The 130005-nt window shown below is 29.7% G+C and overlaps 1 protein-coding gene and 1 long non-coding RNA gene across 3 annotated transcripts; one reads left to right on the forward strand and one right to left on the reverse strand.

Moving 5' to 3' along the window:
• Window positions 1–1357: 1357 nt before the first annotated feature.
• LOC148299762 (3',5'-cyclic-AMP phosphodiesterase, isoforms N/G-like) lies at window positions 1358–83817 on the reverse strand (the record flags this gene model as incomplete). The annotated part of the gene is made up of 8 exons (XM_088275716.1): window positions 83757–83817; window positions 76073–76629; window positions 73041–73163; window positions 58119–58304; window positions 43429–43464; window positions 5571–5672; window positions 3567–3631; window positions 1358–1470 (listed from the first exon to the last, which is right to left on the reverse strand). Coding segments are annotated over exons 2-8 (963 nt in total), but the record flags the coding sequence as incomplete, so codon positions are not given.
• LOC148299763 (uncharacterized) lies at window positions 49926–54325 on the forward strand. 2 transcript variants are annotated; one of them, XR_015839035.1, is made up of 4 exons: window positions 49926–49939; window positions 52878–53108; window positions 53563–53810; window positions 54051–54325. It is a non-coding gene; the product is annotated as an uncharacterized LOC148299763 (long non-coding RNA). The 2 variants fall into 2 exon arrangements; XR_015839034.1 differs by lacking the exon at window positions 49926–49939 and having other exon boundaries at window positions 51611–53108.
• Window positions 83818–130005: the final 46188 nt, after the last annotated feature.

Genomic DNA, 130005 nt, shown 5'->3' on the forward strand with positions numbered 1-130005 from the left:
GCCTGATTGACAGTTTTAGACAGATAAACATGTATTAAACTTAAAAGTGGCCCTGACAACGATGCCAAAAATGTTTTTTTTGGATTAAATCTTAAAAAACTCAAATAAAACGAAAAAACAATCAAAAATTTTAAGTATAAAATGAATTTCTATTTAATCAAGTAGGTAATATTGTAAATACTTAAAAACAAGACATTTATTCGCTGTACCATATACAACATGGATACAACAATATAGAAGGGCTAAATAGCTAGACTCTAAATATAAATTATTATAAAATTAAGCTGCTGATTCAAAAGTAAAGTTATCTATTCAAATGTGGAAATTTCGTGAACAATGCTTCATCAGCACGGAAAAGAGGTGCACAAGTGTATAATACAAAATAAACAAAAGTCTAGATATTCGAGAGAAAAATTTACACAATAAATACTTTAATGATTACCCTCAAATATTTTACTGCCGAGTAATAGTGTTTTTGAATATTATGATTCACCGCGTAATTACGAATCACTTGGCTAACGAGGTAATATTATATTTAAATATTAATGGACAATATTTGCCTCTTCAAAATAAGACGTCAGTGATAAGGTTAATGAGAATGTAAACAGATATCTTAAATTTTACTCAGGTGAATTCATTATCTACATAAATATATTTACGTCAACAAGGTCTTTGCGGTTTTTCATAGCAAACATGCTACTGTAATTTGTATGTTAAATACTACGGTTTCATAACATAAGAGGCGTTTGATGCGTAATTCAAATGTATATTTGATCCTTTACATTTATTTAGTGAGCTAGCACGGTAAGAGTTAGGGTTTATTCAATAATCGCCAAGGCGAATTATCGTCTCGAAAACCAACCGTCGCTAAGGCAAAATTTTACGAATTATTTTTTGAATGGATTCCTAATTCATCCGTAATTGACCCAGAGTGATATCTTTATGACACCCGAATTTGAAAATTGGGCCAAGTAGGAAGAAATTCTGTCAACGCTTATTTTTTTTATATCTGCTTCGTTTGAATTGTTTAAAACACTTTTTTGATGGAAGATGGAAAAATCAGAATGTTTCTGAACGTAGTGTTAAGTCTTCAATTAAAACCGTGTCGAATAATATTAAATTTTGAACCTTAAAATATGCTTTCCATGAACTCTAATATAGAAGTCAAACTTGGTACATCTGATCACCATATTACTCGTATGATTTTAAAGAGGATACTGGATTAAAAGTTCAGCTCATCTCCCATTGAAGAATATATGGTAAAACATATTCCCGCACCAAGTATAAGAAAATAGTCAAGGCATATATTGATTTGGGAGATTTTGAAGCGGTATGGAATATGAGGTGAATTACTAACCTTGAGGGACGCCATATCTGATACAGATCTATGAGTCTGGATAGCCTCCAGTTGGTCCAGACACCAATCCAACTCTTCCATCGTTTCCAGGGCCAGCTTCATGTAGGCGTCATCTTGGAACATAAAAATTAAAAATTAATATGTTATTCAAACAAACTAACTACTTACTTACTTGCCGAGAGAAAGGAAAAGCAAAATATTAAAACTACGACGTATATATCACGGTAAAGTAAAATTTCTATGTAAAAAAACCTCCCTAAATACTGTATACATACAATGATTTGACAAATATGTCTTTCATTGCGTATTACAAGGTTATGTAATTATTAAAAGCGTTTTGCATTTTATTTATACACAATTATTTTATTTTTTCGTAAACCTGATTGCGACCCTCAGATTAGGAAATAATGATTTCAAATTTTAAGTCTTAAATTCAGATCGGAGATTTCCAATCTTTTAGGAGCTTTGGTTCCCTAAGAGAACTTGCATTTTTTAAGTTGCTTCTCGATGGTGTCGAAGAGTTAAAAAAAATCCCCAAAATATCTTGATAACATTTCTCTTACCTTCCATCATATTTTGTGGTAACTATATTAAAATACAACATAAGACCAGCCAAAAGAAAAGGAAGGCTTCGTGTCGCATAGAGATGTTTAATATATGGCTGTAGGCAAAAGTGGAGGGAACTGGTGTACAAATACGAGCATAGCTCTAAAATGTTAGTAAAACAATCCTCATTTTACACTTCTAAATTTTCTAGTGATATTTTATGGTACAAATACATAAATGCCCTTCTTACCATTTTTAACTCTAGATCGATTCCCAAGCGCCTTTAGTCGCCCACTGGGAGGCAGTAACGCTCATCACTAGTTTAGACTAACTAAACAACTTATGGAATTTTAGGACATCTATATCTCTCCGGATTAACGTAGGTACATAATCTAAGTTCAACAAGCCATATATATATATATATATATAATATATATATATATATATATATATATATATATATATATATATATATATATATATATATATATATATATATATATATATATATATATATATATATATATATATATATATATATATATATATATATATATATATATATATATATATATATATATATATATATATATATATTTATATATATATATATATATATATATATATATATATATATATATATGTATATATATATATATATATATATATATATATATATTTATATATATATATATATATATATATATATATATATATATATATATATATATATATATATATATATATATATATATATGTTGCAATAATTTAAATTTTTAACTTCATTATCATATTTACAATTCTAATCTCAATTCTCGCTGATAATTCATACACACCTAAATCAGATTTGGTTGACGAGGGTCTAGGTAAGTTAAATTCAATTCAAAATTCAATTACATTCTCTAGGATACATTTTATAAATAAAATGTAAATATTAGTATTATACCAAATAATTTAAAACGGTAGTCGAAAGAAAGAAATGAGCTCAATTATTTATTGAAATAATCTGTATGTAATCATCAAACCAAACGAATTCCCATTATTTATCGATTTACTCTTATACGAAATCATGCCAACTTTACTCCAATAAAAAGACACATTTTATGTGCGTAAATAAAATTATAATGAATTCTTTGTTTCATTAACATGACAATCATATAAGTTTATCGTTAATTAGGGAACTAATAATGAAAGAACATCAATCGATTTAGGTACTTAGGTTTATAACTAAACCAGTTGTCCTTTGATTTAAAATATATGTCAGTTGTTATGTCGTATCTCTATTTAATACAGACATTTTCCTTTTGTGATAATTAAAGGGATGATTGACGATTTAAACTTAGATTTTCGGAACTCTGTTTCGATAGCCAACCTCTTGAACAATTTATATTTTCAACTTTACGATTAAAACTGATATAACTAAAGTTGAAGGGTCTTTAATTGAAATTTGTCGAAAATTGAAATTTGCACCAGGACGAGGTTTTTTACACATAATTTTATCTTATAACGAAACATCAACATCAAACCCATAGGAGTTGATATGGTTGCAAAAAGCTACCATTACACCAATATACTTAAAATATAAATTGTATAGTTTAAAAAATTTACTGTTTTTGTAATTAATCAATAACGTTATATTGAATTGCACACTTCTTATATTTACCTCCGGGAGCCAAGTTCCTAGGCTGTGGTGTAGCGGTGGCCGCTGCGCCTGACGATCTACGAGATCTGCAACAGGCATAGCACAATAAAACATTAATTGCCTTACAAAAGGCGCAGACTAATAATTTTACACTATTGTTAATAACAAAATATTATCGTTAGTTTTTGAAATTTATTATGAGCATACCATTATTAGCATATTTACCATCATGATTACATACATAAAACTTTTAAAATAATGAGACTTGGTAGTTGTAAATCCAATAATATACTATTCAAATAATAGAAAGTAATCACGTACCTACATCTTAAGTTAAAAAGATTATTAAATGGTTTTTACATTGAAATGATTGTCATTAAAATACTTTAAAATCAATAAACAAAGTTATGGCTAAACATGATTGATTTTGACAAATTTGCCTCCAAAACTCAAGTGCATCTTATGCTTCAAATTAGTAGTTTTATTGAAAATTCACGCTAGTCTTATAAATTGCCACATATTCGATACCGCGGGAAACTTTTTTCTATCTGGCAACGTTTTATTGATGGAAATCGTACAATTAAAAATAAAGTCCGTCATACTACACCATTTGCAGTGCGGAAAATCACAGAACAATTATGTAATGCAATGTTTTCTAAGAGAAATACCCCCCTCCCTCCAACAAGAATTCCACGAAAGTCCCAAAATTATTTTTTTAATCTGGCTTTGGAATATTATAAAAAAATGGTACAAATGTTATAAAAGAAAATATATAAATAATTAAGGTGCGCCTTATAGTCCTTAGAACGTAGTGTTGAATTTATCAATTCCAAACATCGAATTCCATATCAACAGTGTTATTGAGTACTTCATAAAAATTAATACTTCCAAATTGCTTTTTCCCACTTTAATTTCCCAGAATTTCTAGCCCGCAACTAACATTTTATAAATACTTATGTATTTTTAATAACTCTTAATTATTTTGCTGCTCTACGCAGCTACGATGACTTTTAAATGATTTGAAAAAATTAAAGCCGTCTTAAAGATAAAATGATATTAAATTTTGATTAATTTTAACTGAAAAGTGGTTTCTAATCTTACGACTTATAAGATTATACAATATTAGGGTTTAATTAATTCAACCGTTGGAAAGGGCGGTGCTTAACATTAAAAAAAAATAATTGGTTTTGAAAGCTCTGTGAAGTTTTAGTGTAGGTACTTGATTCGTAATCTTATGGAGTTAAGGGGGCACTTTACATGTAAGGTTATCAGATTCAATCAGCTATTCAAAATGACAATAATGAACAATCGATATTTTTATCTGTTTTTATTGATATGGGAATATAAAAATCTTGGGCTAGCAAAACTTACGAACTGTCATTTGCTGGTTTAAGTAGAAGACTTAAATGGCAATTTTTAGTGTTTAATCAGAATATCACGTCCGTTAAACCTTTTTTTCTACTAATTTCCTTATTTCAACTAAAGATATTACCTTTGAAGTCTGTCTAAAAAATATAAATATTTTTGTCAATAAAGCAAATAATATTGATGTCATAGTAAATGTATTTAAAACTAAATATATTTTGAAATAATCGCATAAATCAGCTAATGATAGATAGCCCTGCAAATTACTATAGCTTCCATGTTCCCAACTCAATAAAATATTGTATATATATATATATATATATATATACATATATATATATATATATATATATATATATATATATATATATATATATATATATATATATATATATATATATATATATATATATATATATATATATATATATATATATATATATATATGTATAAATATATATATATATATATATATATATATATATATATATATATATATATATATATATATATATATATATATATATATATAAACAAAAAACTATTTTAGCCGATTCTCGTGGTATTTACGAAAATCTCGGGATTGGCCAACGGACAAAATTGAAAAGTGTAAAAAAAAACAAATCGAGTGGAAGATCATTAATGTAAAGTTTTACTTACTTGGCCGTGGGAACATTGGTGAGGTTGAGGAAATTATTTCGAACACTTCTAAGACTAGCTAGCACCTGCGCAAATGGCGTGACGATGAGGTCCTCTCCATGACTGAAAAGTAAAAAGAAAACAATCAATCACATTTTTTTCACCATTTACCGTATTTTGAAATATTAAAATGAGAAATTTGATAGAATAAGTTTTTCAAATATTAAAAAGAATAAAACATAATTCTTTATACTGAAATCGATATATTAAAAACCACATTTCTTCTTGGTTCAACATTGGATGATTATCATATACAATACATAATTCTCGTGGGAAAACAGTAGGTTCAGTACATGCTGGTAATAGAAGTAAAATAATGATCCTGTAAAAGGTATAGGAACATCAAAGGCAAGATAATAAAAGCGTAACAAGAAAGACAATATATAAGGATACAAGAGGCTTTTCTTTTAAAAATATAAGTATAAACTTTCGTTCCAATATAATGAAAAAGAAAAAGGCATATTTATATCATTATTACTCAAAGAAAATAAACCAAATATTAGCTACTTATAATTACTACTTATCATGTTTTGTATATACGTACATACTTTTATGTGGTAGCTATAACCAAAAGGCATTTTTAAATTCGTTACTATAATGGTCAGTATTTGGCAGAGTATTGGATTTGGGTTCATTTTGGTCATAAGGACAGTATCTTGTCCGGCCTTAGCTATTATGTATAAAAAAATAAGGTTGAGGATTACCCTATCTCCAATAAATATTTTGCCTCGCAGCTGGTAAATTTGCTATTAAACTTCGGGACATTTTATAACGGTAACAATTTTATTTGGTGACATTTCACGCTTTAAGAGAGTCAGGCAGTGTTGAGTTGGCATTTCATTCAAAATAATTATTAGACTTTTTATGTGGAAGATAAAAATAAATAAACGATTTTGAAATAACAAAACCTTATTTGATTCATCGAATCTATTTTCATAACGATTCTTATTGAATATTACTTTAATAATCATTTGTTTTTCAAAATAAAAATAAATCCTTGTTTTATTTTTTAAAATTTATTCGTTTTGGGTTTCATAATTCCAACTTTTACCTAAATTACAGTTACGTGACGTGTTAGGAAACCAATATTATAATTCTAATTATAGATATAAAAAAAGCTTAGAGCCTTTTTTAATGGAGCTAAGCAGTCTTATAGCTTCGATATAGCTCTGTCAAACTCTACTCTAAAATGGCATCACCATAGTTTTCTGCATTAGGATCCGTCTCCAGAATGTCAAACTCAGTCAAAACATTTTCTCTCATATAAAGTTGCTTCAACTACTCCTTCCATCGTTTTACGATAATTTCATCATCGAAAAGGAGTTTTCCGTTTTGGTCTTGGATAGCACATTTTATCTGAATCCTTCATGATTTGTAGATTCTAACCTTCTTTGTTTTATATACATATATTTTTTATATTTCTTTTATAAATAGCATATCTTATAAATGCGTATAAGCATTTTTATCATTTAAAAAAAAAAACAAAAAAAGTTGTGTGCATTTTAAATTATTTTCATTTATCCTCCTTTATTTGTTTCACGCATAATTTATAAATTTATATTTATAATCTAAAAACATTCGTATTCCAATATTATTTGATTATCCGAAATGTAATTCTACACAAGTAGAGAATGTCGATAAATAATCTATATATCCGAAATAGGCATGTTAATTTGAGGATTTAATGACTGTGGCAATGGCCTTCAAATACCTACATTAATGTAGTTATGGTGTCTTCTGTTGTAAATATACAATGAATGTATTCAACGCCTCGTGTCGGGCTACGAAATGTAAAACATAATGATACAAGTACCTACGTATTTTGATTTTGAAACGATTAATCAAGTAACTTTCGCCTTTGTGTTGTTAACAATTTATGCTGAGGGTCTTGGATCTTCTGAAAACATTGCCTGTTTGTACATAAACAATACCCATATAATATTTTCAGAGTGCCGAAAACCAACTGCCTGAAAGCCCAACTGTCCGAAAAAGTACATGTATTATTTTAACAGATTTTTCTTTAGTTTCATACATGTCGTCATTATAAGAATGTTTGTTTTTGGAGTTTAGCTGTCTATAATGTCTGTAAAGCGATTTTTGGTACATATCTTATAAAACAATTTAGAGATGAGTAATTTTTTTTTATATCCAAGCCTCTAGATATTTTTATAATTATATTAAATAAAATGGTGATCATGTTTTAGAATAGCGTAATTGCTAATTATAATCGGGTAATACGAAAACTAAAAAAATAAATAAAAAAACTACACGACACAAACATGCCAAAACACATGGCACCTTGATGGCTGACATGATGAATTTTCCTTTGATAAGGATGTCGTTTCAGTCACAGAAGTAGATAATATTGTACAATTATTTTCGACCAGTTATGGATCATAATTAGTATATGTCTTTATTCCTAAAATAATATTTAATAACTCGTAGTATCACTTTTCATGTCACTCACATACTAATAAAGCTTATTGAAGAATAAAACTTTATAACAGAAATACCAATTCTCAATATTAAGAGCCAGATTGAAAGTGATCGAAATTAATGCTTCCGTTCTCGATTTAGTCGGGAATACACAATGAAATAAAATAAAATACAATTTGTTTTCTGGTTTTACTCTTAATAATTGCGACCTATACGTACAAATAGTAGTGAACAGAAAATAGCGAATCTACAAATACTGAACAAAATGCCAATCTTTTCTCAGAATGCTTCGCTTCAGCCTATGAAACAAACCCTTCATTATAGTACCCAAATACAAATAGTGGTGTTGAGTCAAATCAATATAGCACGAGATCAGTAGGTATTGATTGAGGCAGATTAATATGAGTCAAGAGCCCTGGGCCTTGATTCCTCCCTCTTTCGTGAAATAATGTCTAAATGGACTTCGTAAACCACTTCTAGTTATATCGACAAGGATTACTATCGATAAGAACTACGAGTATATCCGATGCGGGGCGCTTTGGTCGGAAAGAAAGGGTGGTATTGCAATAGATAGCTGATATTTTAGTTTAAATTTATGAAAAATCCATGCTGAGAAATTATTTTAACATAAGATTTAATATAAACTATAAATTCTTAATGGGAATTTCTTAAAGTTAATTTCGAAAGGCAGTAATAGAGGACGCTGTTTGAGAGATTCGTAAGCCTTTGTTATAATATATATGAAATATGAACGTATTATGATATCGCTGAGTAATACCAGCTTTGAAGGCAGGTTGGATAGACCTCAAAGAAAATAAAGCATATTTTTGTACATTATAGAATCAAATTACAATTTTATACTTTCAGATCATAAGCTTGAAGCCATAACTACGAGTGACGGTTGTTGGCAAAATTTGTAAGGAATATTATTAATATGTACATTTCATTTCAACAATATTTAAAAAAAGAAAATATATTTTTAAAAATATTAAATAATGTATCAAAGAAAATAATCGGTCTTTCTGTTTTATTAACATACAGTACTTTTTTCAATGTCTAATGTATTATGAAGAATATCTCGATTTCCATTATCACATTGAATCAAATATCTCTATTCATTTAAATTATTTCAAATAAGTATACTCATCCAGCTACAGTAATGCAATGTAACAAGAGAATACGATTTAACATTTCAATAAAAAGAAATCGATTAGTTTATCTTTTAAACGTATGTAATCACAAAGTAATCAGTTTGATTATGATAATACGTTTAAAGTAATCGGTTTTTGGATGCTATCATTTAACGCTGATCACGCAAAATTGGTTGCGTATTGCATATTTTTAGCTCAAAATAAATTTAGGACCATTTAACTTAAAAAAATTTAGTTGGGAAGAATATAAACTGGAAAAAGTAACAAATACCATTTCAATTTAGTAACTGAAAACATAACAGTTATCCATTAATCACATATCTAAATTAAGAAACGGTTAAATAATATTTACGAAAATACTACGTTACGATGCCGATGGCGCCTAAGTTACTATTTATTAACAAGGAAGATTTAAATCATGATTATGTTGTCTATATTTCTCATATATTTTCATCATACACCATGTTATTATAATTATCTAAGGTCAAGTTATAGCAGGGTAGTTATTATTATAACCATGACCCAAAGAGCTAAGAATAATGTCGTTCTTAGATGAACTCTCTCAGCTCTATTATTCTATTCATTCGTTTAATTACTATCGACTGTATTGCGAGAGGCTCCCGAGGAGCGATGATTTTAATAATTATGCATATAATTTACATTTCATTTGTGGTCCCCTTACGTATTGTTTTCAGCCAAGGTCGCATTCCAAGTTCCATTAGACAGACTTAATTAACTCGATGAAACGCAGATAAAGAGGTCTGACTTGACTTATCTCGATCACAAATCGAGTTGACATTTTGGATTCGGATAAATCTAAATATACGTAAAAGTCTAACTAAATAGTTCAGGCAAAATAATTAGGGAATTATAGGGACGATTGCATGAAAATGAGAAAGATCATGATTATCTGAAATTAGTATCTTAAAATTAAAGACACACCTTTAAGAGTTTGAGAAATGATTTTGGTATAATATTAGATATTTTTTATGCAAATAGTGAGATATTTTAAATGTGTAAAATTAAAGGAAATTGTATGAAGCACTCTATTTTTTCAAGACAAAAGAAAAAAAACTTTTTCTACGTGATCTTTCAAGTAGATCTGTGGGTTCTTTGATTCCGGCTACTGTACAATAAAACTTTCCTTTGACGTAATGACTGGCACCCACCGCCATGAAAGCTTGTTTAGATTAATTCAGCTGACTCTATATCTAACAATGCTATCTGCTAATTCTGCGAAAGTGATTAAAGATTGTACTATTATTCGATTTCCAGGTTTTTCTTCGGATATTTTATTATGGATATTTTCTTCAGAATTGATTTGATGGTCTATTAAATAAGTTGGCCTTGTTTCATGTCCCTTCAGTTCTTTTTCAAACAAATTAACATTGTTTTGTTTTTATAGAGTGTTTACGTAAGATATTTTTGACAGCCCTAATTACAACAGACTTTCTCTAGCACCAATAAAGTAGACAAATAATTTAAATGTTTATTTAAAATCTGAACTAAAACAAAAACTGAATCCATAAAAGCGAACAAAATGCTAATTTTAAACTTAAATAACACCTTTTGTAAGCTCTATTGTGTAGCATTGTCTACTACTACATAAGATGAAAAATAACAATTTTCCAGGATTAGTATTAATTGGGGATAATTTTTTTTGCACTTTTAAAATCGTTTTTTTGTAAATCAAATAAAATTTAATACAATTCTGTATTTCGATTGACCAATGGATCGCACTGCACAAAATCAATACATGTTAAAGTCCGCAGTTACACTTGCCAAATGAAATACAGCATCAGAGCAAAATTACACTCTGCGTCACTGAGCATAGTCCACTGACCCAGCCAAGTTTGTATTTATACTACAGCAGTGATAGTAATAGTACGCATTACCTACTCGTATATGTGTTGCTGTATACGTAACGTAACGTGCATTTTAAAGCGCGCCCACTACTAGCGCTACACGATAACATTTCTTTATACGATCGCATATGGAGCCAATTTTATTTTGAGCAAAAGTGCCTACATCTTTCAACAGCGTACATTATTTCGTTCTTTAAAATGAGATAAATAAACATGCAATTTTTGTAGTAGTGTTTTTGTTATTTTAATTTTTTCTAAATATATCCAAATTCTACCCTATAACTACTTGTATACATAATGTGGTAGAATGGTGACTTTAAGAGTAGTCCTAGTATTTGCGAACTTTTCTACAAACGTAGCTCCTACGAATACCGAGGTACCAACTTTGAAAATATCCTTTAAATTCGGTTATCAATACTCGTAATTTTTCATTAGATACTCATAGTAAGGATGTATTGTTTCACTATATTAAAAAATATCATTAAGCAGGTAGGTGCTGTGGAGTAGTTTGGTAGACGTTCGGCTGCAAAACTAGCATTGCGGGTTCGATTCCCGCCAATTGCAAAATGAATTCAGCATATATTTATTTTCAATTGGTCTGGTTGTTTGTGATGTATTTTTCACATTTACCTTCCCTATCCTCACTATCCTATCTGTAGACAAGCTTCTAAAATAGAGACTTTGCGGGTTATTCCTATTAATAAGAAAAACATATATCCATGTAGGTCTCTTACTGCAAATTAATAAAAACGAAGTGTAAGTACACTAATGTGAAATTTACGTGGTATTTTGTGTGGTTGAAGACACGAATGCAAGTACACGACTACAATGGGGCTAAAACAATTTCGGAATTAAGAACGCCGATTATGCGAGCTTAAGTAGATCGGCCATTGCATGCACTCAATGACGTCAGAGGAAGGTAGCATGCACACGTATACGAGGTGTGCCTTACTTAGTTACATAATGCGATTCTAAAAATACTTATGGGACAAATGCATGAACCTGCGTTCTGAGCGTATATACGCTCAGAACGCAGGTTCATGCATACACGCCAAAATAGCAAACCGATATTTATACAAACCGACATGTATGTATTAAATTTCTTATTTTTTCTGCCTAATTTTTAAAATATCAAAAACCGTTGATGATATTAAAATACAATCTATATAAAAACATCTGGCATCGAAAATATAGCAGCACACAATGAAATCCTAGTACCAACCATAACGTAAGATCGTGAATATGGAGTTGGCAAAAGAAGGAGAAGGTAGACTGAATGCAGTCGAAATGCGATCTCTCAGACAAATGTGCGGTAAAACTTTTGTATGAAAGATGTTCGAATGGTGAAAAAAGGAAAGTTTGCAAGGCTGAGATAAGCATTATCGATGGAATAAAGAAAGATGTGTTGAGGTGTGGAACGAACAAGTGAGGAAAGAAAGGTACAAAAATATATGAGGCGAGTTGTAAATGGGAGCAGTGGAAGATAGAGAATTAAAATATAATTACAGAAGTCTCAATTTAAGATGAAACCTCTGTAGTTTTTTTTATGAAGGAAAATAGAAACTTGATCACACCTCAATTTACAATTTAGCATTAAGCTAGCTAAAGGCCAAGGCGTACGCCTTGAGACGATCAGACTTGCGTCTTTTTTCAAATAAAAAAACGATAGATAGAAAAAAAATCAGTGTCTGATAATAAATAATCTCAATTGTCGGTAATATGCAAACTTTTACGATTGTAAATTGTTATAGAAATAATTTTGAAGGATGCTTGTAATCCTGAGCGACTTGATCCAATTACATGTCAAGTGGCGGACGGCGTTTCGTCCTACATGCCCACACGTAAGGATGATCGAGGGAATGACCATCACCTGAAAAGCAAATGATCAAATATCATTCGGTCTTTTCTTGGAATTCGACTTAAAAATGTTATGTTCTACCTAAGAAATTTAACGTTGAAAAATAAGATTATTTCATATTTTTGTGAGCAATTTGAAATGGTGTTAATTAATTCATCAATTGATTAGGTATTTTGTGCTAAATATAAATATATATATATATATATATATATATATATATATATATATATGTATATATATATATATATATATATATATATATATATAATTTATTATTAGATTAAAACCAATATTTTTAGCTTTTCCACTTTTTTATTTGACCAGCGACCGGGTTTCGTCGTTACCGACATCATCAGACTGGTCTGATGATGTCGGTAACGACGAAACCCGGTCGCTGGTCAAATAAAAAAGTGGAAAAGCTAAAAATATTGGTTTTAATCTAATAATAAATTAAAAATGCAATTCCATCACGAAGTGTCAGTGGATAATATAAATCTATATACATATATATATATATATATATATATATATATATATATATATATATATATATATATATATATATATATATATATATATATATATATATATATATATATATATATATATATATATATATATATATATATATATATATATATATATATATATATATATATATATATATATATATATATATATATATATATATATATATATATATATATATATATAAACTGAATTACGTGTAGTGAAAACTATTGTACCTGCCGTACAAACATATTTCTCGAGATCAGTGATTGGTTCCCGGTATTGCCCAGAGTCGGCATTCTCCCGATCTCCCCCATACTCAGTATTATTACATACAATTACATGGTACTTTATACGACATAATTGCATCCACCATAGCAATACCGTGGTCAGCGGCGGTACTGAAACTCTTACAGAAATTAACTTATTATTAACGCGTTTATTTAGATGTACTTGAATTTGTGATATGTGTTGTGCGACGAATTTGATTAAACAATTTTGAGCTCCAGGAAATATTTGCTTTCGGGAGCTGATGATAATTTTGTTACATACAACGGAATACATATGCGTTAGTTGCGATCCTTTTTAATAATAAATCACGTACTTTGATACTGACATTAATTCACATTACATTCGAAATTCGTAATGAAAATCGTATCATACTTAATATGTTTTGAAAAACATATTTTGTTGTTGACAATTTTACAAGAGCAATAGCATATTTTTTGAAGTATAACCCTTTCCGATACATAAAATTCCATTATGTAGGTATATTTCATTATATTTATATCCGTACTCTCAAATCCTGTTTGTGTCTGCCATTGTTACGGAAACTCGTACAAGAAAAATATTGCGTCCGTTCTTACCCCCTGCATTAGGTAGTATAATGTAAATATGAGGTTGCTAAAAACGTGAAACAGTTACATGAGTTTTTTAACAGATTTTTTCTTCTAAAGTTTCTATCAATGCTTTGACGCTATTAAAAACTATTATTTCATTCAAAGCTGATAAAATTCATCAAAAAGTTATTGTTAAATTTATTTTCTTTTTTAAAAAACATTATTTTACTGTGGTAATATATTAGGTCACATAAAATGTCTCGTCGGTTTTTTGGTACATTTTTTAAAAACAAATCTTTATTGAAAATCGAATTTAATCAAGTTCGTATTGACCACTATTATTTGTGACCTTTTACAATTTTTCAGGTGGCTTCATGATTCCATCGGAATAGAACTTCTGTGGTTTATCGTCGAAAAACTTGGCCAATTGATTTTCAGCGGCTCTTCGGTCGATCATTTTTTTACCATGAAGAAATTATTACAAATGACCGAAACGTGTAGTAATCAGACAGTGCAAGATCCGGACTATACGGTGGATGCATCAAAATTCTCCAACCAAGTACCATAAATTAATTCAGAGTCATCAAATATGTGTGTGGCCGGGCATTGTCATGATGGAACACAACTCTTATTGTGTTGGCCAATTCTGGTCGTTCTTTCTGGATTACTTCGTTCGAACGGTCAAGTTGTGCACAGTACAGGGCTGATGGTTTCGCCGGGTTACAACATGGACAACTCTCTTCCAATCCCACCAAACACTCAACATAACATTGCCGATAACTCAGGCTTTGAAGTCGTTTGTGGAGGGTCACCAGCCTTTGACCATGATCACATGCATTGGATATTTTCGTATTTTACCCATTTTTTAAGGTCTTAAATGATTTGCTTCAAAAATGGTTCGATTTCGTTGCGTTTCAGAAGCATTTCACTAGTGGTAATTCGGTCGATAAATTTCTTGGCGTTGTTAATTCATGTGGCACCCAAACATTGCCCTTGTTTTTGTAACTTGCTGTTTTTAAATGATTTCTGCCATGTGGTTGATGTTTAGTGTCTCTGCTATTTCTTGATAGACTTGCTCCACCAGTTTAAAAAAAAATCGTCGACTTTTTCTATGACTAGCCGACCAGAAGAGATGCATCCTTGACATCGAAATTTCAGGAATGTGATAGAGCAAATAACTCCTGGGTCCTTCGCTTACTCAATACATTATCACCGTACACTTCACAAAATTTCGGCAATTTTTGCAACATTTTTACCTTTTTTATAGTAAAAAAGCATCACATACCGTATTTTTTCAGACATTTAATTCATTTTCTAATCAATATATCTTTTTACAAAAGCAATGAATTGGATTTTTTTTTCTTCAAAAAATGTCCCCTTTTAGGCACATGTTTATTTTAAAGAATCAGGTGAGTGTTTCCTGATATATGGGCATCAACATCATCTAGTGGCAAAAAATGTCCCCTTTTAGGCACATGTTTATTTTAAAGAATCAGGTGAGTGTTTCCTGATATATGGGCATCAACATCATCTAGTGGCAAAAAATGTTCCCTTTTAGGCACATGTTTATTTTAAAGAATCAGGTGAGTGTTTCCTGATATATGGGCATCAACATCATCTAGTGGCAAAAAATGTCCCCTTTTAGGCACATGTTTATTTTAAAGAATCAGGTGAGTGTTTCCTGATATATGGGCATCAACATCATCTAGTGGCAAAAAACCGCAGATACTTTTATTTCACCTATTATTATATTTTTATGTTTCTACGATTTCTTTAAATTGAGTATTTTTATATTTTACGTTTAATCATAAAATACAATTCTGTAACTTAGTATGTTACAACGAAGATATGTTAACTATATACTTATACAAAATAGTTTTGTAGCATACAATTAAAAAAACAACATTGATTTATTATATCGTATGTGTGGAATTGTAAATGATTTTATTTCTTGAGTAGCGTGACGTACTCGAATAATGATGTCGCGCGTCGGCGTGGAACATTCAAGATTTATCAAGATTTATCAAGAATCCGGCGTATAGCTGCAGTAATTAATTGAATGGTTAAGAGTTAAATTTAAACTGATAGAGGTACGTTTAAGTTACTGGTAAGACGAAAGAGCTACCGCACAGTTGTTGGCACAGTCCGCATCTATCCGGTATTGTAATCGGCATATTACACAATAGTGACACAGAATCAAAAAAAAACGATGCGTTGTAATGTTTATGCTATATGTAGATGTGACGTACGTTTGAGGATGTAAGTTTCAAAACCCCCCTTAACTTAATTTCTCAACCTCCCATAACATATTCGAATTGGAATATCACAAATATATTTATTAAGGATATTTAACTGGTCACTGGCATAAAATGATTTGCATTGCTCTGTTCTGCTATTTAAAGGTAAGAAGCGTATCTGCTCTCGCCTTTTAATCATTTTCTAAATTAGGAGAATCCTTCATTATACCGTTACGTCCCACGAGAATGAAAATTAAATTTAGAATCGTTTAAAATAATTTCGAAGGATGATTACATTCTACTTTCGTTTTACAGAGTTTGTATGGAGAGAATTTTTTCATCCGCATTTTAAATGACGGTTTCAGATTAAACATTCCCTGTAACAGAAAACTGCGAGATAATTTAAATGGAGTATGAAAGAAAAATGAAAAAAGCCTTTGTTTTAAAGTACATAGACTTTGAGAAAAAAAGTTATTTTTATTTTATAGTTATTTATAATAGAAGATAAATTGAACCGTTTTTATTGATAATCAATACGAATTTTACAATCACTTCTTCACATCATTTATTCATTTACTTATTTATGATTTTACAAATAACAAAAATTACATCAGCAGCATTGTACAAGTAAGTAAAAGAAGTGAAACTTCCAAAAAAATTAGGAAAAATAAAGATTAATGGCGAGAGACAGAGAGTATCTCAAGATAAATACAACAGATAAATAACCCATATACAGTAAATTGATGAAAACAAAGAAGGTATAGACAAGTAGAATTGAGTTGAGGGGAGTGGGAGAGAGAATCCAAGAAATGTTAGATAGATATAATGGATAGTTAGGGTTCGAGGAGAGATTCAAATAATTCAGACGTTTCTTGAAGGTCATCAGAAAATATTATTTATTGATTCGGCATTAACTTTGTGGAATGACATGATTATTTTGATTAAATTAAACACTTGAATAATCCACTGAATTGAGTTTTATTTTGATATTACGACTAGTTTCGAAAACGACAATTGTTTTCATCTTCTGGTACAAATTAAAACTTTAATTGTTTTAATTTGTACCAGAAGATGAAAACAATTGTCGTTTTCGAAACTAGTCGTAATATCAAAATAAAACTCAATTCAGTGGATTATTCAAGTGTTTAATTTAATCAAAAAGTCATCAGAAAAGGTTAATTTATCATGTGATGAAGAAATTCGTTCTTTGATCTAGAAAGAAAATGAATGAATGGAAAATGAATACATAGACGTTTTTACAATATACGTTATTAATAAAAAAATATATTGATGCCATACTGAAAATCTCCGCTACCGCAGTGCCGCGGCCCAAAATCTCTAGAAAACGGGAATTCCCAACATAAATATGGTATAATCAATACTTCAACTCAATTAATTTTAAGCATAAGCAATGGATTTAAAAATCTATTGTTAATGCCGAAAATTCTAAAGAAGCGCTTCCCTTCCAAATTGGAGAGGAATTTCTTAATTAACAAGAAACGACGGGGTAACTAAAATTGTAATTACCCAAAGTTTCAGGATTATGATTAAGTAAGACTTGCTATAGAGTTTCGACAAGATGATTGCAGTTCTGTTTAATTTTCTGAAACATATTAAAGAAACTGTACAATTCTTTGGTATTAAAGTTTTGATTTCAAAATTTAAATAAATATCGGGTTTCACAAATCTCTCTGAGGAATTACCGAATACCAAACAAGTTCTGGTATCGCATTACTTGTCATTAATTTTTTTAACATCTTAAAAGCTACAGAAAAAATATAAGCGGCAATGTTAAAAATTTAATTAATGTTCAAAGAAAATAAGAGTTGAAAAGTAGTACGATTTTGAAATATTTCCATGGTTTAGATTAACAATATTTTAAAGATTAATAATATTTATTCAGCATAATAAATCATAAAAAAAAGTTTTCATTCAAATTCTTCTTCGAACCCTCATCCGCACCCAATGGTGCATTGACAATGGACAGGGCATCATAAAAACTCAGTGTCATCTAGATCATCAACACATGAAAGAACGATGATCAGCTCTTCGCTTTAGGTACCAGTAAAGGGGAAAATTAAGAAAAAATATTAGAGTAAAAAAATCACTTATATTTATTTGACCCCCCACTGGGTATCGAATTCGGGACCTCCAGTATGGTAGCCAAGCGTGCTGACCATTATACTAAGGAGGCGGACAAATTTATTATTAAACCAGTCATTTAAATAGTAAATTAAATTTTTAAATCTTCAGATTTCGTAATAGGATTAATAGTAGAAAAATATGTATATTCGTATTCACGTTTAATCCATGGAACATGCTCACCTAAATAAACGCCATACGATTGTTTCAACGTAATGTACATACATATATTTAATATATTTGCATAGGTGTTATAGCTAACAAAGCACAACATTTTCGTGTTGAAAAGGTGGGAAGGAATGACGATACTCGAGGGGTAGTCACGTGGCTGTGAGGTCACACGAAGGGGTTGGTCTTACCGAGGAAATGGGGCAACAACCCTGAATAGTCACAAAAGTGATGACGTCAACGGAAAGTGTTCGTCGTAACACGGAAGGGTACGTTTACATAATATTATTTGGTGTTCCGTGGCAATATAAAACAAATAAACTTAGTCGATAAGCAAAAATAAATAAATTCATAAAACAAATATAATTCAAGTACATATTTTTTAATATATCAACAAACATAAAGAAGAGTATGGATGTCTGAACATTTACAGAGCTTACGAACTGTCATAGGCTAGTCAAATGATCACTTTACATGCGATTGACATTCACCAATTCTACCCAGGATTGACAACAACACTACTCATATTTTTGGAATTCTCAGATATATTGATAAATCTCGCGATCAAGTACATGTGAGTTCACAACAGCCATCTATGTTGAAATGAGGAAAACTTTTATTAACCACAGACTCTTTTTATTTGTATGCAAGGTCCGAATCCTGGATTAAGTTCACATACTATATAATATATATTATATTACCATACCCACAATCTTAACAATGCTTTGAATATACAAAATATACATTAATTTGTTTTATTTATTACGATTTTAAAAAAAGGGTTCATACTATATACGATTATACTCGTACATTTGTATTTATTTTGGTGAAAATAAACAAATATAAAAACGTAATATAAGTAGTACTAAAGTAAGTAATTGAGGATGAAGAGGGAAGAGTTTGGAGATTTGTTATTAGATATGGAGGTTAAAGACGGATATCTTATATATATTCTGAATACCGCAGGGGACTGAATATTAAAATCAGTATTGTTTGTTTTTGAATGGAAGAAAGTGGGCTTTCTTGCAAGTAATAACGGAACGGGAGAGTAATAATTACCAATTGACTTTTTAATATTCCACTTCCCCAAACCCCTCAAGTAACTACATAGCTATTAACTATTGATTAGCCGAAATATTACCTCACTTAGTTGTTTAAAAAAAATGTCAAGGTCTTTAATAATTAATGATTATTACGCATTTAAGACTTTTATACGTTTTGTCTGTTTCGAAATGTAAACTAACGCAGGTTTTAAAATTAAAATTTACAATAACAACAACAAAAAATACTAATTTAGAAACTTATTTTTTCTTAAAAAGGTGTATGTATTGAAATATATAGAGGGAACTTGACCACTTGAGAGGATTTGCGAAGTATTCATTGAGTTGAAAATGAACTAAGAAATATATAGTAGAAAATGATCGTCAAAGTAATAATATAGTTAATATGTAGAATAACAAAAATGTATGAAGTAATGGTGACGTTTTATATCGGAGGAATGTTGTACCATAAAGGCACGAGGGCTTAAAATTTACGCCAATGATAAAACAATACAATTTTGGAAAACGATAAGCAAACATTATTGGACTATCAGTCAGGTACAGGTACTTGTAAATGTTAATCGACCATGGTTAGACAAAATGACTAAGTCATTCTCCAATTTGTTTCTTATGTTATTGTGCTGATAATTTAATTGCTAGTAAATCATGATGGAAGACAGGAGAAGTCGTGCAATATCTTATATAATAAGAATATTAAATAAATACCAAAAAGCTAAGGTTGAGCTAACATAAAACATAAATGGAGTAAATGACAAAAGGTTGTCAATACTTAATACGTTAATATATTATTAGATTAAAACCAATATTTTTAGCTTTTCCAAAAAAAAAAAAAAGTGGAAAAGCTTAAAATATTGGTTTTAATCTAATAATAAATTAAAAATGCAATTCCATCACGAAGTGTCAGTGGATAATTTAAATCTATTAATGCGTTAATACTTTCATTGTCCGAAATAAGAGACTGGACATAGTAGAAGAAAGAAATTGCATGGAAATATTTAACATATTTAGTATTCAATATGTAACTGGAAATGGAGAATACTGGCAGTAATGGTACCCATAAAAACACTTAAAAACGTGGTATAATTTCATAAAAAAGGTTGATGAATGGCGAACGCTTAATTAAATAAATATTAAATTTGGTTGGCGCTTTAATCCAATTATTTTACTTAACACTTAGAGAAGCTTTATTATTTTATATTGTTATAGTAAAAGCCCTTATTGAATAATATAACAATGAACTTCAGGCTCAAAATTTCCTGAACTAATTATAGGGCTGGGATTGAACCCACTATCATGCTAGATTTAATTAAAAGTTTAGAAATTGTAAAGAGTAATTATTTTACTTGTTTTAAAAACAATATGAAACAATGCAGTAGGTGTATTTACAGTTTAGTTACAAATAATTATTTGAAATAGTGTTAAGCGTAATAAGCATACGTTATTTTTGATAATGCAAACGTATATAACTTGAATAATAATGACGCCAATTTAATAAATGCCAAATCTAACTATTAATTACGTACAAAATAAAAATACAAAAATCTATTTCTATCACAAAAATATATAAAATAACACTTAAGAAACTAACCGTAATTTGTATGTAATTATTATTATAATACGCTATTTCAATTCATTAAATTTAAATTGATTTTGTTAGAAAGATTAAATAAAATCATAGTTTTCAACCTGTGCCTTGTTGTGTTTAAAACAATTTTGTCTGGATTTTCACCAGTCTGATGATGCCGGTAACGACAAAACTCTGTATCTGGTAAAATAAAATAAATGTGGAAAAAACTATAAAGTTATTATTTTATGGTATATTCTCACGTTACACTTTAAATTAAACTTATCGCATTCATGGGGATATTCGCTAACACAGAATTCATTCACAAGAGAGGTCACATGTCTGTTGACGCCATATTTAAAAAAAATGTTGATTGTTTTTTTTTCGGTTTTTTAGAAACATAGAAATTTAGAATTTTTTTTTTAACTCCTTACTTTTTAATGACTCTTTTCTTTTCAAAATCATACAATTATTTCGATGAAAAACCTATTTTTCAATGTAAAAACGGTGTTGTAATAAAACAAATCAATTACATAAAATGTTACCTGGATTTAGAAAAAAATAAGATGCGAATGCACTTTGAAAGGATTCAATGTGTATTTTCATTATTATGATTTTTGTTATTTCTTTGTCTGAAATAATAATTATCTTACTTGATGTAACAACAATCTGGACTTTGGAATTTAGTATTTGAATAGGTTATTAGATGTAGATTTTCAAATATTAGGTAGGTAATATATTGCAATATATTGCCTTTACCCAAATTAACCATCTGTCTGCATGCATAAAATAGAACCCAGTCAGGGATCCAAAATGAATGTTAGTGATTAGTTATATTTTCTGATTTTTTTTCCTTTAAACATGCTTCTTACCTTATGTTTTTTATGTGCCTATTTACTGTACCTTTTATTGCTTTATGTGTTACATTTTGCTTTGTATTTTCTTATTTGTTTTTCAGTCTTGTGAACCTTAATCCCGTGTTCCGAAATAAGTAATGGAAATTACTCATCGGGAATATTACATACGCAACTTACGTATGTAATATGTTTAAAATAAATAAATTAATGAAATGAAGTATTTAAAGAAATCCGACTAAGGTTTTTATTTAAACTAAAATATGCAATACCACCTGTGTCCACCTCTGTAGTGGTCAGAGTGTTTGGCTACCGTGCTGGAGATCCTGGGTTTGATTCCCAGGAGGGTCAAAATAAATATGGGTGATTTTCACTCTAATATTTATTTAAAATCACCCTGGACTGGTACAAGAAGCGCAGGGCTGATTACCTTGCCTTCATGCAATTAAAGATCAGGATAACACTGCATCGTTACGATACAGTGCCCTATGCACCATTGGGTGCGGATAAGGGTTAAAAGAAAAAAAATGCTATAAGTAACGTAAAAGGCGAGAAATATTAAAATTTCACAAACTTTATTTAATGTAGCTACCTAATAAAGGCTTGATCGGTTTGTGTACGTGTTTACAATGCATATTGGTCTGCGCGTGCGTTGGGGTCGCGTCGGTAGGTTAGTTCACCCGTCTCGTGTACCCCGCGCCCCCCGCGCCCCCCTCGTCCTGCTCCCGTACCGTAGTCCGCTGACTCGGTTTCATTCGGACAGGTTTTCCATCCACCCGCCATAATATGGCACCACTGCGTCTGGCGACGTAAGGGAGGGCTGTGAGCGTAGTAAGCTTATCTAGGTTTGTAGGTTAGACGAACCGGCGTGCATAATGTACTATTCATATTTTGTGTTTGCGAAAATATCTCGAATGAGAAATAAAGTTTGGAATGCATGAATAAATTGTTGTACAAGAAATGACGATAAATAAATAGTACGAGAAAATCCTGAGATGAAGATCGGCAGCAAAATCAAGATTTACAAAACTTGTGTCCGACTCATCGTGACGCATGGGATCGAAAGTAGAGCGGACACCGTTGGTACAAAAAACACAGCGAGTGTTTTTGCCTAGAATTTTCACTCACGAATTACATGAAATTATAGTAACTTTAAACTTAAAGAGTAAATCCACTCACGAGTAGGCATAGGCTATGAAACTTCAAAGGCTGAAGCCTGGGTAGGGTCATGATAAGCGGTATTGCATAAGCCGCAGATAGATTTCAGAGTCACTTGGACGTTAGGTAATTCATAAATACAAAAAACGCACTTAGAGTGTCAGAAATGAAGACTCTAAGAAGCATATCAGAGTTTTCGAGAAAGAATAAGAAAAGCCAGGATCAGGTAAATTTGCGAGATCGAAGATGTCGTAAGGTGGGGAAGGCAACGAACGAGACAATGGTACGCGCATGTGAGGTGAGTAGAACCATCCAGACTCCTCCACATCATACGGTGCGGCCAATCCCATGGTAGACGACTCCCGGGGAGACTACCAAAGAGATGGATCTATAGCTGATCTAGACATCCCTCTTAAAAACAGGCCACATGGCCTACACCAAGAAGAAGAAGAAGAAATGACAGTTCCAACTAACGTATGGCAGCGGTTCACCATGATTAGAAATATAAAAAAATCAAAGGAATACATTTATTAAAAAATGGCCAGAATGGTAAACATTACACCCAACAAATTCCCGAACATCCAAAATTTTTGAAAGTATAATTTAAGGCCCAATTTATGTGTCATAAATCTCAACAAAATTATCTTCAAACCCAGGTAACATTTGACGCAATTGTTTTTTTTCTTAAATCACCGTTTTGTATTGAAAAAAAATGTTTTTCTTCGAAATAAATAAATGGTTCTGAAAAAAAAGCATAAAAATGTTTATCTTCTTTAAAACAAGATAATCACGTCATTTCTCGTACATGCACTTTCAGGCTCCTAACAAGAAATATCTGATCTATTTTGCACTTGTTTTATTCTCTAAGCATGAAATAATAGGTTCTACAGAATGAGCCGCCTGTCGAAAGAGATGCCGTCATGACAGCCGGAGTCAAAATAGCACATTTCTCTCATTGGCACCGCTTCAAAATTTAAATTTCGGATATTGAATGGGCGCCAATTCATATAATTCGGATGTCGTGCATATTGAAGGCGGAAAAGCGTAAATAAAATTGAAGAAATATGTTCGCGTAAAAACTTTCTGCCAATGCTCTTTCCAATCTTCATTCAATATAATATGAGTACATGCACGCACGCACATACACACACACACACACACAAACAAGTATATACGGTGTCCCATAATCCAAGTTATTCCTTTTAAAGGGGTTGGGCCAGCTTATGACTCACCAAAAAATGAAAATATGACCCCGTTATAATTGTCTTAGTTTTCGAGATATTTCCACTTTTATGAATTTCCTGAACATCTACGTCATAGATCAATTTTTTTTAAGTGCCAATTTTTCAAATATTCATATTTTAGGATTCTAATTTATATTTCACAATACTGAATGACTATTTTGTTGATCACAGTCCAAAATAATACCAATACTGGCTTGCTTTGGTGGAAAAAAATATCGATCCCCGGTCAATGTTTTTAAAATAAATTTTTAGGTCACATTGACTCTTCACTTTAAAAAAAATATATGACGCTTACCTGGCAAGTTATTATAATTTTTTTTTAATATGTCGTTTAACAAATGGTGAAAAAAAATAGTGCTTTTGTAATGTAAAATGAGCTGATTGTATAATTATTAATAGGAATTCCGATGTAAACAAACGATGTAGCTTTGTTTATTAAAGTGCACCATTCACTCTGTTCTCGGCAATCACTCTCCTTTCTATATCTTTACCTGTCTTTCCATCCTAAGAAAATTGTAATCGTAAATAAGAGCAGAAGAGGGTCGCAAACTTGGTACGATTAAGTATTTAAAAAAAATCGTATTGATAGGTACCTACTTGAAAGTGCTCAAGTCGAAACGTTACGTAAAAGTTATCTTAATTGGCGAGTATGTATGGAAAAGTATATATCTACGGGAAAGTGGTGTGATGGTATTTAAAATATAAATATATTTATTAGATTTAGTCTAAGCTAGTAAACGTATGTATATTATATATTGTACACCTGCATATTTTTTCATAACTTACAAATTGATTCGGAAATAAAATTTAGCTTTTCCTCTAATTGAGTGAAATTCATATGACACAACCAGTCCTGAATTCCAATAAATCATAAAAAAATTAAGTATTAGGTACTCTTGTTATCCGCGGAAGCTCATTTCGATAATACGAATATGGCGTGTATAAAAAGACTTAGGGTTCGTATAAAATGGGAAATTAGCGTGTATTTACTGAGTGCATATGAAAATACAAAATATATTTATCTTCATTTTAAACCAAGTAAAATTAAAACACTAATGGTTATTTCATTTTTGTTGAAATATTTTGAAATATAACAAGACTGCTTAAGAGTTTGGCTCTCATTCCCTATAATTTGTTTGTTTTCCCACCATATTGATGTTACAGAAAAAGATATGCTAGAACGAGTAAAGTTCCACATTGGTGTTAGACACAGATAAAGATTATGTTAGAATGGTGATATATTGGTGTTACTTACAGATAAAGATCTGCTAGTATTTTGCTTTTATATAACCCCTGCTCGCACCCAAATGGTGCATAGAGCAATGCATCGGATCGACACGGTTTTAACTTGATGGCCAATTACATTAGGAAGAGGTGATCAGTTATGCGCTTTTAAAATAAACATTGTCATGTAATATTGATACTTAAATGAAGAATCTCGGAATGTAGGAGATTACTGATATGCTTTTAAGGTTCAAATTCTGACCAGTAGCAGTAGTCTGTTTTTGGTTGGTTGAAAGAGATTGCTTCATAGCAATGGTAGCATAATTTTCATCTTTGTGTGTGTTATATATATATATATATATATATATATATATATATATATATATATATATATATATATATATATATATATATATATATATATAAATGTGTTATATATATATATATATATATATATATATATATATATATATATATATATATATATATATATATATATATATATATATATATATAAATATATTTATGTCCGCCTCCGTAGTGTAATGGTCAGCACGCTCAGCTACCGTTCTGGAGGTCCCGGGTTCGATTCCCAAGGGGGGTAAAATAAATATAAGTGATTTTTTCACTAATATTTATTCAATACTACCCTGGACTGGTACCTGAAGCGGAGGGCTGATCATCTTTCCTTCATATGTAAAACGATCAAGATAACTCTGCGTTTATATGACGCAGTGCCCTATGCACCATTGGGGTGCGGATAAGGGTTTTTATTATTTTATTTATTATATATAAATATATACATATACATACATATATATATATATATATATATATATATATATATATATATATATATATATATATATATATATATATATATATATATATATATATATATATATATATATATATATATATATATATATATATATATATATATATATACATATATTTATATATATACATAGATTTATATATATACATATATGTAGTCATCGTACCGTGCTATTAAAAAATCGACGTTTGATAACAGATTAATATTTATTTAAGAAAAATCATCGCCCGAGTTAGAAAGCGGAAAAAATCGACACAGCATTTAACATTTCTTTTTCCATGAGAAGTCAACGCGTGTATAGAGAAATCAACGATGCTTATTTGAGTCAATATGCCAAATGATCTCAGATAAAATTGTGTAGATAACATAAAGGTTTAAGAGTAATTTTCCAGTGCGAATCTCCATTTTCATAGCTTTACTGTGAAATAGCTTTTATGGTAATTGGCGGTTGGGAGAGACTATTAAACCCAAGTCGGCACATCAAACGTCGGATTAATTACTAAGTAATCGTCTGTGTGTGTCTGTGAGTGGCTCTCTAATGTGTGAATGTAGTGAATTCTAACTCTGTATATTTATTTCATTTCATTTTTCAAATGATCTCCCAGTCCTCGGGTGCACAAGTCCTGACTTGATCACCTATAAATTATCTTACTCAAGTTTGTACGAGTACGGGTATGGACCCTGAGCGTCGTAGTCATTGCTGCTTTACTAATTTTCTTTTATGTAAGTAATTGTATCTACTGTTCTTCCTACATTTATTATCTTCTTTGGCATAAATGTCATTCCCCATAGCTTTTGAAACTTATTATCTGAATTCCAATAAAGATATTCTACTCTTAGACCCCAAGAATCTGAGGGGTAAAACCTATCACCATGTCTTCATACGATTAAAGATTAAGCTAATACCGCGTTGATTCGATACGGTACCTCATTAATTTTTGAGGCTAAGAAAGGAGAAAGGAATGATTTGCCTATATTAAATATTTAAACGCTTTGAAATACAAAACGACACTCATTTCAGATGATGGGTAAATATTAATTACTGATGTATTCTGAACAAACTCTACGGGATCTATCAACAGAACATTTACATATACAAGTTGTGAGAACATCCTTTCACACTTATTTACTCTTAATCTATGACGCGGATATACTGGTAGTGGACGGTAGTTTTAGTAACCGATTGGCAGATTTTTGTATGCTCGGGTCGAAGCCCCAACTCAGTGCACTAGTCGCTGTTACAATCCATCAAGAAAAAAGTCTCAGGCCGTGGTCACGATACCAGAGGCAAGCGTTTAGCAGCAATGGCAGAGCGCTACAGCTCACGTATTTGTTAACAAAGTATCCCGGATATTGGTGGCTATTGCGGCTACCATGGACGAGAGTGGCAGGGTGAACTACCTTGTCGGCCTTATGCATTGTTAGAGCTGTCAAAATTTTTTTCTATCCCCTTATCGCGCGACATTGTCGTGGACATCTCATATTTGTCTAGTCATATATAGTATGCTATATGTAAGTTTTTACATAAAATAAAAAAGAATATCATAAAGATTCTTACAAAGTATAACATTTTTAATAAAATTTTGCTTGATTGTGCAAGCAATTGAAAAACACTACCAAAAACACTACCACTCAAATATATATACATATATATATATATATATATATATATATATATATATATATATATATATATATATATATATATATATATATATATATATATATATATATATATATATATAATGTGTGTGTTTATTAAAATATATAACGCTATGTAGAATAAAATACATATAATCCACTTAACTATATTTTATGTAGATATTGTCAAAACTAGTATTTTTACACATTTTTATATTTTAAATGCAACTGTCTTACTCCCCTGTTCTTTTTTTTAATATTGGCAACGATGTTTTGCTTTATCACGAGTGATATATATTCGTACTTCCTTGGGCATGACGACGTTGCTACGTTTACGATCTTCTACTGTAAAGCGATCGATATGTGAAACTATTGATCGTGTGGAAAAAAGAACACGCACACCCCATTTTTGTGCAAAGCAGTTGTTTAAGTAATTTAGCCTCATACTTTTAACATACTCGTTGGTTATGAAATCTGTAGTTCAAGTCTACCCTCGTTAACACAATGATTGGCTACGTCAGAAAAATTATAGAAAAGTAAAACGCATTTTAATAGTTCACTTATGCTTGAAGTTGGTAATATAGTTTTGATTAGATCACTGCATAAATTATAAAACTGTTAAATTTCTGCAATCAAATACATAGTAGATTGTGTCACATCTTAAAGTAATTTATTCATATGTTTAATGAGAGTTATTGAAGTTGTATTAGGGTTCAAAACTCGCAAAAAAAAATTTAAGATTTTTTTTATTGATAAAATTTATGAATGATTTTTGAAATAGTTAAATTATTGGTCTAAATTATGAATGAATACTAAAATAGTTGGTGTATTATTTGTTCAGAATACAAAGCGTATTTTTTAAAATACGTCTCGAAATGGGAATAAAAACGAAAACGACCCGAGGGAAGCAAAATATTCCTAAAAATTTGAAGGCATTCTTTTTTTTAACACAACTTTTAAGACTTGTTTTTCGTTTCTGAATTCAAAGGTTAAAAAAATGAATGGTTGGTATTTTGCAAATAAAAATCATTGTTTAAAGAGAAAAGCTGTTTGTTTTCTACTTGTTCCTGCAGATGTAGATGTATTTTTTCAATACCCAGGTGGTAGGTATTCTCGCTGATAAAACAAGAGGCATTGTTTTATTTTTCATTCAAGGTTATTCATCTCTTGCAAATAATCAAACAAGAGAAGTGAATGGAGTAATAAAAACAGAGGGAAGGGCTTGGGGCGCGGCGGAGGTATTCTTTGTTTAAATGTTTAAAAAAATCGTAACACAAGTACTAACTACGGTTGTTCTGAAGACTGAGTTTTACAATACACAAATGTTTTCTGACACAAAGCTCGATGAGATGAAGGAGGGAGGAGGGTGACTCCAGGAGAGAGGGTGGAACCAATTGAGGTGGAAATGAATATAAATTGGAAAATTCGGATTAATAAAAATAAAACCGTTTCACGTTATTTACAAAATGTTGTCATTTAAATTTACGAGTAAATTAACTAGTTAATTGGTAAACATGTTGATCAAGGAAACAATTCGAAATTGTGCGATCTCATTACGCATTTGCGCAATGAAAGATTTATTTATTTTTAAAAGAAAAGGTGAAAATTTACAATAATATTCTATTATTCGTAAGAGTAAGCGGCTCTTTATGAAAAATAGGTATCCAATTTGCGGAAGAGTGGGTTCGAGCCCAGAAACTCTCACTCAGAGTTAGCGTCGTAACCTCGGGAGGACATCCGACGTTTCCTCGTATATGGTAAATAAGAAAAAAATAACAGAAAAAACTATTTCACCCCGCTTATTTAATATTAGTGAAATTGAGAAAATCTATATACTTCATAAGTATTCAAACATATGATTTTTTACATATATATATATATATATATATATATATATATATATATATATATATATATATATATATATATATATATATATATATATATATATATATATATATATATATATATATATATATATATATATATATATATATATATATATATATATATATATATATATATATATATATATATATATATATATATATATATATATATATATATATATATATATATATATATATATATATATATATATATATATATATATATATATATATATATATATATATATATATATATATATATATATATATATATATATATATATATATTTATATATATTTGCATGTAATCGTCTGCACGAATTGAAACGTCCCAAGACATTTTGATTTTGCAGACAGATTTTAATTACCTTACGCCACATAGTTTATATCATTTTACGATACGGCTCCCAACGAAGCAATAGCACCCATTTTGTTCTAGAATGTATTGAATGGGCTGACAAAACTTGTAAAATAACGGGTGTAGGATGTCGGATGGGGGAGGAGGGGGAAATTAGAAGCTGACAACGGTAGACTCTCGAATTAGGAAAAAGGAGCTTCAGCTTACGCCCTTGGGCACGAAGAGCTCGGAATCCTTTACATTGACATATATTTTGAAAATTAATTTGCTCTGTGGTTTCATACCGCTTTAGCTACAGGCTTGATAAGCTATTGTAGAAACAATTGAGCTCGGTACCTGCATTAGTATTATCACAACATATACGATTATCTTTTAGAATATGTTAACTAGAAATGTGTCTCGAAAGCTAGTAGTAGCATTTGAAGATTTAAATAAAATAAAAATTTGCTCTGGTTTTGTTAGTTATAATAAACTAGAAACAATTAGCACGATATCTGCATTAGTATTATCATAACATATACGAGTATTATTATACAGGTTATGATAATATTAAATATTGAGTATCATTTTTTATTTAAAATGTGTCTCTAAATCGAGTAGTTGAGTTTAAATATTTCAAAACAAAAATTAATTTGAAAAAAGAATTTGACATTGCTTGCACTTTTTATTTCATTGACGTTATTTGGCTTTTAGTTGTTTTATTGAAATAAAATTTTTGATAAAATAGTAAAACAGAATTTACAATAAAAACCGTTTCGGAGAATATGCAGGTGAGTGCATTATGGTATAAAATTAATATATATCATTCCGCTTCCTTGATAAAGTCGGAGAGAAAAGAACTCTATACACCTAGTCTTTTCATGCATACTTTGCCTTTTCCACATAATTGAATCTCCTTATACTTATCCGCCTTACGAGTATTTGATTAATTTGCTCATGACAAGTCTTCGTCGGTCTTTTTCGGCTTCTCTTTCAAATTTAAAGTGAATTTGTTTACTTTTTTCTTCATTTACTCGCTACCAACTACATATCGAGTTACCAATAACCCTAGCAGTATTGTATGATACAGGGTATATAAATAGTAATGTATACTTTTCCTATTAACAGGGTATATGTGGGCAAAAGGATTTTTCTAATGTTTTGATTTTATATATCGCGTAACAGTTTGATTATCACCATAAATTTAGTTATTGTTTAATTCCACCAAAAAATGTTTGCTATAAGGTGGTGACCCAACAAAAACTGTTGCTAAATGACAACTTAGTGACAGCATGTGTAAGCCATTGATTACCTTATATTAAATATTACTCGTTCTTATATCATTGCAAATAAAGTTATTATTTATTTTATTTATTTATTTTTATTTTTTCATACACATAGAAACAATGTGCCCTTAACGAGTTTTCCCGTGCTGAGAGCATATTTTACCATATTTATTGGTACTTAGATGTGTTTCGCACAATTTTCTAACACCTGAAAATGATGCGGAATGCATCGACACTCATGTCACAATAGATTTTAAGACATCGTGGTATTTATTTAGTAAAACATGGATGAATTGGACAACAAAGTGACTGCCGAATCAAGTAATGAAGTTATTTAAACAATTAACGAGCAATTTTTATTCTTATTTCACTGATTTATAACTGTAGTTCTTTCTGCGCAGCCCTATAGAAAACATTCGTAAACGTGAAGAAATTATAAATTTAGTAACTTAAATCAAACGATATACGTATATTGTACTAACTTAAATGGTAAAATGTTGAAAAGGCTATATGTTCGGTTTAATTTGATTGAAAAAAATGACGGATGGGATAATACGAAAGAAATCCAATTACAGCGTGCAGCCTGCGTGAACAAACGTTTACTTTTCTATAAGTGAGTAAAATAGTACTAGAAAATTGGTAACAATATTATTAAGATAGTAAATTTATACGGATGACCTTATTTGGTAAAAGTTTTGTTTATGACTGATTTACTGCAGTATTTACAACAAAAATGTGTTATTTCTAAATTCTTTATATATTTGTAATTGTGTTTAAGTTGACTTTCATGTATTTGTAAATTGAAAAAAAATACTGGATGACATGATTATGAAATAGCAATTACTTATAGGTGCTATGTACACGTCGTTAAATGACAATAAGTATGATTGTGATTTTTTCTATTTCAAAAATATATTTTATAATACCGTAATAAGCACATATCATTACATAAAATTTTATTACATTATATGTTAATATATTAAAGTACGTGAAATTTTCAGAAAGTGATTTCTTCATCTTAAAGTAAAATATTGGTAAACATAACTTTGCAAATTAATTATTTTGTAGGGTTTTCAACTCAAATGTTTCAAATTTGTTTCCTTATTATAGAGAAAATACGCTTATTTTATACCGTGACAAACTTTCATCCAAAATAATAATTACGCTTCGTACTTGTATAGGCACAAAGCGTTAACTTTGTGATTTTCATTTTTAATTACTTTTGAATTAACGTTGATTAAAACCGGCGCGCAGTTATTTTATTAGTAAATATTTAACGTTTACATTAAAATTATCTCATAACATAATTAAACAATTCATTTCGCTTTTAGCGCATTGAGTGCAGTTTCCTACAAAAACCCATCATTGATGTTTTTACGAAATGTTTGTTTCATAAAATAAATAAACATATCCATGTATGGCAAAAAGAGGGCGCATATGTACACTTATTTTTCAAGCCTGAATTTGGTAATAGCAAGGGGAAAATGTAGAAAAACATATTTGATGTTTTTTAATACGCGTGTTCTTTTTCCGTGGGAGGAACTGCCGGTTCGAGTTGTTTCAATGATTTGAATGAACTTGGATTACCCACATGCGCACATACCGCTACACATTTACCCAATAAAACCACGCGTCAGTTTCCCAATTGCAGTTTCCTTCATTTAACAATTATTTTTACATCGACCAACAGTTCGCAGTAGTTCCATTTGAACTTCGCCGTGTACTTTATACTAGTATCAAAATATAATATTATATACTTTCATCATAACATTATGGATTGGGAATATAGTAGGTATGAATAGAGATGAAATTATGAAAATGTTCATATTGCGTTGAATATGTTTGCAGAAAAAAATAAACAAAGATATTTGAACCAATTACGGACAGGAGATAGAAGACACGTAGCGTCGCGACGCAAGTTTCGCGGTCAGGCGTCGGCGACGGCGCGTATGTAGCGTACGATCTACGATTTTAAAGTAGACACGGATAATTATGATTGTCGGTAGTACCTTTTAGTTCTGTCGTCCCAAAACTTATCCCAAAAGCTGGACCTGTGTTTGATTCGGAGAACGCTGGTGCTGAGGGTGCGCGGGAGCTTACTGGGGGCGGGGGGCGGCGGCGCCGGGCCCCCGTCCGCCGTGACGGCCGACAGCAGCGACGGGGAGGAGCAGTTGCCCAGCGACGTGCGGCTGAGCGCGCCGCGGTACGCGAGTGGCGAGGCGGGCGGGCTGGCGCTGGCCGAGGAGCCCGGGCTGGCGCCGGCCGAGGAGCGCGGGCTGGCGCCGACCGGGGAGCCCGGGCCGACACCGGCCGGGGGCGCGCGGCACGCGGGGCAGCGCTCCTCGAACGTGACCCGCGCGTCGCGCGCCGCCGCCCCCGGACTGGCCCGCCCCGACACGCTGACGGGCTTCCTGCAGTACTGGAATAGGGGAGAGGGGTCGGGGGAGTCTCTGTCGTCCGAGGGGTCTGCCAGTTTGGTACATTTAATTGTTTCTCGGGTGCGACGCCAAATGCGGACGGTCCATCTTTGCGGCGAAGGCTTCCTTAACGAGGGTTATTCCGTTTGTGCGGCTCGATTGCACGCGCATAAACGTATGTACATGTTTCGATATTTTTTATTGTCACTTTTGCGAAAGATTCAGTACGAGTGTTTTTTTTCCAAAGTTATGAAATATATAAGAAAAACGCAAAAAAAATAACTAACGAAAAGTTGAATATTTTACTGAGCTCGAAGACTAAAATGCGCGAATGTATTTAATATTATAAGTTTCTCGATAAATATTATTCAGTAATTACACACATGTATCACTAATATTATAAACATATGTTTAACGAACGATGTTTTATACATATTGACATCGATAAAATATTGCCCAGTCGGAATGGCCGTACAACATCCACTTACAAGTAGATAGCGGATAAAGAGACACGCCGCAGAATGCAAATTGAAAGATAAGAGAACTTGTTTATTGATAAATGAAAATTGACCGACGATTGAGTAGCCCGTACCGCGGGAGAGTGAGTCGTTCACGTTATCGGGAGAGCAGAATCGGCGAGAAACTGAACGAAAACCAACCAGCGGACCCAACGTACTCGAATGTGAATAGCGAGCAGCCGATCGGAGCGACCGAGGCGGCGATATCCTCCGCGCCACTCGCTCCGCGGCGTGCGGGGCGTTACACAATAATACGGTTATATTCATTTGACAGAAAGCCCAAAAATCGAGCTTGGAAATCTCGACGGTTTCAGCGGTAGATTTTTTATTAGGATGGAAAATTTAAATGAAATTTCGCCAAATTATAAAAGCGTGTACTTTTGTGAAGATTATTTTAAATCAAGTAAGTTTAATGTTTTTTTTTATTATTTGTAAATCTGTTACATTACGTGACATTTTGTAAATGATCTTTTTATGAAATTTACCTATAGGATAAATTAAAATATACACTACTCCAAGATGGTTTGTGTTTTTAAAGAAGTGTGAAAAGAGTCACGATAACAATACAAACCAACAGTAGACTCATAGGTTATTTTAATTCAACTACGGTTTCATTAAAGACTTTAGATTAGGGGTATCAGTAAACCGGTTACCTGTAAAGGTGACTAGATTCCATCATCGAATTAATATCAAGTATTTTGTTATTTAAAAATGTATGTAGGTATTTCAAAAAAGTTTATAAAATTAACATAGGTTTACATGACTTTACGGAGATTTATTTGTATTTTATTTTTATTTGACATTTTTCGTTTTATCAAATATCATGCACGTAATTTCCTACAGTTTCATACAAAATACAAGTAGTGCATACCATGATATTTTACCTGTCGACACCACAATAACAAAATGAACTGCTTAATTTGTGAAAACATTTCAATCTGATACCTACCCGAATATGTCTATTACGAGTATTATTTGTGTTTTTTGTATTTCTCTTGGATAATGCAGAAAATAAAATATGAACAATTAAATTTAAACTGACTTTTTTTAATAACAGTATTTTATGAATAAATTTTAGAAACAGTACGACAGTCAAAACCAGAGGCGGTTTGGAATATCAGTGTTACATTTTTTCGCGACGAATAAATCCAACAATGAACGCAGTTTGAGGCAAAATATTAACTTTATAACGCCGTACTATTAAAATAATAAATTATAATATTTCACGGTAATGATTTCCGATTCACCGGTAATGTCGTTTTCTGATAATTTTATTGTCCCTTCTTTCGACCAGATGATATTCTTATTTTTTTTGTCATTTACCCATAGAAAGGTAATCCGAGGGACCTTTGCTTATCGGACCTTCGAACAACGGGAAAAATGACGAGTTACTTAGAACGTAGATCATAATGTTTTGAAAGAATTATTTTTATTGAATATTATAAAACATCATCAAACAAAAAAAACATAAATAAACATTTCTACCAAACTTTATTCACTTCTCAAAACGTTTGGAACAGAAGCAAATAAAGCTGAAATACCTAAATGGTTAACATAAAATTAAATGGAAACAATTTAACGAGGGTGAGATAAGCCACTCTTCGGTTTTAATGCAGAGTAGAGTGGATACCTACGTAAATTATTTGGCAAGGATTACTTTACCCAATATAGCACGATGTACACCTTTATATTTATCTACATATTATGTTACGTCATAAATGGAAAGCTACAGGATGGACCAACATAGACTGAATGTTTAAACCCTTTCGGTCTGGTTTTAATTAAAATATACTCGATTTTTAGTAAAATAAAAAAAAACGCACGCTACCTTCCAGCATAACTAAGTATGTTATGTAGTAATAAGGATTACCACAATAATCACAAATATAAAACATGTTAATTCGTACTCCGGTTTCCACTACCTTTATAGGGCACTCGAACAAAATGGATTCATTATTAGACATGAAATAAAAAAAAAACACTGGCGCCGTGACGTCAGAGGCTTCACTACCATAAATTTATATGCCGGCTGTATCCCAAATGCCGTAGTGTATCGATAGTCTTCCTCGCCAAGGTTAATATCATCAACGTCTAAACGGCTGTGAAAATCTAAGAAGTTCGATCCGCTTTTATTTATTTTTTCAAAGGGTATCGAGCAAAATCCAAAAATGGTCACATTTTAACAAACTTCCTATTGTTTGACCGATCTAAAATATTACATGTTTTTTGTTATTTTTTTAAACTAAATTTTTCTGGTCGTAGTAGAAGAAAATTAGATTTTAAAAAAACCTATATTGTATTATTTATTCTTATATTTTTATTTTAAAAAAATACAGTTAGGTTTCATAAAAGTTGGGCGCAACAAGTTTTAATCAACATCTATAGGAATATCCAACGTGTCCAAATTATAGAGCGACTGGAGGTAGGAAATGACAAAATGATAAGAGAGAAAGTTACAAATTATACTTCACATTTCACAGAGTAAGAAATAACCAAAGTTAACAAAAACCCTTTTTTGAGAACATATTACTGTGTTAGCTTTGCATATTTATTTAATTTCCTCGGGGCTGGCGTAGTAATAGAGACGCAATGGGACTGTCCTCTTATACTGTCGCCAGCCGATTTTTCATTTAACTTTGAAACACAAGTTTTCTAAATAACTGATGTATTAAAAGGGTAGAAATGTTTTACAAATAGTCTAATGATGAAGTCTTAGAATGATTATATATTTTTACATACATCGTTTTTAGTATTGATATAATTGACTGACTTGTTTTTCTTTAAATTTGAATTGCTTCATTGTTGCACAGTAAAATACATTTTATTATGTGTACTGTGTAGATAATAATTCTAGTACAGCATTTGCAAGCCCTCGATTCTCTTCAGTGTTACATAATCAGACATATTTATGCGCATATATTATGTAGTTATCATCCTAACCTTATTTATGTCAATACAACTTACTGAATGTACTAGAATTTAACAAATTAGCCGTGTTGGAGATGAATACGTTAAATAATTATCTACATTCCTAAATATATTATATTATTTACTGCTTTATTTGATTAAACTATAGAAATCACAAACAATACATCTGAGGGTATTATAAAAATACGTATTAGAATTCTCTAATAGATCATTGTGAGAGAATTTCAATAAAGCTTCTAAAACTCTTATCTGACAATCAATTACTTTTAAAATATAAATAATATTGATTTTTTCTATCCAGACAGACACGTTTCATGATATATCATAAAATTTTCATAATATTTAGTTTGTTGAAACATTAGTCCACTAATGTACATACATTTATTATGTACAAGAAGCTCAATTAAAAAATATTTCTTAAGCAATACCTTGATTCTAAAACGTTTAAATAATTGAAATGCACGTAAACTCATGGCATTAAAAAAAGTTAATATTAAGATAAATATGCTACCATACAACAATCTGTTATATTATGTTTCGAATTGAAAAGTCGACTGATTATAAATGTTTTATGTTTAGTGATTAATCAAAATATTTATTGAAATATGTAGAAAAACAATTAAAAAATTGCCGGTAGGTACACATGAAAAAGTTTATTTGTAATTTTTGGTATTAGAAAAATAATAATTGAAGCTTTATTTATACACAAGTCCCATAAAATTGAGTAGATTATCAAACACTGTTATACTAAAATGGGGATTGTTATTAAATTTTAAATTCGATTTTTTTATTATTATATGTATCTGTGATGTTGTTACTAAATACGTACAAAATACTTTTATTTTATACTTATTTTTAGTTTTAAAGAAACTCTTAAGTATGTAAGTCGTAAGTGCTATTAGACTTTCGCAAAAGTAAACGTTTCCTTTACAACCACCTTTTATTGCGAAGTAATCTGGATTCGCACACACAGTATACTCACTCCCTACTACGGGTCCCAATTTAGATACTCTAACAATAATATCGATAACAGCCACTTCGTTATTTTCCGGATTTCTTACTGAATAAATTCCTTGAATTGGTTTGACTTCTCCGCCCCTATTAAGAGATGTAAACTTATCCCCTAGATCAATATTAGTATTTCCGATGTCTACCTTGAATGGCAAACTCGATGCCGCTAGTACGCCTATATTTATATTCAAAATAAACGTTTTACTCTTCTCGATACTAACTTCGAACAGGGAGAATAAACAAGAATTCCTTTGGAGACTTTTAATAGCAGATTCCATTGATTGTTACATGAATGCGGCTGTCTGAATTTTGCCATTTATCTGATCTAAAAGCCAAAAAGTAACACTTATTTCGTCATTTTCTTCCGCCAATGCCACGGGCGAAAGCAATTTTATTTCTTTGACGTAGACGTCTAACACGTAATTTGATTGTAAGACTTTGATTTCCATTTTAATATTTTATTTTTGATGTATTACGTACTCTGAAATTTCACGCCAACAAGATTTGACAGTTCCGCAATCTTTAAACAAAATAGTAGGATTCCAAAAAATATTATTTATTTTCTATTAAAAAAACATAAAGTGGAATAATTTTGTTGCCGTCATCTACCTTTATTAATACATAAAATAGAAGTTTAAAAACTAATACATCAGAAATGTAACAATTAAAAATTATGTGAATACGTAACACTGTCTAGGGATTTGTTCCCAAGGATACATTCACATACAGTTTACGCGAGCTTGTATGAGTCTTAGCACCGTAACAATACTGCTATTGTCCTATGCCTACTTATATTTTATATAAATTTTCATTACTATACAGGCAAATTGTTCTTTCCCTTCATCTATCAGATCTAGATTAAACGAATAATATTTCATCATATTGATCCGATATGGGTGCAGATAGTGATTAAAAAAATAATGATTTTAAGCAAATCCGATAAAACCATACGGATAAAGTGTGTGTTATAATTCAATAAACAAATCACTTCTGTTTCATTTCTGTCTTTAATTAATATTCATCGATTTATAGATTCCAATTGTTCAATCAAAACAAACATAAAACATTTCAGCACCTAAGGAGGAACATGCAACACGAATATGGTGTCATTCAAAACTAAATTGTTTGAAACTATGACAAGAGTTAACACAAAGAGCGAAGGAAGGATCTATATAAGAACTCGTATCGAAACGACTTGTGAGTAGTATTATTATTCATCTCGTATACATATAAATCGTTTCGGAAGCTAAGCTTCCATCCTCAGGTCTAAATGTAAACTAAAACATAATTAATAATAAACTGTTCTATAAATAAGGAGAGGGGTAAGTTAGGGGGAGGGGGGTTAGTCAAGGGGACGGAATTTGAAAATAAAGAAAAAATAGAATGCAAAGGTGAAGAATTTTGAAACAATATATTATTTACCAAATTGTTATAAGAATTTAGTTTTTTTTTGGATTTCTTAATTTCCATATCGGCACAGTATATATTTTAAAGCACACACTTATCACATACTAATGCCTTTAGTTTTAAAATGAGATAGGAATTTCCTCCATTTTTCAAATGATTGTTGCCATCACATTGAAATTAGAAGGAACTTTTAATGTCTTTTAAGTGGACATTCCATTTCATGCGCCGAATAAACTACTGCTTTGATTTAGGATCATAGAAATCAACCTATACTTTATATGCAGAAAAAACTCGTTAGTTGGATCCATGCCAGATCGCAATACAACTTTTTGAAACATTCAGTAGCATTTTGTTTTTGGAACAGGTGAAAGGATTCTTTGCTCCCATCATAAGTTTTTTTTTGTTTGCCGTACATCTTCTTACTGACTGCATGTTAAACTTTATTTTATTTTAGTACGACTTTTTTAAAATCCCTCCGCTTTGTTACATATTTCAGCGATGCTTTTATCGATAAGCCTTTCTCACTTTGAGTAACATATCTTGGTTTCGTTATTTTACCAGACAACGTAATGTAATATGTATATCTCATGTTTTGAGTGTACTGTATAAAGAAGACGTTGTAGGCATATGGATAAGTCTCCAAGGATTTGTGGTGGGTTTCTGGCACAGTGATTCGGAAGCCCATTCGGCTATCTCTCGTCCACTTATCACCTGTTGTTATCAGTGATATCAATACCAACTCACATATTGGTCGAACGTTCACCTAGAAAAGCTACTATTTCAATTTGTTATCATATGTAATTATTATACGAGTTAGTTCTCAAGGGATTTGTACATGTTTATAATGCATAACGCATTTGACACAAGTATGTTTGAATGCGGATATGCAACCACACGTGCCCTAGTCATCACTGTAATCCTCTTTTTCGTATTTAATATATTTTTTTCATTTCGTTTTCCATCATCTTTCCCTGTTGGATGAATTTTGTTCGAATGATTTTTTAAAAATCTAAATGCTATCATTACAAGTATTATCATACAATCATTAAAAACAATATTACATTATTGACTTTTTTTCATTTCTTCCATTGATTGGGCTTACGCTTTGTGGTAAAATCTTCATATTTTTAATTTAACTTTTACTTGATAACTAATACTATTTGCATAATCTCTCAAATGCTGTGTAAAAAAATGACATTGACAGCATCGAAACACATGTCAAGATAGATTTTATTAAGAAGTTGTATTGTAGCAATTTTTTTTTATCAAGATATCAGGTCAAGTCTACTGAAAATAAAAATTTGCATCAAATTTATAGGCTTTTGATTTAGTTCATTACAGAACTCACATCGCATATTGAGAACTATGGGGCAGTTACTGGAAATTATATTTTTTTTTTTATTTGAGATTGAAGAATTAAAAACTAAGTATTGTAAATTACCAACGCATTGTCAGTAGCGTATAACTTTTGCTTTCAAGTAGCAATTGATGACTTGCATGTCTTTAATTTTCTATCGAGCTGCATTCATAAGTTTACACAAAAAACATTTTTAGCAAATGCGGCTATATCTTATTAAATATGTGATAAAATACAATTATTGATTTAAAGTGTTATTCAAATTTATCAAAAATTAATTAATCTTAGTCTAAGTCTCACATATAGTAATTGTTTTGTCATCTAAATGAACATTTATTTATTTTAAATGCACCCTAAATATTTCGATTTGCATATAATAATATATTTAATATGTAATTTGAACATTTCCCTCCAGCAAAATAAAATACTTACGTTAAATAAAATTGACTTTATATATGGCCGTAACATATTTTTACAGAATTTCAAGAACGTAGCTATTGGTCTGTAAATTTGTCTTATAATTTAGGTATGTAAATATCTTTCTGCGCCGTAATATATCAGTTTTCGTGGGAAAATTTCCAAATGCAGCATATGGATATTGCTTGATACATATTGTATGTGTAACAGGATACCATAAAAACGCCAGTTAACTGAATATGAAAAAAACACGATTTTAACAAATTTTGGTGTAGGTTTATATAAATCAATAATTAAAATAAAGTTTAGTATAATGAAGTAGAAAACCGAGTGTGTATAACAGATTTTGTTGTTAAAATCGATTAGTCTATGAAGAAACGTCTTCAAAGATCATCATCAAAATAAAATTGTAAGATAATCCAAAATGACGAATTGGATAAATTTTATGGAAAAAATTTAAGATCTATTTTATACACATGCTACTTACTGAAGTGAAATGTATTTTACAATCGTAGTAGCTGGCCCCCAGTCATCAAATTAATTTGATGTTTTGGTACCGTTTGTTTTTGGGAATCTTAATAAATCTAGACGCTTTTTTTGCTGTTTATGTAACAAATATTATCATGACGTCCTTATTCTTAAAATTAATTTCACTTTTTATTTTGTCAACGTTTACTTTAATAACGATAGTCTACGCTGCAGTCAGTATACCTTGAAATCATATATATTCACTTTTGTTATTAAAATATATATTTACATACAGTTATTGAAAAAAATCAAAAAGGAACGTTATGTTCAGCATCAGTAAATAAATAATTACGCCTTAAGCGCAAGGTAAAAAACGAATTTTTCGATAAACGTCAACTTAAAAAAAATATAACACTAGATATGTAGATACATTTCGTGATACTCGTTGCATACAAGGTAGATACACTTTATACTTACGTTGTAAACGATATACATTTGTTTATGTTACATGAAAGTACTTAACTAAAATATCGTGCATAGAAAGAAAAAGACAACGTGGATACTTTTTAAACTCAGAAACGTGCAGGCATGTAACATTATCGACCATTTACCGGCGAATCATCGTAAACATCACAAGGGTAAAGATGGTTTTGTTTTAGTAAATCAACTAAAACAAAATTATTTTTACCTAATTGGCGATCGCAACAATAAGTCGGGAAAAGGCCGTTATGTATGTTTTGTTCAAACATTATATGGGACAGCGATAAATGCAATGTTGTAAAACATTAAAAATCCAAAAACAAGCTAGTATGATTATATTACATTTTACACAAGGATAAAGAATGTTGCACTGATGAAAATGATGATTCTTCAAAAATAATAATCTAGAGGAAAGATAACTGCTAATTTTACTTCTGCAGGCATGGAGCTAATCTATACTAGATGGAATAATATATGAAATGAAACAAACTCGAAATTGCATAAAGATACATACGATCGGTCCACTTGAACTGTCTCTGCTTCTTTGAATCTGAAATGAAGAAAATAAAAAGAAGAAGAGAAGGTTTAAATTGTAATCGATTGATCGAAATATTGTAAAATAACAAGATATATTAAAAAAAATTATATTCAACAGTGAATCAATATTATGAAACCACATGTTTTTCTTATTTAATTTGGATTTGCATAACTTAAAGTGCATTGTATTTTAAACTAATCGTAGTACCGTATGGCATATTTATAAAATGGACACTCTTGTTTCACGATTATTTAGTAAAGAAAATATATAGTTAGGTAAAATTTATTCAAATAGACTAATGAAACAAAATTTTCCATAGATATTTCTATCGTTAAATTGATTTAAATAGTGTTATTTTTATGCTTTTATTTTGAAAGGTTGTAATATTTACAGCATAAAAATATAAATAGAACATTTGAAGTTATTTTAAATATGTATATATTATTAACGATAGTGAGAGGAAGAACTGAGAATTTATAAAATCATATTTTAAAAAACGAAGCTTAAAAATCTTTAGAAACAACGTTTATAAGGATAATTTATTCAATATTCGTTTACGGATGAGTATCGTGAAAAATGTTTGAAAGATTAAAACCAAATTTATTTAGGAATTATAAAGAGATGATAAGCGAAACATCAAAAGCGAAGTGGAAAGCGTTTGGGTAAAAGAGTTTTACAAAATCCTATAAGGGTGCCAGATACAAAAATGTTATAAATAATTGAGATGTTAAAATTATCTAATATACCAATATACAAGATGTAAATTAAAAATATTTTTACTTTATGTTTAGAAAACACATTTTGTCTACACAGGATTTAAAAATACCTTCTTATTGAGACTCGCAGGCACAACTTCTTTCTTCACAAAATTTTTAATAATTTCGACAATAATTGTTTGAATATTATACATAAAGTAATCCAGCGTTTTGACACACATAATAATTATAACAATTTTATTCCTGAATCGATGTAAAACAAAATATTTTTTTCATTATTTCACTTTGTATTAATGTCGATTCATTTTTTATTTACGTTTACTCGGTAAATATCACTATTTCCAAGTTTTTTTAATTATGGGAAATGTGCAGTTTTTTGACATACTGATATATTTGTCGATTTATGTGATTACTCACAATTTCTGTTCGCGGATAAATTAAACAACACTAAAATAAATTATTAACTATTTCACGTTTCACTAGAAATTTTATCAAGAGTATATACATCTATGTAACTGTGGTCTGAATTCCCCGATTTTATAAATTTTAAAATTTTAAAACGGACTTAAATGTTTGTAAACCAATCAAGAACACAACATAATTTGTAATGATGTCTCTATAATTTCAGTGTACTAATTGGTAACACAATGCAACGTTTATAAATTATATGTACGTACAAAAATTGTTAATATTCATGGATAAAAATTGTTTTGTAATCAAGTAGGTAACATAAAAAATAAACAAGTTTCAAAAACGAGTATCGCAACTTGAAGATTGATTTAGAGATGAGGTGATATTTGACGAGTAAGATTAAGTAACCGAACACTTTTCTAAATAGTGACGCTGAATGCTTTATTCTCCCTCTTCTTCTATCTGTACCCAATGGTGGGTAGGGTACTGCATCGCATCATCGCAGTCCTGCGCTTCTTGTCTGTCCAGGGTGAAAATCATTTATATTTTTACTCCCCTGCGATTTAAACCCGGGATCTTCAGCACTACTACCGGATCACTTTACCTAGTATAATTTCATATTTCAAAAAACTTGATTGTTCAGGATACCGTTTTTAAAGTTTAAGAGTAAAATAAAATGTATTAAAAATAAATATCAAGCCACTTATTAAACTTTTTACTGTGCAACACATCTTTCTAGGTAAAACCTAAATGTTTTTTCTCCATTTAAAAAATAATTAGTTTATTTAAAAAAAAAAATAAACAATACTTTTTCTTCAAAATGCAAAACAACACATTCTGCCTTGTAGCGGGTAAATATTAAGTTAAAAATATGTCGCTTTTGCTGGGATAAAGTAAATTTTCTGGATATTCCGAAGACATGCACAACTGAAAATTTACGATTTTTTATATATGACGTTGTTGAAAGTAGTGAGCGATATGTGTTATTCGAAAACATTATCAGTAAGAATTCATACGTTACCAACTATATGTATTATAATTGATGATTGGTCAAAATACAAACCCTTTAGCACACCTTACATTTGGCATCGCTGATACAAGTCATTTAAATGTATTCTAACAAAATCCTCAAAATGGCGATGTTTTTAACATCCATGTTTGGGTTAGTGTCATTTTATTTCCGAATGCTTGTCGGGTACGATCAATATTTAAACATTAATTTATTATTAATAGATTAAGGACGTATTTTTTTTACAAATAAAGGTTTGTGTAAGTGGTTTTTCTTATTTGGTATTTTATCCAAAACAAAATCGCTTTTATTTTTTTATTATATTTTTAGATATATGTCAACATTCGATATTTTTGTGTGAAATTTTAAAAACTATTTTCCATTTACATGGGTATACTCAAAAAGAAATATGATTCTTTTATTCCTTATTATTTTTATTGATTCCATTTTGTGTTAAAGAGCATTTAAAATATTTGATCGCATTATCATCCCATTTTTTTGTTTTAAGAGAATAATAATACGTCTGTTAATCGATGAAACATTTGAAATATTTAAAAATAGTATCACAGATGTCTCAACAGACAACGATAGTTTTTAAAGAATTTATTCAAGAAAATATGGGTATCTGGGCATCCATATTTCCTTATACAGCTTCACTGTATAAAATGATCACTAAATATATCTTAATAACGTTCATTCTGTCTATATAATAAAATAAATCTGTTAAATATAATAAAAAGACGAAGAAAAAGAAACAAGAAAAGCGATTATTAGAATAAACCGTATTTATAACTTGTACGTGTATTCGTATATTATGTAAACTTACAATACGTTAAGTAAACTCCTAACAAACTTGTTAGAACAAAAGCGGTGCTTTACGTTAGTATTACTCGTAACAATTATTAAAAAGTTACAAAATTTATTATTGTTTTGAATATATATACGGTGTAACAAATAATATAATCGTGATTCCTTCAAAGACCTGAATACTTAATAAGTAAATAGTAACTATGTTAAATGTCATTAAATAAGACAACGCAACTGAGGATCGTCGTTTTGTTCGTATTTCTTGTAAAATACATCATACATAAAATACATATTTTCGCTTTTCATGCCTTTCCTCACAAATCCTCATTTGAACACATCAGCGCCAAGCCCATTATTCTTTTTTTAGAAATCACCTTTCATACGCTTTTATTCGTGTATTATCCCAGTTATTGTGGGTCGATCCAAAAATAAAGTTCATTTCACAATTAACCCTTTCCTATCCAGAGTCGTTTAAAAATACGAGGTCTTCTAACTATTCTGCCACTGCAATTCCGTATTTCAATCCCTTCATAAAATAGTCGAGGTACTAAAGCTTTCTTTTCTTTGTCGTGTCTACAACTTCTTTCTTTTTTCACGCGTCTTAAATTATTTTTGTTCCGAATTTTCTCAAACCATATTTTTTAGCATTATTTGAAAAGAATCAATCTTCTTTATGGTAGCTTCAGTTATCCAATCCAGCATCAAACTATTCTCATGCATAGATTAAATCTAACATTTGAAGAAGCGATTTCTAGCCATTTATGGGTGGTGTTATAACTCAACTAGTGGTTTCACTAGCCAAGAGCTCACATTCGAAATGATGAAATGGATTCGTTCGTACGGAAAACAACATTTTCATTTTATTAATATAAAGGCAGATTTCAAAACAATGTGTTAACACAATTTAAAATTTTTAAAGTGTGTAAACATAATCATCATAGGCATTTCGGAGGAATAAAGCAATCGAGACTGAAATACAATAAAAAATATGTATAAAAGTAATAACTGAAACCTATCATCTCAAAAGAAACGAAAAGTTGGTTTAGATAGGAGTTTTGAAATTTGGGTTTTGACTGGGCGTACGAACTTCCATTGGTTGATTTAAGTAATTATATACTTAAAATACAGTGGAACGTTCACCATTTTACCCATAATTCGACAATCGTATTACCCTTATTGAAAGCCCCATTTTTTTGGTTGAAGTCCAGTATGTTAAAAGATAAAAAATTTCAAAATCGTAAATCAATATCCATACCAGGTTCATATATTTTTTAAGAAAATATATTACTGCGAGGTATTGGGGGTAAAAGTATTTGTAGTATTAAATTTGATGTATTGTTGTACAGCACGTTGAAAGGAACGTGACGATTTTGTTTTTGTTCTATGGATTCCCCCTCCGCCGTTGCTAATTTTAGTTGTTTTTAACTTTTTGCGAAGTAGATGTACAGACAAATTGATGTAATTGGCCATTCCTTCAAATTATTCCATTTTAACAACATTTTGAGTGTGTTCAAATACTTGTTCACAAATCTGGAATATCTCCAATTACAGGAGTTATTTATTATATTATTTTTTGACATCTTAACATAAATAAAGAAGAATATGGAAGTCTGGGCATTTACGGACTTACGACCATATTCTTCTTCATCTATGATGAGATGTCAAAAAATAATATGATAAATCACTCCTATACTTAGAGATAATCTAGATTTGTGAAGAAGTATTTGGAGACACTCGAAATGTTTCTAACAAATTATCTGGTCAAATTATAAGCCAAAAAATAATAAAAATGAAAAGGATATTTTCTGGCGTTTCTCATGTATGTGATTATAATCCAGGATTCGGACCTCACATACAAATAAAAGAGTTTCCGCTCAACAAAAAAGCTTCTTCGTCTCACCAAGAGATGTCGCTAGTGAAAATTCTAGTGATTCTTGTACTATGTTTCAAATTGGATCATGTATATATATATAAATGAAAAAAATCGCCCTGAAAAAATCACAAAGTGATTTTAAACTTGGAAGTATAATATTATATTGACTTGTTCAAAATGACTAACTGCATTGATGTTTATTTCCTTGCCAAGCAAAAGTGACTTAATTGGCCCTCCTGAACATTTTGCGTGTGTGTGATTTTATATTACTTAGCAGACAGTAAACCAACATAAATAATATTGCAAATATTGCATGTGAATCCGTTAGTTTCAGCAAATAAAAAATCATTAATAATAATAAAAAAAAGGAAAATAAAGCCACAAATTCATTCAACATTGCCCCAAAGTAAATTTAGAATGTTTATTTTCGTCGCATGTATTATTTTAAAAATAAAATAATAATGTTGTGTTTAATATTTTCTGATCCTTGTTCTTGAGTGACATTTGCGTAACGGATTCAGACCGTTCCTAAGAAGCTGTACAAATTGACAGGCCATTGTCGCGGGTCTAGCTGTTGTTCTTTTACACATACGACTTGACCGATCCATATAATCATAACGTTCACACGATGAAGGGTGTTTTGTCGCGAATGAGTTGTAGACGCGCAACAGATGCGCATATTGAGGTACACGTCATTGTCACATGTCAACATGTTGTGTGTCTGTAGCTCGTTGGACTCTAGCTATGTTTACACCCCGATGCGCTCAAGCTACTTGAGTGCATTGAGGCTTGTCACGTATACGGAGGTAATTGTATTTGTATTTAAAAATCAAAACGATAAAAGTTTTAAAAATTTCACTTTTTCAACCAACAAAGAAATCAGAATTTCAAAATATTGGAAATATTTTTCATCAATTAAGTTGTATTTCTAGCATTCTAGTTAAGTTGTTTTGCTAAAAAAATACCTTTGTGTATTTTATATTTCGCAGTAGTATTTATGTTTTTGACCATTGGAATAAGAATATGTTAGAGTTTAAAAAAAATACGTGTTTTTTATTTACTGCTTTTCGTGTATTACATTGTTATTTTCTTCTTTCTAAAAATACTCAAATTTTATCAATCGATGCTTTTATTATTTTGTTATTTTAAAATCTTTCATGCTATTCAAGGGGGCTGGAGTTTTTTTTATTTGATTTTTATTAATACATAAAAGCTACACAATGACCTTACGAAAATATTTTTTGCTGTGTAGTTTTATACAGTTTATTGTGTACACTCATTCAGAGACATTCAGAGAAGTTAAGTACGTATTTTTTAAAATCATGCATCAAACCATCACTACGTACACGTACATTCCAAAATGTGTCGCGCGTTGGTTGCACGATTGATATTGTCCATCTGAACGGGCCCTAAATTGTATTCATCATGCTAAGAGTATAAAAAAAATATAAAATCTATTGTTAATTGTAAAAGGGTAATGTGCTCAGTCTTACGCTTCAGATACTAGCCTTAAGTTACATTCAATAACTGTTGTCATTCAATAAACATAACTAGGAATCAAACCTAGGACTCCATGACAGACACTAACCACTTAACTACTGGTATTGTGTGAATATATTTTGTTACACAATAAGAAAGAGCTGTTACCAAAAAATACCTTTGCCTACTTAGGTAAGTTAAAAAAAGTTTTTTTTTCGAAAATTTAAAATTATCGTTTCTCTGTTTTACTTTTTTCCTGAATGTCATTTGAGACGTCTTTCGTAGAATAGAACATAAAACTGATTTTTTCCGTCAGTATTGTATTGTATTCCATTGTTACAATATGAATATTTTTTACTACTTTTAATTTTATGATGGGATACGCCAGTGTACTATATGAAAATCATGTTTGTTGATTTTTTGCGGTTTGATGTGTAAAACTTTTATTTAGTACTTTAAATATGTTATGTAAAAGTTATATGAAGGTATACGAAGTATGATTATACTTTAAAATAATGTGCATAAATATTGCACACATTTCTGCGTATATACACAAACTAATTATTTAAGTTTAAATATGTTTTCTATTCTCCGGCACTTTTCAACACCTTGTAATTTTTAATAGATTTAAAAAAAAAAAATTTTTTCACAGTTAATATGAAAATGAAACACCCAAATATCTATCAAATGTAAGAATATTCGCTTGGTCGTCGACACGTCGGATTAACGTTGTCAACACTGAGCAATGGGGACATGTTTCGACATATTGGGACATGGCACACACTCTTATAGTAGTTAAGATTGAAGGTTCAGAAAGTTTTTAAGTAATATTTCATAACAGTGGCACTTTATAAAATATTTTTATTTAATAAGTTAAATTATTTTATAAAGTTAAAAAATTAATACGTTAAATCATGTTGTTACATTTGATAAGTTTTTGTATTTATTTATGTCCGCCTCCGTAGTGTAATGGTCAGCACGCTCGGCTACCGTTCTGGAGGTCCCGGGTTCGATTCCCAAGGGGGGTAAAATAAATATAAGTGATTTTTTCACTGTAATATTTATTCAATATTATTACCCTGGACTGGTACCTGATGCGGAGGGCTGATCACCTTTCCTTCATGTGTAAACGATCAAGATAACACTGCGTTTATATGACGTAGTGCCCTATGCATCATTGGGGTGCGGATGAGGGTTTGAATGAAAATGAATTTATATTTGTTTATATTATAATTTTCGTAAGAACACAACCCTCCATCAACAGGTGTTAATCAGTGCACTGTTTCTTCCGAAACCATGCAGTAGCAAATACGATTAATAAACAAAAAAAAACTGAAAAAAAAGGTTTTGTTATCATAATAATAAATATTTGCGTTATTATAACGTATACAAATATTTAAATTCAATAATATTTTGAAGTAAGCCTAAGCGGTTTCTGTTTGAAAATATGAATTAAGTTGTGGCAGAATGGTATCGAGCGTAGAACCATTCATTGAGAGTCTATAACAACAACGGTATCGCAATCCAACTGAGCCAAAAGGACATAAGACATGAGTTATAATGTGGCATTATGTTATCCGTAATGAATATTTTATCTACCATTTTTGACAAAGTGGTTTCATTTTGCAATTTTTCCCATAGTGTAATTGAAATATTTTCAGACGTTGTAATGTCGAATTGTGGGAGGCGGCCCGGTTGGCTGGGACCTTTTATTCGCGATCGATCCACCTGAGGAGACAGAGATGACGATATAACAACCTATTTCATCGCAACACTCACAAGAAGGACAGAGCTATATTAAACAGCCCTTACTAAGGGTCCACACGAGCCAATATGCGGGTGAAGTAAAGAACTTTAGTAAAATGGAAAATGCTAACAACACAAAAATTTACCGATTAAGAGTTGTTCCCGAGTATTTCCTTTGGACTCGGAGCCTCATTTTACCATTCAAACGCTAGAAATTGATTTCGATGGTTCTCTGTATTCTATTTCCTAAGTTAATATCGGCATTGTGAACAGTATACATTATTGTAAATATATTAACTTTTCGTCTAATTAGCAATTATATAATTGATGACATAAAGCGAAGTCAAGAAAGGAAGCAAAAAGATACAGAAATGTTTGAGACGACAAAAAATCGGTGATATTTTAGCAAAACGTGTTAAGTTTAAAATATTAACTTGAGATAAGAAATTATTTGTTGCGATTTGACCCGAATCAATTATGCAATTATCATAATACTCGTATAACAAACCATGTGATTTAATCGTTTCTGTTGTATTTTTTCCTTTTGATTTGTAGTCTACATTGTGATTGCATCGGTGTAATACACATGTAAATAAAATAATCATTATTTTTTTGGAATCGCAAATATAATGAAATTTCGCAGTATTAGTAGTAATGTGAGTAAACGTAATTTGATGACTCATTTAAATATGAGTATTAATAAATACAAAAGCATATCATATTTTCCACAGATAAATCATAGTTTGTCACAAAGAAAATGCTGAACCAATAAAATTGGAATAAATATAATGATACCCTCATTAATGTTTCGGATGTTAATATTAAAAGTGGATAGAATCCAATCATTCCGGAGATCCGCGTTATCGTATCCGCATCATCAGTAGTAATCTGGTTATAAAAACTGGATTAGTTGAACGAGGGATCTTTTCGTCATACGTTCATTCTCTCGGTTCTAAATGAAACAAGGGTTTTGATATTTAAGAAAGTAATATCATTTCGAATACGCACAGTTTAACAATATTTGGTACACGAAACGCATGACAAAATACTGTTTCAATTAAGATGGCTGTAAAAAATACGTTTATTATAAATTCCACAAAACTCGTTGTTTTACCAACGTGGACAACTGTTTATAATAGTTATTAATTAAGATTTATTTATTATTTCTTTATTAATCTGATTATTTTGTGCAGGATACCCTCTTGTCTTAGTACGTGGCCGATCTATTCGGCGCGTCTTTTGGAGATAGTCGCGAGTAGGTGCTTCCTTTCTTTGATGAATCGTAGTACCTCGTCGTTGGAGATGTGGTCTCTCCAGAATACTCCGAGCATTCTTCTATAGATCCACATCTCCAACGTATTCAGCCTATTCTTATCTCTTTCAGATAGGCATCCTTTCAGGAGGGTATCCTGCACAAAATAATAGAGGGGACGATCGAGGAAATAAACGACAGAGGACGCCCACGCCGCGAATACCTAAGCGACTTATACGAAGATATGGGCTGTTTGACGTATGAAGAGCTGAAGAGGGCTTCCAAAAATACGTGAGAATAACGAAAGAGATGTCATCTGTTGCTACAGACCAATCCGCAGGATTGAGACTAGAGAGAGAGAATGTGATTATCAAATTTATTTCGAGTGAAACTACAATTATTCTTCCCACCCAAATATCATATGATCTTGTATCATGGGTATAGAAGCAGGAAATGCCGTGGCCCAGAGTCTAGTTATTAGAACTGATCAGTAAACCAGTAACCAAAGTGACCGAATCAACGAGAAATTCGAACGGATCGACGACTCGATGATCAACAATCAAGAACAAATTTACTTAAAACAAAATTTATATGACTAGATCATTAAGATCCGATCCAATCCGACACGTCAAGTTAAATGAATAAAAAAAAAGAATATTTTGTAGCATTTATGAAAAATATCACTCACTCCATTTAATTACGTCATGTATAAAAAAATACTTTATTTTTCAGGAGATCATTTTAAATGTTTGAAATATTATACAATGTTTTAAAAATAAATATGATGACACTTATTGAACTTTTTTCTGTGCAACAGATCTTTTTAGGTAAAACCTGGGGCTAAAATACGAGCGAACCGGCGCCGATCCTCTCGGCGTAGTTACCTCTCCTAAGCAGCCCGTATAAACGGCCGATGGGGAATTTCACACCGGCACGGTTCAAACGGGACTTTGCTTTTCTCCTTACTTTACCTCCCTTTCCGCGACCCAACATGTCTTTGAAGTTTTCTACTTTCGCTGGCAGTCGGATGCACGGATGCGAGCTGGCGTATTTGAGGTGTTTAAGGTTGTCACTTTATTCCATAAAATTAATATGTTTAAGCACATGTTATTGGATCGTCATTAAGGTTGTACCCTTAAGAGATGCACTTAACACAAGGTATACTTTATATCTATAGCCACATATGTTCATTCAGACACAAATCCTCAGAAATGCACTACGCTAACTCGGACTTGTATTACTATTGAATGCTTTTTCTCAGATAACTGCTCACCTTTAGAACTTCGTGACTGTTAACTATTTCAGGGTAACACCAATAACAGTATTTCTATAAATGCAGAAAGTTACAAACTTCAGATGTAAATGTCCGGTGGAAACTATTTGAAATAACAGAGAAGCTCCAGTCGGGGCTATTCACCGCCAGACTAAAAGACTAACTTCGTTACTCTAACTTTATCTATAAAATGGCAGATTGAGTACATACTTATTTATCATGAATTATGGCACCATTGAAGAAGTAAAGTGTGATGGATAAATTATGTACCATTTTAATATTAAACTGAATAAATTCAAAATGAATACTACAAAACCTGTTTTATTGGAAATTAATTGAAAAATATATCGTGAAAGAGTTGGATTAGTAAATTAAAAGGCTTACAAGTGGAAAATAATTTTTGAAGTTAAAAAAATAGTAGCAGTTCAGTACCTACCTTCATGGAAATAATTAAAATGAATGTTATATATATATTTGATCCATAAGGTCACACACTTGATCCATAAGGTGAGAATTTCAAATAAGGCAGGACTTTGGGTCACGTTGTCGATATTTTATTCAAATGGTATGGAAGCGGTAAGGTATGCTTTTAGAATGTAATGGGGAAATATTTTTGTTAAATGGTGACCTATTGGAATGTGTGAACAATTGAGGAATAACTCTACCGATCCCAGTTGGAAAGACCCCGACAAAGGTTTTATCGAACCATCCGTAGCTATACGCAGAAATACATAATATGAAATTTTTAACGCATTGTCAGAGATAAAATTTGGACCAAATCTTTGCATTCTGATTAATTATTTCGCGTATGAAAAAGCAGAATTGAGTAAACAGTGTATATTTTTTTGTATAAGAGTAGAGTTCCCACATTTTCTTGAGACTCCGTCGGGACATTTTGACACCAAAAAGAAAAAAATTGTCATAAGCTTTGATTTATATTTTATCCGAGAATTTTCACATTTTAAGGACAGAGTAAAGACTTTTTTTGGCCATGGGGAGTGTAACTTGAGGAGCGACGATAGAAGAGATGAGAGTGAATTCTCCGTATTAAAAATTAATATTGGGACATTTTTTTGGGGTGTCAGAACATAATAACACGATTATCAATAACGATTTATTGTCCCAACGTATCAAGATCGAATGGTAACACTGCCAGGTTAACATAAAATCGTTTGTTTAATTAAAATGTAATGAATTGAAGGGGTTCAAACAATAGAGGGTAAAAAATGGTCAATAGTTTAGTCGTAATATTTGGTCTATTGATAAATACTTCAAATAAATTTGTATAAATGATGAATATCTTGTTTAATATAATTTTTATCCGCAAAATATAACAGTTTTAGAGTTGTTCATTTAAAAATAAAGCTGGTTAAGAATGCTTAAAGTAGCCAAACGCGAAACCGGAAAACAAATTTTTAAAAATTCTTCAAACGTTATTTGTTATTCACACAGAAATATAAGTAAAAAATTAAATTAAAAAGGAAAAATCTTTCTGAAAACTTTGTAAAAAAATCTAAAAAGAAAAATGTTTTTATGTACCTAAAAACATAAAACACCGTGCAGAATTAGATTAAGTTCATCTTCTTAACCCTAGATCACGGGATTTTTTTAAAAATACGTTAAAATGAGACTATCGTAAAATTTACGACGATAAGAAAACTCTTTTTTTTCAATAATATTTCTTTAATTTTTTTTGTTTAAATAAGTGCAATATATTTTTTGAGGACATTATGTAAAACTTCGCTAAGATAGAAACATGTACTCGTCACTACATTTTTTACATTTATTGCTTCGTTGCTCCTACTGATATCTAGCATAGCTGTCAAAAGAAAGCCGGTACTGAAGGCCTTAGCCTGATGTGTTATCTAAAGATGAACGAAGACTCACAAAGAATATTTACGTCGTACATTTTACGAATGTCTTGTAATCTGGGGATAAACTCAATAAAATAAAATAGGTACTTAATTTTAAAAGTTTCGATATAATACTGTAAATTACTGTCATTTTCTACTCAAGCGAACGTTTTGTTTTTATGTTTAAACTATTTAAAGTAAATATTTTTAAATTTTTGCCTAGCGAACCTTTTAAAACACTTTTTCCTCAGAATATGAAAGGATGAGTTTGTACCATACATTGGTAATGAATAAAAATAGTCATGCAAAGTATTAAATTTCCACTAATAATTTTAACAGTATGAAGTTTGTATCACGTTTATAATTTTATTGTGTTTTTCTCACTTTAAACAAAAAAAGAGGATTCTTTGCTGCACTTTTTCGACAAGGTTTACCTAGGTACACCAATTATTTTTTTTACCTTTTAATTTGTTTTCTAAAATTTTTGAAATGTGACATTATTTTATAATGAAAATATTATTATATTTAAAAAATATATATAATTTTTTTTAAACGAAAACAGAACTAAGGAAATTGAAATAAGTACTAGGAATCCTTTACGGTAAAGATATCTGTTTCTATTTGGATTTTTTAAATACGTTTTTAGTAAAGTGGTGATTTTCCCCAATGATGTTATTTACATAATACTAGTAAAGGCTTTCGCTTATATTAAGTTAAAAATATGCCGCTTTTGCTGGGATATAGTACATTTTCTAGGCATTCCAAAAAATACACAACTGAAAATTGTCGATTTTTGATATTTGACGTTGTTGAAAAGAGTGAGCGATATATATGTTTTTGCTCAGAAAAGTCGTCATGGTATATTTTTACATTTTCAAATAATATGCTGCTAGAGTAGTTTACAAAATCACGGCGTAAATACCAATTATAGTATTTAAAAAAAAACTATATTTGGTGATTTTTTAAACTACAAAATATATTTTTTAGAATACAGAATGTGATAAAATGTGGTTGAATGGAATGCTGGAATTTTTTAAATATTCGAATTATTTCATAATCCATAATTATCTTTTAATAAAAAAAATTACCACCCGGATTAACTCAACGATTATTAATATTTTTATGAAATAAAATTAAAAGTAACAATAATATTTTAAAACTTCTAAACTTCTAACTTAAAAAACTAAAATTTTTCTTCCGTTCTTTTAAAGAGTTTGGTGCCGCCTAGCGAACGTTTCGTTAACTTATTTTATCGAGAAGTCCGTTTTCCCAAGAATCTCACCCAAACGGAAAATTGGAAACGAGAGCTTTCGTTACATTTCAATAGGTGCAGATCGTAGAAATAAACCGTTTTATTCTAGTTTTCATTCGCAGATTCGTCTACGATTGTAAATATTTATAATATACATTTATGTATGTTTAAAAGTGGGCGGGGGGTCCGGGCATTCCAAAAATTCCCATTAGTGGATCTATATCATCGAAATTCATCAAAGTTCAACCAGAATGACAAATCTTTCGTCAATTTCGCAAATAATTATTCGTAAAAATATATTTTTTGTACATAATTAATTGTTCCTTATAGTTAAGAAAAACGATCAGTATCTATACCATCTATAATTTCAGGCCACCGTGCATTCCTTTTTACATATTTTTTTTTTATAGTGGATAATATGATACTCGTTTTATGAAAAATATTTTCGCTTTTTGTAGGTAATTTAAATATTAACAGTTTTAATATACGATATTATTTTTGTGTTCTTTTATTTATTGTTTGTAGTTTTAAAAAAGGAATGTAAAGAAAGATTAATATTTAAAAAATAAAATAATAAAAAAAAACTATGGTTAATTCAACTTGTGAACTTTTATATTATTGAACTAGAAAATTATTAAAATTTAATATGCAAATATTGCATTATAATTGTCTTTTTCGTAAGAGTAAAAAATATATTTTTTAAACGTTTAGGTGTTTAATACAGAGTGATTTTGAGTGTGTCCAAATACTTGTTCACAAATTTGGATTATCTCCGCTTAGAAATTATTTTTTACATTTTCAACCTCTTAACATAGATGAAGAAGAATATGTAAGTCTGGGCATTTACAAGACTTACGACCGAAGCTTCGGTTGTAAGCCCTATAAATGCCCAGACATCCATATTCTTCTTTATTTATGTTGAGATGTCAGATAATGAATTGCATTAAGTCTTAAAATAATAATGTATTAGTAAAATATGAATCCAATTTACCAACCTTTCACTAGCGATGGAGCTGTTTCTTGACATCGACTTGGGCGACATCTCGAAGTCGCTATCCGACCTGTAGAGGAAACTCTCGCGCCGCTGCGGCAGGTTCTGCAGGACCAGCCCCGCGGACGGGGAGGCTGCGCCCTCCAGCGGGCTGCGCCCCCCCACGCCGGATCCATTCTCCACATCAAAACTGTAATGCGAAAACAAACATTCATCAGATTGACGAATAATACTCAACTTACACAGATACCTCTAATTTTTAACCCTTTGGTTTCCGGGATTTTCGGGGTTTCTATGCCAGAAAAACTACGATTTACTACTACTACTACTACTCTAGTTGTGATCGGTAGCCTGGAGGGAAAGAGAGGGAGAGAGAGATCCCCCACACAATGGACCGATCAAATTAAGGCAGCAGCAGGCACCTCAGTGGTTGATGGCGCTACGTGCAGCGCAGTCACGGGATAACTGGGGAAGAGTCATTGCTTCTGCATGGGTCACAACCCTCAGCAATGAGGAATATGACGGAGAAGAAGACTACTACTATAATATGCCGTTTCCCAGCAGGGGTAGGCAGAGAGGATGGAATGCCACACTCTTCTGTACTGACATATACTCCTCGCTCACTTCACATCCATACATCAAGTCATACATGCCCTCCGATTGCGCAGACTTTTGACACCATCATATTTTCTTTTTCGGCTCTCTTCGTTCTGTTCTTCCGGTCACATTCGCCAAATATATTTTCTCAGTAATTCTCTCGTTAACATTTGCTCCACATGTCTATACTACCTGAATGAACTCTTATTAATCTTTTCAATTATCCCTAGTTAAGCCTTATATTACTTTCTTTTATCTTTGTTTTTGATTCTGTCATACAATGATTTTCCACACATTCGTCTGAGAGAGCGCATTTAAATATAAATAATTAAAATATAAAATGTGTTCATTTTCAAAAATAATTAAAACATTAAATCTTTGCTTGGGAGGAGCTTCCCACTCCAAACCTAATGTAACATAAAATAATGTCAGTATAACATTCACTTGTAAATTTGTTTGACATATATTTATTTAGTTATTAAGAAACACCGAATAAATAATGAAAACCGTCCTAAGCTCAAAAACGTGAACAACGTAGAAATACTGGCACCATTTCAAACGGTATACTTCACTGCATACATCTAATCACTTGTCTATGGATAATATTTAACCTTTTGGTTACCAGGTCTTTTGGGGTTACCACACCAGAAAAACCACGATTTAAACATAAATAATTCAAGTATAAAACATGTTCGATGTTATAAACCCTCCGTGCCTTTTTTTTTATTTTCCGCACGACAAAAATAATTCTCAGATTTTATTTACCTAAATGTTTGCAACGTTATGAAAAATCACTTACTAAATGACTAGCAAGTAACTGCTGCTCGCTTGATTTTAACATTAACAAATTTTAACATTAATAAATATATATATATATTTTTTGGTATGCAATGTATGTATTTAATTTGTATCAATTTACTGCATATTGTTTATCAACTTTGATACGTAAAAATGTATCTTTTTTTGTAATGTGACCATCGTTGAGGAATAATGGTCACACACTCTCTAAGATAGTATTTAGGTAAGCTCCTCACAATAAGCTTCACAATTCCTCTTATTTATGGAGATACCAAACACAAATATAAGTGCACTCTTTATTGATTAAAAAAAACATTATTGTTAATAATAAATAAATAAAAGTATCACGAGTTTTGAAATATTCAAACATAATAAATGGATAAAAGTTCAATGTTCTTATTGTATAGTATATGTGATAAAAAAGGTATATCATAGTAAATAATAATGCACACAATAGTAAAGTGGGTAAAGTTGTGCACACAAAGTAGTCTTAAAGAAAACAATCACCGAACAAGTTTTATTCTAATAACTATGATTTGGACCGATCATCAAATTATCTCAAATAATGTTTTTTTTTTTAAATATTTCTAATAATGTGAATACTATATAATATGATATCAGTGATGTAAACACATTTACTGTGTAGTTAAAGTTATTTTTACACGCCAAAAAGGTAATGGTTATCTCTTATATAATTGAGATTGAATTTAAAAATTGTTACTTTAACTTGTAATTATTGTTTAATTAATAATGATGGATGATACTCTCTTAGGAATGCCATTGGAAGTCAATCATTTTTATTTATCGACACCTATTCAATATTTTCATTTTATTTCGTTTTTCAGCATTGTATAAGAAGTTATTGAGTTAAAAATAACTTGATACAAACTGATGATCTGTCGTTGGCTTGTTTAAAAATCACTTTTCATGCAACGTTGCATTTACCATTCTACGTCCAATAACAACCAAATTACTCAAATTTCAAAAGTTGTATAAGTATATTTCAAATGACAGAAACACTTTCCAATACAAACAAAATGGTAGAAATCTATGGTAGGAATTATAAGTCAAGAATCAGTAGATCTTTACTTGATTTCACATATACGAATTATTTTTCCAAATGATTACACATCACACATCAGGAAAATCCTGAAAAATTAAAAAAAAATCACACTTATTTTATTAAACCAGAAATTCTACTTTAAGCAAGTTCTAGGGTTTTTTTCCAAACGCTGGATAACAAACTCGACGTGAAGTAAAATACAACATCATGAACGTATGTTTTTTCTTTATCATTTTTTTATGAAAAAAGTACCTACGTATAATAAAGATAATATTTTCAAACCGTAACCAACACCTGTTGTATTTGGTAAAGTAGATATAAGAAAAAAATCATTATTTCGGTTTCCAAAATTTATTCGACATCAAAGGTTTGGGGTATTAGTGACTTTTAGTATTTCACATCCATCTGACGGCCAGAACAATATTATAACGGTAGGTGTACTACGAACTCTACATATGTATATTAAAACAATCTCCTTATCATACATTGTTTACTTTGTGTAATACCACTTTTATAAACACTTATTTGTGACTACCGATTTTGGAAAAGTATTCCATCATCAGGATATAAAAATAAAATTATTACGATTTGACAATTGCGTAAAAAAAATTTTGAAAGAGAGAAATACGATAAATGCATCAAAATAAATAGTGTTTTATTACAATACCACAAAGTTATAATACTTTATATATACAAAATATCTATTATATTGTTCATTCGCCATTGAGTCTGCAGGATAAATATAATATTAGATTAATTTTACAAATGGTGAAAATGGTGAAATTTATTGTATTCATGACTAATTTCGAGAGGCAACAGAACCTTTGATTGACAGGTGTAATTAAAAAAAATAAATACGCATATATATTTTGTTGTTATTGTTTTTGTTTTAACCTCAATTATTGATATTATTATATTCGAATTAATATATTATTTCTTATTTATAACAAACATTACATAGAAAAACATCCACCACGATACGCTACGAAGACTGACGGACAGTGTCAGATGACATTAGGAGCATGTGTTTTGTATGTAATTTAAGATTTTTCGACAAGTTAAAAAAGACTCGCTTGACACGATGTTGGACGGCCATGTGAAAAGCATGCTAAAAACAGCACCGATATACTTTGGCGTTTATGTTGATGTGCGAGAAATAAAATTGCCCTAACATAACCTTTCGACACTCTCCCAACATATTATATGAGATTACAAATGTTACAAATAATCTTTCAAACGACTCACAGCAACACCAAACCGATTTTTAATAGTGATATTCATCATCATAATACACGTGGACATAAAATGAATGAAGAGTTGATAAACACAACTTAGTTTGGAGTAAGTTCCTTGCATAGAACCCAGTCGAGGATCCAAAATGAATGATATATTATTTTGAGAAATAAAAAGACTTTGATCCACTCACTTGTTTCGGCAACAACCTGTTGCCCTCTTCAGGGTTTAATTTATGTCATAAGTCTTTTCTCAAAATAATATATCAATATGATCCACAAAGTTAATGCTTTCAATATTTAAAACAAAATGAATGAACTTAAAAAATACTTAAGCTATATTTTTTTCATTTGTTCATTCTGAATTTGCTTCTTACCTTATGTATTTTACATGCCTATTTACTATAACCGTTTATTGTGTTATATTTTATATTCTGTCTTACGTTAGTTTTGTTAATTTTCTTAAATCTTTTTTCAAACATTATTATTTGTGTTTCAGATTGTTAAACTTAATCCCATGTCCCAAAATGAATAATGGAATTTACTCATCGGCAATATTATATAATATGTGACTTATGCATGTAATATGTTTTTAAAATAAAAAAATAATTGGATATAACGTCGGATGGCATTCGGAGCGTTTTGTGAGAGTTGAGATTTCTCGTTGAGTTAGAAGAAATTAATCGCTTAGCATGATTTAAGAATATGGCCATCATCTAGTTTGGGGTTCGTGTATTGTCGTGCGAGAAGTAAGATTGCCCTAACACGAGTGTAGATCCACGTGTCCACGTGTCCACGTGCCAAGAAGGCCGGCCGCTACTCGATCAGCTGACGTTACTCACGGCCTGCACGCGAGGTAGATAGCGCCGCCGGGGCCGGGGGAGCCGGGCGCGGGGCCGGACAGCGAGAGGCTGCGCGACGGCCGGCGCACGCGCACCACGTTCCCGCCCCACGTGCGCAAGGACCCTACGTCGCTCCCGACAGAGGCCATATCACAACACAACACAACACTTGCCAAAAAATAATGTATTTCTTATTATAATTTGATCGGTTTAATAAATACTGAAAATGCAAACACACGATAGTTTTATAAATTAGTGATAGCTTTGTTTAATTTTTTATTTTATTTTAAAACTACGTCATATGTGTTTCAGTTTTGTTAATCTTAATCCCATATCCCAAAATGAGAAATGGAAATTACTCATCAGGAATATTATATATATATATATGTATATATATATTTAAATATATATATATATATATATATATATATATATATATATATATATATATATATATATATATATATATATATATATATATATATATATTTATATATATATATATATATATATATATATATATATATATATATATATATATATATATATATATATATATATATATATATATATATATATATCTATATATATATATATATAAATATATATATATATATATATATATATATATATATATATATATATATATATATATAAATATTTCGCTTTATCGTTTTTAAGGAAAAATAGTTTATTAAAGATAAAGTTGAGTGTTCAAAATCAAACACTCGTATTAGACCACTAATTAAGATTTATTTTGTTTATTGTTTCGAAAACAACAGATGTTTTCGAAACTAGTCGTATGAAATAAAACTAAGTAGTCTAATAAAAATATTTCAAATAATATTAAGTTATTGCTAAAAACTAAAATAAGATGAAACTATTATTTTTTGACATCTCATCAAAGATGAAGAAGAATATGGAAGTCTGGGCATTTACGGGGCTTACGACCGTCATAGGCTGGTTTGAGTGATCACTTTACACACGTGTAACATTCACCAATTCTACCCATTATTGACAACCAAACTACTCAAATTCTTGGAAGTTCTATATATATGAACCAATTTAGAAACCTTGTTCATGAATCACTAAAACTTCACTAGAGACATCTATTGGTGAGATGTAAAGAAGCTTTTTATTAAGCAGAAACTCTTATATTAGTATGTGAGATCCGAATCCCGGATTATAATCACACACATGAGAAACGCCAGAAAATACCATTTTCATTTTTATTATTAAGCTTATAATTTGACCAGATAATTTATTTACAACATTTTGAGTGTGTCCAAATACTTGTTCACAAAATCTGGATTATCTCCAATTACAGGAGTTATTTTCATATTATTTTTTGACATCTCATCAAAGATGAAGAAGAATATGGAAGTCTGGGCATTTACGGGGCTTACGACCGTCATAGGCTGGTTTGAGTGATCACTTTACACACGTGTAACATTCAAAAAACACGTGTGAATGTTACACGTGTGTAAAGTGATCACTCAAACCAGCCTATGACGGTCGTAAGCCCCGTAAATGCCCAGACTTCCATATTCTTCTTCATCTTTGATGAGATGTCAAAAAATAATATGAAAATAACTCCTGTAATTGGAGATAATCCAGATTTTGTGAACAAGTATTTGGACACACTCAAAATGTTGTAAGATGAAACTAGTTCTACATAAGTAATATTTTGTATATTAAAAATAAGTTTTCAGTAAAGAAAAAAGGATTTATCTAAAACAAACCTAAAAATATATTTTATTAGGAGTTTTAATCGAGAGCTATGAAGATTGATGCAAAAAACCACTTCCTGTAATTTGAATGCTAAGTAAATGCGATATTCAATTTTAATACTTATTCTTCTAAAATGCTTAAATTTTCATAAGATTAAAATATCAAGAGATTGCATATGATTTTCTGTAACTGACCTATAACACGACGTTGTATTTAAAAGGAAAACATGAAAACATTTGTTTCTATACACAATATTATTTTTTTTTGGTAAATATATATAACCAGGGTTTTTTTTAAAACGAAAAAGGTCCCGGAAATCACTATATGTCAAGTTTTTTTACTAAAAAAAAGTATTCAAATATCATTCATTACAATACCGTATTCTATCATTTTGCCAAATTATATAAATAAAGATTGTAATTACGTAAGCACAAACGTTGATTCGTCTAATTGTTTTTGTATAAAAAAAAGGAATGGAAAAACCCTGTATGTTACATATCTTTATAATATGATATTGTATAAAGAATAATATTCGATTGTTTAACACTGCAATCAAAAATACTATTTTTCGTCAAATACTGCATATCGACTATTGCCAGTAAAACCGGAGCGAAAGAATGATCGCTGCTTTTCACGACACGCATAAGTAGCGCCGTACTTTGTTGGGTAGCTGTAACGTGTTTTATATAAATGTATTGCCAATTTGTCGTTCCCACTAATTAAAATATAAAAGCATTGATTATTTTCCCGCAATACATCGCACATGTTAAAATTAAAATTAAATGAATGTACACATAAGTTTACGTGTAATTTGGAAATGTACAACATTACACATTGAAGCAATCCTAAGAGTGTTCCTGAAGTGTGTAAATTTTTACGGTTTTACAAATATATCTGTTTAAAACATATTTAGAGTCGTATTACTTGAATTTCGTCTGAACGATTGATTGAAATTTTGATAAGAATTCGAGTAAGTAAATTATTAGACGTGAAAATACGTGATCGCAGTATTTTCAAAACAATAATTAGGGTTTAACATAATATATATATAAATATGTATATATATTTATATATATATATATTTTATATATATATATATATATATATATATATATATATATATATATATATATATATATATATATATATATACATGTATATATATATATATATATATATATATATATATATATATATATATATATATATATATATATATATATATATATATAATATTAAAATATATATATCAAGGTATAAACCTATATTTTGATAGTTCACATAAATTGTTATGAAATATAGGTCGTGCAATGAGTTAAGTAAGATAAATTTAGAATGTACTAAAATAAAAAGGATATCCATGATTAAACGGATATTTCATCATTAGAAATATATGAAACTTAACAAGTGGTGTTTGAAATTTTACTTGTTTTTTAAAAACTGTTTTAGTACGATTTCGTAACAAGATCAAAATTAAAAGGCAATTGTGAATACGCACATCACTGATTCAAGACGTCATTAACCTTTGTGACGTTTACAATGTTTTGCCGGGAAAGGGTCGACGCTTCTTAGCTAAAAAAAATTAAATTATTCTCAAATCGTAATTTGAGTGTTTATATATATATATATATATATATATAAATATATATATATATCGCTCACTCCTTTCAAGAACGTCATAAATCAAAAAACTTGATTTTTCAGGAGAACGTTTTTAAAGATTAAAAATATAACACAATGTATTAAAAATAAATATCAAGCCACTTATTGAACTTTTTACTACGCAACAGATCTTTTTAGGTAAAACCTAAAGGTTTTTTCTCCATTTGAAAAATATTTAGTATATTTCAAAAAATAATTAAACAAAACCTTTTCTTCATAATGCAAAAACAACACTTTCCGCCCTGGAGCGGGTAAATATTAAGTTAAAAATATGCAGCTTTTGCTGGGATATAGTACATTTTCTAGGCATTTCGAAAACACGCACAACTGAAAATTGACGATTTTTGATTTATGACGTTCTTGAAAGGAGTGAGCGATATATATATATATATATATATATATATATATATATATATATATATATATATATATATATATATATATATATATATATATATATATATATATATATATATATATATATGTGTGTGTATGTCTGTGCATGTGTGTACACTAATGAACTCATTAATATTTATACCAAACAAAATATGTAAATACACTAACGCAAAAATATGGAGTGAAAAAAAAACAGAAGCCGTATGATGTTGTTTCCACATAAATTTTAAACCACAAACATTCACTAGATTTAATCGCGTACAAACACAGAACCACATTAATTAAACTGTTGATAATGTTATTTGCATAAACTGATTAGTGAGATAACGTTCTGGCCAATATTAGCCGAGTACATTTACACAATTTTATACAACAAAAACATTAGTACATTTTCAGTTCAAAGGCAATGAACGCGACGACTCGTTTTGGCGACTCGAATCGTACTGTCTCTTCACATGTATTACACATACACTGCCCGTGCCCGACTGGATCAAATCACAAATAAATAATTCATTCTGTCTTACGAAAAAGTTACAAGTCGCTTTACAAATAAATATTTATTTAAATGTATTATTTTTTTATTTATATCTAAATACAAACAAACAACTATGCTACATTTAAAAAATAATGTTTTGCGACTATTTAATTAAACTTTATTCAATTTATTGTCACCATATTTACAATGTTAAATGGTGTTTTTTTTTTTTATCACTTGTTGCTTTTTATCGTATCGTTATTTCTGGTTCCAGTGTTAAAATTATTCTTTAAACCCTTATCCGCACCCCAATGGTGCATAGGGCACTGCGTTATATAAACGCAGTGATATCTTGATCTTTTACATATGAAGGAAAGTTGATCAGCCCTCCGCTTCAGGTACCAGTCCAGGGTAATATTGAATACTTATATTTATTTTACCCCCCTTGGGAATCGAACCCGGGACCTCCAGAACGGTAGCCGAGCGTGCTGACCACTACACTACGGAGGCGGACAAAATTCTCATGTAATAAAAATGAATTATTATATTACATCAATAGGAGGTATAGCAACAATTCAATATTTTATTATTGTTTCAACATGTTGACATTAATTTTACAATTACCGAAAAAAACTCCTTAATAAATATATGTACATATATATAAAATAAAGACCCTCAAATCTGCACATAAAACATTTATTTATTTACAGAAGTGAAATAAACAAATGTCATGTGAAATTGCAGTTACTGCACTTATAACGTTCTCGAAATACATTATCAATTATGTATCACTTTATAAAAGATTACCAGACATTCGTCACGCTGTAATGGATCTAAATGACACGATATAATATTATAACAAACAGGATTGCTGCTCGCCCGAGCTCTCGTTACTTTTGTTCATATTACGTATGATTATTTTTGGCATGTGAGAAGGATTAACGAAACGTGCAAATCATGTGATCTAATTAACAAATAAGCATTCGATCGATCAGTGAAAAATATTCATGATTTAATTAAAACGATGGAAACGTTATTCGGTGCAAATTAAACCCACGCACTTACATTCAGAATGATTAAATATGATTGTTTTTTCGTATCGTGTTTTTCGTATATATTATAATTAGTTGTAATTGATTATTCAGTCAAATAGTACCTTTGCGTTTATGTTCTTTATTTTAACAGCGCATAAGGTAAGTATTCACTTATTTTAGTAAAGTAACATGAGATGGACCGACTATTAGTTTAGGTGGTCCATTTTTTTAGCTCATTAATCGGTCAAATAGTTAGTTTACCCTAGTAATAAAATAGTGTTTATCATAGAATAGGCGAATAATTATGAAGAGAAAAGAAATGGATTTTACCAAAATGAGTATACGCAATATTTAATCATTGAATTTTAACTGTTACACATTGAAATTATTCTTTGAATTTTAAAATAAATGTATCAAAAAAAGAAGAAGTTGTCTGTGTTGAAGACTGTTGTCTGTCTCCGTAATGTAACTACCATGTTGGGGGTGTCGAGTTCCATTCCCAAGGGGGTATAACACACATCAGTGTCACTCTAATGTCTATATAATATTGCTCTGGACGCAGAATTGATCACCTCGCATTCATGTATGTTACGGTCAAGATAACTACATCTTCACGATGCAGAGCCCTATACACCATTTGATGCTAATTAGAGTTAGATAAATAATAAAAAAGAAGAAAAAATAAATATAAATTATTTAACTCCGCTAACGACTAACCAATTTCACTTCACGCGACTTTTTAATTTGATAAACGATAATGCTTGTTAAATAACATTTTGGATTTGTAATTTTCAAGATTATATTATTTTCTGATCTGATTGATAAGCCGATTAATTGGCGAATAGTGGCCGATCATGGTTATGTCTACTAGTAGATGTACCTCTAGAAAAAACACTGTTTTGAACTTGATTGTCTTTTGCATTGGATACAAGGTTTAAATTAAGATATATCTCGGTTAAGGCAGCTATAATATATGTTATACGAGTATACAATATATGAGTATCAATATATAGCATCCTTACAGTAAAAAATCCAATGTTTGATATAAATAATAAGATTTTAAAAGACGTTTAAAACATATCAAACGGCTTCTTTAATACAGTTTAGACATGAAAACAAAATTATTTATCGAGAGAAATAATAAAATACTTATCTTTCCATTTATTTTTACAGTAAATTTTAATAACAAAGCTAAAAATTAAATAAATAAAGGAACAATTCTCCCGAATTGAAGTGTATATTATGAAAGTGAGTACCAACGTACATAGTAACAAAAGCGTATGTATGAATATATAAGCTTAAGACATCTTTCTTGTGGTACGTAATTATATACATATAAAATTATATTTTGACATGCACGCAACGCCATTGACGTCATAATGTAAGGCGTAGGAGTAGGAATAACGAGTAACGCTGAAAAATCATAAAAAATATGATTTTTACGTGACTTAACAAACATTGATTGTTTTTTTTCTTTGACCCCTTTTGGCATTTAAATAAAACAACGCAAAGAAGTGGAAGAAAAATAGTAGGTGCCAGTAATTAAGAAGAGGAAAGGAGAATATTAGCGATGACACGATGTTGCGCAACCCGAAGTACTCCTAGAAATTTGTGTACTGTGTGTGCTTCCGGAGATGCATGCCCAATAAAACAACTAAAAAAAACAAAATAAATGTAGTTAAATGTTCTTTGGTTCGGAATATAAAATCTCCTAAACTAATTAACCGATTACTTAAATATTTTAACAAGACATCATTTTATATTATACGCGTGTTTTTATATTCACCTGTGACAGGTGTTTTAACTGGTGACACGTAAAAATATCTCTTTTGACCGCAATGGCAGCGTCATCCGTTGAACGTAATAGCAACCCACGCTTTACTAAGCATTGCTTTTGGCGAACAGCGGGCTTCTTGACAGCTTCTGCCACTTGGCATTTTCAATGTTTTCGATATTATTGTTTCATAGATTTTAAATATTTTTAATGCTTCAAAAGCATTGTACAAACTAGATATGTATACTTTCCAATTCCTTTCTATTGTGTTTCAACATAAAAAAGAACAGTTAAATTTAGATCCTTAATAAAATAACTCCAATAAAAAATGACCTGAAAATAATCACGATTATACATAATGTATAATAAAACATAATATGTGTATGCATACATAGAAGATTGACGCATTACAAATGTACTCATAACAAGTAGTACGACTAAGAGTATGGGACCCCGATGGCCTCAGCCGTTTATCCCCATTTCCTTTTCTATGTCATGGTCATATCCTTCACTAAAAACTCCTTCACTTTCGTCATCTGCATCCCTCAAATATATTTCTTCCCAAATATAACAATCTAGAGCACAGCACTCATCTTGCCGAGATATTATGTAATTAACACTTGAGTTAACACAACGTCGATTAGATATGGCATCCTATGCACCATCTGATTTTTTTTGTGAAAATTTATTAAATAAAAATTCTAGAAAAATGGATATGAATTTCGAGTACGACGTAACACCTTTTAAATTAAATTGTCCGCCTTAAGATATGATCAGTTAAAAGAATATTTTTTTCTTTAAACCTTTATTATGGGATTAAATTTACATGTTAATTTAATATATAGTTGTACAAGATCAAAGAATCTGTTGTACATTTATTCAGAATTTGATTAATTAAGCAAAACGATGTAAAAATATACAAAAAGTATTTAAAGGTCTTCAGTAATTATATTATAAGTTTCTAATAAGGCAAAGCGATCGTCAACTGTAAACGCGAATAAAAATTCCAAGGCTAATTGAACTTATACGAAATCTCAACCAATAAAATTTATATGTACGTAGTCATTTGTACTTCAATTTATGGAGTTTAAGAAACATATATTTTGTACAAATTACATCCATTTATGATATTAAATACCCTAACAATGTAAAACTTTGAGCACAATTGTGTATTTGAAGGCCCTATCACCATCTCAACTTTAATAATTAAAGCAAACATACATCATACGTGGTCTTGCACAACAAGATACAATACGTGGAACTGAGAATTGTATCACTTCCTTAACGACAACCGTTTCTAAGAATACTTAATTTGTTTCCGAGGACCGAAAGATCCCGATGCATCATGAGTAATTGTGTCGCAACGGTATCGCAATATGAAAATCATCATTCGGGAGTAAAATGATCTACATTAATAATTACCAAGTAATAACGTAAAAAATATGAAGTAGGTAGGTACCATCAAATGTAGACTACATTTGACATCATGATGGAATGATTATTCCGAAACCGGTAGTCATGAAGGAGTGTATTTTAAAGTGGTATTACAGAAAATGAACAATGAATGATAAGGAGAGTATTATATTACCATACATACCACAAAGTCAAAAATGCTTTTAATATAAAAAATATATATTAAGTTTAAATCCACATGTAACATATTATCAAATTGAAATTATTTCAATAAGAGTAAAGTCGTACTTAAACACTTTGTTTGTATATGAAAAAATAATAAGGATGTTCGGAAAATATTAGTGTAAAATCCGGATGAGATATTTTAATGTTTGATGCGATGTGATAACGTCACTGACCTGACAGGATTACAAGAATATTATCTTAATAAAAAAGTAGAAACTCATCTTCAAGGAATCCTTTTAATACTCTTATCATTTGTACCTATTTAGTCGGGCTGTGGGTCAGTGGTTAGTGTCCGAGAATCTTAATCAGCATTTCTAGATAGATCTTCCCCTGCCGGAACTTGATTTCGATTTCGAAACACCACCAACTAACCACTTAGGTTTACCAAATTTGAAATATTCTTAACAACGCATTTATTTATTTAAGAAAAATCAGATACAACAAAAACCACTTGCAAACGAGGGGTAGCAATAAAATACAAAGCCTAGTACAGCGCTAAACATATGTAATATAAAAATAATATTTTTCTATATAAAACATATTTTGAATTTTCTCATGCATCACAAGATAGAAAAATTACTTGCAGATAATTATGATTGATTTGCAAGCAGTTACACAGTAAGTACATGTTGTAGCAAGACGTGGAATATGCCTTAATTCAGCTTGTATTTGTCCAAGCGATTCTAAAATCTAGTTACCACGTCTTACGCAACACCGCGTATTATGGCCCTACTTAGGTTTTAACTTTTAAAGTTGTATAGCCTAAACCTAATTTGAAATTAGAACTTTATACGAGATTAGTTAAACAAACATATATTAAAAGATAGCATTAAAAAAAATATATGTGTATATATGTATGTATATATATATATATATATATATATAAATATATATATATATATATATATATACATATATATATATATATATATATATATATATATATATATATATATATATATATATATATATACATATATAAATATATATATATATATATATATATATATATATATATATATATATATATATATATATATATATATATATATATGTATATATATATATATATGTATGTATATATATATATATATATATATATATATATATATATATATATATATATACATACATAAATATATATATATACACAAACATATATATATATATATATATATATATATATATATATATATATATATATATATATATATATACACAAACATATATATATATATATATATATATATATATATATATATATATATATATATATATATATAATGTTTCTTAGATAAAGTGTTCTCCGTAACAAGTATTATTATAAAATAGTATCTAACAAAAATCGGCTAGGTAGTAAATTAAACGAAATGTATGAAATATGGAGATTCAGCAATTTGACGGTTGGAATCCGGTGTCAGTTTATATGGCAACCTCGTTTTTATATACATCGATTCATATGTCCATATGTATCGATGTGTATTTTTACAGGGAATTTCATATAAGGAAGTTAATATAAAACAGTTCTGTACATAATTTTAATTAATGGACCACCGATATAATTCTAAACATTATTATAATTAAATTAAAACATTATTATCACATTATAATTCTAAAAATTATTTAGCACATTTTTAATTTTTTGTCATTATTTAAGACAAAAGATACCCGTTTTGTGTGTTACCTGCCAGTGGTTCGGCGTCTGTCTGAAGGAGGGAGACCTCGCCGAATATAGCGACGGGCGGCGCCCCTCGCGCTGGACCGTCGGCGTCCTGCCTCGGCGCGTCGCGACGCTCCTTCTGAGAACCTACACAACACGACGTCCAAACACTTCACTCTCGGTACGAAGGCACTTTACGTAGGAGGTGCGCCAAGACACGAGCATTTGTATCGTTGTTTTATGAATACCTTTCCATTACTGTATTATAAATGTTTATAAGTTTGATAAATATTTACCGAATATTAAAAAAAAGTAAAATAATATCGAACGTAAAGTTGAAAAATGATTTTAAGACCATATTTATTAATTTAAACTAGCTGATATAACGCAACAAGAGCGGATAATATTATATAAGTTAAAAAAGAATTTTGTTGACGTACTTAATAATAAGCACTACTAATTCAAACATCATTATTATGTATATTATATGCAAAGTATATTTTTTCCCTAACAGAGTACTTTATTGTATGAAAAATATTAAAAACGTGTTATTTCACAGCACTAAAATGAAAATACTTAAATTCTAGTTTGTTGCCATACTTTAAAATGTCAAGGGTATGGTAAGGGAAAGCAATAAATAACGATTCAGTTAATTGTTCAGTTAAACATCAAAACTGATTAAAGAACTGAACCTTGAGTCTAAATCCAGCATATTTAATTCAATTTTACGAGTATATATATAAAAAACTAGCCGCTTTAAACTAACCATTCAATTATTTTTCTAACAGCTTTAATTTTAACCCCGAAAGTTCATAGTACATTGTACATCCAGTTGATCATATTTACATGAAATAGGTCAATTGTACCGAATGAGAATAGTCACGCAAACGTGAATAGGGTAGACTGGGTACGGTTGAAACAAAGGACGGTTGAAACAGAGCAAATATCTTGCAAACCGTATGCGGTAGGATGAAGGGTCCAAGGGACGAACAAAGCGGACAACAAGTTCAAACACGAATATCAGTGTTGCATCGCTCGCCGCACGGTGTAGTTGCTTGTAGGAGGTCCTATTGTATTTTGATAACCAAAAGTAAGTATTTTTGTTCTGAGAATTTTCCTTTTATTACGGTTTCTATTGAAACGATATTATTGAGTATGATTTCGTGTTTGAAATGAAGCTTGTAGAACACGATATAGTGATTAGTTTTAATGTGCCATTATTGTTAACATTACTATTTTCTGTTTTCCACCTAAAGGAGGGGTTGGGGACGGTTGAAACATTTTTTGTGGGTACGGTTGAAACAACATATTTTTTCAGTTTTCCTGTTTTCTTGATGCCGAGAGTACGCGCAAGAAAGACTTCGAGAGGGGAGGTCGACTTGTCGAGGTATACATACGCTTATGAGGAGGTTAAAGCAGGAGATTCACTGCAAAAAGCGGCGGAGAAGCATGGATTAAACCACTGTTCGCTCATTAGATATATGCGAAAGCGAGATGCATCTGGTGAAGAAGAAAATGGGATATGAACCCCATAACGAAGTTTTTTTAATAAAGAGCAGGAACAGGAGCTTGCAAAATACTTGCTACTAAAAAAACAGAGAAAGAAGATATAAGAAAGGAGCATGAAATAAGGTTGAAACGGATGAAAACTAAGTAAGTCAAGAAAAAATTGGATGGAAGAAAAAGTAGAAGGATCGTTAAAGGAAAAAATAATCATAATACGCAACAGGAATCATCATCAAAAGAGGACGAGTGCTATTGTCTTGTTTGTCTGTTACTGTATTCAGAGAGCAGATCCGGTGAAAAGTGGATACAGTGCACCACTTGTAAACTGTGGGCTCAAGAAGACTGCACAAAAGGTGGTCTTAGCTATTTTTGCCACAATTGCGACTCGGAATGATCCCAAAGCTAGATTTTCGCTTGATTTATGACTAATCAAAATGAAAGAAGTGTTTCCTTTTAGTTTATTCACAGATTATTTTCGTTCGATTTGTTTTTTTTTTTAAATGCCATTGTTTTTAGTTGTTTTTGTTCATTACATATCTGTAGACTGAATAATATTGTCATGCGATGCCATAATTATTTATAAAACAAAAATAAATAATGAATGAAACGTCTTACAATATTAAATATTGATTTATTTGCTTGTGTTTCAACTGACCCCAATCACTGTTTCAACTGCCCCTGGTATGGGGACGGTTGAAACAAATCGGATATATTTTTTAAATTTGATCTGCCACTAAAAATAACACACCGGGTACTGAAATAATACTTCCCATTAGTAGACAGAAACACGCTCTTGTATTTAATGCATCTTCATCATCGCTTGACTTGTAAAGAGCAATACTATGGACAAAATAAGCAAAATTGTTTCAACCGTACCCAGTCTACCCTACCTAATGAACCACCGCGCTATCTTATGTGCGGCTGCTTCATGGCAGTCGCCTAAATATGAGTATCGTGTTATCATAAGAGGATATGTCAAAAAGGTTGTGCTGATTTTATTTTACTATGGAACTAAACATATTGTAAAAAAATTAAAGTACGATATAAACAGCATCTACTCGGATATTTGCTAATACTGGAAAAATGTTGAGCTAACATCATTTGTCAAATTGAACATAAAAACTGTACACGCACGTTATATTTATAACTGGTATCTATATATATATATATATTTTTTAATTTACGAATGTCACAATAATGACACTAGTATAATTCGGCGCATAAACTGAATATTATTGTTTTTTTTTTATGTATTAAATGTTGAATCAAACATTGATTTTTTGAGTGTAATAATTTTAATGTTGAAAAAACACATAAAAATCAATCATGTCTTAGTAGACTAAAAAATCAGTGTTTGAATATTTTATACATAAATTAAATAAAGTTCTACAAATTGAACTCAAATCTATGAATAAACAAATATTGCTTCGAATTTATTATTAAAAACCTTGTGACTGGTCTGGTATTCGAGAGTTAAGAAGAATGGAGTTATTTTGACGCTGATACAAATGCTCCGGTCACCTTAGACGCTGACGCAAGACGCGCTATACCTCCTGTGCGGCTCTTCCGTCCCCGAGGGCGCCGACGTGGTGGTGAGGCTGCCGCTGCAGTTGGAGGAGCTCGTGTAGCTGGACACGGTGGAGAAGTCGCTGTTCTCGCGCGACTTGCCCATGCGGCGGTAGCTCGGCCCGTCGTCCGGCGAGCGCGCGGGCGAGCCCGGGCTGCGCGCCCCGCCCGCGCGCCCGTTGGGCCGCGCGCCCTCCGCGCCGCCCTCCACGCCCTCCGCGCCGCCCGCCGCGCCCTCCGCCCGCTCGGGGCTGCCCGACCGCTCGCGGCTCGTCATCAGCTCTCGGAATAGCGCCCATATCATGAACACGAGCGTCAGCATCGTTACCTGGGGAGCGGTAACCCCCCCATCGCCGGCTTGGACGCCTCGCCGTTAGTCGCTCTCGGCTCTCTTCCGAGGCATCTCATTAGGAAATCCCCTCCAGATCTTATTCACAAAACGCACCTTCGAAGGCCACTTTATTTCTTCAATCGCGTGTAATACGCTTATACACTTTTTAATTAGTATCCCGTGTTCATTTTTTATTCATTCATTTAGTATCTGCTTATCAATCAATCGATGTCAACTTTTTCCTTAACACCATTCTAGAAGACCCCGAAATCGGAGACTGCTAGTGTAAATTACATTCGTTGTTTTATTATTAATACCAAAAAGACCGCAACCGTCACTTAAAGGGGTTTCAAAGATGATTGATGATATTTTATTTAATTCTCTTTAGACAAAATAGTGAATTTGTGTTTTTTAATGAATAAGACTTTTTCTCTTCATGAGTACTCGCCGAAGAACGAGAAAAACTGCCTGAAAGAGTTCTCTGGTAGCTATAGCATCTTCGTGCAGAAAGAAAATAATAAAAAAGGAAAGTGATATTGGCTTAAATTTAATAAATTGAACAGAATGAAATTACCATAATTTTATGAAAGTATTTTTAGTGCTACGATTTTTTTATCCACATAACACATCCAGGTGTTGGGTAGTCATTACATAATAAAAAAAGCGATTTAAATCGGAAAAATACGGACATATATAGCTCATAAATGAAGTAAAAGATTTTAATACTTTAGATTTATTTGCTGAAAACTTAAAAAAAAAAAACATCTGGCAACGCTCACAGAAAGGGCATAGGTCCAATCTTGCGAAAGCCCATGAGCTACTGCCGCTAGCCCACAGAGAACATTGAGCTTTGAGTTCCTCACGCACAGTGCAAGAGTGAGATGCGAATATAGTGTCGCACACTCTTCACGCGCTGTTTATACCCGAATTTGTTTTCGATATTCACAAAATACCTCCGATGTTCCCGATAAATTCTGATTATTATTAATATTTTGTTTTAAATGAATGAGTAAATATGTTATGGAGGAATACCTAAAATCTAAGCCTTATTTTTATTATATTTATAGAGATATTATGGTTATTAGAAGCAATGTGTGCAAGGTACACAACACCGGGAAGGGAGGGTTAAGGTAAGCCACCTGACTAGCATGCTAGAAACGACCTAAAAAGGACCTATAAGAGAATGATAAGGACAAGGCAATAAAATGTGCTTTGAAGATTAATGCAAATATCCACATAACAATAAAAAAGAAAGAAAAAATACTATTCAATTTACCATGACCGGATAGAAATTTGGTAGTTTAGTCAGTGGTAATCCAAGGGGAATTAAGACGATAGGGGATAGAAGGAAAGAATATCCTTCATGGAAGGAGTAATTCCCAACTTAATTACCAAGCTTCCAAAAAGGTACGATAAAAGAGATTCTTTGTTTCTAAAGTCATGGTTCTTTGCTAGGATGGAGGCAGTGGCCACCAAGCTGTGTCCAATTATCGATTATCGAATGACCGCCTTAGAAGTTTCACTTCAAAAATATATTTTACCCATATAAATACGTACGTCATACTAAAACTGATTTCCAAAACAACATGTTTTTTTAAAATACACCTAAGTTTTTACCAACTGAATAATATTTTAATTTTCGAGTAGGGTTTTGTATATGGAAAAACGAATCAATAACACTTTAACACACATTCAAATAAATTAATTAATGGGAGAGTTAGTGTCATTGACGAAAAAATAATGATTATAAGAGACAAGAAAAACTAGTTTATATTAAAAGTGCATGTTTTTGTAAATTAAACATTATAAAATAGAAGATTTAACTAATTCAATACTTAAAATTTCAATATTAAATATTAAATACCTTTTGATTATTGTAAACGGGAGAAGTTATAAGATGTCTAATAAAGAAAACTTTGAAGTCTCCTGTGTAATCTGTAGAAGGAAAGTTTTTCAAAAGTAGGTCGCAAAATAAGTAAATTGCTTCTTTTAGTGGCGTAAGCCGGTTGGAGGCTGGGAGGCCATATCAATTACCGGCATATGATCGAGTTTATACTTCGTATGTATGGTATACACACATTCATGGTTCGATCATAGGGTCTACTCTAAAACTTTATATAAGTGCAATTAAATAATTTTAATAAATACGAAAATGACTAACACATTTCATGACTGTTGATCGTTTAGATTATATATAAATTTGGAGTGCTATTGTTTGTCAAATTGACTGAAATCATTAATAAAACCGTAAATAAATAATATACAACACAAAATGAAATATTTTGTGATATTTAAAATATTTAAATACTTGGATGCAGATGAAGTTCAAAAAGTGAAGAAAAATTAGAGTGAGACTCAGGATTTTTAATCCAATGTTTATGCACCATAGCGCATGCAACGATTCTATAAAGTGCCCTATTCATCATTAAGTGCAGATAAGGGTCAGAAGAAGAGGAAGAAGGAAATAGTTTACAAAGTTGATTTTGAAACAGAAGGTTGAGATAGGCATAATTTTTCTCTAAAAAAAATTGTTAATTCCACTAAAAATTACATTCACTTAAATCTCCGTTCATCAGTAAAATGTTGATAAGCCAATGTTTAACGGCCAAAATTCCGTCAGCCAAATATCGGGAAAGCGTACTGGCTGTCTACAAAAAGCCTTAAAATGCATAAATCTTGACTATGCTAAAAAGGTTACTTGTGGTTGATTGAAAAATATTAAATAATATAATAATAATTATATTCAACTAGTGACCAGGGCATCATCAGATGTCGGTAACGACAAAACCTAGTCATATATCAAATAAAATATATGTTGAAAAAACTATAAACTTGTTATTTTTGTCAGTTCCACCAAGAAATATCAGAACAAAAGTTTCAAACATATAATGGAAAATATTACTTCATGACAAAAAGTCTACTAGTGTTAACATGTTTTATACAGAAGCCAGCATATTATACAGAGAGTAAAAATAGTACAAAAATAAATAAACTAATAAAATTCGAGATAAGTTTCTTTTTAAGATTAAAAAAAAATGGTAAAAAACTGACAGATGAACTAGAACAACTTGAATTTGTTATGAAAACCGTTGTTTATGTGTAATTCTTAGATCTTAAATTTATTATAAAAATGAGCATCACCTCTATTCTGCTGAATGAATAAATAAATATTCAATTTAATTGTAAAACCTTCGCCAGTACCACTTTAAGCCTCCCGAGCGAGGTGGCGGGCCCAGGTTTTAAATCCCATCGACAGGTGATTGGAAACCTGTTGATGTGAGAATTACTTCCACGAAACCACTGTGGAAATTTAAATCCAATACGGTAAACGTTTAGTTACCGGTCCTTTGACGGTTACTGATCACTTTTTTGGGACTGTACTGATTATTTTGTCTTTTGGATGAACATTTTTTTAAATTTAAAATATTGTTAACTTTCACCTCTTACACAGTAAAGTGCCTACTTCTTAATGTAATGCAAACTGAATAGTTTATCTATCAATACTTATTTATACTAGTATTAAAACTATTATGAATCCTATTATATGTAGATTTATATTAAGTAGTATTAAAAAAATATTATCCACTGACACTTCGTGATGGAATTGCATTTTTAATTTATTATTAGATTAAAACCAATATTTTTAGCTTTTCCACTTTTTTATTTGACCAGCGACCGGGTTTCGTCGTTACCGACATCATCAGACTGGTCTGATGATGTCGGTAACGACGAAACCCGGTCGCTGGTCAAATAAAAAAGTGGAAAAGCTAAAAATATTGGTTTTAATCTAATAATAAATTATTAAAAAAATGTTTTATCAATAGCGTATTCCATCATTCTTGTCTAAACGTTACGTGTGAGGCTCAATAGTAATGTTGATCAGTCGTTTTGTCTTTTCTATTAAAAATTTTAAAAAAATGGAAGCAAAATTGCATTTTGTAAAAAAGTCACTTATGAAAAAATAAAAAATAAAAGATATTTGGGTGACTTGTAATTACACTGTGAGATTTTTTTATGAATTGTTTTTAAGCCCATTTTCAATTGAAATGGGATAAAACTCATTACATGCGAGTATTTATTTTAAAAAAAAAGTGCATTATAGTATTTAGTATTATCGTCGATGTTTGACGAATAATATTAAATCAACTAAGCGAGCTTCCTAAAGTGGGCAATAAAATATATTGTTTACCATACCTACTATTTTAAAGAACATATTTATTACATGAAGTCAATATCTCTTACAAAGAAAAACTCAGTGGTAAAATCAATGAGCGCACAGCGCATCGTATCAAGCCCTACAAGTGAAGTGACGCAATTCAATCCGAATATTAAAAAGAAATATGCAATTTACTTAATAAATTCAACGCACCTAGAATTATTTAGCAAGTTTTGTCTATAGATGTAATAGAACAACATTTTAAATTATATTTATATACGAGCACGTACACACATAAGAGTATACCTTCGTATATTCAATTTTTATTACTTGTTTTAATGAATTTGACTAAAAATGTAATGTGTATAGTTTATTTTATATATTTTATGTTCAACATAAATTAAATAAGAACCCATATCGTATTGCGTTTTTTTAAAAAATATTTTGATTGAATATGACAACTTTTGATTTATATTTAACAAATGGAAAACTCTAGAATATTATTGATAGTTCAAAATTTTATAAAAAAGGATCAATATTAATTACTTCATTCTTAATTATGGTTGGCTTTAAAGAGATTTTTCCTTGATAACCTTTTTTATTTGCACACTTCATACATTAAAAAATATATAGATTAATAACGATTTTGTAAGTTTGTCTTTTTTCCAGTTAAGAGTAGTAAAGAAACAATGTGTCGCAATTCAATTTAAATATACTCTTACCGATAAATGAGCAATGTCAAACTACGATATTTGAACAGTACTGAAAAGTCAATTAGAGATGGTAGACAAACAAATACGATGTGTCCTTCGTCTCATGTGCATATTTTACGTAGCATGTTTTAAACGATACGTATACAACTTCAAGTACAGCTGCGGGTCTGTAAGTAAAATATTATTGTCATGGAAATACGAACAATCGTGGTCTTAATTCAGTATCATTCAATTAGTTCCATCCCACAAGAGCTACAACGGAAAAAATCCAAATATTTAAAAAAATATATGAAATATAATGTTACATTTTTAAATAAAGTGCTTGAATGCAAAAATATGTAGATGCTTTTCGGAAAAACATGTAAACTTTAAGCCTGAATGAGTGAAATCGTGGGTCAATTCCCACATAGATTGATATTCAAATCTTATAAATTACAACCACTTATATTTTATCCTGATTTTTTAAAGGTTAGTGGAAAGTAAATTGATAAAATAACAATGTTTTATCTTACGAAAGCCCATCGAAGTATTATTGGTTGCATTGCTAAATCATACGACTATTAATGTTTATTGGCAAGCAATACTGGCACTCTGTTGGTCGAGTTTCAAGGGTATTTAGTAAAATTATGTAAACGTATACAAGTACTTATATTTGATAGTTAATTGAATATAATGCATCGTATTATCTTGTACTAAGTAATGATGTAGTTTGCGTGCGTAAAGTAGGTCATGTCGTTATGAGATAAATTAATAAAGTTTTTTTTTGTATAAAAAACTAATTAGAATGCACATTGCAAATAATTTATATTTAATCTAATGTCACAGTTTACATTTAAGTAAAAAGGTGTATTTCCTAAAAGAAACAGTATACAATCTCGTACGAATACGATATGCAACCCTGAGTTCCGTGACGAATGTTGTTTGTTCCTTAAGGTCTCCTCCATTTCAATTCCATTTTTTTTATCCTTCACTTACGTCATCAAATATATTTTCTATCAAATATATTCCACTCGAAAAATCAAATCATCTATAACGGAGGACTAATGATCACATCACTATTGTAATTTACAATCACTAAAGTTAATATGGTTCAATCCGATGCATTACCTTATATGTAAAAAGACATATTTCCCTAGAAGAGGTGTTATTCTAAATAAATAAATTTATTTGAAGCTTGGTTAAAATATGACTTTATCTGCCTAGTATAAAATAGCATGACGATTACACTTAGTGCTAACGCAATGCTCATTAATATTGAATACATTATAGCAGGTAATGGAAATCAGTTTTAGTTCCCGTATTCAATTTGCATAACAAAGTGTCTAATGCAAATGTATTTCGTATTCATAAAGTCAGAGATACATAATATTAAAACCCACATGTATCGAGAATATTGACTCAGTTTTATTTGAAATATATCACGAAACTTTAAAAAAATATAGATCCCCTATAATACACATTACTAAAATATGTAACAATTTAAAATCGAGGAAACGTAATGTCATTCATATTGATATATAAATTAGTGAAATATACAATATAAATATTATTATTATTTACGAAACTGGATTACGACCCTACGGATGAGATGACAATTTTAAAGTTATCAACTTGAAATGAAACATGTATCATTCTTTCAAAGAGAGACTTTAATCTTCTTTCATAAAAAAAGTTTTATGAAAGAAGATGGAAGTCCGAGGATCCCAGAGTTAGCGACCTGGCATTTGGCTTTCTAAGCGATCACTTTATACACTTGTGTAATATTCATTGTTCTGCGCATTATTTTACATCCATATTGCATTAATCATTGAAACCTGTATATATCTATGGTCTCAGATCCTTCCGCATACCGGTAAGTTTTTCGAAAAGATCGTAAGCCCTAGGATGCTCAGACTTTCATCTTCTTTCATAAAAAGGAAAAGAATTAAACATGTTTTTTATCAAGTTGAGATACCTTTAAAATAGTTAAATATATTCTAACCACTAGATAATTATATTTCGTACGACAATAGCAGTATCAACTTTGTATTTGAATAGTAATTTAAATTTTATTCATGACCGAAATGTGTGGATAATTACGTTTAAAAATAAAGAAATAGTTCGTAGCACGATTGGCAATATAAATAAGCACATTTCGCGCGCTACAAATCCTTAACATCTGCATTCGCCATGTTGTGGCGGCCATTTTGGAAAAGTGATTGGCTACCTGCGTAGACACAAGGGAGCCTCACTCTGTTTTCCAACCCCCCGTCCCGTTCCCCCTTCAGACCTTTAGACACCACGGTACACCGTACACTGTCGGATTATTCACTGACATTTATATACGACACATTAATCAACTAATTTTTCTTGGCGTAATCAATTTTATACATTCGTGTAGTTTTGGAGAAAATTCTAAATGAATGTTCAAAACACCGGTCATAGTCTATTCGAGTTTAGGATTTAGTTCTATATTCAAATTGCCGAACCGTTATTGGAGTCACACGAGTATTTTGGAGGTTATGGTTGTCTCTGCGTTATCGATTCCTCGCCGTTCGTACGTGCGAGCCGGTTAGACGGCATTCACCGACTACGGCATGCCACGGTACGCGGGTCGCGGTGGCGCGGTGGCGCGGTGGCGCGGAGGCGCGTGGCGCGGTGGCGGCGCCCGGCGCGCTCGTCGTGCGGCGCGTGGCGCGCCTGCAGCGCCGGCCGGCTCCCCCCGTACTACGCTCGCTGCACCTCTGCCTGCTCCCGAACGTGACCGAGTGACCCCGCGTGAACCTTTGTTTACGTCTGGCCAGTTAATTTCACTTTCCCAATGATGACCTTCCACTCCGACACGTCGATACATTCGTCAATAAGCAGGAAACGCGAATCCCATGAATGTAATGATTCCTGGGATTCGCGTTTTCTGCTTCCCCCACAAATCCACATCGTTTAGAAAAAAAAACAGATATAAAAAAAATAAAATTCACATTTCACTGGAATTGCTTCTATGACATATCGCTCACTCCTTTCAAGAACGTCATAAATCAAAAAACTTGATTTTTCAGGAGAACGTTTTTAAAGTTTAAAAATATAAAACAATCTATTCAAAATAAATATCAAGACACTTATGGAACTTTTTACTGTGCAACAGATCTTTTTAGGTAAAACCTGAAGGTTTTTTCTGCATTTGAAAAATAGTTAGTATATTTAGAAAAATAATTAAACAATACCTTTTCTTCAAAATGCAAAAACAACACTTTCTGCCCTGTAGCGGGTAAATATTAAGTTAAAAATATGCCTCTTTTGCTGGGATATAGTACATTTTCTAGGCATTCCGAAAACATACACAACTGAAAAATTGTCGATTTTTGATTTATAACGTTCTTGAAAGGAGTGAGCGATATGTTTTCTGGTTAAATTTTCACCAGTTAAAATAAATAAGAGTGAAGGAATTTTATTTTACGACATTCATCATTTCATAGCGTTATCATCTTCCCAATGATTAGCTGGAAGTCTTATTTATATCTGCATATACAATATATATATATATATATATATATATATATATATATATATATATATATATATATATATATATATATAGATATATATATATTTATATCTATCTATATATATACATATATATATATATATATATATATATATATATATATATATATATATATATATATATATATATATATATATATATATATATATATATATATATATATATATATATATATATATATATATATATATATATATATATATATATATATATATATATATATATATATATATATATATATATATATATATATATATATATATATTTATATATATATATATATATATATATATATATATATATATATATATATATATATATATATATATATATATATATATATATATATATACACACATACATATATATGCACAAATTAAGTAGTTCTTATCGGTGCTCCACGAGCTTGATGCAAGTGTTTCGCAAAAACTGTGTGATTTGAGTTGCAAATTTGAGATGAATTTCGGATTTTAGCCTCACATTTGTGTAAGCTAGGTTTATCGACATTAACTTATAATAAAACTAAGAAACACAAAAAGCTTAGCAATTTGGAGGAATAAATGAGAGTAGTTATATCAAATAAGACCTTATATCACTGACAAGCTCAGGTGTCACATTAAATTTGTTTATTTATTATACATTTCATTGGAGTATTTATGTTTTTTTTTGTATTTATTAAATATTATTTTTAACTTGTTTGTAATAAAATAATCTGTTTTATTTTATTTAAAAGATATCTAAGTGTGTTTTTTTAATCTTTAATTTTGGCATTCCGTGAATTTTCCTTATGATAACAAGTGCTCCCTTACTTCAAAAAGGTTCAGAGCCTATATAAAGCATTACAAAAGCATATTTTTGAAAAAGTAAGAAATTTAAATTTGTTACATAACAATATAATATACTTCTCTAATAACAATATATTATACTTCTCTTATAACTTTTAAGAAACGTCTGAGACATTACTATTTTTAATTAGAATCCTCCTCCCTTAGTTTTTCCCTCTACCTCCTTCCTTAAACTCCCCTTTTTCCTTTGCCCTCTTTACTATCATCTATTGTATTTTTTTATATGTTTATTTATGATTTATGTTTTTTAAATGTTCAAGTACTATCTACCCACTGATTGCAAACGGCTATCTATGGTTTTGATCAATATCTCTAGTCTAATTTTTGGTTGTTTGGAAGATATTGTTTTTTAACAATAATCCCGTCAATGTACTTATTTATTTTCTGTATATGAAGCATAAATAAAATTTAATAAAAATATTATCCCTTTAGATAAATTGGTTTATTGAAGATTGCCACTTTCCATCTTTTCCCCGCCTTCAACCCCTTGCCAAAGATGCTTTAGATACACACAAGCCATCTAGGAAATTATTTGTTTGAGAAACAAACAATATACAAAGTTAATTTTTCTAGAATTGGCTTTACTTTAGACAATGAATACATACTGCCGAATATTTAACTACTGAATACAAATGAGTGATTACAGCTGATGACGTCGAGCAAATATGCGCTCGAATTAATGAGTTAAACTATTATATATTTCCTAGCGAAAACTAGTTTCGACTGAATTCTTTTAGGAACATATTTTTAAGTAAATATCTTTCTGTTGACATTTATCAACGACAATCAGTAGATTTTAACATCAACAACATACAGCAAAGAAGTTTTTTTAAAAGTCTGTAGTAATCATGTAAAATTTTGTGTCGAAAAAAGTAGTATTCCGGAAATTAATTAACTCGCAGAACTAACAACTAGATCGGTTCGGAAAAATAACATTGTTGTGCATTTGATGGGATTAGATAATAATCGTTTTATATGTACTCCTAAAACCAAGAACAACTGTCAAAGCTCAATGCTACCGTCAAGGATTGGTCGAATTCAACGGACCCCTGCACGACAAAGGCTCAGTTACCGGAAAACACACGAGGGTTTTATTTTTCTCCAAGACAATGCACCGTCTAATACATCAAGATTCACTCGCTACTTGGAGGCATTCAACTGTGTGGCCCCTTCGACTACCAGCCGAAAAATTCTTGCCAATAAGCCACGCGCTTACTGAGCAGCACTTCACTTCGTATAAAGACGGTCGAAAATGGCTAAACAGCTAATTTCCCTCAAAAAACTGACAATTTTTACAGGCAAAGATGGGAAAAATATGAAGTTAGCGAGGGCCAATACTTGGAATAAACATTTTTTCTTCGACATTTTCTTGTGTTTTACTTAGTCAAAAACGCAATTCAACAAACAACTAGGGTTACAGACCTGGTACATAAAGTAATGACATAAACTAGCCAATGGCAGGTCGTAAGGCCGTTAAATATCAAGACATATACATATATACTCTCTTCAATGACTTCTCAAAATTTGTTAAGAAATCGATTTCTACATGTCAATTTAGTCCAAAACTCAGGAAAAAACCGTAACATATACTTATGTTACTTTTTGTTCTAGTATAAAAGAATCAATGTTATACGAATTTTCTTCATCAAATGATTAATGTTCATGTCAGCAATATGGTCATGATCGGTTGTCTTTCATTAAGTATTAATTAATTATACTATATAACAGGTAGGGTAGTTAATTAATTTAGGTTGCTTACGGGTATATAGCTCCGACTCTGGAACATCCCCCTCCATTTGCACTTCCGCCCCCGCTCCCAACTCTCTTCCGTTTCCTTCTGACGCACCAATCCTGCCCCATCTCGGCTCCTTCACATCATCGCACTTTCTCCTCAAAATTGTCATTTATGTACATCTTCAATTGCACATTTTTATTTATCGGTGGTCATTTTTAGTGTTGGTGGGAAAGTGTTCATAACTTAACTTTCACGACACTGATTATTTTTGTGGGACAGAGATGACACAAACTTATTGTAAAGTTTATTTATTTTGTCGCGTAAATTCTTAAAGTTCAAAGGAATTATTAATAATTTTCATCACGTATGCTCAAACTTTTCCTATTATTCACGATTTTACAAAGTTCCTTCGGCTCGAGGACGATAGATAAGGTGTTCGTATTGTAGTCACTCACTTACCTTATCATAATGACAAAAATAATAGATCATCGCTTATATTGTACAAAGTTATAAAATGATTTTTAAATTTAATTTATATTTCAAAATAATTGCTTTCATATGTTTCTTAACGTCTTCTTTACGGAACATGATTTAAATAACTTTTCTGTTGTCATTATCCACATTATATCATTAATTTAATAATAAATAAAACTAAGTAACAAAGTTGTTTAACATATATGATAATATTAAAATTAAAATTATCCCAATTTAGTAATTATTGGGATACTTTAAATTTTAATGTGATCATATATGTTGACCAAATCAAATTGACTGAGATAATTCATTATAATGTACTTAGAGATTTTATTTTAAATAAATAACTCACATAATATCCCCACAAAAATAAAACTAAGAAATATAAGGCATAGATGGACCAATCACGTAGTTTTAGCGCAATTTTAAAGAGATGCGTTACGCCGGTTTATTATTTTTTCAGCGGATTAAGAGTGAAAGTTTCTAGATTTGAGATAATTTTGGCACAAATCGACATACGAAATTATCAAAAATAATCCGTTTGCGAAGTGAGAAAAAAAATTATGTCAAATATAACGTTTTTACACTAAATACTTTTTTTATACTGTATTTGATTTTACAAAAAAAAACTACAAGATTATGAGCATTAAAAAAACGAAAATAAAAATAGGACGTATTGTAGAAATGAAATTCTTCACGAAAGTGATAAAATTGTCAGTAAATATTTTTATATGTATTTTTTTATATTAGTAGGTACTCGTCGCTTAAATGTTTTATTTTATGTTTACTATTTTAAAAATGGTTAATACTAACCACCTCTGATGATTGAATAAATTTTAACCCAGGATGTAAATTTTACAAATACTAGGAGCGTTGTTGTAAATAATATATAATAGCTTGTTGCTACCTTTGCTGATATTAAACTTGCATCAGTATAGAGACGGCGCCCTGGAATGCGCTGAAAAAGACTTAATGCGAGATAATTTGGTGGAGAGGGTCACTGAGAAGAAATCGGACAATTTGGACTAGATAAGCAATAATTAAGGCCTAGGGAGGGGCACATCTTGTTGATTTATCACTTCCCCAATGACAGAACGTTTTCTAAAATTTCTTCCTCGCCACCACCACTAATGAGAAGATGTGGTGTTGCCCTACGGGGTGCTAATGAATTACCGCCAACTCCAAGGGAGCGCTGCATAAAAGAAAGGTGGCAGCCAGTCGTAGTAGGTAGGTACGTGCATATGGCTTATGTTATATATTATAATGATAATTTATGCCGGTCGTATATAATCATTTACTTTGCACTTTCTCATTTCGAACAAAATTACGAACTTACTAAATTTTTCATCTGCGATGTCTTTGATTGAAATTTGTTAGTCAACTCAGATATCTACATTTCATCTCAATAAACTTCATAATTTATTTTGACGTATCAATAAAAACTTTAAATTATCCTCAAACTTTACATTTACTAGCTAAAATATTGGAATAAAAGAATCTCGAGACATCAGTTAATAAAACCATGTTATAATGTAAATTAAACTTGTGTTTTTTACCTAACTCATAAATTGTACAATTTAACAACATTGGGTTCAAGCCAAAATCTTAAGTAAATGAACATATTTATGAACTGTGAATACTAATTTTTATTAAAAAACAGTTTTAAGGTCCTTTCACTTTAACAAATCCATTAACTATCCAGTACATATTGCAAGGTCCCAATGTCAATTTGGAAATGTATTCCATAAGGTGGAAAAGTATAATAACAGTGAAGCATCTAATTTGTGCTTCCAAGTGATTATTTCGCTAACACTTTTTAAAAATTTTGTTTTGAATATTTGGGAAACCTAAATGCAGTTTGTCATAGTTTAAAAATGACATGAAGATGAAAGTGTCACAAAATAAAAATAAATTAACTAAAATCTAAAAATTGTTGAATTTTTTTTAAATTATTTTGCTTCATTTTCGATGATTAGATAAATAAATAAAAAATACCGAGTTGGAGTAAAAGAATAAAACTTATAAGCGGAGGTTTAACAAAAATGAACAGAACTTTGTTAGTAGATAGAACACCATTTTCGAACTGGACACGAAACTATAAAAGTATTCAAATATTTTTTGGTCTATCAAAAAAAAAATTGAATGAAAAATAATTACATCAATGATAGGCTAGTTTAAAATTTTCAACAAAGGGTTGAAAAGGATATATTATTTTATTTTTTATATTAAGAGATATGAACTAGCTCCAGCAACTTTTAAAAATCCTTTCGCTTCTAAAATAAAATAATAAATAAACAATAAACTAACACAATCTAATATGTATATTTTTTAAGTCGAGTAAAGTAAAATTTTGTGAAATAACACGTATAAGAGAACATTTTTATATTAAACCTAATAAAGATATTGAATATGTTAGCGGGAGCTAATATGTATAGAGATCCGGAGGGAGTAAGTTTATGACGTCAATAGAGGAGTTAACAACCCTACTACGGAGTCCATGCAAAAGTTTGGCTAAAAACAGAACGATTTAAGAATGAAATATCTTATTCTTGAAACAATAAGAGTCTACAAACATTAAACCAATTTATGAAAATTTAATCTGGGTAAATTGAACTCAATTAAGGATCGGGTGGGAAAAAATATAAATATTTTGACAAAGTATTTCCTTCAGTAATATTTTGTTTAACTATTTATTTATGTAATTTTTATCTTCGTAATAACTGGTGTGGGATACTTATTGAAATATTTTAGGAATTTAAAAATAAATACCCTGTTCTTTTAAATTTCTTTGCAATCAAACAAAAAAGTCAGTCACGAGTTGTCTTTGATCGATTTAATTTAAAACATACTTTGTATTTTTACAATTTCAACTTGGATTTGTTTATGTTAAAATCGGGTGAATAAATATACCAATTCAAGTAGGTTTATCCTTTCGTTTTATTTATTAATTATTATTATCAATATTTTAGAAGGATACAATGGTGTTTAATGTTACTCTACATTAAACACCATTATTACTATACACTGTACTTGTATGTTTCTTAACAATCGAAAAAAAGTCAGTCACGAGATTTAATCGATTTAATTTAACATAAACTGTTTTCAAAAGTTTCAATTTTGACTTGTTTAAGTTAATAAATGAACCGATTTAAGTACGTCCAATCGTTTTATTTATTTATTATTATTATCACAAGGTTCACAAGGGATGGAAAAGTGGATAAGGATATTGAGAGAAGAGTGAATGCAGGGAATAGAATAAATGGTGCTTTTAACAGAGTGATTGGGAATAAGAATATGTCCATGGAAGCCAAGCTAGCGGTTCACAACGGCGTGCTAGTACCGACACTAATGTATGGAAGCGAAACATGGAACTGGCAAAGGAAGGATGAAAGCAGAGTGAATGCTGTTGAAATGCGCTCCCTCAGACGAATGTGTGGAAAATCATTGTATGACAGAATTAAAAACGATGATATAAGAAAGGAATGTAAGGCTGAACGAGGAATAATTGAAAAGATTAGAAAGAGCTCTTTGCGGTGGTATGGACATGTGGAGCGAATGGATAGCGAGAGAATGACTAAGAAAATATATGTGGCGAATGTGAGAGGGAAAACAGAACGTGGACGACCGAAAAAGACTTGGCACGATCAGATCAATCAGAACCTAAAATCTGGCGGTGTCAAAAGTCTGCGTAATCGGAGGGCATGTATGACTAGATGTATGGATGTGAAGGAGGCTAGGAGTGTATGTCAGGACAGAAGAGTGTGGCGTTCCATCCTCTCTGCCTACCCCTGCGGGGAAACGGCGTGATGGTAGTAGTAGTAGTATTATCAATATTTTACCCTAATTTAGTAGGTGGCGTTTAATGACATAATGCATATGTGTATACGATATTATATCAGCTGTTAAAAAATAGTCTCTATGTTACGAATTGAATTGCGTGTATAACTGTTACGTTTAATAGATGGCGCTGACATCGATACCTATCACAGATATATTAAGACACGCGCGTTTTGTAATAAAATAACGTGTCAAAACTTCAACGGAGAGTTAAGTTTTTTTAAACAAACGAATATTTACATTTTTATTTCCATGGATAAAATTATATTCAAATAGTAGAAAAAAGACTGTGAAAACCTATCCAATGAAAAACATATTTTTATTTTCATTATTAACATTACTTTTTTCATAATAACATTTTTTTCTTATTTTATATTTGTAGTTATTAATTAATTTATGAATTATTCATACAAAATTATATTTAACAAAAAAGTATGTTGTCAGTCAAAAAGGAATTATTTATTTCACAATAAAAGAAAATATTTTCCCTTTTCGGTTACATCCATAAAAAATATTTAAAACACCACGAAATTATATTTTGTTACAAGGAAAACATTAAGAAAGAAATGGCTGTTCATTTAAAAAAAAATGTTTCTGTAAATATAAAAGAAGGTATTTTTCTAAAAATTAGTAGATATCTTAATTTGTGTTTAAAATCATAAAGCGTTTTTAATTAATGATGAATTAACTAGAAATTCTTGTTTTGAACCTCTTTATATTTTAAGAAAGCTTGAAAGCACGTATTGATTTATATATTTATTATTATTGGTTTATATATTTCATTAAAATATTAATATTTAAAAATCATAAAACGTTGTCAAGATAACAACAAAAATATATGAAGTTGGAAAGAAAATAGTAAACCTATTATTTATAAAGCTATCATTATTATTTTACCCAGTTTAATTTCTATTTACATCAAAGAGAATCTTTTACGAGTATTATTATGATAATTATTTCACGAAACAACTTCCTACAATTCTAGTGAAAACGTAAAATAAAAATAACTTCGAATAACATTTAAGAGTTTAAAAGAAGCACAGAGAAACAAACAAAATATCTAGTAAAGAATGCATAGTACGATATGACGTCACTGAATATAAAACAACAATGAACTTGCTTGCGCCGTGGAAATCATAAAGTTCACAGTAAACTACAGATGACACGATTTCCCACATAAATTTCCTGTAAAATAAGCTCTTTTAATTAAAAATGAAGGAGTATCAATTTAAAAATAAATGTATGAGTAAAGCACGTTCAATTAGGTTAGTGGTAAAATAAATATTTGGATAAAATGACAAGAAACAGCTGAATTATTTTGAGGCAAGGCACTTTGACAAAAGATAACAACCGTAGTCAAAAACAACCGGCGTGTCTTTTGAAGCTCTCATGACTTAATGTACACACAAATAGTTTAGAAATGAGAAGTGCATATCAAAGATTGAAGGCATTCATTTAATAAATGTAAATTCACCCTCACACGTTTCACAAACACAACCTCACTCCACATGCCCGAACTGGGGCGGTATTTATCCCAATGTGTGGGCCCGTCACTGTGCGAGCAGAGCGAGTTAGTGTTGTCGCCTAGCGGAAAAACGGCGAACTAGGAAAGACGCCATCTTGGTTCTCAGCATCCGAGAGCTTTATCTTTCAGCCCGCGCTTTAATCAAAATACTGAAACTTGATGTTGTTACAAACATTAATTATTTGACATTACATGAAAACTTGTATCAAAAACATAATTTTGAGTCGATGTTTCACAACACTTTAAAAATTAAGAGGTACTGTTTAATTTATGATGTTAAGTATATAAAACTAATTCAACAATTAATTTGACATCATTTATAATATGTTCCTGTTCTATTATCCATTCAAACGTTATCATGAAAAAAAACGGTTGGGTCTTTTTCTGATTTAAATGAATGTAGTATTTTTATATTGTAAACAGAGGAGTTGCATTAAACTCAACCCTAAAAACAAACTTAAAACTGTTTAAAAGAGTTCAATAAAAAATAAAGCAAAAAAAAACAAATACTTCATAATGAACACCTTACTACATACAATTTATCTTTAATTTAAAATACTCAAAAAATACAATTTTCTACATTTTTTAAACACTTTTTCTGGAAGCATATAAAAATATATCGGATATTCATTATTTTTTTCACACATAAAAGAAAAAACGAGTTATAAGAGCAATGCATCATTAAACATACCACTGTTATAAAAAGAGACTTTATTTTATTAACATACAAATAATTGAGATTAAATCATAATCTTTGGATAAAGTGTATTGTTATATTTAAAAATTATATTTGTATATATATATATATATATATATATATATATATATATATATATATATATATATATATATATATATATATATATATATATATATATATATACATATATATAAATAAATATATATATATATATATATATATATATATATATATATATATATATATATATATATATATATATATATACATATATATAAATATATATATATATATATATATATATATATATATATATATATATATATATATATATATATATATATATATATATATATATATATATATATATATATATATATTTATATATATAAATATATATAAATATAAATAAATATATATATATATATATATATATATATATATATATATATATATATATATATATATATATATATATATATATATATAAATATATATATATATATATATATATATATATATATATATATATATATATATATATATATATATATATATTTATATATATATATAAATATATATATATATATATATATATATATATATATATATATATATATATATATATATATATATATATATATATATATATATATATATATATATATATATATATATATATATATATATATATATATATATATATATATATATATATATATATATATATATATATATATATATATATATATATATATATATATATATATATATATATATATATATATATATATATGTGTATATATATCCATAAATATTAAATAAAACATAATTACTTTGCACAATATATTATAGTGCATGCGCGTATCTGACATATACGTACGAGTATTATTTTAAAAATCCCACTCTTTTCACACTGAAGTGTTACCCTAATAGGGTTGAAAATAATACGATATGCAAGTTAGTATATGAAGAACCAATTAAAAAAATCCATTTCCATCTTTATTATGCACCAAAGACTGTCGTTCCCGCTCTAATGGCCAATCGAAATCACTCTTAAGTTAAGTGTTGTTGGTAGTAGTAGGGTTCTTTTGTTGTTAACTGAAGGTTCATCTTGAGATATAAAATATAATTAAGGATGTGATTAATTAATAGTTTTTACCGGTTGTGTAATCTATTTCTTTGCAAGTTCAAGTTAAATAGATGAAAATTTATACACTCTTTAAAAATGATAGGATAAGGTACACACACATATTTGAATATATAAATTTATTTATGTTTATAAATCCGTATAAATGTGATTGTGTTAAGTTCATAAAAATGATACTGTTTGATATTGTAATGAGATACAGCATTTTATGTATCCTATTGCTTTAAGTTTATTTTAAGAAACTATTTTGATTCAATCATAATTTACCAGTGGGGGTAGTACCGCCTCTTACAGCCTAAGAGGTCTTCTTCTAGGTGGTAAAAGAGGCCCTAGGAGATACATAGGAGGGCTGGAAAATGGACAGAATAATTTTTCTCTACTCTTTCTATTAGCGGAATATTTGATTTTTTTTTGCCTCGCCCATGAAAATTTTTGTCAGGGAACCTCTTGAAACTTACTTTCCGGGGTTTAATTGAACAGTGATCTACGCACTGAGGGTCTAACTATGGTTCAATTTATGAACGTCATATAAACTATGGAGTTATAATAGGATGGCTTGACTCTGGCCAATGTCCGAACCCGACGAATTCTTTAGCCTGGAACGAGTGGTTGTGATTGGTAGCCGGAGAAGGGAGGGAGAGGAAGATCCCCATACGTTGGTCTGATCAAGTTAAGGCAGCAGCAGGCACCTCGGTTGTTGGAACGCTACGTGCAGCACAATCAAGGGATAACTGAAGAAGAGTCATTGCTATGACAAGGGTGATAACCATTAGTAATGAGGACTTAGATGGTGAAGAATATAAACTATGAATGTAGATATGAAAAGTATTGAACCCGCGAATTGCAAAACAATTTTAAGAAATATTAATGTTCAATTGGTATGGGTTTTATATTTTTTAACCTACTTTTCCAATGTTGTTTATACTTCTTGTAGACTAGCCTACAAAAATAGAGACTTGAGAAGGAAAAATCTTTATCAAACTTTTAATAAAAAACAAACATTCTTTATTTATATATTTTGTCAGAAATATGTCGAAAACCAACATGTCGAAAAAATCATTTAAAAAATTTAGCAACGTTTAGTTTTTATGATTTTGGTAACCAAATTAAGGAATCAGCCCTTTTACAATTTATTATTGTAACTATTGTTACTTTAATAAGCACTAATTAATTTTGGCCGGTTGAAGAGCATTTTTCAAATTATCAAACAAAAGTATTTTATCAAAATAAAAAGATTATTTATAAATCAATGGAGAGTTAGTTAGTTAAACCATATCTGCTCCCTACGTGGAGCATATGGAGTCCACAAACTGTCTCCAGGCTATTCCTCGATGTTTAGACGATGAATAGTTGCCGACAAATTGGTAGTCCTGGGCGGCGCTAACTTGATGCCTTGTAAAAAAGGCAAGTTTGATCAAGGCTCTCGGGAAGCATGCAGAGTTCATGGTTAGTCAACTGAATCGTCATTTTTTGGTGATAGTTGATCAAGATTTTCTCCGTCTTACGCCTTATCTCTTCATTCCTCATAAAGAGGAAACACCGCACCCCTAAAATTTCTCGCAGACATCTATTCTCAAAGCTAAGTACACAGCTGCTCTGGGCCCTTGTAAGGTGACATGTTTCACAGCCGTATAAGAGAGTATGAGCAATGCAGGCATTGTATAGGCAGCATTTGGTCTTCACCGAGTGTGAATCCAATCTTCAGACAGCCTTAATGAAGAAGATTTGATTATTATTATGTTGGTAATATAAAAGTCTTGGTATTCAGTATATGGCTTACGAACTGTCATACGCTGGTTTAACTTCATGCTTAAATGCTGTAAAACGTTAATTTCAAATACTGTTTTACGCATTGGGAACAAATATTTAAATGGACTTAAATATTGTAAGTAAATAATGAATTCTTATATGAACTCTCAAACAATACAAATAAGCAGTTTAAAGGTACGAGTAAAAGTATGCAACCACGAGTACCACAGCCATTACTGACATTTTCCTTTTCATACAGAGGATTTAATCTGCATTTTCATTTCAACAAAGTCGAAATGAAATTACTAATTGAGGAAACATCACGTCGAAACATGGGGTTTCTTATGCTTTATATAGGTTGGGATAAGGGCTTTAAGCGTGTTCGAATGTGTCGCACGGAGAAAAAGATACTATGGAAGTTGTCTGCATACAGAGCCGCAAACGTTAATCACATTATCACTTCTTCACGCGCAAGATAGACAAGATAAGGAAAATGAGAGGTTCTGCCCTAAACAAGAGCGCAAAAGGACATGTGTCGCAACATGACACGTGACGCGAGAAAGCCCAAAGAGCTGTGAAGTCAAATGCTTCACAACTGAAATGACAAGAGTTAATGATTGAAAAATGATTTCTGCATTTTAAAATTAGACGACTACCGGGCAGACCACCAAAGAGATGGATTGACAGCTGGGAAACGACATCGCAAGAGGCTAATCCCTCTTAAAAAGAAGCCACAAGGCCTACACCAAGCAGAATAAGACGAAGAAAAAGAAAACTAAATCGATGAACACTATTAATTCCAATTGATTCATTGTGAGGTGAAGTATTCGGATTCACCAGATGAGGTGAGGGTAAAATGCGATGATACATAAATACATCGCTTTTTGTACTCAGAAGATTGCTTGGCAATAAAAGTCGTACTTACTTACTTAAAGAACACTGTTTATTATTATTATTAATTTGAATTAAAAATAACGCTTAATGTAAACGATTTATAAACTAATTTTAAAAGTAAAAGTAACTGAATTTAGTTAATTAATTGGTTAATAAGTATTGCCGAGTAAAGTTCTTGGCGCTGGATGTAGTTGGTAGAGCGGGCAGGTGAAAAGAAGGCGTTTGCAATATTGTAAGGGCTTTTACTATTCTATTCTATTTATAAAAAAAAAAAAAATTGTATTATAATACCAAGTATGGTGCAAATTTGTTCAATAAAGAATTTTCTTGATTAAATGAATGATATTTGATAAATAATAGAAATGCAGCTAATAATTTTAATTATTTATTTATATGTATATTTAAAAAAAATATGCCTTACAGAGATTTTCCAGGGTACGGTAAACAATTGTTATCATATATCGGTAAGCAGTCATATATCGGTAGTGTAATGGCAAAGGGGTATATCTGTCAAATTTTTAATTTTCTAAGTTTGTTCCACAGAATGTCTAAAATAGTGTATTTTATAATTTGGCAAAAGGATATAGCTGTAGTTGCAATACTTATTTATAAAAATAAATAAAACAAATGAGTTATTTAATTTCACAAGTTTGTTTTTGCTCTCGTGTAAATTTGGTCTGAGACAGATATACCCATTTGCCTTTACACTACCGATATAATGTGGCCGGACGGCAGGCTCGATTTTGTTTCTACCTACCTCAACAATGTATTATTGGTATTTATTTTTAAATTTCCAATAACAACATTATCGTTAAATACACAAATATAATCCAGTCAATAAGGGTATTATGTATAAATATATATAAATATATATATATATAATATATATATATATATATATATATATATATATATATATATATATATATATATATATATATATATATATATATATATATATATATATATATATATATATATATATATATATATATATATATATATATATATATATATATATATATATATACATAAATATATATATATATATATAAATATATATAAATATATATATATATATATATATATATATATATATATATATATATATATATATATATATATATATATATATATATATATATATATATATATATATATATATATATATATATATATATATATATATATATATATTATATATATATATATATATTTATGTATATATATATATATATATATATATATATATATATATATATATATATATATATATATATATATATATATATATATATATATATATATATATATATATATATATATATACATATATATATATATATAAATATATAAATATATAAATATATATATATATATATATATATATATATATATATATATATATATATATATATATATGTATATATATATATATATATATATATATATATATATATATATATATATATATATATATATATATATATATATATATATATATATTTATAAAGTTTTTATTTTTATTTTTTTAATTCCTTTATACTATTACTTATTTATAAAAATCAGCAACGTAGTATCATTCGAGTACATGGATAGTTATACCATATACCATATATAAAATAATAAAAATAACTGCATAAGTTATACATTAACTTTCAGCAATTTAATAGTTATATCTAGGGATTTATTATCAATTATAAAAATATATACAAGTAAAAACAAATCCTTACTTTATTTACAATATTAATTTTAATATTTCACATTTTTATCGTGCATTTCAACTAGTAAAGAGAAATGAAACGTTGAATTAAAATTAATTTATTATTTTCCAAATAGTTGCGGTGCATTATTGAAACCGGCACGGAGCATAGAACTCCTAAAGTCAGAGTACGAACCATTATCATAGGGTCGATTTATCGGCGCATGCGCGAGATAAGGCCCCACACTCGACACGGTTGGGCGCCAAAACGGATTACGCGAGGGGCGCCGCGCGCCGGGGGGGCGGGGGGAGGGGAAGGGGTGTATTAAGTACGCTTGGGAGAATACCTAGCGAGTTTCAAATACTTTAATAGGGTTAACTTTACAAAATATTCATATCCTAATCACAGCACCAAAAATGTTTTATCGTTCTTTTTAAACGAATACTACTATTTTTTTATTGAAGACCTATTGAGTTTTATTTCATTACACATGACTAGTTTCGAAAACTCCAGTTGTTTTCATCGACATGTGAAAAGTAAAACTTTACTTTACCTTGTTAAGATTTTTGTTATTCCACAAAGTTATTGCCATATCAATAAATAGTATAAATTTGTACTATTATTTTTTAAATATTGTTTCGAGATAACTAACTATGAAAGTTTGGGGACGTGTGAAATATCGAAATTTGAGTGGAGACATTCAAACTTTAAAAAAAAATTTCTTGAACTTTTTGAACGGAATATTTGTAGGTAAGCGGGCTTATTCCTAGTAAGGGGGAACTCGCAAACTAGATGATTTAGTTAGCGATCGGCTACGCGAGATGTCAAACGTGTCTCGGAACAAAAAAAAATGGTATTTAATTATTTTTAATAAATACTGAGAAAAAAACGGCTTTTAACTCTTTGTATTTCAACCCTTTTCTTTTCATTTAATTTTTTATTTATTTCGAAGAAAAGCTTATTTTTTCAATATAAAAACGATGTTATAATAACAAAACAACGATCATGTTAATTTTTATCTGGGTCTAAAGAAAATTGAATAACGGGCATAAAAATAGACTAATGAGAGGAATGAAATTTTAGTGAAACATTTTACAACCGTTTGAAAATAGTGGGCAGATATGCTTATACATATAAGTGAAAAATAAAACATAAAAAAATATGAGGAATTGCAATATGAAATTTTAAATAACTGCATGATGAATAATGAAAAGAAGGGCATAGGGATTGTAATTAGGTAAAGAATTGAAGAGGAAGTAAGAGTGGATACAAAAAAAGATATGATGAACACTATTGAGGAAAGAAAGTGATATCTTAGACGTTTCAAGAAGTTTATCAGAGACACTGCATTTTTAAAGCGAAAAGAAAATTCATATCAGTCTGGAAAAGGAAAAATGCTGTAATATGGCGAAGAAAGTGTTCTTTCTCAAGAAGAATGATGTGATAAAGCTTGATTAGAAAGGTGAATAACGTTTTTAACGCGTTATATTTTGATACGTTGAATATGTGAAAAAGTAGTGAGAGAAATTGTAGTATTGAAGAGAAACTACATATATTTGTTCTTTGAAGTAAGATGATAAATGGAAGTATTTTTAAAGGTTGAAAATGAAGTAAATACATTCTTTGCTAATCTAGTATTGGCGTCGAGACAGTTACCGCTGTTAGCCATTTAATTTATTAGTATTCATTGTTTGTATAATTTTGTTTTTATTTCTGATACAATATTCATTTCGATGTTTACTTTATAGTTTTTGTCAATTTGAAAATGATTTTGTTCACAAGGGAAAATCTGGTTGTATCTTCAAGGTTTGTTTTTTAAAGCGTATATTTTAAGAGATGGGTTGTTAATGTCAATTACTCATTTAATTAAAGCCGAGCACACAAATAATTTGAAAATGTCTCTCTAACTATACGTATATAATACATAAAATATAGTCAAACAAATATAAAATTATACATAAAATACTTGTTTTTTACAACTTGAGTATTATATTTGTTAACGACTTGCTTCGGTCGACACAGACGCTTCTATCTACGGGTTCAAATATAAATAAGAGTTTTTATTTAAACCCGTAGATGGAAGCATCTGTAGCTTCCGAAACTAGTCGTTAAAAAATATAAATAATAGTGACACAAGCAAATACTAATTTCATTAAATACGGAATAAATAATAATTTAAACAACAAAAAATAATAATCGATTTAAATAGAATCGTCTCGTGTGCATCCGTTTTTAGACCTAATTTATGAAAACGAAAAAAAACATACATATAAATATGAGTCATAGATGCACATTGCACATGTCTTGTCAAGTATCATTTTTCTGCCTGAATTGCATCGCCGCGTTTCTTTTTGCCTTTTATTTCAATAATATTAATCACTACTTTTCAAATATGTATAATATTATGTTCGTATTTTGTGTACATTGACGATTTATTAAGAAACGTTTCGTTAAAAAACGACCAGTTTTGTATCTGAAGATGATGTTTTTCTGTAATTAATGCAGCACTTTGTAAAATTAAATCAATCAGTATAACAGAAAGGTAAGGAGGTTAAATGTATTTTTTAGGGGAGGGGATGAATGTCAAGTTTGATGCTCTAGCGTCAGCGTACGTGGGTTCATTGCCCACACTCAGTTAAGGGTCGGCACATTACATTTAAATAATGAATATTATATTGGTATTTAGTATATATTTTCATACAAGTTTTTAAATTTACCAATTGACCATACCATAATTACTAAAGGCGTTTTATCTCCACTGTTTGTGTAATAATAACTATAAACTGACAAAAATATATCTACGTTCTACTTATAACAAAAGAAGTAAATAGACATACTTATGAGAAAGCACATTTAAACATAAAAATTTAATAATTAAAATGTTACTTTGTTTTTAAATCACTATAAGTGTTTTATTATAACCTAATTATAATGTCTACTGGTTTCGAAGCTAACCGCTTTTTTATCAAGACTGATTAATACTATTATTAATCAGTCTTGATAAAGAAGCGGTTAGCTTCGAAACCGGTAGACATTATAATTAAATAAAAGCAAAATATTTATAGTGATTTTAATACAATGTTACATTTCAATTATAAAATGAAAAATCACAAAGTTAGTGCTTCAAATATAAATTATATAAAAATTTAACGTAACATTTTGAGTGTGTCCAACTTGTTCACAATCTGGGCTTCTCCACTGTAGTTATTTTACATTTTTGACATTTCAACTGTTGTTGACACTATTGAGACACCGAAACTGCGAGACTCTGTTGACAGTTGAGATATTAAAAAAAAAAAAAAATTTACTTTTACTGTGTGTGATTGTTCATGTCTTCAACAAATTTCAGATCTTCATTAGTAGGTTCTTAAAATTGTCAAAAGATATTTTTGCATGTATGCAAAGTTAATATATCATTCTATAAAATATTACATAGAGTTGTGCAATGGTAATTTGATTATTTATTATATGAAGGCAAGGTGATTGGTCCTGCGCTTCAGGTACTTAGTTCAGGGTAAAATGGAATAAATAAATAAACACGTATATTTATCAAAATCCCCTGGGAATCGTACCTGAGACTTCCACAAATGAAACCTAATGTGTTAACAACTACAAAATTAATTTAGAGAAAATATAATAGAAATTCAATTAAATATTTGATAATTTAAAAATAAGTGCCGATTCGATAAGGGGTTATGCTTTAAATAGGGGATAGATTTAAATGTCTTTGTACACATGACGTTTAAAAGTCAGCTGTGACCCTTGAGTTTTAAAGCAAATCTGCTACCATAGTATCCTTTATGCAACCCAAACACACCTGAAGCCAAAACTCGAGACACCCTCTCTCTCCAGTGACGTCACAGCCTATATCGAGCCTTGGCTTCCCGCAACATTCGCCTCCAACCCCTCCTGTTCCCAGCGGCCGACTTCCAGCTTGCCACCTGGAGGAACATCCTTTTTTACTCATTCGAGACACCTTTGCAGCGCTCTCTATGAATTTACATCTGGCGAAGAAAACCTTGCGTCTTTATTCTACTTACATGGAGTGACTAGTCAACGAATTTGCTGGCGTGCAGCCTAATACGTACTCCCCATAGTATTGTTTTTCCATTTATTTAAATATGTAAATATAAGTTTGTATATGGGTGAAATTTGCTCTAGGTCATGAATTTCGATAAGGTGAACACGAAGTGGATATTGGTTTTATATTTAAAGGTAATACGCAAATCTGATTTATTTTTCGTATACCTACCGAGTAAAAGTAGATACGTATATAATCAACCGATTTCACTAACGTTCCATTAATTTACTTACTACATAATCACGTCTATCCTGAATGCTTTATTTTCAATAATATCATTATTAATATTTTTGGAGGCCTTACATTGTGATTTTCATTTTACTTATTTTACCTAATGAAAAATCTCACTCGACCTCTTTATGCTGCTTTATAACTTCATAATAGTTTTGAAGCAGAAACTCCTTCCTCAAGACTAATTAATACTAAAAACTCTCTACAAAATACAAAAAAAAACTGATATCTGTCGCTAAGCGGGGCCAGGGTAGAAATCATGAGTGGCTTTATGTAAGTAAATTAAAATCTCGGTAAATTTAACACACATTTTAATATTTTTAAGCAATATTAACTTTCTATCCACTACTAATAAACACGATTTACGAATCAAAGGTTTTTCCATATATATCCTAGAGCTTTGGAGTTCTTTAGGGTCTGAGCAGACCGCGTTATATGAAATTATAGTTTTCGAGGGTGCGTTCAACGCTGTTTGCGTCTGAAAAGCAAAAATTGATGGGACTGTAGCTCGTTCAAAAACAAGAAGAATTTTTTTTTTATCGATCACCATGAATAATAAATGAAATGAGGAGGGGATTCGTGACAATAAATAAAGACGGTTCAGATATAAATACTAAAATTACAATAAACAGATAATAAATATTGACGATGGCACAAAGTACTCGGAACGTATTGAATATTTTTCTTTGTACGACTGTATTCATTGAATTCGGTAGGATGGGGAGTAGGTAGTATCTGTAAAGATAGCAAACAAGCGTGCATCAAAATAATGCGCGATGAAAGATGATATCGGCTGAATAATAAAAGTAAAGTTCATTCATACTGGCGGATATGAGTTGTTCAAAACAGGAAGGTTCAAAATATTAAGCATAAAAATTCAATAAAAACTCACCATTTCAGTTAATCTCGATTTGATAAATTAATTTTAAAAGATGTAGATACTCCTACTCACCTGAAACAAAGAAGAAAAAAACAAGTCAAAAAGTGAAAAATAAATGTTAGTTAATAAACAAAACGTTCAAATTACTGAAATTTCATAATTAAAGTTCATCAATATTATCATTATATTAGTTTATTATTATTATTTTATATCATAATTTATAATTTTAAAAGAAAAACTTACAGTTCCTCTATTTTCGTGGCTTATCTATAGGTAATAAAGTAAGGAAAGGGAAGATAAAAAAAACATTACAAACAATACCAATTAAAATAAATATTTCTTTAATTCTTTTATTTACGCGAATCAAATTTGCGACGCATGTTTCACAATCAAACTTTACACGACTGTGCTTTGTTTGCCTGTTAATATATTAACAGATTCTTTAAAAATTAACGGTTCGTATTTCCGCTCAGCGACGTAAATTTTCCCGCGTGATACGTGATGTTAGTGTTTAGCGAAGTTCACAACCATAAAATAGTTAATATCATTTTTTGCGACATCTACGTTTCAATAGCTAAAACTTAGTACGTTAGTTTTAATAATCAAACGAAAGATGGCGCTATGAAGTCAATAAAGTACATTGCTTAGACCAATGGTCGGGAAAGGCCCATTATACGTATGTATTCTGAAAATAAAAGAACCTTTGTGTAAGTTTGGAGAAAATCCGCTAGGTTCGTACGTTCCAAAAAGGATCAATGTTCAATTGTGGTATTATCTTTAACCGTTGACTGAATTCTTTACTCCTAAAAGTGGAATGTAGCTATTCTTTTTTTTTTACATGAAAAAAGCAAATGCTTAAAAAAAATCGTAATCGCAACACAATATACATTTAAAGGTAATATTTCCATGATTTAATTTGGAATTAATGGGAGATGAAACACCTTTTGGTTAAAAAAATGCAATACTTATAATTACATTTTATCCACCATTTTGAGTAACTTATAAAAAAATACAGAGCAGGCAACAAATTCAATTATAAATTCTGTGATTCTTAGTTTAGACTTTGAAATAAAAATTCCACAAAAACTTAAAAAGTCTTAAATGATAAATCTCTAAATTAAAAGGTAATTAAATCTTGAAGTTTGAATATACTGTATTTATGGGTCTGTAAAGAAACAAAATTTTCACTGAATGTTTGCTGAAAATGTTGCGGCAATATGGGCAAGTGGTCTTGCAAAGTGGTCCTGTTGCCCTACACTGTACCGGTATAGCAGTGTGTTGCCGAGTGTTGGTGCCAATTGCCCATAATAATACTACGTGACACTACTTCGGTAATATTTGTTCCTTTCTAGCTTTCTCACGTCACTCATGAATCGTAAGATAATAGTTTATTTTGGATCTACAGATATAATTTTCCTCATAGTAATGTCATAAAAAAATATATCTGAATTATCCAAATAAAATAAAATAAATTGAATAAAATTAAATTAATTTGAGGAATGAAGAGATAAGGCGTAGGATACAGCAATTCTTGCTCACAACTGTCGTCAAGAAAAGGCGATTCAGTTGGCTCGGCCACGTGCCTCCTGACAATTCGTCGGCAGTTCTCGTCTGAACCTCGGGACGCAGACCTGACTCGGAAAGACGCAAGGAAGCTGGCGGCCGACAGAAAAGCCTCGAGACAGTTTGTGGACACCATATGCTTCACATAGAGAGCGGATATGGTTTAATAATCCGAACAAAATAATTAAAATCAGACTCGAATTTTTTAAACAATAATATTGATTGGTTCATATCCTGATTAAAAGGACTTACCAAATAACATTTATTTAAAGGTAGCCTATTCCATTCATTTACAGTTTTATAATATTTATATGACACACGGCCATAAAGATTTTATTTGATGTCGTCCATGATACCCGACCACACAAAGCGTGTAAACACAAAATGTTGGCAATTATAAAACAGCAACCAATTGCAGGCAATAAGCATTGAGCCACACATTGCTCAATGCTGAACTATATATTGCGCTAGATGGCGAAATTATTGCAAGATGGTTGTCAATTTTGATCAAAATTCTCCCTAATATGCCCCTTAGTGTCTTGTATCCCGAAAATATTAAGTATTCTAGGGTAAGCGCTCGATTATTAACGATCATTCGACAGTGAAAAATTATTTTATGAAATTAATACACCTGTTCATTTCGTTTGAATAATGATAATCTCTTCAAATTAAATTTATCGTTTACTTTTAATTAATATTTAACTTGATACTTGAAATTTTCAGTAAAAACGTTATAATTTATATTCTCTGTCTTTCACAATTTCATCAATTTCTCGATAAATTAATTAAGATTTCAGAAACACAACAGAAACGTTTCACTTCGTTTAGAATTGACTTATACAATACTTTAACGTCAGCCTCCGATTAAATTTACTTGGAGTAAATTGTATTATAATAACAAACTTTTTTATTAAGATACTTTATACCTTGTAACTGATTGAATAAAAATCAATTATTTACTTTATCAACATTAAAAGTTCATGTTTCGCAAGACGTAGATATTTTTTCTGAAAGAAATTATATTTTTGAAATATTGCATTAAATTTCAAAGATTTAATGTATAATAGCAATCGAACACGTACCAAATTTGAAGGCAATTCGGCACTTTATGTACCATTATAATTTTATTTGTGATGTAATAAATTATACTTATGTTGCCGGCATTAATTTTACATTTCATAATAACTTACGATATAATAAACATGGTTCAAAGTAAAAATATTTTACGGGTTTAAATTGGGAGAGTAATCTGCTCTCCCGAAACTATTAGTGTAAATTTAAAACCATAAAATACTGTTAATTTTTTAGATTATTTTTTAAACAATAAGTGGTATGAATATTAAACATTCGTCGAGTTGTTTTTATTGAAATATAACCAACGTGCTTATGTACATTCACTTTTTATTCAGTATAGAAATACGAATGATAAAATTGAGGTATGTTGTAATTTACTATTGAATCTAAAACGTCGCCAGAAGCAATCAACTTTTCCTGGAGAGTTTACTGAAATTTCCATTTACAATTTCGCTGAAAGTATTGAGATATAACCAACATAGGGAAATTAATATGAACATTGTTTTCCATCGACAAAATGTTTGAAATGTATAAAACTTTGTACAGATAATCTCTACACATATAGGCATAGCTAAAAAACGTAACAATGTTTATTTATATTTATTTAGTGTACACATTTAAATCAAACCCTTTTGAAATTTTTAATTTAATGTGATAACATAAATGAGATTTTTGTACAATATTTACTTACAAGTATTAGAAATTTTTTACTTAAGTTATTAATTAAAAAGGAATATGTTCATTGTGAGAAATGAGTTAAATGAGTTAATTTCGGTGGTAAATAAAGAGTTTTTAAAGTTTTCTTTATTTATTTCATCCCGAAACTATACAAAAATTACAGTTTCATACAACACGATAGCAAATCATTGTCAGTAATAAAAAAAGGTTTTAAAAAATCGAAAATCGAAAATCGAAAATTCAACGGTTGTTGAGAGTTAAATATCAAATAAAATATAACGGTAATAGAGAGAAGGAGAAATAAAGCCACATTCATATCCCGAGCTCATCACTCGCTTTGTCTCACTCAATTAAGGCCCTATTGATGACAACCGTAGCGAAAACTGACAAGTTTTAATATTTTATGGTTTTAAATTTGCACTACTGGTTTTGGGATAGCAGTTCTGCTGCGAGAGCGGGTGGACTGCTTTTCAAATTTAAACCCATAAATTATTAATACTTAGAAACTCTGTTAATTAAATCATTTAGTAATTATGAAGTGTAACAAAAGTGATTCCGGTAACATAAGTCAAATTTATTACATCACAAATAATATTATAATGGTACATAAAGTGCCAAATTACCTTCAAATACGTCTTCGTTTTGCTATTATACAATACCTGGTATAGTATGAGTATATTACCGTTTGTGGTATATGGTATATTATCGTTTGTTGGAAAAGCCCAAAATGTAGGGACCAAAAATCTCATATCAAATTATCGAACTTCGTATAACTACAAATATTCCCAGAAATATTAATAATGTAATCATTGAATATTTTCTCCTATACACTGCCTAATATAACTCCAATATACCTACCAAATGTAAACAATTAATCGCCGACCGTTAATATAAAATATCTCTTCTCTATTTGAATTAATGTAAATGAGGTATTTTATGTTTCTGAACACGGAATACATTGTATCGTATAGAATATTTTTGTCAATTATAATTATTACTTTTTCCATCATAAAGATAAAGGGACATTTGATAAATGTATTAATTAAGTCGTTCAAAACCTGGTATTGAATTAAAAAAATATAATGTTTTTTGCCTTCTATGGGCATTTCAAATGAATGTTAAGACTATGTTAACTTATGATCATTAACATTTACAATATTGGTAGTAATTATAATATGATATTTACAGTCAATATTTTGGTTGCGTGATTAATTGAATTTAAATTTATAAACTTGAATGACAACCTATTACGAGGGTAGTGATTTAAGTTAATAGATATTATTATCAACAATCATGGCAAAATAGCAAAAATGCACTGCCTTACGTATTGCAAAACATAATTTTATTAAAAATATATAATTAAATGCATATTTTCAATACAATTAAAACAATAAGATATAAAAAAGTATTTTTTATGGTAGTGACATTTTATTTATTATTAAAAATGTTTATTGTTGTTTTAATGCTGTGATTGAAGGAGTTAATCATAATTTATATATTATAAAATATGTTCCTACAAGATTACATTGCACTTTCCATTATTCCGGTTTAACCTCAAGGGACTCGTATACTTGGTAAATTAATTACGGGATTAAAACTGGTAATCCTGTAGCCATTTATGTTATTCCTCTTTTCTGAAACTATTCCTTATCCATTCCTTTTCCCATACAGCACTGGTGTCTTTCAACCTTCGCTCCTTCACAACTGCGTTATATCCTTTCAATTTCTTTCCATTCCTATATCTAAAATGTGGCTATATGGCTAAGAAAGGTCTCGTGACCCCAGAACTGATCTTTATCTCATTATATAATCTTATATTTTTATATATTCATAAATGATAATACAGTGAACAACCCGTTGATCTAATGCGGCGCCCTACATACTATGATGTTCAAATAATAAATATAAATATAAATATATATAAATATAAATATATATATATATATATATATATATATATATATATATATATATATATATATATATATATATATATATATATATATATATATATATATATTTAATTCTGCATCGATGATATAATATATTGCGTTGGATTGAAATACAGTATACAATATCGTCCAACAAATAAAAAAAATACAGTTTTCTCTGTAGTAGTAGGTACTTGAAATTTCGTGTATTTATTTCAGCATTTTTTACAACTAGCACCGGTAGAATTCTCTTATAAGATGAACTGACAATATGCAATAGGCAAATGTATGTTCTTTAAAACTTGATTAAAAAAAAAACATGAATGATAAAATAAAATGGATAAGTCGAGTACAGTAGTCAACATTCCAAAAAAATAAATTCATTATGAATCTTACGTAAAATTTGGCATTAAATCTGTTTTTTTACTTAAATAATTCCAAAAATACACAAAAAAATCAAGTTTACCACTTTTAAATAATAAAAAAACATCCTGACTATATACGAGTATATTTATCCAAATATCCGAAATTGAGAAATTACTTTACCACGCAATATTTTTTTTAAAATGAGATGAAACTCACAATTTTCCATTATTCCGGACAACATATTTTTATTACCTACTTTGTTTTACCCTAAAAAGGTTCCGTTATAAATTTAAGAAATCATTTTTCAACAAAAGAAGGTTCATCCTTCTTATTTTTGTATTTCAGATTTCATTTCATACATATGTATAAGTATGTAATATTACATTTCCTTGAATAAATTTTACGAAAATATCAAAATAGCAGATAAATCAGTTTATTCCTTAGACGAACGTTGATCTTTCATTTAAAGAACCTTTTAAATTTCACTTATAAGGCGGCTTTATATGTATATTCGATATAGATTCTCCTGGATTCGATACAGTACCCTATGTACCATTGAACACGCATAAGGGAAAGAAGAAGGAGAAATCCTTTTATCTCTGCCAAAACTCTCTTACGCCGATGAATATGTTTTCTAGTAATAAAATGCTTTAAATGAAAAAAAGGTTTATTAATTATGGAAAACTTTTAACTTTATGATTTTTCCTCATTGATTAAAATATGGTTTCTCATCCCATTTAAAGGCAGTTCTTTAATTATTTTACGATAAAAAATTTAGAGGACCCTCCTTTTTAGGGATTGGTATTTAAAATTCGGGTCAATAAATTAAACGTTTTTCAATCAAATATATTTTAATGAATAAGAGTCTTATCCGAAATAAAAATCTTAACAAATAAATGTGTGTTCCTGAATAATTTATTAGAAAAACGACTCGTGATTAATCATGATTTTTTAAACATGATTCCTCCATTTTTTAAAAAAATGTATGTCATTGGCGTCAGAATTTTACACGTATTTACTTTAAGTAACTCTTTTCTAACGAATGATATGTTTTTAAAATTATGAGAAAAAAAATCTCATCCCTTTTACATCATTGTGAACCCCAGGGGTACCTACGTGCCCAATTACATTTAGATTTTCTCTCTAAAGCACTCGATGAACTTTATGGCGTAATTTACGTGCACTTAATCTGTCCACTTGATGAATGCTTTCTTGTTTGAAGAAGATATATGCACGCCAACTGCATGTCAAGCACCTCCATGACATGAATGTGACTTTAATCTCTAATTTGGCAAAACTACAAAGGTTTGAGGTCTTTTGCGTCGTGCAAAGCTAAGTAAGCTATTTTAACCATACACTTATTTAGTGTACACTTTCCGCTTGAGAGTGTGCTTTTCAAGTAATATTTATAAATTTAAATAAATATTTATAACATCATTTTAAGCCTACCCCTTAAAAAGGAGAGAGATGAATTGAAATGAAGCATTTTTTTAAAGTTTTACTTGGTAAATACCACTATTTCTTAAAATCTATCGTCACACGTGTTCCGATGCATTACGTTTCATTTTCAAACACCGTATTTGAAAATGAAGAGGAATGGATCAAAACATTTGTCATAATAGATTTAAAAAAGTATATTTTATATATTTTATAATAAAATGAAGAAGTTTTTTTTAAATATTGATTCACTGAAAAAATTGCACGGGACCAATTTTATTCAAATTTCACATTTTTTATAATAAAGTTAAAATTAACATACAGTAACAAAAAAAACAGTACCTAAGCATCGAAGTTTTGTACGTATGTTTAAATATTTAACAACAACAAGGACGAAACGTTATAAGAATGGCAAGGTTGACATCAAAGAAATAAACCGTACAATCTGGGAAGAGTGAGTCAAATTCAAGATGTTATCTGAAATTTTAAAAATCAATAAATTAATGCCATTTTTTGAACCATTAGCTTACAATCAGAATAATTATAAAATTTCCTGTTTCATTATGCTATTTAAAATTGTGTTACATGCATACATACATACAGGCACATTTTAAAAAGCAAATTTATACTTAATTAGATAGGTAATATGTTTAATTATGGTAAAAGAATGAACACGATAACTTCGCTTTTTTGAAACCATATTTAATTAAACTCTTTTGTTACTTACGTGTTAATACATTAAAACTCAACTCAAATTATCGAATCTAAAATAATATCAAAAGAATGTTGAAAGAAGTAGGAACATTCTCATTCCAGAGGTACGATTAAATTACATTATAATTTAGAGGTAGGTATGCGGACACTCTTGTACCATACTTGCCTTCCAACTAACCAAAACTTATTTATAAATCTTCTAACGTCCTCAGTGGAATACTAAAATTGTTCTGCTTTGTATAACCCCAAATATAATATTGTTTGAGTGGGGTTGTTTTCGTACGTCTCGGGGTTCACGGTACCCTACATATATTCGTACTACCCTATATTTATTTTTAATGCACTGCGTACTGTAAGTACATGGACTAACATCCATGTATAAGTCTAGAAATATTAAGAATAATTATTTTTAAAAAAATCGTTAAAAAAGTTGTTGACACGTTTTTGCACTTAGTATATCATGAATTAGCGTTTTTTTATCAACTTGTATTTTAATGTATACAGTTTGTAAAAATAGCATTGAATAATTGAAATTCAAATGTTTTGATAGATTGGTTTGTGTACATTGGGTTCAGAAATGTTTATTTGGTTTTCAATTGATTTACTCGCATACATAAGTTTTAACATCGGGTGTAAAACTTCAGTATTTGTGTGTTCAAAATAGTTATTTTCAAATTGTGAATTTGCTCCGCTTAGGAGTTTTATACATCAAGATTCAAGAAGGTTTCTGCTTAAAAAAAACTTATTTTTTTCAACCCTCGATGTCACCGACAGAGAAACATACAGTAGACCTTTTCAATTGAAGCATGAATATAACTTCCAAAATTTTAGTGATGTGGTTGTCAATCATAGGTTAAATATTGTACGTTACACAGTATATAAAGTGATATTTTATTTAATACTTAAATCAGCCAAGGACAGATAAAAATCCCTAATAATATATTTACATATTATCCTTGATCTTTACAAAAATGTCAATAAAAAGTCTTCAGACCATTTGCAACCATTTGTCGTAGTTTTGGGTAAAAATGTATACGAAATATCTACGTAATGGTTTTTATTTTTTCAGAAGAAATTTTAATTTATTTAATTTTTTGCTGTACAATCTAAATAAAAAATAAGAAAAGAAAAACTTTGGGCAAAAAAAAACCTTTTCCATACTAAGCTAACAATTTGAATAAATGGAATCTTTCACAATCTCTATGACATTTTCTTTATGTCTGGGGATAAAAATCGTCCGCCTTTCTTATGCAAGATGAGGAATTGTGTAAGAAAGCTGTCAGATAATATATGAAAAAGGTGAAACTAAAATAAAGGATAAGAGATTTGGAGATTTTTTAAACGATTCGCTTTCCGATTTTTTTCAGAGATACTTTCAGTAATCACCAAAAATTAAAACAAAAAAATTAAAAGCATTTTTAAACTTTTTTAATTTAACAAACTGAACATACTCGTAAATATCCTTAAAACTTAAACATATACAAAAACCATTAGGTATTTTATCCAAATTGCTCTTTGGTGTGGTAAATTTGGAGCAGCACTAAGGCTCACATTGCAGGGCTAGCAGTAGTGTCGAGACTCCTGTCTGATATATTCTCCCCTCTTTTCACCTGGTTCCATATATCATTAATCGTATTAATTTTCACTCGAGTTTTTTCAACAGTGGTCTTTTCTGCTAGAAAGTTTGCCCGAATCATCTCGGGTGTGAGAATTTTCGCACATAATAGCCGCCCAAGTATACTCGGGCGTGGTCATTAGGTGGATAAAGATATGTATATCATTCAGTTCATAAATCGTTTTTTTTAGTTTTGTTTATTCACTTTCAAAGCTCGCCTGGCGTTGTTAACATTTTCACGTATCTAATCATTACTTCTTATACTTAATAAACAGTACTCATTATCTCTCTTACTTTAGAAATAAACGAAATATATATATATATATATATATATATATATATATGTATATTTATTTATATATATATATATGTATATATATATATATATATATATATATATATATATATATATATATATATATATATATATATATATATATATATATATATATATATATATATATATATATATATATATATATATATATATATATATATATATATATATATAAATACATATATATATATATATATATATATATATATATATATATATATATATATATATATATATATATATATATATATATATATATATATATATATATAAACTATATAAAATAAACACAATATAAACTATCAAACGACAGCCTGGAAGCCTTTAAACTTCCCATACATCTGTATTTTCGGTGTAAGTGAATATTTTAATGGAATCTGTACTTAATAATATAAATGTGTATATTATTTTGCCTTTTATGAATAGTCAAAAGGCAGAGCGGAAAATTGTTACCAACAATCTTATTCTTTGAAACATTTATTTTCCCTTTATGTTTAGACAATAAATAAAGATTGTTCTAAGAGAACTTTGAATCGAGATAATTGGAATCGAAGTAATTTCTCCCACAAGAAACTTAGTACTTTGTTTAAGATATTTTTTTGTTAGCTTTTCTAGGAAAAACAAAATATTGTATTTACGGCAGTGACTTTAAAATCCGCAGATTAGCAAAAAATCCATCGGTTATTTATTTATATTCACATGTTGATTTTGTAATATTTTGAGGTAAAATAAGCAAAAAGATATATGCATTATAACTGAAAGTTAATTCTCGCTGTCGAATCATATTTAAAAAATGACTTCAAAAGAACTTTTTAATTTCTAATACTTATAGAATAATTTATTTGCAAAATCACATACCTTATTAAAAATTAATTGTAATTTATGTATTAATTTGAAATCCAATACAGATTTTTTGAGTCTACTAAGTCTAAAAATCTGTGTTTGATTTCAAATTAATACATAATTTAAAATGGAGTTCTACAAATTAAACACCGAATCAATAATTCTTCCTCAAGACTAATTAATAAAGTAATAATTTTTCCAGAAGAAAGAGGTTGTCTTCTACAAAACTGGTGATGATATATTTTTATTTTATTTTTTAACAAATTTATTTTTAAGTAAAGAAATGGAAAATCATAAAGTAAAATTCAAAGTACTCTATATCCTCGAAACTTAAATTTATACTACCTCGTTACGGTTTAATATACAGAAAGCACCCTCGAAGTAGGATTTTAGAAAAATGAAGTTATAAAAATTGACAATTTTTTTGTTGTTGTTATTATAACATTAATATTTTTTTACAAATCTGTTTAATCGCATAATTTTTTTTCTTGTAACTCAATTTAAGGTTTAACGCATGCAATTTCAAATTAAAATAATCGTTACATCGCTTAAAACAAAAAAAATGTCCAAACAAATTAGTATTTTTTTCACGGGGAAGCAATATTTTCCAACAAATTTATAAAAAAGTAGTAATAGTTGAACTTAGCCTCCAAAGTTGTTTAAATAAACAAATAATGTAGTGTAAGAGCAAAAAATCAGTTGGTGAGTGAATCATTGAGTAATTGAAATATTTTATTTGTTTGATACTGTAAATTAATGAAAACGATGAATGCACAGGATTTTGGAATTCGAAAAGATGTGAGATAGGAGATATAGAGCCTCCAAGGAAGTCTTCGGACAAGACATTTTTTTCTATTTTTTTTGTTTGCACTATGTTTGCTGTGAGGAAATCGGTCGACAAAAAAATTAAAGTAAATATTTAAATTTCATAATTAATTCTGTGTAATGGTTAGCATGTTTAGTTATCGTGCTGGAGGTCCCGGGCTCGATTCTCAGGACAGTGTTTAATATTTATCTAATTTTACTCTGGACTGGTCCCTGAAGCGAAGGAGTGATCACCTTGCCTTCATGTAAGTGACGATCAAGATAACACTGCGTCAATACGATGCAATGTCCTATGCACGATTGAGCGCAAATAAGGGTTATTAAAGAAGTTTTATTCAAGGTGATAAGAAATAGTATTAATTACGAATAATGATAAAATAATGCAAATCCTCTTTTATTGGATGTCGTCACCTCGAAGAAATAAGCTCACGTTGTCAATCTTCACCAACAATGTGAAACTAACGAGGTTATCAGGTTAACAATAAACTCATGTGAATTTTTAAATGTAAAAAAATAACTTATTTCATTTGGCACTTGAGAATAATTCATGAAGAATGAAGAATAACTTTCTAGGTTGGCGAATAGTGGTTCATTTCCGATTGCGTGTTTAGTGCTTGTATTGATTTTTCTTTCTGATTTGAATCTAAAACTTTATTACAAAATGAAATTGGTTCATTTTTTACTCAGTATAATTTGCAGAAATTATGTTTAGAATGATAGCTAACAAATTCACAGATTAAACAAGAAAACTTGTTTATTTTTACCAAATGAAAGTGGGGTTGAAATTTAATAAATCTTCAGAACGTAGTGTCAACGTATGTATGGAATCTTTGCCCAGAACATATGTGTTTTTTTCAGTTAAAAGACAAAATCGTTTATCTTACTGTTTAATGTATATTGACATAACAATTACCGTGAAACTAAAATGGTTCAATACAACAAATTAAACTTACATATCTCAAATTATTCGTCAACGTTTGAACAAATTGACTTACTATGTTTTTCAGAATTAATTATCATCAACTTGGTAATATTTTTTTACAAAAAAATATTTTAAAATAATAAAAATTCAATATTGTTTTTATGTGTAATTGAATAAGAAGCATAACCATAATAATTTTTGTCATTAAAACTTCGCCCTTACGGTAAGCTTCTTATGTATTTCTAACGCTAAGACGATTTCCAACGCCAAAGCCAATTTCGGCGTCGCGACATCACATCGCGTCGAATCACGTCAACAGCTTTCTCGATATAAGTTGTCAATACCAGGAAGCTTTATTTTCTTGATTATTTATTAAAAATGCTTTTAACTACAGTTGAGAGTAATAAATTTATTTATTTCAAGCTCATGAAGTATTTAAAGTATTTTATATCTTCTTCTGAATCTCAATTTTGTGGATTGGTTTGCAGCAACAAATGACACCACCTTTGCCTATATTATGTAAATATTCAGTTGTGTTAACAAAAAATTAACTTGAAACCCAACATGGGTATATTCAAGTTTATTTTAATATTATAGATAAACATTGAGACAAATTCACATGTGGTATCAACATAATTGTATAAAAAATTAAACTATAAAGAATATAAAAAAAACTTATTTTAAACTGTAAATTTTCCGAATAATGACACAAAGTTTTATGATTGATTAGAAGTTTTTATCAAAAATGAAATTTGTTTTCAAAACATTTATTTTACTAACGTATTTCATTTAATATATTTTTTTCTTTTCCTGTTCACGATTGATTAGTATTTCGTCAATTAATTATTCTTCCTTTCATTTCGTTAAAAGAAAGAACAATAAGTATCTTATAGAATTGAATGAATTGACTTTCAAGATTATCCTCGAATACTTTAATGGGTGGGGAGATTTCGAGGGAGGCGGCTGCGGTTGGAGCGGAAACCTTCAATAATATTTATTACAGCCGTTGAAATCTACGCATTATCCGATTGCTTATTTCCATTCGCATTAATGGTGCTCAAACTTGTTAAATGGAAAAATTAAGTGTGATCGCAACCTATTATTTACATATATATCTCTTTAACCATTTGCTTTTTACCGATGAATGAAATATTTATAAAAATTGGATTTGATTACCATGAAGCAAATTGCCTAAGAGCCACTATTTATTTATATCGCCCACTCCTTTCAAGAACGTCAAAAATCAAAAAACTTGATTTTTCAGGAGAATGTTTTTAAAGTTTAAAAATAAAACACAATGTTTTAAAAATAAATATCAAGCCAGTTATTGAACTTTTTACTGTGCAACAGATTTTTTTGGGTAAAACCTGAAGGTTTTTCTCCATTTGAAAAATATTTAGTTTATTTAAAAAAATAATTAAACAATACCTTTTCTTCAAAATACAAAAACAACACTTTCTGCCCTGTAGCAGGCAAATATTAAGTTAAAAATATGCCTTTTTGCTGGGATATAGAACATTTTCTGGGCATTCCGAAAACATGCACAACTCAAAATTCACGATTTTTGATTTATGACGTTCTTGAAAGGAGTAAGCGATATGTAAAAATTTATAATAATGTTTTATTATTTACGGCAATATAAAAATGAAAGGCTTTTTAAAATTATGGATTTAAATATTTGGATCGACCCCTTAATAATCAATTAAAAATGAACTTCAAAGTGAACTCTTTAATAAATTACAATTGTATTGCGTAATATTGCATAATTTACATATGTGTAATTTTAGAAATGAACATAAAATCATTACAGATATTCATTTAATAACGCTTTTAAAATTTGACACAGTTCTTCACAAAAAATACGTAGATAAGAAATCTTTCCATGATCATTTTTACTTTTCAAATTAAAAATAAAATCTTTAAAATCATCCTTCCATCTAAATTCAGATTTATAATTTATTCTCAAATAAATACTCAAGGATTTTGTTTTCAAATTGAAAACAAAAAATAACAAAATTTACATTCTAAAATGATTTTATGATTTGTAAAACGGTTTTCATATTACGGTATTTTAAAAGGGATTGATTTCATGGTGAATAAATATAATAATATCAAAAGAGAAAAGCAAGGTTTTCACATTCGAAATGATTTGATGTGGCCAATTCTTTTATATACCGTATTTATTAATTTTTATACTGATCAAAAAAGTAAATAACTTTTTGTGTGAGTGATAAAAAACAAACTTTTGAATATCAAAGATACACGTGTCTGGGATAGAATGAAATTCGAGGTACTTGATTGGTTTGGCCCTGGAGAATATTTACTGAAAAAAACGTGATTAATGAAATTTTTAATTATGATTATTTGAACGTGATGTTAAAATTATCAATGAAGATGAATGAGTCTATTAATATGAGAATTTGGAAGTAGTATTTACAAGGTTCACAACTTGTCACTAAATATTTAAGTCATTGAAACAAGCCAATTCACTTCTAAATAGACTTTATCGTCTATGCCATATTTATGAACAACCGCGTGGAGCAAATCCAAAACGCGTAAACAAAATAACTAAACAACCTCAAATAAGAAAATTTTCACTATTTTAAACGCGCTTAGTACCCAAAGCTTACGTTTGGAAAAATGATAAATATTATGTGATAAGTATATTTTTAAGTCCGGTTGTAGTTCCGTAGTAAGGCTGCGGAAACTAAGTCTTAGTTTCTGAGTCGAAACCAATCTATCTCAACTTGATTTCAATATTTGATGGTTGTGTAAATTTCTGGCGATCAATAAAAATTGTAAGAACAATACGTTTCATTTCAGGCTATTATCCTAGAATATTAAAAAAATAACATAACAACGTTTTATGTACATATGTAGGGAAAAAACAAGTATGTAAGTATATATTCTACCTCAAGGGAAATACTAAATACAGCAGTGTTCCAGTTACATCATTATGCTTCCTCCGAGTGTCTTACCCATTGCAGTTATTCTACTTACTCTTTCTACTGCAGTTTCTATCCCATGCATCAATAATATCCATTTCCTTAAGCTCCTTCGATTCCCAGGGGAGTTCAAATAAGTAAGAAAATTGTTAGCCTTTTATTTATTTAATATTACCCTGTAGTGATAGTTCAAGCGCAACATTGATAACTTTATTTTCATATGCTTAACAATTAAGGGAGGTTAACGTTACGATACAGCACTCTTTGTACCGTTTGGTGTGAATAACAGCCAGTAAAAGAATAATGTATTGTCTCGTAAATTTGAGAGGGTAGCCTTTGATCGTTGTTTAAATAGATAGATCAAGAACATTTATAATGTAAGACAGTACGAGTTGATACATTATTTATATCAATTTAAACGATAAAACGAACTGTATGCTCCTATCCATAGATACTAATAACAGAACGAATATACATTAGCAATGGATTTTATATATTTTCTAAAGTAAAGTTTTTAAAAGTAAGGTCGAGTGTTATCATTATCAGCTAGGAACAAGAATTCTCAAAATGGAACAAAAATAAAAGCTTAAATATAAGTTAAATTTTAATACTCTATATCAATTATATAAGTATTTTTGTATAGGTTTTTATTCAGTACTGAAGCATTCGTGTTTCGGCAAGGGTAAGCACATAATGAATTTTTAAATAATAAACCCGTGCCTCTTTGTACTGACATTGAATAAATAATATTTTGTTGCCGGGAATGTTATTCTTTTTTGTACGTTGTTCACTTTGCTAGTGAGATGGAGGCGGTTTAACTCAGAATATATTTGTTAATGGGTAAGATAAAATGAAGCCAACACCACCAACCGTAAGACAAATCTACGTAACCTCACCGCAGTTTATTTCACACTGTTTACAAAATATTATTATAGCTTGTATTATTATAATATGTATTTAAAACGACCAGTTATAAACACAAAAACATTTCAAGCATATACTGCATTAATCGAAGATGGTTTTTTGTGTTCATATATTTTATATAATTAAGTACTACTATTCAAATTAACATGTTTATCAAAATTAGTTGATATTTGTTCAATCCACAGACAAAAAATATCATGTGGGTCTTTGAAAATAACAGTTTCCCTTAAAATTTTCAGCTAGAGCTGAAAAATCAAAAAAAAAATAACCCAAAAAAAGACATAAAATAAAATCATTCAATTAGAGATTTTTGTAAGATGTAACATTTTATTAAAATAAGGAATATTTCAAAAAAGTTAAATTACTTTACTTATTGGTGTAAATTAATCTCGATGTTTCATTCTGACATTGTAATTAAATTCTCACTAATTTAATTAATGTTGTATAACATACCTTACCTTACCTTAACTCTGTTAACACAATTCTAGATCTTGGAATTACTCTAGACTCGCGCTTCACATTCTCCACGCATTTCGATAAAGTCAAAGAAAAATCATTAAAAATGCTGAGCTTCATAATTAGAATAGCTAAACCTTTTAAAAATCCAGCATCACTAATCTCTTTATATTATTCATTAACTCGTAGTAACTTAGAATTTGGATGTGTTGTCTAGTCACCTCATTATTTGACTATGTACAGTATGCTCTCATTTGATTGTCACCTAGGCCGAACTCTGTTATGTTATGAGGAGCGACTAGAATATTTCAATATTGACAAATTGGAAATCAGGAGACGAATTGCAGACTTAATGTATCTTTATAATATAATTCATGGTTACATTGATTTAGCATTTTGTGTCGAGAAGATAGCAATGAATGTTCCCTCTCGGCGATTAAGGAGGCACTACACATTTTCTCTCCTAGTATGTAACAATAATATGGCACACTTAACTCTATTTCTAGGATGCTAAGATTGTTTAATAATTTAGAAAATACTGATAATGTGACCATCGACATATTTAATGATGGCACGGAGAAATACAAGAGGACTATTACCGGATTAGTGAAATCAATTTCAAATTGATTTCACTAATCTGGTGGAGTCTTCAATTTTGTAGCTTATGTAGCGTAGTTTAATTTCACTTTAAATTTTTACTTTAATTTTTCTTACGTCATTACTTTTAATTGTAATCACCATTTTTTTCAACCAAATTTCTATTCTTTATATATGTGTTTAACCTGCGCTTTTATTGTTTATGTACCATAAACTTGTTGTTTTCCCATCTAATTGATGAAAAACATCAAAATTATTTGTATTGCACTGTATTTCATTTATTGTAATATGTTTTTCATTGTTTGTGAACCGTAAAAAAATTAAATAAAATAAAATAAAAATAAACATATACGAATTTCATATATCAACATTTTTGCAGACTTTAACTGAGTAAATTGTTCTAAAAATATTAAACAAAACCATTTTCAGAGTTTTATTGGTTTAAAATATTTTATTTCCTAAAATGTATTTATTTTTTATATTTGAGTTATAACTACATTTGTAAAGCAACATTTTTATTAACATGGATATAAACTCGTATGTTTTGATATAAATAGCATCATAGCTTCTACAGATTAGTTAAGACAGAAGTTCTAATTAATACCAGAATTTTGTTTTTTTCAATACTTCAATTTTGTCAAACGATTGTATTATTTTATTTTAAGACTTATGAATGTTATTTGTTCACTTCAATAAATAATTTTTACTAGAAATAAAGAAAAAACACATTCTTAAGGTATTTTTAAAGTAAAGAAGAGTAGGAATATAATATATTTATCAACAGTACCTACTCTTTATTTTGAAAACCTTAACATCTAATAAAATAAATAAACATCAGCAAAGTCGAATCTCCTAAATTGCATTGAAATAATAAGTTTATTTATACTCGTTTATAATTCAAATAAAACACACAATTTTGAATAACAAATAATTACCAAGCACAGTTTCATAAAAAAATAAGTACATTTGTTCAAATGTAAGTTTGACGAATAATTTAAAGTAAATAGTATAACATGTATAAATGTCAGATTTACGGTTGTTGTTTTATAGTTAACAAACAAAGTAAGCGATATGGTATTTTAATCGTAAAAAATTATATGTGTGTAAAAAATAAGCGTTTAAATCTGACCAGCGTAAGTAGCATCATTATATTCATAGCGTTTGTACTCGTATAACCATGAGACACGTTCATTTTCTGGCCAACGTATAGGTATTTTGTTACATTTAACGTATCAAAGTAATATTTATAAGGCTTTTAAGTTTAAAAATCCTACTTTGAGTTTAATAGTCCGTTTAACATTTCAAACTATAATCCCGTATATGCTTTCATGCAACGAGGAATTTTCTTTCGTTTCCCGAAGAACCCCTATGAAACTTCATACATATTCTATGAAAGGAAACAGTCTACATGCACTGACGTACCTATTGCCATAAATAAACGTCGGTGAAGTAAGTATGAAGGAAAAAATAAAACGATAGTTTAAAGAAAAAGGGTCAATACACCATCCAATAAAATACTCGGTATTTTACTTATTACTTTACGACTCACAAAGTGCATTCACTTGATCACATCGTTAAAAGATGCTTTTGTAAGTAAAAACGATTTTTAGAAAATGTTTTATTGTAAAAAAGAACAAAGTGGTCAGTAAAAAAAATATTATTTCGTTGAATTTGTAAAAAATAATTTACAGGATAAATATGTTATTGTGAATTAACTAAAAAATTTACGAAAAAAAATAAATTCGAGACAAGAGTACAAACTGTTTATTCCAGTAATGAGTTTAATATTTAGCATTCTAGCCATCGATTTAAAAAAACAGTTTAATTTAAAAAAAAATAAAAAAATAGAAAAAAAGGAGAGGATTTGAAAAAAAAATGATTACCAAAAGTTAGAAAAAAAACATGACATAAATAAAACATAAAAAATAATATTAAAAAAGGTGGCGTATATCATGGATTGCGTAGCAATACTGAAGTGGTAATAGGCAGGACATGTTGCAAGACAAGATCAACCCCTAACCTTGGGAGAATAAAAGAGGCGTCGGAAGACCTAAAAAAAATGGTCCAATGACATAGCCACTGTGACATCTGGCTACAAGCAGCAACCGACCAAAAATTAGAAGGATACGGAAACACAGCAGTGGAGAACAGAATGCTAAAGGAAAAGGAGAAGAAGAAGATATAAATAAAAGTATGGGTAAAAAGCTTTTATTTCATGAAAGGATGGTTCTTTTTTATATAATACCCAAGAAGTGTATTATGAAATATATTGACTTACCTTCAATAGAGTTTAATATGATAAAAACAAATTTTGTACCTGAAAATTTCAATAATGTTTATGAGCTGAGGGAAAATATATGAACATACTAGTTGTACCCGGCCACACGTTGCTGTGGCTTAATTTGGTCAATTGAAAAAAAAAATAAAGCACACAATTCTGGCGCATTATGATTCATTTTACAATGCTTGTGAAGCAATGAAAAAGTAATAACCTATGAAACAACAATGCATTTTAAAACATAGAAAATGATTAGTGTCAATATCCGTCAAGAAGCACGATGTCGGCCATAAGTTACATAAAGTATGAATGTGTTGCTCTTAGGTCCAACACATGATGCTTTACCCATGGCAGGATTTAAGATTTTGCACGAACGAACTTATTTTATGTACAAAGGTACTTGCATGTTTTTATTCATATAGTGATATGCATGACGAGGTAAAGAGGCGAAGAATACTTGCAAAAACACAGTAGCGTTCTATTCTCTCTGCCTATCCCTGAGGCGAAACGACGTGACAGTTTGTAAGTTAATATTCCTCTTTTTATTTTCAGGTCCCTAACAATACCTTACAAGTGTCCTTAGTGTGATATATTATACAATTACATCGTTTTATGGCACATCTTCTTCTTTTGCGTGTTATTCTTCATTACTGAGGGTAGCTTTCTTTGTAGAAGCAATGACTCTTCTCCAGTTATCCCTTGACTGCGCTGCACGTAGCGCTCCAACAAAAGTATTAGATTTATATTTATGGAATTTAATTGATTATTTTTCTATGCAAGTATTTAAAATAAACATTTATTCTATAATAATATATCCTCCCTAGGATTTTGAGTACATACTCGTTTGGTATATTATTTATTTTTGTCTGCTCTAAGTTGTGAATAAAATAATATCCAAATTGGGAGTACTCATGATTCAAAGTAGTAGGTATTGAAAATCTTGTCTGAAAACTTCAGTACACATGGCGCGCATAGACCATGACAGTGCGCCGCGCAGGTTTGCCAACCTGACGACTAATGCACTTGCTAATCATAATAATAAAATATGTAGGCAGGTATTTACACTGACAATTTATGTACTACTAATATGAATATATTTCTAAAAATATTTTTTTTAAATAATACAATAAAACGTCCAATTTGTTTTGAAAAACGTCCAATTTTATTTTAAGGCGTCAAATTTCTTTCGTAAAACTTTTAATTTGAAGAGAAAAAAACCTATATATCACGGATGACGTCGCTGAATGTCATGATCAAGTTTGTTTCTACCTGGGTCCATTAAACATTTGATAGCTTTTGTATATTTTTCATGATTAAATTACTTTATGATAATAAAGCGAGTTATAGATTTCTTTATTGCGTATTATCCAAATTTTAAATAGTTAAATAATCCACATTAATGCAAAACAGTCATGATACATAAGAATCAACTAATTAGAGGCATAATTAAGTATTGATTTTCTTATTAAAAAATATTTCAGCTCTACAGGGTGGCGCAACAAGAATTTCAATTTAAATTGTAATGACAATAAAATAAATAAGGAATTTATTAATTTTAAAAATGTATTTGTAAAATTTAAGCAAATGTCCCACTTCGGTTCTCGTTACGTAGGACGACTCGAATAACGTTTAATAACGGATTTATATAAGTGGATCAGACAAGAGAGTTGGCACAGATAAGAGAGGATTGAAGCTGCTACACCGATAAAAACTCAACTCTAATTTTTTTTTCCTGTATAATTGTTTAAAATCACACCAAACTTGAAGCAATACAGATCCATCCAAAACGTTCTGTTTAGAGTTGTTTTTTGGCCGGAGAAGAATTTTTCTTCGAAGAAAATTATGGTCATGTAAAATAGCTTCAATCAATGGAAATTTATATCGAATATGATAAAAACATCTTTAATATCAATTAATATTAAAGATAATCAATTGATTGGAACTTATTTCTATAATGCTAATTAAAATTACCTACCGGGTAATTTTTCAGCGTGAAAGTATGAAATCCGAAGAAACCGAGAAATACAAATAACTGATATCATTTTTTGCTTAGGTACAATTTCATTTCTTAATTATGAACAATTTCATTTCTTAATAATGAATTAATATATTTTTTAAAGTCCCGTTTTTTCTCATTTATAAACGATTTGATTTTTTATTATACAACTCTGTGTTAATATTAAAGATATAAAATGAAATAAATAACTTTCGTAATTTATTGAGGAGGTAAGAAAACTCTAAGAAATAAAAAAAAACTTTCACAGGACTCGTACACTTTCGTTTAATATAAGTTTGTACGAAAGTGGTATGTATCCTCTAGTCTTCTGTCATTGCCATTATTTTTTTAATCCCATACCTTCTTTTCTGCCTACATATCTTCTTCCGTATAGCAGCTTTATCCTTCACTCTAAACATGCGTCATCTGTATCTGACAAAAGATATTCCACTGCCATATCCACGAATCTAGAAAACCGGATTGAAAAGCGTTCTTTCAAGCTGACGTCAATTCGATTCGATGTGGTGTCTTTGCACCGTCTGGATGCAGATAAGGGTCAGATAAGAAAATATACTTGTACACTACCTAATAGGGTGCCCGAGTATCTTAGATATCGCTAATATAATATTTTTCTTCTTCTATATATATATATATATATATATATATATATATATATATATATATATATATATATATATATATATATTTATATATATATACATATATATATAAATATATATATATATTTATATATATATATATATATATATATAGATATATATATATATATATATATATATATATATATATATATATATATATATATATATATATATATATATATATATATATATATATATATATATATATATATATATATATATATATATATATATAAATATATATATATATATATATATATATATATATATATATATAATATATATATATATATATATATATATATATATATATATATATATATATATATATATATATATATATATATATATATATATATATATATATATATATATATATATATATATATTTATATATATAAATATAAATATATATATATTTATACATATAAATATATATATATATATAAAAATATATAAATATATATATATATATATATATATATATATATATATATATATATATATATATATATATATATATATATGTATATATATTTATATATATGTATATATATATATATATATATATATATATATATATATATATATATATATATATATATATATATATATATATATATATATATATATATATATATATATATATATATATAAATATATATATATATATATATATATATATATATATATATATATATATATATATATATATATATATATAAATATATATATATATATATATATATATATATATATATATATATATATATATATATATATATATATATATATATATATATATATATATATATATATATATATATATATATATATATATATATATATATATATATATATATATATACAAATATTTATTAAAGAACTTGAATTAAGTATTTAGGTCAGGGGTCGGAATAATCGGCGCGTATGTATGAGGAGATTTATGAATGTGGAAGAGCAATTGTTTGCAGACAGATTAGTGTTGTGTTCTATTCTCTCTGTCTACCCCTGCAGTAAATTGATGTGATGGTTACTTAGTCATTTCTATTTCTTTAACGTGTTTCGATTAAAAAATATCGTTTTTTTACTGAAAATGTTTAAAACATGCAATTCCCATACTAAAAATTGAGCAAATTTACGGGAAAATAGCAGTTCGAGAGCGCTTGAAGCGAAAAACAGGTATGGCGCGCACCAGTTTTTTTTGTCAAAATATATCGTTAATCATTTTAGTAGAATAAAGGCATTGGTTAGAAACTTCTTGTAGGTTATGGTAAACATTCCAAATATATGAGAACTCAAATATTTTCAAACACATGTGTTTATACGTATTTGTTCCGTTTAGCGTTTTAATCTGAAGGGTTACCTCAAATACCGGATAAAAATTAAACTCACTTTTTTAAAACGTTGTGTTTTTGTCAAGACATTTTATTATTACTCTTGCTTTTTTACATGTGATTCAAAATTATTTAGAATAAAAAAATATGTTTTTTAACCGGTACCTAACAGTATTTTTTATGTCTAAATTATTTCTTACCGAAACGCTCTCAAATACATTCAAAGTTGATGCTAGTATTGTTTGTGTATTAGGAAATAATTATGCCTGAGAGGACATGTATCCCTCGAGGCATATGTGCTCACTTTATCATATTGTTGTGATATTAAACCGCGGAAAGCTCAAGTTGTTTCACAGAACAGATCCCATTAGGCTTGTGAAAATATAATATGCTTTATCTGTTTAAAAAAAGTACACGGAAGGGCAATTAACTACGTCGAAAGCTTCATTCGTGATTGATTATACCGGGTGATGATATCGGATATTTTATAGAAGCAGTCAAATATTATTCTAGTGTATTTCTACGTGATGTGATTGATTGATATGATAACGTACTATTTTTCAAATTATAATGAGACATATGAAAAGCGGGATAACTTTAGATTGATAATCGAATTAAAGCCGAAGATAATAATACTATTTTTAGGATTGCATATATTCATTCTTCTTCTGATATTTTTTTAACTGTATACGAAACGATTACTCGCAAATTTTTCTCTCAAGAATACCATTTTAAGACCAGTGAACTGAAGACGTTATGTTTCCTTTCATCTCTCCTAGGAAAGCGAGCTGAATTAAATTTCTAAATTTGTTTATTTCTATCGTACTCACCTTGTTTTATTCGGAGAATTTATATTTTATAAAAAATTTACACGCTTTAACCTTCCTTTGAAAAAAATATTTTGTGAATTTTTTAATTAAATGATTATTTTCATTTCCCCATCTTAATTTCACTTCATACAATTTTATTTAACTGAAAAAACATTCGCACACTCTGCGTTTTAGTTAAGTAAAATCAAACGTCTATTTAAACATATATGAAAATTACAGTAAATTTCAGGAATATTAAAAAAAAAGGAATAACCCAAATGTCTAATGGGTCTTGTCTACAGGTAGGATAGTTAGGAAAGGGAAGGTTTATGTGAAAAATACATTACAAGCATCCAGACCAATTGAAAAAAAATATTCCTTGAAATAATTTTGCAATTGGCGGGAATCGAACCCGCAACCCGAAGTCGAGCGTTTACCCGACTATGTCAAAGTGCCTGTCACTTTATTAAAATAATGCATTTCCACTCTTCAAATGTTAATTTTAATACAACATTTATGGTGTTTCCAAATACTTCACAAATCTGGATTGTCTCCAAAAAGGAATTATTGTTCACCTTTCTTTCGACATCTAACTCAACATAGACGTAGACGAATATGGAAGTCTGGGCATTACAGGGCTTACGACCATCATAGGCAAGTTCAGTGATCACTTTACAAACGTGTTCACCAATTCTTTCCGTGATTCACAACCACACTATTAAAATTTTTGAAAATTCTAGACATATTGATCAAACTCGTAATACAGTTTTTGCGAGTTCACAATAGCTTTCTTTGGTGGGATGAGGAAAGCTTTTATCAAGCGGAGACTTTTCATTGGTATGTTAGGTCCGAATCCTGGATTAAGTTCTCCTAATTGGAGATAATCCAGATTTGTAAACAAGTATTTTGACATATTCAAAATGATATAAATAAATTAACCAGTCAAATTATAAGCAAAAATAAATTGAATATCATTTTTCCAAGCGTTTTTCAAGTATGTTGAAAAAAGGTAAAATATCTTAATAAACATGATGGTTTGGCCGGTACTTGCTCGCACATCATT

Source organism: Brachycentrus maculatus, unplaced genomic scaffold (assembly GCF_059751285.1).
Source record: "Brachycentrus maculatus isolate JH-2025_06_01 unplaced genomic scaffold, ASM5975128v1 h1tg000963l, whole genome shotgun sequence".
NCBI lineage: Eukaryota > Metazoa > Arthropoda > Insecta > Trichoptera > Brachycentridae > Brachycentrus > Brachycentrus maculatus.